Source organism: Carcharodon carcharias, chromosome 2 (genome assembly GCF_017639515.1).
Source record: "Carcharodon carcharias isolate sCarCar2 chromosome 2, sCarCar2.pri, whole genome shotgun sequence".
Classification (NCBI taxonomy): Eukaryota; Metazoa; Chordata; class Chondrichthyes; order Lamniformes; family Lamnidae; genus Carcharodon; species Carcharodon carcharias.
In genome coordinates, this window is record NC_054468.1 from 115,191,269 (window position 1) to 115,308,229 (window position 116,961).

General features: G+C 43.2%; 1 protein-coding gene and 1 pseudogene across 1 annotated transcript; one reads left to right on the forward strand and one right to left on the reverse strand.

Annotated features, from left to right (window-relative positions):
- Positions 1-518: 518 nt before the first annotated feature.
- On the forward strand, positions 519-21,954 carry LOC121287989 (annotated as a pseudogene).
- A 16,502-nt stretch (positions 21,955-38,456) lies between these two features.
- Positions 38,457-78,829, reverse strand: ankef1a (ankyrin repeat and EF-hand domain containing 1a). The gene is made up of 10 exons (XM_041206781.1): positions 78,768-78,829; positions 78,244-78,639; positions 64,164-64,363; positions 58,471-58,620; positions 55,348-55,471; positions 53,144-53,966; positions 50,014-50,240; positions 43,342-43,526; positions 40,697-40,825; positions 38,457-39,097 (listed from the first exon to the last, which is right to left on the reverse strand). Exons 2-10 carry the CDS (start codon positions 78,590-78,592, stop codon positions 38,936-38,938), a joined length of 2,349 nt encoding a protein of 782 aa, XP_041062715.1. The 5' UTR covers positions 78,593-78,639; positions 78,768-78,829; the 3' UTR covers positions 38,457-38,935.
- Between the last annotated feature and the right edge of the window lie 38,132 nt (positions 78,830-116,961).

A 116,961-nucleotide genomic window follows, 5' to 3' on the forward strand; every position in this document is an offset into this window, starting at 1 on the left:
TATTAAGAGAAATTCAACCAAAAATAAGCCTTCATCCAAGTGACACATTTATGTTTGCTAGAAGCCACAGACGTGCATGTAAGATGGAAAGCTTCAGCAACACGTCTTTCTTTTCAACAATGTTCAAGCTCGGTATTACCAAGTGACAATTCTATTAGATCAATCCTGCAAGCGTATTTGGGGTTTATAAATCCAGTCATTTCTCTGCCCGACCTATTTCTATTACAACTCAAGTATACTCTTGTACCTGCTGGAAACCAAACAAGATCAGCAATAGGAATGGTGTCTGGATTCGACATAAATGTCTAATTAATACAGAGTTTTGAATGAGCTCTTTGCATTTTGAAAGAAGTATATTGTAATCTTTTGTGTATATGCTCTGTTAAGTCAGTCAGTCAGTAAATTACATCACAGTTACACAAACAAAAGTGACACGATTTTAAACATACGGAATACAGAAGAGTGACAGAAAACTTTCCTTCAGCAGAAAATTTGCTTTTGATTTTGTACATTTCATTATGGCACTAAAGATAATCCAGAAACAGAACAAGAATACCAACTTGCATTTGTACACTGCCTTTAATGTAGCAAAATATTCAGAAGATTCAACGCTTCACAAGATCGTTAACAATAAAAAATTCAACACTGCGCCATGGAAGGTGATATCAGGACAGATGACCAAAAGCTTGGTTGAAGAGGTAGGGTTTAAGGGACCTCTTAAAGGAGGAAAGAGAGGTAGGGAGGTGGAGAGATTTAGGGAGGGAATTCCAGAGCTTAAGGCCTAGGCAACTGAAAGCACACCAACGGCGGAGTGATTACAATCAGGGATGGTCAAGAGGTCAGAATTTGTGGAGATCAGAGATCTCGGAGGGCTGTAGGGCTGGAGGAGGAGGGGTGTGACCATAGAGGGACTTGAAAACAAGGGTGAGAAATTTAAAAGTTTGGCATTGCAAGGCATTGTCTTTCAAACAAGCAGCTCTACAAATCATTCACCTCGGAGTGAATTGGACTAAATAGACTACATCCTAGCTTCAGTACAGATTCACAATAATCAAATCCATTGGTTTGTGGTTTTTCTTAAAAAATAGATTATGGAATATGATTCCCAAGGCACCACTAACAATTGAAGAAAATTCTGTAATCCCACATACAAAAAATGGAACTTGACCTATTTTCATAAAAGATAGATGGAATTATGGAATATGATTACCAAGACACCACTAAATTTTTTTTTAAAATTCTGTAATCTCATGTAATAAAAATGGTTCATGACCTGTTCAGTCACTATAAACCAGTATCCCTAATTATAAGTGAATAGCATGTGCACAATATGATTCCCCAACATAGGTAAAAACCCAAATCCTTTGTAACAAAAATAACACTTGACTTGTTAAGTCGCCAAAAATCAGTGGCCTTAGTAATAATTATAATCTCATGCTGAAATGATTCCTATTTTTGAAACTTGTCACAAGTGTGCAAGAGTAAATAATAGAATACGAATATTTTACCGCTTAATAAGCACAATTTTAGTAAAAATTTCAGGATGACTTTTACATTTCAAGGGCTCAGTCTTTGTGTTGTATATTTTGAGAGCAGTGCTCACTGTATCTCTTTGAATTGCAGAGTTTCTAACTAGCTGTTATCATCTTTAGGAAATCTACTATGATGCTTGTTTTATTTGTCAAGCTTGCTGTCAGATATACTTCACAAAATCCAAAATGTTTGATATCCAGAAGGCACTACTAAGGTTGGATCTTTTCAGTGTGCTTCTGCTTTGTACCTAATAGAAAATGCAATCCTAAAACTGCATGCATTTTGAAAATAAGCAGTAATATTTTTGCCATAAGTTTAGCAAGCTTTTGCAAAAGTAGCAGATTTAGAGATCTGAAAAGCTGTAGAAATGTAATTGTGTTGAACAGCTTTCTGCGTTTTTAAGTTTGCTGATAAAAAATTAAACTGCTTAACATCAATCTTGAAGAGAAAGAATCCTCAAACCATTAAAGCCTCTTAAGTGAAACAAGCTGAATATTATTCTTCCTTAGCCAATATAAGTGGTGGAAATAATCCATCATTGATCAATTTCAAAACGAACTAGAATTACAATCTAAAAATCTCTGAATTACTTGTACATCTTACTATTGGGTGGAACTTAGTGGTCTACCACGAGTGGAGTTTGGAGGCACGGGGATGGTGGGGCAGGGGGGAGGTTGTGGGGGTAGCATTTAACCAGACGGTGGGGTGGGGGGATTGCGGCAGTAGGGGACCTTGCCGCCTTCCCACCATTGCCCTGATTAATTCTGGTGCAGGAAGGCTCATGGAGGGTCACCAGCCCCACTGCCAATTAAGGCCCTTAAGTGGGCTTTAACTTACCTCTTTGACTAATGTTTGGTCACCTGTCCTAATATCTCCTTGTGTGGCTCAGTGTAATAATTTTTTGGTAACACTCCTGTGAAGAGCCTTGATACAGGCGCTCATTTAGCGCCGGCAGTGGGAACTTGCCATGTGGGGAGCCTGGATAGTGAACTTTTCATGGTTACTTGCAGGCTTCCGTGAATGGCAAAGGCACTCAGTGCCTGACTGAGGGACCTGCCATCTGGGACAAGGTAGTGGGGTGGGAGGCCTGCTGAGAGCCACCCTGCTTCCCTTGCTGCCATTTCCTTCCCCCCGCCCCATCCCCTCCAACACCACACACTCTCCTATGTCCCTCAACCTGCAAACCCCATCCTACCATCATTCACCTGTGGCCTGGGTCCATCGGCAATCTTGGGCCTTGAGTGCATCCATTGCCGACAGCAGCCACCACTCCTGCCGGTGCTGCCAAGCCATGCACAGCTACTGGCCTCTGATCGGTTCACAGCTCTTGAGGGTGGCAATTCCACCCTCAGGGCCATTTGTCTCCCGGGCACCTGAAACTGCCCAGTTAAGTGCCTGACTGGCAGTTAGTTTGGCGGGTCAGCCCAAAAGGAGGCAATGTGGGTCTCTCACCGGTTCTCCTGCTGGCAGTTAAGCACCCCACCACCTCCATTAAATACTGCCCTGGGTTTTTAAACATAATATGGTGGCAGTGGTAGATATCAATTCTTAAAATTCATATCATCCAAATGAAAGCAATTTTTTATATAACATCATACATCACTGAAGTTATGAAATAATAAAATACAAATCTTACACAGCACTGGCATTTTCATTGCAGGGTTGCTGTTGCATTATTCAGTAGTACAATAATTAACATACAAAAAGTAGTCCGATATTGTATTGTTTGTGCATTCAAAATAATTACTTTCAGCTGTTGAAAAATATTGTATCTGAAGTATTCTAGATACCAGCTACTGGGGCAAAATTAAACAAAACCATAATAAACCAAAACAAAAACAAAAATTGCTGGAAAAACTCTGCAGGTCTGACAGCATCTGGGGAGAGAAAGACAGAGTTAACGTTTCGAGTCTGTATGACTCTTCTTCATTCTGAAAGAAAGAGTCATATGGACTTGAAACATTAACTCTGTCTTTCTCTCCACAGATGCTGTCAGACCTGCTGAGTTTTTCCAGCAATTTTTGTTGCTGTTTCAGATTTCCAGCATCTGCAGTATTTTGCTTTTATAATAAACCAAACCAAGCCTGAGACATAAGAATGGTATGATTGTTGTTCTTTACTTTTTTGTGTTGTATTTGCTGTGCATAAGGTGTAGATGAGTACTGTTCATGGGTTTATACAGGACAAAAATATTAAACTTGCAAAGTTAACAATCTTAGCATGATAAATAGTATGTTTTGGCATTGAAAAATATTGACATCAAAGGAACAGCATATAGAATAATGGATAGAAAATGGGTTAAGTGATTGCATTAAACACTACCTTACAAATTTCATGAAACATATGAAATCATCAACAACATGTATGTATATAGCACCTTCATCATAGTAAAACATAAGGTGCTTTGCAGGAGCATTATCAAAAAATTATGACAACAAGCCACATGAGGAGTAATTATGGCAGGCGTCCAAAAGCTTGATCAGAGATAAGGAGCATCTTAAAGAAGGAAAGAGAGCTAAAGGAGTAGAGAAATTTTATGAAGGAACTCCAGAGCTCAAGGCTTTGGCAGCTGAAGGAATAGCTACCAATAATCAGGGATGTCCAAGGGGCCAGGATCAACAGAGCGAAAATGTCTTGGAGGGTTGTCAAGCTGGAGGAGATTACAGAGATAGGGGAGGGCAAGGCCATGGAGGGATTTGAAAATGAGGATGAGTGTTTTAAAATTGGGGCGAGCACAGCGGAGAAGGTTTTGGTCTGAGTAAGGACACAGGCAGCAGAGTTTTGGATGGCCTCACAAATCACAAGGACAAAGTTCAAGTACTTTATAAAGTTGTTAGCAATTCTATTCAGCTTTGTAAAAATACTATTCAAACAAGTTGGAGGTAACATTTGCCAATATAATGGAAACAAAAGAAAAGGGGAAAGGTGTTTAATAGATGGCTGAGCCAATAGCATCTCTTTTAAATGATTGCCCAAAGTCAAATTTACCCCCATCATTTCATGGTCCAGTTTTGTGGCACAGTGGTAGCGTCCCTGACTCTGGCTCAAGCCCCACTTTGGGACTTGATGGCCACGGAAGGTGTGTTCATAATGTGGTCAAACAGGTTGATTATCAGCCTGTAAATCCTTCCAATGCACCTGATGGCAGGTGATAAGAGCAGGAGGGGTTCCTGGTCAGCCATACTGCAGAAGGCAAGGGCAAACCACTGCAGTACTTTGCCAAGCATTATCATGGACCAATCCAATGGAAGTCCATGGACACCCAAGACTTCTTAGGGCATGGTATCTGAAGGAGGAGGATTTCACTGTGCATACACATTGCATTGTAAATCATTGTGTGAGAATACTGGCTGTATAGCAGGCATTATTTTACAGGTTAAATACATCTGCATTTGTGCTTTTTAAAGGTTTTCTTGAAGAAGTTAATTATTGTGCTTATGAAAGTGATTGATGTTAGTACTAGCAAATGGGATGTTGTGCCATGTTTGTAGGCAAGCACGGCAAGATAATGCATTACATAGGCTACGGTCGCGTAGTTAGACATGTTGCAGTCTGTGTTTTCTAACAGTCACTTCTGTACCACTCCATGATTTGTGGCAGATGTATGCATGATATCTGAACAGTTTTAAAAATATTTACAGCAGCTGGATTCTGGATTACATTCTCGCTACTCTTACCTAAATATTTATGAATTAACCGTAGTCTCAGAAGAGCACTTCCCAACCAATATCCTATAGCTTGCTGCCTATGTTGATCTTCTTGTCGTGTCCACGGACAGTCTTTTCATGACCCAGCCAGAACTGGACACATTTTTGTGCCTTGATGTTGAATTCGGCAAGATCTGCAACAGTGCAGGGTTCCTCTAGTGATAGACATTGCAGGAGATGTCGCATAGTCTGTGGCTCAGTTCCACAATCACAAGTTGTCGGGCAGGTTTTATATCCCTATTTGCTTAGTGACACTTTTGAACGACCTACACCAGTCCTAAGTCTGTTAAGGCACTTCCAGGTTGCCCAGTTGCAATTAGCTCCTGGGGGAAGGCTTTCATCCGGTAGAATTTCCATCGCTGGGGATTGTTCGAGACTGGCGAGCTGGTCTTTCCACAAGGTGATGTGTGCTTCAGATGGGGTTGATTGTAATAGAACAACACTGTTCATGAAGCTCTTCCTTGACTTTAGGCGGCTGGGTGTAGGTGTACGACCATGTAGATGGTGCCTCTCATCTGATGTTTGACGGAGTTGCTCTTTCTTGCTTGCTACCATTCTTCTTATATCAGGGGGAGCGATACTCGCCAGGATATATAGGCTGTTGGCGTTTGTTGGTTTTAAACAACCTGTGATAAGTTGGCAGCTTGCATTGGAATGGCATCCATCTTCTTAGCATGAGTAGATCTTTCCCATGCAGGGCGGGAGTATTCAGCGGTGGACTAGCAAAGAGCAAGTGCACTGGTTCGCAATGATCATAAATGACAAACACAATAGAAGAGGTCCATCCAACACACTCATCGGAAAAGTCACTAACTTCCTTTATCCTACAAGCTAAGCAGGAAAGCTCCATAAATCTGGTGGCAAATTTAAAGGGGGGTGGAGACCCTATGCTTTCTGCCCCTTTTTGCTGCCTTTGTGGCTGAGGAATTGGGCATTGCCAAGGGTTAGGATCAGGGTAAGTGGTCCTTAACTATCTAACTTAGCCTGTAATGTAAGGGTATGACTGCCTAACAGTGTTGTACTGTGTTGGATACAGTTCGGTAGGTCTGAAGAAGTATTTGTAGTCATACATAGATTAACTGTAAGTCTTTGCTGATTCTTAGAACTATTCACAAATTTACAGTAAAGGGTACAAGCTAGGAGTTGTCTCCATGCTGGCTAGTACACACAGCTCTGTGCAACACTAGACTGATCCTGGGTGTGGGTCCTGTGCTTCTTCACTGTGTGGGCAGTACTGTATTCAGTCCTACATGAGCGCTATATGTGCCAGATCTTAAACTACACTGACTAACAGAAATTAGGGAGGGGTGAGTAGATGGAGGGATTTAAAAACAATGGCAAGAATTTTAAAGTTGCCAGACCATGAGCCAGCTTGGGGATGAAGAATGAGTGGGGATTAGTGTGAGTTAAGATAGGGGCAGCAGAGCTCTGGAGGAGCTTAGGTGTACAGAGAGTGCAGTTTACACTGGTATCAGGTCCCAATCTGACACCAGCTGCAAGGCAAAGCACTATAAAGCCACTTTACTTTTTTCCCCCAAAATTAAACTTTATTCATAAAATCTGTGAAAATACATTTCAAAACATTTCAACTTGGACATTATAGAAAGTGCAACAAAATACAACTTTTCTCCATACACTATTTGCATTCTGAGGTGCCTCATTACAGTTGCAATACACGTGATTTTTAATATATCAAACAAACAGCTTGAGGGGTTCTACACAGTTTCCAGCCCCTTAGTGTATATGGTGAAAGATTTTAAATGGTGACCCTTCCCCATTGTGCCGGCTGCCCCAGGCCTTTGTGTGTCTCTCAGCACATAGTCCTGGAATGTGCCAGTTTGCACCATTCAGTTGTGGACAACTCTTCACAATATTTCAGAATGACACTGTATGGAGTATTTGTCCAGTGCAATGTAAAGCAGGATTTACAAGGTGCTCAAGTTCTGTTCTGTTGGGCATCTTAGGCACTGTAGGAACCCTATAATCTTACTAAACCCTTTTATTGTTGTAAGAATGTGGGTGCTAATACCTATCCCCTGCAAACAGTAATAAAACAGCCATGGGGCACCATGGAGTGAAATGCTGTGTATGTTTGTTTTAATTTCTTCTTTTATGGAATCTTGGAATCACTGGCAAGGGCAGCATTTGTTGCCCATTCCTAATTGCCCTTGAATTTAGTGGCTTGCTAGGCCATTTCAGAGGGCGGTTAAGAGTCAAGCACATTGCTGTGGGTCTGGAAATACATGCAGACCAGACTGGGTAAGGACGGCAGATTTCCTTCCCTAAATGACATTAGAGATGGGTTTTTACAACAACTGATGATAGTTTCATAGTCACCATTACTGAGACTAGCTTTCAATTCCAGATTTTATTAATTGAATTGAAATTCCGCCAGCTGCCGTGATGCGATTTGAACCTGTGTCCCAAGAGAATTAGCCTGGCCGCTGGATTACTAGTCTAGTGACACTACCACTGTCTCCCCTTGACATGTATTAATGCATATGCAGGTCTTTTTCTGATGGGCAGGCTATGAGGGCCATTCTCATTCTGGACATGGACAGGAAGTTTGTTGTTGTGGATTGATTGCTTGACTATCCTATTATTGATGTCATTGGATGAGCACGAGCACCAGGTATTCTGTCCGTGCCCAAACTAGAAGATGCCTCCAATAATCTGGAGCTAGCAATTGCTTGCAATAAACCTTAGCGTGCCAGGTGTATTTCACATGCTGGAGTTACAGGTCTCAGAAGATTAAAATTATTTACAACCTATAAATTTCTTTTTTATCAGTGGCACCCAGTAGATGGTGCTATATGCATATAACAACGGCAATGATTATGTATCGTTTCAGTAAATGAAAAAATGCTTTTAAAGATAGCCTAGGAGACATAATTCTTCCATTTCTTTCTGAGGCAAAACTGGTGTAGTTCCAAGGTATGGGGTTTGAAACTGAGTTACAAGTGAGCTACACCAGAATTAAAAACATCTGTTCTAAAATAAATGCACATTAAATTTCAATGGAACTGGCAGAAGATGTGCCTGCCCATAGACTTTGAGATCCAGTAGATGGTGCACCAGAGAGGGTGTGCAGGAGTGCCAGAAGGAACAACACATGAGTGTGTCTTGCTCTCCAACCAGTTTTGAATACTAGTGAGAACATTAGTTGCTCTGGAGGATACAACCAAAGCCAAGGCCACAGCACCATGTAGGCACAGAAAAGAAAAACTTGCATTTATGTAGTGCTTTTCATGACCACTGGACATCTCAAAGCACTTTATAGCCAATGAAGTACTTTTTGAAGTGTAGTCACTGTTGTCATGTAGGAAATCTGGCAGCCAATATGCGTACAGCTGCGTGGAAAACAGGAAGCTCAGGAAAGCCATAGTGTTGGGAGATACAATAAGTTAGGCGAACAGACAGGTGTTTCTGCGGCTGCAGATGTGACTTCAGGATGGTATGTTAACTACCCTGATGCCAGCGGCACAGATATTACTGAATGGCTGCAGAACATTCATAAAGGGCTAAATGACCCTTTCCTGTGGGCGCAAATTTTTCTTTGTTTCTATTACCCAACTGATGCCCTATTTCAGTCAAACAACCTTTTCCTCCCATCTCCTTTGGTTTTTCTTAAATGTGGAACTAATTGTTGCAAATGGCGGACAGCAATCCATCATCTCAAGATTGATTAACAGAGACTTTTGAAATTGAAACCTTCAATGTTCACTTGCCGATCTTCTTCTTCTTCTCTATCTTCCAATTAACTTTGCGATTCATTCATTACTGCGCCTTCTACTGTTTTTACCGAATAAACCAGCAGGAAGGGCTGGAGGGGTTGGTCACTGTAGAATCTTAGGGTGCCTCAGCAGAGACCAAGCATCACCAAATAGACCAGATTAGTTAGCCTGAGAACAAATAGCACAGAGAACATTTTGGCAATTGAAGATTTCTGTAGCTGTACAGATGCGTGCAGTTTTACTGCTGCTGGGTGTTCTCTGTTCATTCAGGTTGGTCTCTTCTGTGGCATACTTAATCCCTCCATTAATCTGGATTGTATCACAGTACCCAGAAAGAAAAAAAAACAGTAAAAACTGGCAAATAAGAATACTGGTCCGAACTGTTCTTGTATACTTTAAAATGGAGCACCGGTAAAAAGCGGGAAATGGGAATACTGGTCCGAACTGTTTTTTCCTTCTGGGGAGCAGGTGGCCACTCGCATTAACTCCAAAGGCAGAGCCATGCTGATCACAGGCTGTGACATCGGCTTTGGACACCTCCTGGTGAAGCAGCTCGATGAGATGGGGTTCCGTGCATTTGCTGGCTGTTTGTTCCCAGATCGACCAGGGGCGCAAAGCCTGTAGAAGGAATGCTCCATTGAACTGAATATTCTGAAACTTGATGTCAACCTGGATGAAGGTGTGGTAACAGCGAAGGAATTTGTGGAGCTGAATCTGCCTGCTGAAGGTATTTACTGCAACGTTGCAATTTTTGAGAATTATTAACGGTGAAAGGAAAAGACGAGGACTTAAAATGAGATGCTTTGAGAACATGGAGAGTGGGGGGTTGACAAGGGAGAGGTATCTGGGCAAGCAGTTATAGGAGTAAGGTACTCAGTGGCTGAATCATGGAATGGTTACAGCACAGAAGGAAGCCATTCAGCCCATTATGTCCATGCCGGCTCTCTGCCAGAGTAACTCCCCTAATCCAACCTCCCCCACCCGCCTTTACCCTTAGTTCTACAAATCCTTTTTATTTCTGACAACTATCCCATCCTGTTTTGAAAGCCAAGATTGAATCTCCACCTCTACACTGTCAGGCAGTGCACTCCAGATCCTAACCACATGCTGCATAAAAAAGGTTTTCCTTATGTCACTATTGCTTCTTTTGCCAATCACCTTAAATCTGAGCCCTCTGGTTCTCGATCCTTCCACCTATGGGAACAGGTACTCCTTATCAACTCTATCCTGACCCCTCATGATTTTGAACCATTCTGTCAAAGCCCCTCTCAGCCTTCTTTTCTCAAAGGATAACTATCTATCCATGTAACTGAAGTCCCTCATCCATGCGACCATTCTTGGGAATCCTTTTTGCACTCTCTCCATTGCCTTCACATCCTTCTTAAAGCGTGGTGCCTAGGATTGGACACCGTACTCCAGTTGAGGCAGAACTAGTGTTTATAAGTGTTTACCGTGACTTCCTTGCTTTTGTACTCTCTGCCTCTATTTATAAAATCTAGGATCCCATGTGCCTTTTTAACAGCTTTCTCAATTTGTTGTGCCACCTTCAACAATTTGTGCACGTATACTCCCGGGCCAGTGTTCCTGGGCCCTTTTAGATGTGTATCCTTTATTTCATATTCCCTTTCCTCATTATTTCTACCAAAATGTATCACTTTGCACTTTAAAATCAATTCACTGAGAGTCTGCGAAGGCATTGAAGAAGAAGACAGAGGCAACAGGAATGTAGGGTGTGAGCCACAGTATTTTGGATGAATTGAAGCCTGAGAAGGCTGAGGCAGGTTATATGAGCAACAGTGTGAGTCCAGTCTCAAAAGGATGAAGGCTTGGACCAATAATGTGGTGCTAGAGGTCCTGAGGTAGCAATGGAGATGATTGATGTGATGCAGGGGGAATTAGTAATGGAATAGATGTACATGATGAAGCACTGGCCAGCAAAGTATATAGGTGTTCTACAAGTCAGCTTGGGATGGCACTTGCCCAGCGTAGTGGAATCAACATTGCATATCGTCCAGAATAAAAACATGTTAAGAATTAAAACAAGGTGAGTCAGAACAGGGAAATAATTATTAAAAATTAAACTGATAGTACAGAGTAAAGAGATTTCTGTGGAAGGGAGAATGTAAAAATAAGAACTTTCTTAATAACTTCCTGCTCTGTTTGAATTTATGAAGTGAAGTAAAGGTAAGTATTAGCAAGACATAGCCTCATCCCAGAGTCCGTATGTGACTCATTACTTTACCATATTGAATAAAAGATTTGAGCGATGGTTAATCACTTTGAGAAGTTTCTGAAAGTGAGCTGTAAACTATATTTGGAGTTAGAATCAATCCAAATAACTCTAGGTTAGGTTTTCATGGGATTTTTACTGTGACTTACTCTGTCGTTGTATCATGTAGATCTGGTTCCCTTTTCCAAATATTTGGATACCACTGACTTTTAGGGAGCTAAAGGTGACATATTTTCCATCTCTGAATATCTTTATGCTGGAACCAAGTTTGATGTGGCTCTTGACAGGAGTAATTTATTTCCCTTCTATGCATTATTATAGGTGCAAAGTTTCCCTTATTTTTTGTTCTTGAGTAATTTCTTATCAGTCTAACGCTGGGTTATTACCAGCCAGTGTGAAACCATGGCCAGGATTTTCCAGCCCCATTGTGGTGGGACCCACTGCAGGAGATTCGGCAGCCCAGCCAAAAGTCCATTGCTTTTCGGCAGGACCGGAAAATCGCGCCCCATGTGCGATTTGACCATGCTGCTGTACTGGACTATGGCTATTCCCAATGCTTTCTCAATAATAAAAAAAATGTAGCAAAGTGCCTTTAAGCTCCAATTATCCATGCTAAAGACCTTTATATGGTTATTAGATGATAACATCCATAACGCCCACATACTTGAGGCATAAATTTGTGCTTCTTTAGGGGAATCTTTCCTGATGAGGGCTTTTTTACTTGAGCATCAGTGGGGCTCATTTTAACTTGGCTTAACCTGAGTGTTGCACCTTGTGAAATCTTGTGAGGTCTTTGGATTTTTTTCCTGTACTGCTCTGCTGTTTTGGGGATGCAGGAGTTGGCTGAGAGTGTCAATGCCAACTCCCTCCAGATGACACAGCTGCCAGCCATGGGGGAGCCCAGTCCCAAACAATTGTGCCTCCCCTCCTCCAGCTCATTCCAAAAGGGCATCAAGGTCTACAGTATAAAGTTCGCTGTTGTTCTCCCACCCCTTCTGCATGCTATCCCAAAGAACACAGCTCCAACCTGTATTGCTGCCCTGCCACTGATCTAGAACAAAGATGTGGAGGGAAATTTTACGCCAGTGGGATTTTACGGTCCCGCCAAAGTCAATTTCGAATGGCTTGCTGCCTTTTACGTCCCCGTCTCCACAGTGACAGGGCTGTAAAATTCCAGCCGTGGTTTTGGGATATTGTGGGGAGATTTGTGCCTAACCAAAATGGAAGCACTCCCAAAGCTGTACTGAAGAGTGGAGAATGCGGTGTGCTTTCAAACGGTTGCAAGGGTACTCAAGTTTCCTCAGGGTTCAATGTCTCAGACTCATTTTACGTGTGAATCATGCCAGTCCATTGACCAGTCCAGAACATTTGCGTGTAACTCCCTCCACCGGTGAATAGCATAACCATCTGGCATGATAACAGTATAACTGACATTGCTGCATTTCAACATCATTGTTTTGGCTCCCCTGTGCAGCACTGTCCTTCAGTATGACCTCTTGTTGGTCACATCTTCTCCATGTCAGTTCGGTTTTCAAGTCCTTCTTGTGATTATCTTTTAAACCTGAGTCTAAGCAGGCCAAATGGCCTTGAAACATCTGCAAGTTCTCCATACAAAATCCATTCAATGTTAATGTCTATGATAGGAGCATGGGGACAGGAGGGGGCCATTCAGCTGCTCAAGCTAGTTCCACCATTCAATACGATCATGGCCGATCTGTATCATTAATCCGTCCACCTGTCTTGCCTGCATTTCCCTTTATACCTTTTGCTAGCAAAAATCTTTCAATCTCAGATTTACAATGATTTATTAATTGAGCTAGCATCTATAGCTTTTTTCAGCATCCTTTCTGTGAAGAACCATGTCAGCAATGGCTCAGATATTAGCACTGTAACCTCTGAGTCAAAAGGTGCTGGGTTCATGTCCCTTTCTAGTACTTGAGCACAAAAATGCAGGCTGATGTTCCACTGCAGTTCTGAGGGAGTGCTGCACTATAGGAGGTACCCGCTTCTGGATGAATGTTAAACCAAGGCCCTGTCTGCCCCCTCTGGTGGATATAAAAGGTCCTCTGGCACTATTTTGAAGAAATCATTCCTAGTGACCTGGCCTATGTTCACCCCTCAATCAACATATAAAAAGAAACTGATTATCTAGCTGTTGTTATGTCGCTGTTTGAGCGCACAAGTTGCCTGTCACATTTCTTACATTACAACACTTCAAAAAGTACTTCATTGGCTGCAAAGCACCCTGAAATGCCTGGTAGACTTGAAAGATGCAATATAAATGGAAGTCTTTCATTTTTTTCTTTCTAACTTCACTCCTGAATGGTTTGGCTCTGAGTTTCAGGTCATGCCTTCTTGTCCTAGACTCCCCCTGTCTCCATCCATTACCAGCTGGAAAAGGTTCTCTCAATCTACCATGTCTGTTTTTGTCCTTTCCAGGTCCTTTAGCAGCCTCAATCAAATCTCACCTTAACCTTTTTGTATTCCAGGACTGTCACGCACACTTAACCAGATGTAGTTGCTGCCTCTCTGTATTTTTTTTGTCTTAAGTCTTCCAATATGAGTGAGGCTCAGGGCATAGCTTGCCATTATCATTTGTAGTCTGAATCATTTAACTGGACTGTGCTATGGTCTTCTTAATTTTCTTTCTAGGGTTACAAATATTTTCTGGGGTATTTTTATTCCTTTCTCTTTCCCTGAATAAATTCCCGTGTCTGTTAATATCTTATTGTCACTATCTCCCTTCTCAGCAAAGATTTTATTTATTTCTGTTCTTTCCCATGGGAAGAATGTGACATTTTCATTATGAATTCTGATCTTGCCATACTGTAACAAAACCTGGTGAAAAATTTTAATTGATTCTTAGCTTGACGTATAATATGACTGCGTCCCTTCTAAACAGACTCATACACGTGCTGAATGTGTTCCGTTTATGGTGCGTACATTTCAGAGCTGTTTGCAATGCTCGTTGAACTGTATTGATGTGCTGAGGTTTTATTTCAGGTCTGTGGGAATTAGTCAACAACGCTGGTGATTCAGGAGGAGTGAGGTGGAATGGAGCAATATTCAGATCTATCAAAGATAAGCTGATGTTAATCTGAGGGAAAGCATCCGGATGGCAATAGCTTTCATTCCACTTCTTCGACAATCTAAAGGTTGGTCAGATGTTGTAGTGATCTAAATTTCAATCAAAGTCTCTTGTTCAGATTCTCACTGCTTTAATTCAGACCTATAGGACCACTATGGTATGTAAGGCAAATACTTCACCAAGTGTTTACAACTGCCCTCTGCCCACCCCACAGTTTACTAAAAAGACTAGCTATTCTTATAGGCAAATATCTTCTGCTTGCATGCTGCTGTGTCTGCCAGTCATACATGATAATATTCAAGGCAGAATTACCAGAAGAGCTATGTCGAAATAAAAGTAGAAAAAACAGTAAAGAAAAAATGGCTAATTAGAGCAAATTGTGGGGTGGGGAGGAGTGAGGGAGATGGAGAAATAGGAGATGGAAGGAGAGATGCACACATGAAAGCTAGAAAACTCGTAAAAGCTGATCATCACCTTCAAAATAGCCTTTTCCAAAATGGGCAGAATTTGGGGTAAGGCCAGGTCCTGCTGAGTTTCCATCCCCCTTTTTTAAAAAGACAGTTCCTTGTGCCTCTCCTTCCCCCTCTCACCACCAAGGTCAAGGAGAAGGTAAAACTGGCAGAATGATGCCACTCACCAGGCTTCCTACCAATTCCATCCTTTATGTCTCCAGTGCAAACTCTAACTGCATGAAGCAGGCATGCTGATTTTTCCAGGAAGTCTCCATTGTAAAATTGTGCTGACAAATAACTGATTTCCATCCTGATGTAAGGGAGCAGCTTACAATTCCCATGTCCCTTAGTAACATTTAAAAGTACCATCACAGCTACATACATCAAGGGGTATTAGGTTTAAATGTTTATTAACTTAATCAAACTCAATTAGACACAACATTAATGGACAGTTAACAAGAATCGACCAGATTGATTCTAATTCAGGCAACAATTTGTAATAGTTAATGGCAGATAGCTATGGTTGGTATACTCGACTGAGATTGGAGGCTGTATCCCATTCTCCTCAAGTGACAGATATCAAAAACTTTCTATCCCTCTTAATGGTCATTTCATCATCTACATATGATTACGTTTGTGACTTTTGCCATTCACTTAAGTCAAGTTTCAACTTGTGACAGTTATGTCTTCAGATTGCTGAATATATGCAATCATCACAACCTCATCTTTATCAGATCTTGTGTTGTGTAAAATTATCACCGTTTTGGTGGGTCAACTTTCTTTCATTGCACGTCACTGCTGAAATACCTTCTTGTACATTACTTCAAATGTTTAACTTCTGTGTTCTGTGTAGTTTGCTCAAGATGCTTTATCTTGAGTTTTACGACTTCAGAGGACCACAAGCAAAAGCATGCCCTGCTTTATTCAGCTAGCTTCCATACCTGTACATTTTCGTACCCGTATTTCTTGCGCTAGCCATTTTGTCTTGCTTTCAGTAAAAAGATCAAAAATGAATCTATATTCTCCAACACGGAGGTTACAATCTGAGAACATGAGAAGTAGCAGGTGGTGGTGACAGAGAGCAAAGGTGACCCAATGATGCTGGCTGCAGATGACCTTGGCCGTAGAAGGCGATGCAACTGACTCCCTGCTAACTTGAAGCATGTGGAGCCAGTCCACTGATATGATCACATTGCTATTTGTGGGAGCTTGCTGTACGCAATTTGGCTGCTACGATTCCTGTCTGACAACAGTGCCTAAGCCTCAGAGTTGATCACTGACTGCAAGGCACTTTGGGATGTCCTAAAGTCATGAAAGGTGTTGTATCTATGCAACTCTTTTCATTCTGTAATGTGAGTGTGCCCAAGCCTGCAGAAGTGCTTAGTGGCATTGTGCTTGGCAAAGCCAGTCTGGGATTTACCTCCATCAAGTCCCTAACATGCCTTCTTACATTTTGTACAATTTTAATTAGGAATTTGGGGCATTTCAGAGATGAGCAGTTTTTTTTTAAACTCAGCGAGTTGCTATAATTTGGAATGCACTTGTCTGAAAGGTTCGTGGAGGTAAATACAATTGTAACTTTAAAAAGGGAATGAGAAGTATATTGAAAAGGAAAAATAATTGCAGAGTAATAGGGAAAGGGAAAGACACCGAGCTATTTGGATAGCTCTTTCAAAGTCCCAGCACAGGCCTGATGGCTCGAATGGCCTCCTTCTGAGCTGTATGACTCTGTATTACTTCCATCAATAAATTTATTCTAACTCATCAAAAATCACAGGTCTTTCTCTGAGATGCCTGGTCACTGCTCTGAAAAGTGATGTTGTCTATTTTAGGTAGGTTTTGTGGTTACCATGCTGGACTAGCAATCCAGAGATTCAGTTAATTGAATTCAATCCATCTGGTCATTTTTGGGCTGGCATTAGGAAAGGAATGGCTATGAAATCTGCTGCATTGTTGTTAATACCCAACGGGCTCACTAATATCCTCCAGGGAGGCTGGTACGCAGACCTGGGCTGGCCAACATGTCACTACACCCTTATACTATGTTTTTAGCCCTTAACATAACTAGGGATGGGCAATAAATTCTGCCTATTTCGTATTGTCCATATCCCAAAATCAATTACTTTAAGAAACACATATAGTTGTGATGAAAGAAAGACTTGCATTTATATAGCACCTTTCATGATGACACTATGTCCCGAAGAGCTTTACAGCCAATGAAGTACTTTTGAAGTGTTGTCAAATAAAAACATAGCAGCCAATTTGCACACAGCGAGATCTCACGAACTGCAATATGATCATGTCCAGATTATCTGATTTTGCGATATTGTTTGAGGGATAAATATTGACCAGCACATTGGGGATAATGTCCCTGCTCCCATCTTCAGGATCGTGCCATGGGATCTTTTACACCCACCTGAGAGAGCAGACAGAGCCTCGTTTAAACATTTCTTCCAAAAGATGGCACCTCCGTCAGTACAACAATATAAAGCATTTAGAAACCACCTGTTATGTAGAAAAAAAAGTTGCACTGTGCTTTCACCGACGTTCACTGACCAGAAGATAGTCTGCTGGTTGCCTAAATTATGTGTAGCATCGATTGAAAATCAGGAAGCATGAAATGAATGGCAACACAAAGCTGTACCTCGTTGTTTTATTTTCCTAACTCTAGACTTGCAAAGATGACTTGAGTTCAGAATATTCATCACAGTGCATTAATTTGGGTTCAAAATTGCAACAACACAGCAGTGGTTGAGTTCTACTTGGCGTGGCATTACTCAGTCAGTATTACCAACATTCAGGTTTAGCTGGGCTCAGTACTGTAGCTCAGTTCAAGTTGGTTTCGAGGATTAGGTGACGAGGACAATTCTCAACATGTGCTGCTGATAGAAAACCTTGGCCATCACCAGTGCAAGTTGGAACTGCTGCTACTTTCTGTCTATTCATTTCAATGGACAGAAAATCATGTGCAGCATGGTCAACAAGCAAGGCTACCCCCCAGCACCACACATTTACCAATGTATCTGTACATACGGTCTCATTATTACATGGCAGAATAAATAGTATCAACCACTCGCACTTTCTTTCTTTCTTTCACCCTGTGGTACAGGTGATTTCCATGTTGTGTCTGCAATTGTTCTGATTGTCTCTCTGTTCCTTTTGAAATAATGGACTGACAATTGCAATCTTTCACACCGAAAGGCACAAATCCTGAATCAAAAAAGCATTGAAAAATTAGGACAAAACTTTGGCAATTTTCTTACCTATTCCTTTTAATATTCTACAGTGGAAACCAGGTCCAATGGGGATGTGCTTCAGTCCAACTATTTTCTTCATTATCAATTGTAAACTTACATTAAATCCGCTGAATTCCTTTTGATTTAGTTTTAGGTTCCCTAATACTTTGATCCCCTTCTTCCATTTTGAAAGTTGATTAGCAAATGTAACTCCATTATTCAAAAAGGGAGGGAGGCAGAGGGCAGAAACCCACAAGCTAGTTAGCTTAACATCTGTCATAGAGAAAATGTTAGAAGCTATTATTAAAGAAGTTATAGCAGGGCTCTTGGGTGAGTTCAGGGTAATCAGTCAACATGGTTTTGTGAAAGGTAAATCATGTTTAACCAACTTATGGGAGTTCTTTGAGGAAGTAACATGTGCTGTGGATAAAGGGGAACTGATGGATGCACTGTACTTAAATTTCCAGAAGGCATTTAATAAACTGCCACATCAAAGGTTATGCAGAAAATAAAAGCTCATGATATTTGGGGTAACATATTGGCATGGATAGAAGATTGGTTGGCTAACAGGAATCAGAGGGTAGGCATAAATGGGTCTTTTTCAGGTTAGCAAGATGTAACGAGTGGTGTGCCACAGAGACTGGTGCTGGGACCTCAACTGTTTACAGTTTATATAAATGACTTGGATGAAGGGATGGGTGGGATGGTTGCCAAGTTTGATGACACAAAGATAGGTAGGAAAGTAATTTGTGAAGAGGACACAAAGAGGCTACAAAAAGATATAGATAGATTAAATGAGTGGGCAAAGATCTGGCAAATGGAGTATAATGTGGGCAAATGTGAAATTGTCTATTTTGGCAGGAAGAATAAAAGAGACGCATATTATCTAAATGGTGAGAGGTTATAGAGCTCTGAGATGCAGAGGGTGTCAGTGCATGAATTGCAAAAGGCTACTATGTAGGCACAGCAATTAATTAGGAAAGCTAATAGAATGCTATCATTTATTGTGAGGAGAATTAAATACAAAAGTAGGGAGGTTATGCTTCAGTCATACAGAGCACCAGTGAGATCACATATGAAGTACTGTGTACAATATTGGTCACCTTATTTAAGGAAGGACATAAATGTGTTGAAAGCAGTTCAGAGAAGGTTTACCAGACTAATACCTGGAATGGGTGGGTTGTCTAATGAGGAAAGGTTGGACTGGCTAGACTTGTATCTGCTTAAGTTTAGAAGAGTAAGAGGCAACTTGATTGAAACATATAAGATCCTGAGGGGACTTGACAGGGTGGATGTGGAGAGGATGTTTCCTCTTACTGGAGAATCTAGAACTAGGGATCACTGTTTAAAGGCAGAGGTGAATAGATTTTTGGTTAGCAAGGACATGATAGATTATCGGGCGTAGGTGGGATGCAGATTTCACGTTACTATCAGATCAGCCATGGTCATATTAAATGGTGGAGCAGGCTTGGGGGGTGCTGAATGGCCTAGTCCTGCTCCTTGTTCATATTACAAGTATTCATTTGAAAAGAGAAGGCTGAGGGCTCAGCTAATTGAGGTCTTTAAAATTAGGAGCAGCATTTTGTCCTTGGCGGGGGTGCTCAGCAGGGGCGATTGGGCAGCCTATTGCCGCCCGTGATCAGCTCTGCTCCGCGATTTCACGCCCTGCGTGGATTATGAGCAGCAGTGCTGAGCGCTACTTGTGCGGGCGTTGGTGGGGGGGAGGAGGAAGAGCCGGGCCTAGCGCACAGTTAGCACATGTTCGTGAAAGAGTGCTTCAATCTCCCTGAGGCAGGGAGTGGCTTTCTTTAAAAATTAATAAAGACATCAAAAATTTAATAAAACACGCCCCCTCATGTGACTCTGTCACATCAGATGGGAGATGCTTTTAATTCAAAAATAAAGTTTTTATTTAATGCTTATTTGCTTTAGGAAACGTCATCCCACTCGTGAATGGGGTTTCCTCAAAAATGTAAAAGCTGACTCCGGTGTGCGCCCGCCGAACGAAATATCGCATGAGTGCATGAGTCGTCGGGACGCTGGTCCAATGTCATCGCCCGTCATTTTATGCTCAGGTGTGTGGGGCACGCGCCCACATGCCAAGCGTAAAATTCTGCCCTGTGAAGGGTTTTGATAGGTTAGACACAGGAAGAGTGTTTCCATTCATGGGGAAGAGCAAAACTAGAGGCCACCAAGAAATCCAAGAGGGAATTCAAAAGAAACCTTTTTCCCCAGAGAGTGGTGAAAATGTGGAGCTTGTTACCACAGGGGCTTTTTCGAGGCAAATAAAATAGATGCATTTAACGGTAAACTGGATAAGCATATAAGGGAGAAGTGAATAGACAGTTATGCTGACAAAATTAGATGAGGAAACGTGGGAGGAAGCTCAAATGCAGCATAAATGCCAGCATAGACAGATTTGTCAAAAAGCCTGTTGCTGTAACAAGTTTGCTATTTTCTTATTGTCCATTGTCGCCATGCCAATATTGCTCTTTAATGAGTTCACATTCCCTATTTGCACTCTATTACTTTCCTTGCTGTTTTTTATAGCTATCCAGTCCACTGGATTTCTATGTGTCTTTCGTTTGTGCATGTCTTTACTTTAACCCAGCATTATCTTTCAGTTCATTTGTTGACTGCGCTTGCTCAACTACAAAGTGGAGCCTTTGCCTTTTAGGTTTAGGGTACTGGTTTTGTATTGTGCTTCTTTGAATACTTCCCACTATTTGTCCATGGAGTTACCCATTAATCGTTCAGCCCAATTTACTGTGGTCAGTTCATTTCAGATCCCCTTTCGAAGTTCATCTTGAATTTGAAACCTTGGTTCGTGAGACTCCCTTCTCCCTCTCAAAGTCTCACAGTCAATCATATTGTCATCATTATGAACAAGATGTTCCCAACTTTCTCAGCTGCTGCTGCCATTCTAATGGATCCTCTATTCAGATAGCAGTCAATTACTGTAGGATAGTTTGCCATTTGAATGTAGCATTATGGCCCACTTGCTTTTTGAAGGCATAATTAAGAATAGGTGTATAAAGCATTTCTACCAGAATTTCCAGACAGGTGCATCTAGTGACATCCTGCACTACAAAGTGACATCAGGAAATGTAGGAACAGGTAAAAGGATTTCAAGTTCCCTCCTCCACTGGAAGTTCTTGGGGCAGTGAGAAAACAACAGAAACCTGGCAGAAATGGATTGGCCATAATATCTTCCCCCTGCCTTGGCCATGGTTTCTTGCACAGTGCAGCTTGGATCTAGACTGTTTACTCTTTGTTGTTCTGAAAAGTAACTTTTCTTCTTTTCTAGTACATTTTAGGTCACTTTGTTTTTATGTCTAGTCAGACTGCATATATTCATCCTGTGGCTTGCAGTACCTTTGTGATCACTAAGTGTGGTATACAAGCGTTTTCAGATTGCTTGAGACTTGAAATGAAGAAACTTGGAGTAGAGGTAAGGCACTGATAACAGATTTTCAGGTCCAACAACGAAAAAGAGCAAAACAAAGGTTAATTCCATTTCACTAAGGTACATTGTTCCCTCCAGGTCACCATCACTGAGCCAGGGAACTATGCATGCTGAACAAACATTGTAAAAGATAAGACAAAAAGAAAGAAAAGAGAAGAGAAGAGTTGTGGAATAAATTAAATGACACTTTGTAAAAAGTGTCTACAGTAAAGAGTACATCAAAATTTGCTTTGATGAAATGCAGAACATTATGAAAAGCAAACCCCGGAATCCTATGGATGTTACAAATACCTTCGTGGGGTCTCTTATGTCCCCCAATCTCGAGGCACAATACCTTGTGGGTTCCATGTTTGAAATGGCCCTTGTTTTTATGTTCATTCACTTTCCAACCTGGTTCACAGATGCCTTTTTCTATGTTCACAAAGCATACCGTAAGTGGAATGCATTGATTGCTTCTCGAATTAATAACTGGAATGAAGCAACCTTAGTTTTAAAATTTGGTGTTTGAGGTAATGACATGATGGGGTTTAATAAAAGCACTGATAGTCTTGTACTGGCTGCAGTTATTACTTCATATTGTGCTTGCACAGTTAGGTCATAATCTGTCAAAAGTATAATCTAATATTTTAAAATCATGAATAGTTTTCATCAACTTCATCTTCCCTCAAACATGACCTATAGCTAATTGTTATTTCTACTAATGTTATTTGTCACTTTTTAAAAGAAATATACTTTTGCTGGACACCATAATTAGAGCTTTTACATTTTTTTGAGGAATTAACTAACATCGTAGATAAGGAAGTGTCTACGGATGTTATGTGTATGGACTTCCAGAAGACATTTGATAACGTTTCACATTAGAGACTGCTAACAAATTGAGTGCATATGGAATTGCAAGCAACATACAGACATTGGCATGGAATTGGTCATGTCAGAGAGTAGAAACAGATTGGCAGGATGTGGCTAGTGATGTCCCATAGAGATTGGTATTTGGGCCTCAGATTTTCAATAAATTAAAAACTATTTTGAAGGAGAAATAGATTGTTGTAAATCCAACTAGGTGGCATGGTAAAAAAAAATACTAAATCACGGCATATACATCGACCCGATGTATAAGAGGGCCTCATATTTTTTGGCTAAAAATGGACTCACCCCCATTGGGAAGCACTGTGAAGCTCCACACAGCTTACCGCTATGTGGGAAGCTGGCAAAGTCAAACTTTATTCTTTTTGCCTATAATCAGTGTATAAGTCAACCCCATCTTTTTCTGTTAATAAAATTCCTCAGTCTGTCTGGATTATATCATGAAAGCTTCAGCTCCCAATTCCCACCCAGTTAAGACACATCCACAAAATGGAGATGAAAACAGCAGAGACTAAGCTGATTTTTCTACAACCACAAAATAATAATAATGAAAAAAACCTATCCCCAGATGCTGGTACTCATTTTCAGATCAGGGCTCTTCTATTTCTTATAAGAATTTCTCCTGGATGCTGTCAATGAATTCCTAGCTGAAATTGGAAAAAGCTAGTAAGTTACCAACATGAAGTTGGCTTTCCAGCGAGAGTGACTTGGTCTCAGATGTTCCGTCCAACTGCCCTCTGACCTTAACCAAGGAGCCATCCACTCCAGGCCAGGTCCACTGGTCCATGGTGTCATGGGGTGTGGGGCAGCCTGCCCTCCCTTCCCATCCAGGCACTCCAGCTCGCTCTTTCCAAAGTGACTTGCCGTAACCTGCAGGGGTTTTCTCTCTTCCTTTGCCGGGTGCAGTTAGATGGGTGGGAAATGATTTATTTTATTTTATTTGGGCACAAGTGGCTACTGCAAAGCACTAAAACAAACTGGGTTGATCAAATAAAATGTTGACAATATTGTGCATCCCTAAAAAGAGTAGAGTTTGGCTTTGCCATATCTCTACGTAATGGTAAACTGTGTGTAGCTTTACAGAGCCTCCCAATGGAGAAGAGCTGGAGTATTTACATTACTTGTTGCTGCTTGGCATGACACATTTTCCACTTAGCATCCAAACTGACCCCTGTTTTTGAAAAGATTTTTCTATGCTTCAGTGGAAGACGTACATGTCGATATCTGAGATAGATGGGAGCAGAAAGTTGTGATGGAGAATTGATAGATTGTGAGTGGACAAAACTATGACAGAGTTTAATGTTGGAAAGTGTGAGGCCATTCACTTTGGACTGAAGAAATGCAGCTCAGGCTATTTTCTAAGTGGTGAGAAGTTCGAAACTGTGCAGCAGCAGGGAGATTTCGAGGCCAGGTACAGAAATTACTAAAAGCTAAAAGGACAGGTACAAAAAATAATTAAAAAGGCTATAACAATGTTGGCTTTCGTCTCTCATTTCATGTGTGCTCCACCTGGAGGCAGTTCCTTGCCTCATTGTCTGCTGATGCTTCATCAGCCTTTGTCCTTGGCAGTTTTTTGTCAGTAGTGGTTTGCCATTGCTTTCCAGTTTCAGGGGCAGGGCGAGGAGGCAGGTCCCAAGTCTTCCTCAGCTGGAATGAGAATCAAACTCACGTTTGTGGTATCATTCTGAACCACATGCTCGTCATCTAATCAAATAAGCCAATTGACCCCTCTTTTAACTCGAGAGGCTGAAATATAAAGGTGTGGAAGCTACATTAGTTATCTAAACCTTTGATTAGACCCCATTTAGAATATAACATTCAGTTGTAATTTACACCTCAGGAACTATGCCTTAGAGTGGGAGCAACATAGATTGTCCAGAATCCAGGATTCCAGGACCAAAAGGGTTTATTTATGTGGCTGGGTATACATGGACTAGGCTTGTATTCCCTTGAGTATACAAGACTTAAGGGGTGATCTAAAGATCTTAATAGGTTAATAGGGTAGATGAAAACTGTTTCCTTTGGTGGCAGAATCCAGAACAATGGGAAAAATTCTTAAAGTCAGAGCTAAACAGTTCTGGATGATGTCTGAAAGTATTTCTTTTCACAAAGGGTTGTGGAACTCTGGAAATCATTCACCCTAGAAAGCTGTTGAGGCAAGATTAGCTGAAAATTTCAGAACTGAACTTGGTAGATTGTTGCTAGGTAAGGATATCCGCATAGACAGAGAATCACTTGCAATGGTTTCTTTTCCCATTCCAGCATTGTTACCTCTGATGTCTCCCAAGGATCTTTTCTTGGCCACCCCACCTCTTCTATTTCTCATTGACTTGTTGGAACTTGGCGACAATATTCAAAAATACGCCAGATTTCACATGAAAGCTGATAATGCCCAAATCCACCTCTCTCGACTCTTTCGCTGTCTCTAAGTTCTCTGACATCCAGTACTAGATGAGCAGAAATTTCCTCCACTTAAATATAGGGAAGACTGAGGCCATTGTTATTGGTGCTGGCCACAAGTTCCATTCTTCAGCTACTAACTTCATCCCACTCTCTGGCGACTGCCTGAGGCCATGCCAGACTGTTAACAACATTGGAATCATATTTGACCTGAGATAACTCCTAGGGGAGGATTTTTCCCTCGTCAGCCGGGCTCAGCGGGGGTGGTCGGGAAGCCACCCGCTGCCTGCAATCAGGGCTGGACCGCGGTTTCATGCTGATGGACCACTTAAGGCCTGCCAGCGTGAAATGCGCGCTGCATCGCTCAGCGTTGCCTGTGTGGGGTGGAGAGCGGCGAGCATGAACTTCGAGCATGTGCGCGAGTGTGCGCTGAAAAAGCATTTTTCAAAATGAAAAATAAAGACTTCTGAAATGTTATAAAACATACTCCCTCATGCAACTCGGTCACATGAGCAGGGGCATGTTATGAATGAAACTTAAAAATTTTTAGTTTATTTTTATTTGCTGTTGGAAACCTCATCCTGGCCTAAAAAATGCAAAGGCTGCTTGGCCTTTCAATGACCTTTTAAAGGCCTATTAAGGGTGTGCTGCCAACTCCGGCTCGTGGCTGCCGACTGAAATATCGTACGAGTGTGCAATGGTTTCAGGTTGCTCACCCAGGTCAAATACTTTTTTCTAATTCGTTCAGGGGATGTGGGCATCGCTGGCTAGGCCAGCATTTATTGCCCATCCCTCATTGCACTTGTTTGTTCAGAGGACTGTTAAGAGCCAACCACATTGCTGTTGGTCTGGAGTCACATGTAGGCCAAACCAGGTAAGGACGGCAGATTTCCTTCCCTAGTGAGCCAGGTGGGTTTCTACAACAATCGACAATGGTTTTGTGGTCATCATTAGACTTTTAATTGTAGATATTGATTGAATTGATCAAATTCCACCAGCTGTCGTGGTGGGATTCAAATCGCAGTCCCCAGAGCATTACCCTGGGTCTCTGGCACACTAGTCCAGTGACAATACCACTGCGCTATCGCTCCCTACATTCCTGGCATCACTAAGGTCCTAGACTCCTGGCCTGCTTCCCACTTTCTACTCTCCATAAACTTGAAATCATCTTCCCTTGCATTTGTCCTTGCTTGCATCAAGTCCTGTTCTTTTATCACCCCTGCGCTTGCTGACCTAAACTGTCTCCCAGTCAAGCAACGACTTGATATGAAAATTCTCATCCATGTCTTAAAATTCTTCCATGGTATCACCCCCTCCCTCTCTCTGTAATCTCCTCCAGTTCTACAACCCTCTGAGATGTCTGCACTCTTCTAATTCTGGCCTCTTGAGCATCCTGGATTTTAATTGCTCAGTATTTGATGGCCTTGCCCTCAGCTGCCAATGTCCTATGCTCTGGATTTCCCTCCCTAAACCTCTCAGCCTCTGCATTTTCCTCTGAGGCGCTCTTTAAAACCTACCTCTTTGACCAAACCTTTTGTCACCTGTCCTGATACCTCCTTACATGGCTCAGAGTCAAATTTTGCTGTGAAGTGCCTTGAGATATTTTATGTTAAAGGTGCTAGATAACTGCAAATTTTGTTGTTGTAGTGTTGGTACCAAAGTGGGTAGATGGAGTTGAAATCAACCATGATTTAACTGAATAGTGGAAGAAGCTTGAGGTGCTGAATGACCTATTATTCCTAGAACACAATTTATAGACAAGATAAAAATACATTTGGATGCAGCATGAAAAGAGGTGACTAAATCAATTAACCAAGTAAGAGTTGGAGCTCTGGTATTGTTTTTGAATGATATTACATCCTGTCTAGCTTTGCTGCTGCGAAATAATTCAAATTAGCCGTGCTTTGATTGTAAAAAAGGTGAAGAATAAAAGATCCTTCTTCAACAGTTATTGCTTCAACAATACTTGTGATATTTCTTGAATATGCCTCAACAAAAGACACATAAATATTCATGCTACTTACTTGAGGAACAGATTGCATGTTTTTCAAGAGCTCTTCCATTACCTTTGTACAGCCACCAATTGAAAAGATATTAGGGAATAAGTAGCTGAAGGCTGAAAAATGGGTTTCCCAATGACACACAAGTTGGAGGAAGAGGAGAAGCAGGAGGCTGGATTTATCAGACAGCACCACAGGAATGCCAGATCATCTTGATGCTATCCATCTGGAAGGAATGATAGCCCCAGGGGATTATTGTGTGAAATTTTTCCTATGTTATCTCTTAGGCTGCACTTGAGCCATGACTCCTTGGAAAAACTCAGCTCGTTCCATGTCTGCAGCAAGCTCCAAGGCGTTCCTCACTGTGAAAAATGTTAGACGAGGATTAGGACTGGACTCCTTAGCTAATGAGTTAACAACATTAGATATCAAACCTACAGACTATTACCCCTTCCTGCGGGTAACACAGTAGTGGACGTGGGATGAGATACTTAAGTGGCCACAAATTGGCCACTCAACAATCTCAATAGGCCCTAGGGCAGGCAGACCACCCAACACCTTCACCATAACCCCCGCAGTAAAATGAAAGACCGGTTTGGGGGGGGGGTGGTGCAGGCAGGAAGGCTTTGGGCAGGCCATGCGCTGTATTTTAATAGCAACCCTTCCCCAACACCCCGACCTTGATCTTATGATCTGGCATGATTGAACTGGATTTAATGGGCACTGTGTCCCCAGCAGCAAACTGCCCCCCCACCCCCACCCCCACATCCCCCTATGAAGAAGTTGGTCGGGAGCCCACTGAAGAAAGAGCCAACTGCTCACTCACAAGATGTTAATTGGCTCAGAGCGAGACTTCTGCCTCCACCTGGGAGAGCTGCTGGCCAACCAGATTGGCTGACACCTCTGTAATCCCAGCAGTGCCAGGTTCAAACTGGGACTGCAACCAGAATCCAAAGAGAAGGAATGAAGCTAAATCCGGAGTATGGACAGGGCCTGGCTGACAGGCCCTAATGTAGGGACGGGGTGGGGAGGCGAGGGAGGTGGTGGGCCAGGTTTTAGAAACTGGCGGGTAGGGTTAAAAGGGGCGGTAAGACCTTTTTGGCCTCCGATGGGTACAGAGGACCCTCCGAAGGAACCCCCTCCCCCTTGTTGTCTGAAATTAGCTCATCCAGTAAAAGCTGCTGGGCTACCTGCTAGGCCTGGACCTCCCCCTGCCTCAGGTAAAATAGTGGTGGGTGGATGGGGGGGGCGGTGGTGGTGTGAGATGAGGTACTTATGTGTCCTCCTTCAACATCTGCTGCAGTAAAATGGAAGACAGTCAGGGATGGGCAGGAAGGTAGCGGGCAGGCCATGAGCTGCATTTTACAAGCTCCCCCCACCTCACTGCCTTCAAATACACTAGCAGTGAGTTGTAAAATCTAGGCCAATGTCTTCGGAACAGTTATGGCCTTGACCTTATGAACTGGCATGGTTGAACCAGGAGGATAATGTTAGCTTTCTGAGGTTTCAGAATAATGCTGTTCCAAATGTAGAGATACTAGCAATTATTTCTGGATATTAGATTTGGAGTAAATTCCCTATCCGTGCTGGTGAGCCTACTTAGACTGGATGGTGCGAAGCTCATCTTGTTGGTATCCAGGACGCTTAAATGTCTAAGTAAAAACAGAAAATACGGGAATTACTCAGCAGGACAGGCAGAATCTGTGGAGGGAGAAGCAAAGAGTTCATGGGTGGAATTCTGTCAGAGTGTTGCGTGTCCCAATGGCAGGAGCGAAATTGTGCAGGACGTCTGCTCGGAGGCAAGATGGCTGGCTGCGCACAATCAAGATAGTCAAAGGGCCCAGTTAATAATACGGCGGGATGGGCAGGAAGTTGCCAGCCCTGCTGTTTCCTCATGGGCTTGAAGGTCAAGGCACCATATTTGAACGATATCGGGACAGGCATCCACTCCCTGCAATCCTGTACCGTCTGACTGTCTTTCTGGACGGTTTTTCCTGAAAGTGCTGCAACCATTGCCCCCTCCCACTACCCCTCCTTCCACCCCTGCTCCCCCTGTTTAACTGCGATGCCTGGAAATGTTACTACCTCCCACCACAACCCTTGCTCAACTGTTCCCCTCCCCCCCACCCCTTGCTGGATCTCTATACCTGCTGCCAACCCCCCCTCCCCACTTGTTGATCCCAATCTCCTGCTGTTGCCCCATTCAAATGGTGAATAATGTCACAGCGCAGACAACAAGTGGCCCTTGCTGGTTCTCCTAGGGGTCATCCTGGAACGGTGAGAGATCCTGTTTCCTAGTGATGGAAGTAGGAGACTCCCCGCCCCCGCCTGACCACGGCAGCCTGGATAGAGGTAGCAGCGGAGGTCAGCAGCTGTGCGGTCCACAAGCAAAACCGGAAATATGTAAGCGAAATGATCAAGCCACTTCTAACTTGCAATTAGTAGTAATAACCCAATTTAAATAAAAATGAGTAATTAGGTGATCAAAAAAGAGGTAAAGATTAAAGTGATCAAAATCGAGCATGGAGAGCAACAATCCTTTAACCTTCTAACCCTTCAATCGGCTAAACTAAAGTTCATTATTTTTGGATCTATTGTTTGTTATAACTCTCATTAAAATTATTAGCTGGGTTTCAGCTAATTCATATGAAACCACTTAAGCCACTTCTTTTTCCCTGTATTAGGTATCTGACAAACCACCACTCACAACTTAAAATATTTCTCCTCATCTCCCCTCTGGTTCTTTTGCTAATTACCTTAACTCTGTGTCCTCTAGTTTGTCCCTATCAACTCTATCAAAGCTTCTCATAATTTTCAAAAGGTCTGTTAAATCTTGCCTTAGCCATTTCTGCTCTAAAGAGAACAATCGCAGCTTCTCTAGCCTCTCTCTATACTCTAAGCCTGTCAAGAAGTTATAATAGTATTGGAACTTATTGTGAAATAGAGTAATAGTAACAGTGGGAGGTATCTATGTGTCAATAGGTGTCTATGTGTATGTAAGACTTAATTGAATTACAGGCAGCTAGTCTGGGTGCTTTGATGTAGGAAGAGAATTTAGGTTTGATACATTAATTAGGTAAACATGGGGAAGTTTAGAAACATGGGTGTCAAGGGAATATTTGCATTTTTAAATAAACCAGGCTAGATTGTTTTCAAAAGAAGGAGTGAGTTGTGTCACCTAGCCAGGTGAAGTTCAGAAACAGTGTGTTTATTTTTCCCAAAGATTACTGGTAAAACTTTATGCTAAGAGAGATTTTTATTATCAGGGAGGTAAAGTCCAAAGAAAAAGGGGAGAATTTTTCCTATGACGGGCGGGCTGGGTGGGACCGGACGTGGAGCCGATCGCCATTAACGATCGGCTGTGCGTTGCCATTTTACACGGGTGGGCCAATTAAGGCACACCCAGCGTAACAGGCAGCCAGTAGTGCTCAGCGCTACCTGTGCAAGTGGGGGGGGGGTGGGGGAGGAAGAGTCAGGGCCTGCCTAGAGAGATTGAATGGATTTGAAAACTTTTAAATAAATAAAGTAAAAATTAATTTAAACATTTCCCCTCATGGTGACAGTGTCACCCACAGTGTCACATGAGCTGGGACATGTTTGTGAAGTTAGGAAAGTTTGTTGTTTTATTTTATAAAACCTTCAGGAAACCTCATCCTGTCCCGTGGATGAGGTTTCCTGAAAAACGTGAAGGCCCCTTGAGCCCTTCCCCTGCCAGCCAACCTTAAGGTTGGACGGGCAGCTTTCCTAACAAGCTTAATTACTTTTTTACTGGCCTTAAAAGGCCGTTGACAGTTCGGCGGGTGGGCAGCCGCCTCTGGCGCTCGCCTGCCAAACAGAATAGCGAAATGACAGGCGATGACATCGGGACGCACTCCCGATGTCATCGTGTGTCATTTTACGCATCTTTACGCCCGGCCCCGCATGCCAACGGCAAAATTCTGCCCATAGTCAAACAATGGATATTTGCATTCAAAGGGGGAAATATGTATAAAGGAGCAAAGGTTATGTGTAAGGCTAGACATTTTTAAGATCTTACTAGTGTGAAAAAGCCTTCAGCATCTATGCCTCAAGCTGCTGTCTCTAGGGACTGAAGTGAAGAGAATTCACTTCTAATTCGACTTGTTCAAGGTATTGTGTTTCTTTGCCTGGGTCTTTTAAAGTCTATATGTCTTACTGTTGCCTTAATGAAAGTGTAACTGGGAGTTAGATTGATTAGGGGAGTTAGAAGTTATCATTGTAGTAATTTGCAGATCTATATATGTATTTAAGATTATTTATCTTATTAAGAAATGTTTAATCTAGTTTTGTAAAAACCCATAAGACTTGATGGTCTGAATTCAAGGCAGGCATCTCAAAATTTATACAAATTGAAAATTTAGTTGTGACAGCTATTTCAAGTTTCCCTCTGGGATTTGAACAGCTCAACATTTACCATCTGTTGTGTCATAACAAAGCCTTTCATCCCTAATACCAATCTAGTAAACCTCCTCTGTAACCTTTGCAAGACCTTGATATCCTTCCTGAAATGTGGTTCACAGATGTGGACACAGTACTCCAGCCAAGACCTAACCAGTGATTTATAAATGTCACATCCTTGCTTTTGTATTCTATTTATACAGCCAAGGATCTTCAAATTAGGCTTGTTCACATGGGCAACATGCTCTTGGAAGAGAGCGACACCACATGCTGACCCTAGGATAGCATATGGCCATCAGAATATACGGATGGTACTCGTCCAGATGGAAGAAAATTTTAAGCTGCGGAGGGGATAATAGGTATCCATGACGGGTTCTCCTCTAAATCTGTCAATTTAAATTGTGAGGCATGATCATTACAGGTGACATTAGGCAACCCCTTCTTTAATGGGTTGCGGCAAACACAACATTTGGACTGCGCCCTTGGGTAATTCAGCTAATTACCTTGGGTAATTGCCTCCTGGGCAATTATTTCGAACTTAATCTAGCCTAGGTTTGCCCTGGGGTCTCCAGGAATTGAAGATTAATCTCCTGGATACAGCTCTGAGCAAACCAGGAGAAAAATCATAGGGGTGATTAAAAAAATGCTGTTTCTAAAAAAAACGTGTCTGAACACTTTTGCTTGTTAGATGAAACCTGCTGCATATGTCCAAACAGCTGTCAGCCCTAGCGGGAAATGTGATTCCGTCTTGGTGGGACTCTATTCTTGCTTAATCTTCAAGACAGTGCTTGTTGTAAACAGCTGCAGACACCTCTGCCGTATACCAACAGTAGTAATGAACCCTTTTATTTCTGTAAGTAGCTTCAGACATAGCTAACACGTCAATATTATCAACAATCGTGGCTTTTGGGGAGAAAAGCTCCCACTGGGCCACGGGGAAAGGGCTGGGAAGTGGGATCAGCTAACTTGCTCTTGTCCAGAGCCAGGACAGACTTGATGGGCCGAATAGCCTCCTGTGTTGTATGATTCTATTCTAGTTTATGAAATATAACTTAGATTGTAGATGCTTGATTTCCAGTAAGAATTCAATTGACCAAGTTTTGTGTAGTTGGCTTATAAACTACCTTACGCCATTAAATGGCTAATTAATTCCAGTTTAAAAGTGCTCCCATAAATCTTGCGAGTTTCAACTCCCTATCATGAGTGCCCAATAAATGGAAGAATACTGCCAGTATTCCTGATAAGAATATTCATTAAGGACATTAAACTAATCTTTAGCCTTTCATCTGAACTCTTCTTCGAGGAACTGTCTAGGATTACTGCACTGCCTATGCCTAGAAATTAATTATGTCTATCTTGTCATGGCTTGTACTTCCTCACCATCCTCTCCATGAGTCAGCTTCCTGTTGTGGCTTCCCATTCTTGAATGAGTTGGTGTAGGATGGTTGCCGATTAATAAACTGGGAGTAATTAACCTTTCAAAAAGGTGTTTAATTTGACCAAATGTCTCGTAAGTAGTTTATGAACCAACTATGTATAACTGTGAATTGAATCTTTGCCCGTAAGCAAGGCTTGAAGTGCCAGCTGTGGCTCAGTGGGTAGCACTCCTGTGACCAAGTCGGAAGATTGTGTGTTCAATTGTTACTCTGGGGGGGTTGAGCACAAAATCCAGCCTGATGCTCTCAGTGCGTTACTGGGGTGGGGGGTGGTGGTGGGGTGCTGCACTGTCAGAGATGCTGTCTCTTGGATCAGATGTTCAACTGAGGCCTGTCTGCCCTGTCTAGTGGATGTAAAAGAACCTTAGGACTATTTTGAAGAAGAGCAGGTGAGTTATCCCTGGTGTGCTGATCAACGTTAACAAAAGTAAATTACCCGGTCGGTATTACATTGTTTTTTCTGGAAATTTGCTGTGCAAAAATTGGCTGCCACATTTCCAACATTACAACATGACTACAATTTATAAAGTACCTCATCAATTGCAAAGCATTTTGGGACATCCTTAAATCCTGAAAGGCACCATATAAATGCAAGTATTTAATACTTTTTAAATTTAGATTGTCAAAATCTTTACACCAACTAGAATGAGGTTTTGGGCAGATAGAGCTGAATGGGATGAAAAAAAATAACGATTACATTTAAAAATATATATTTTAACCTAGACTTACTTGCAATTTAAAAGAGGTGAAAAATGTTGGAGCTGGCAACTCATGCTATAGCGTCACCAGTGTAGGAGGTCTGCAACAGCAGGCTGAAGACTCAAAGCAGTTCTTCAAAGTTCCTTACATTCTTAGAACCATTGAACGTTTACAGCACAGAAAGAAGCCATTCAGCCCAACATGTCTGTGCCGGCCGAAAAACAAAAAAAAAAAGTAGCTGCCCATTTTAATCCCACCTTCCAGCTCCTGGTCCATAGCCTTGCAGCTTACAGCACTTTAGGTGCAAATCCAGGTTCCTTTTAAATGAACTGAGGGTTTCTGCCTCCACCACCAAATCGGGGAGTGAAATCCAAACATCCACCAACTTCTCGGTGAAGAGATTTTTCCTCATGTCCGTTTTAATCCTTCTACCAATCACCTTAAATCTATGCCCCCTGGTAATTAACCTATCCGCTGGGGAAATAGAGTAGACAGGGATGCCCTATCTAGGCCCCTCATAATCTTGTACACCTCAATCAGGTCACCTCCCAGCCTCCTCAGTTCCAAGGAAAACAACCCCAACCTATCCAATCTTTCCTCATAGCTACAATTTTCAAGCCCTGGTAACATTCTTGTAAATCTCCTTTGTACTCTCTCCAGAGCAATTATGTCCTTCCTGTAATATGACAACCAGAATTGTACACAAAATTCCAGCTGTGGCCTAACCAACATTTTATACAGTTCCATCATTACATCCCTGCTTTTGTATTCTATACCTCAGCAAATAAAGGAAAGCATTCCATATGGTTTCTTTACCACCTTATCCACCTGTCCTGTCACCTTCAGGGACCTGTGGAGATGCACTCCAAGGTCTCTCATTTCCTCTACCCCTCCCATTTATTGTGCATTCCCTAGCTTTGTTTGCCCTCCCCAAATGCACTTCCTCACACTTCTCAGATAGAATTCCATCTGCCAATTTTCCACCCACTCAACCAAACCATTGATATCATTCTGGAGGCAACAGCTATCCTTTTCACTATCAACTACACAGCCAATTTTTGTGTCATCTGCAAATTTCCCAATCATGCCTTCCGCATTTAAGTCCAAATCATTAATATATTCAAAAAAAAACAGCAAGGGCCCCAACACTGAGCCCTGTGGAACAACACTGGAAACTGCTTTCCATTCGCAAAAACGTCCATCAACCATTACACTTTGTTTCCTGTCACTGAGCCAATTCTGAATCCAACTTGCCACCTTCCCCTGTATCCCATGGGCTTTCTACTTTCCTGACTAGTCTGCCAGGTGGGACCTTGTCAAATGCCTTACTAAAATCCATGTAGACAACATCCATTGCACTACCCTCATCAATCCTCCTTGTTACTTCCTCAAAAAATTTGATTAAATTAGTAAGACATGGCTTTCCCCATTAAAAAAAACTTGCTGACTATCCCAGATTAATCCATTACTTTCTAAGTGATAGTTTATCCTGTCTCTTAAAAAGATTCTTTTATCGATGATTAGTTATCTTATTTATTCCTCAAAATCAGTAAAGTTCTTGAAAGCAAAAGGTGTTGGGAATCTGAAATAAAAACAGATCATGCTGGAAATACTCAGCAGGTCAGGCAACATCTGTGGAGAGAAGAAGGACAGTTAAGGTCGATGATCTGTAAGTGTAATGATATCTGTACTGCAGGCTGCAATCTGTTAAAAAAGGACTACCGAAGTGTAAACTCTCCAACGGGCCCGAGGCCTGGAGACAGTCTTTGGTGGGGGTCTACTCCTGCTCCTAATTCATATATTTGTCTGTTATTTAACCTAAATCCCCAGGTCCTGATGGACTTAATCCTAGGGTCTTAAAAGAAGTGGCTTTTGAGATAGTTGATGCGTTAATTTTAATTTTCCAAAATTCCCTGGATTCAGGGCTGGTGCCATTAGATTGGAAAATAGCAAATGTAAACCTTTATTCAAAAAGGGAGGGAGGCAGAAACCAGGGAGCTATAGGCCAGTTACCTTAACATCTGTCATAGGGAAAATGTTGGAAGCTATCATTAAAGATGTTATAGCAGGGCACTTAGAACAATTCAAGGCAATCAGGCAGAGTCAACCTAGTTTTGTGGAGGGGAAATCATGTTTAACCAATTTATTGGAATTCTTTGAAGGAGTCACATGTGCTGTGGAACTGGTGGATTTACTGTACTTAGATTTCCAGAAGGCATTTGATATGGTGCCACATCAAAGATCATTGCGGAAAATAAAAGCTCATGGTGTAGGGGTTATCATATTGACATGGATAGAAAATTAGCTAGCTAACAGGAAACAGAGAGTAGGCATAAGTGGATCTTTTTCTGGTTGGCAGGATGTAACTAGTCGTGCGCTACAGGGATCAGTGCTGGGCAACGGATTACTTTCCTAAAAATGTATTTTTATATATGTGACTAGATAAATTTGCATTAAAAATAAAATATTCTTACAGATTCTTACCGACAAGAACCACTAAAACTATTTAAAACCACTTAAAAATAACAAATATTTAAAGAAAATCAACAGATATGAACCACTATTTAACAAATTTACCATATATATCTATCTGCATGACACCAGGCTGAGCAAGATGTGATACCCTAAACATGGAAAACTCCTAACAGAGCGCAACACAATATACATGCTGCGGATTGATTGGTAGCACTCTCACCTCAGTGGCAGTAGTTGCAGGTTCACGTCCAACTCTAGAGACTTGAACACAAAAATCAAGGGAAGTGCTGCCTTTTCAATGAAGTGTAAAACTGAAGCTCTCCTCTTCAATGGGTATGAAAGATCCCAGAAGAGTGGGTGAGTTTTCCCCAATGTCTTGGCCGATATTAATCATCATCAGGAAAATAGATTATCACTTTGCTGTTTGTGGGAGCTTGCTATGTACACATTTGCATTTCCTACATCATAAACTTCAAAAAAATGTTGTTAGCTGCAAAGGGGAGCTTGGTAGCATATAGGGGAGATGGTGGTGTAGTGGTAATGTCACTATACTAGTGGCCCAAGCAATTATCTGGAGATATGATTTCAAATCCTACCAGAGCAGCTAATAGAACTTGAATTCAAATAATAAAATCTGGAATTAAAAACTAGTCTTAGTAGTGGTGACCATGAAGCTACCACTGATTGATGTAAAAGCCCATCACTAAGGGAAGGAAATCCATCATCTCTAATAGCCTGCTCTATAAGTGACTCTCAATCCTTGACTCTTAACTACCCTCTGCATGGCCCAGCAAACCACCAGTTCAAGGGCAATTACAGATGGGCAACAAATTCTGGCCTTGCCAGTAACATCCAAGTACAAATAGAGGGAAAGAAAGTGTTTTGAGGCATCCACCCTTTATGAAAGGCACTATGTCTTTCTTTTTTAATTGCAGGTTCGATAATGGATATTTCCATAGCAGCAAGTTTCAGATGAAATCTTTTGTTTAAGTGCATGTCCCAGATACCAAATCTAACATATAATAGATATAGACTATCAAATTTCCTTAATGTGTATTGAACCATTTTGATGTGGCTGAATCTTTTCCAGGTTTATGAATATTGGTTAACAATGACGGCATCGCTGAATTCAGTGAAGTGGATATGGAACATTGTACATTATCAGAGAATAGCTGATGTAAAATCTGTAGGGAAGCATCGGTATGACACTAGCCTTCATCCCACTAATTTGAAAACCACAAGGTTAAAAATTGTGCACATCTTTGTTTCCGGTTGAGATACTGAGAGCCTACTTCTCCTGGGTGGAGAATCTAGGACTAGGAGTCAACAGTTTTGGAACAAGGAGTCAGCCATTTAGGATTGAGCTGAGGAGAAATTTCTTCACTCAGAAGGTTGGAATCTTTGGAATTCTCTTCTGTAGAGATGTGGATGCTCAATTTTTGAGAATATTCAAGACTGAGGTTGATAGATTTTTGGACACTAAGGAAATCAAGCTTTATGGGGATAGGGCGGGGAAGCGGAACTAAGGTTGAAGATCAGCCATGATCTTATGGAAAGGTGGGGCAGGATCGAGGGGCCAAATGACCTACGCCTGCCGCTATTTCTTAGGTTCTTTTTAAACACAAAGGGGACAACAACCTGATTGAAGTATTTTGCTTCGATGGTGAAAATAAGAATTTACAGTTGTGTCTTTCATGGTGCTGCTAATCCCAATGCCCAAATTCTGATGTATACTTAAAATGGCAGTAAATCCTTACGTCGATAAACTAAAACATTAATTAATTAATCAATTACTGAAGGCTGATCCAAGTTAGAATTGATCCCTTTTGCCATATAGTATACCAAAGTTAAAAGCCACAGAGACCTGAGCCAATATTCCTCAGTTTAAAGGCATTAAGCGAGGAAACTGTACATGTTTCTGCCACTGCTGTTTCATCAGAAGAGGAACAGAATGCAAGGTGATGCTGCAGATCAAAAGAAGATGTCGGGTGGTCGAAATTTAACCTTGTAGGACTGTGTGGTAAAGCTGCTCTGACTTTCCTGCCAGGCGAGCCAAACAAACAGAAACAGAAAATGGGAGCAGGAGTAGGTCATTTGGCCCTTCGAGTCTGCTCCGCCATTGAATATGATCATGGCTGATCCTCTATCTCAACGTGAGACTCCCGCTCTCTCCCCAGACCCCTTGATGCCTTTAGAGTCCCTCTTAAATATATTCAGTGACTTGGCCTCCACAGCCTTCTGTGGTAGAGAATTCCACAGGCTCACCCACCCTCTGAGTGAAGAAGTTTCTCCTCATCTCAGTCCTAAATGGTCTACACTGTATTCTGAGATTGTGACTCCTTGCCTTAGACCCCACCCCAGACAGAGGAAACATTATCCCTGCATCCAGTCTGTCCAGCCCTGTCAGAATTTTGTATGTTTCAACAAAAGCAGTCAGAGCCATAAAAGGCCCAAAAAATTTAAACCATTATTTTGCCTTTCCTTGTGCATCCAGGAATGCTCAGGAAAAAAATTACATCTCCCTGTCCTTGGGCTCTTTCTCCTCACTGCAAGGCTCTTCTGAATCCCCTCACAGCCCTTTACCTGAGAGATGGGCACTGTATCTCACACATTGCTCAATGCTGGCATCAGCCACATATGTACGGTCCCTCACTTTGAGGAGCATCAAAAAAAAATTACATTAGCAAAAGGCAAAATCAAGTGATTTTTATTGCGGCTTTCGTTCGGGTACATGCTGGGTGATAGAATGTTTCTGTTTGTGCAACAATCATAATGCTGAGCCAGCCTGTGTTTCTCAGGTTCAACACAATTAACATATTGTGGAGGAGCACGAGGCCAATGAAAACCTTTGATTGGTAACTTGTCCATTAGTGGATAAGAAGTCTTAAGTCTATAGGAATAATGCTGAAATATTGGCCAAAGGAGATCAAAATGCTACTGTGAACCAACACTAATGTCCACAAACAATTCTGGGAATGGGGGTACACCTTGGTTTTCAAATGGGCAGCAGATATTGAAGTGTGGCAGAGGATCACATTTTGTAAAGTTTCTAACATCTCACAGTCTTTTCCAGTGACATATTAAGAGTTTCAGGGGTATTTGAAAGTCCTTGCAACAAAAATCGATTCTGTTGTATCTGCTTTTTATTCACTTTCCTCTGATTAGTGCTCTCTTTTCAAATGTCTGTGTAAAGTTCTCCCTATTTGACAGAAGCTGTGGCTTCTGGTTCTTCCAATTTCTTTTTGATATTTTTCTTGAAAGGCATCAAAAAATCATTAAAATCCACTTCATGGGTGAATCGCTCCCTGTTTTCTACTCTCCTTTGAATGAGCTCCTCGGTCGTTGGTGGGTGAGCCCATACCTTACAAGAAATGGAAAATTCTCTTAAACCGTGTGAAACTCAAATATTACACATTCATAATGATAACTGACCATCTTAACGCAGATCACATTTACAGTTGATGTGCACCACCTTCTTAGTCTTTAAAGAAAGGGAACCAAAACATTACAAGTTGCATTGCAGTTACCTTTTACCCTGATGAAGATCACCTAAGCTCATTACTAATGATGTAACTGACAGTCTTCAGTAACTCATTGTACAGCAAACCACAGGGTAACATTGCAGGGATTATCCTTGGTTAAGTAACCTTCCTAAATCCCTGAATTCAGTTGTAGATGTTACCTCCAGTTTAAATGACAGAACCACTTTGACTGGATTCGGTTTCATGGTACAATACAACTTCCATGGTCTCTTTGTATTGTAATGCTGATTTGGTAACACCAGGATGGTGCATATGCAAGATTTGTGCATGTGACACTCAAAAATTGCGACTGTCACTTTCAACCAACTGCATTTGCACCATCTTGTGCAAGTGCAGATACCATAAAAAGACATCCATGTCTCTCTGGCTGTTAAGCTCCCTTGAAGTTGGGGGAGCCCAGGCTATATGTTCATATTCATAATCTGGTAGGGTTATAGAACACACTTCGAAGCCACTTCCATATTGCAACTTGCCTGGGTCAAATGCCAAAACTAAGCAGTTATACCTAACAAGAAAGATTGAACAGGCATCCTCTTCTCCAGAAAAAAAAAATACTGTGGCATGACTTGATAGAGGTCTTTAGGACTATGAATGGGTTTCTTGGTGTTCCTGTAGAGAAGGTATTTCCACTTGTGGGGGAAGATGGGTACTAGGGGCCTTAAATATAGGATTGTCACTAATGAATCCAATAGGGAATTCATGAGAAATTTCTTTACCTAAAGTCTGGTTGGAATGTTGAACTGGTAACCACAAGGAGTTGTTGAGGTGAAGGGAGTGTAACAGCCAGAGGGGCATGGATGACCAAACATCAAAAATGGCACGTTATTTGACTTGGATATCAAAATAATTCTTGGATCGTTGGAAAGAGGCTGGCAATGTGGAACGGTGCGAATGCAGCAGTTATGTTGGCAATCTGGCTACTGAGGGAATTGAAACCAAGTGATGTCCAACCATTTCCTGAAACAAAGCCGTTTCACAAGTTGGAACTTGTTAAAACTTTAACTTGAACGTATTTATTGAGAAGAGAGGGTTGATGCTCCAACCTGCTGTCAAACAGGGCACCTTTGTTGTTGCATAGAGCCGACAACAGGGCTTGCTCTGTTAGCTGCGCATCTCACTTTACGAGTATGACAGTATTGTACTACAGTTTGGAGATTTTTGTCTGAGGAGTAGGGCAGAGTTTGGACTAGGTTTAGCCAAAACCAAACTAAAAATGACTTAAATCTTCCTGTAGTGGAAAATATGGAGCAGCCGCAAAACAGGGTTTGTCTTTACTTTCGTTATCCCATTCACCTGTCACTTTCCTCTAGAATTCAGACACCTAACTAAACTCTAAGGATTCCTGCCAGCTTTCGGACTTTCGAGCATCTTAGCCACTTGTTAAAGAAAAAATGCTTTTGCTGAGGATCTGTACTTACGCTTTTTGGTACAAAAGTAATGTCAATTTTCTTGGCAACACCACTGTTTAACATTTCACTTTTCTTCGCTATGCTGTCCTTGGGAACATTTCTTTTTGGTGACTTTAATGGATAAAGCTGAGTTGAAACCTGTAGTTGTTGGAATAAAAGCATATTAGAGTCAAATGTAAGTATTTACTTTAAGTGGGATTTCATCTGTCAAGGAGTATTGAACGGTGAGTGTGCATGTTCCTGAATTCATTTAAACATTTATTTAGGAGCAGCAAGTCCACAGAATTAAGACATCTCTTACCAGGAATAATGAGCTCCAGGTGTTCCTGCATTAGTGTAAAAAATCATTAAGGCTCGCTTAAGCCTGCAGTTCTATAGAAACAGACAGCCTTTTAGCTTGTTGAGCTTGTTCCAAAATTCAATAAGTTCCTGGCTGATCTGAAACCTAAGATCATTTACCCAGTTTTTGCCCCATATCCCTTTAAAATCTTTGGTTAAGAAAAATCCATCTTTTTCAGACTTGAACAATTGATCTAGCATTAATTGCCATTTGTGGAAGACAGTTCCAAACTGCTACCATCCTTGGTGTGTAGGAGTATTTCCTAATTTCACTCCTGAAAGCTCTCATTTCTAGACTAACCAATGGACATAGGTTCTCTCTATCTATCCTATCTTCCCCCCTTTAACGTCTTAAAAACTTTGATTAAATCACCCCTTAGCCTTTTAAATTCCAGGGAATACAGTTTTAGCTTGTATAATCTCTTCTCGTGATTTAACCCTAGGGGTCCTGATATCATTCTGGTAAATGTACATTGCCCTCCCTCAAAGCCAAAAATCCTTCCTGAGGTGTGATGTTCAAGTTATGGAACTTTTAGACTTTGACTAGCAATAACTTTTTGAGCATACAAGGTATCAAAAGCATATTTTAGAAAAATACAAGGGATCTAACATTCCATTACACTGCTGAACTTAAAGCAAACTGCTGTGATTCTGTTGCACCAAAATGAACCTTTTTAACATCATTATTACATTCTTATCAATCTCCAATTACACCACCCAAAAGGGTGTTTATTTCTTCCCGAGATCAAAGCCTACACCCTAATCATGAAGGCAATGCCCCTGAAAATACATCACATCCCCTGTTGATGGAATACAGTGCTGACCTCAGTGAGTTCAACAAATTTAATTCATTAACATGACCAACTTTTGCCCGATTATCGCCCACGTGGTGAGGAAAGAAATTTACCCCTTGGTGTAACTGGATTGTGGTCCAGTTTCTGGTGGACTTTACTTTGGCAGGAGCCTGATGAAATGGCCACGAGGGCCATTCTGGGTCAGTCTGCCCCAGCTTTTAAACGACAGGCTTGCAATAGTGAAGAGTGTTAAATCTGAGCAGTGTGGATAGGGGCCCCATTTGGGACACTCACTCAGGGCTGGATTTTCCATTTAGTGCGGGCGGGAAACAGGAGCTGAGGCTGTTTCTGGGTCCCTTATCCATTCCGGTGGTGGTGGGGAAACAGTCGCACTTTGAGGTTTTGATTGGAGGTGCCCTCTGAAATGGCATGGGGACAGGTTGTCTGTCAATTAAGTATGGCGTACAGGCTCTCGAAGTTGGAGAGCCAGAGGCGTTCCTGCTCGCCAGAGCCAGCAATCTAATTGAGAGGGTGCTTCAATGTGGAAGCACCTTCTCACCAGCTTTTTTGAAGCTTCAAATTAAAAATGACTCCTGCAGTCAGACCACTACTGGGGGGGAGGCAGGGGTGATGGGTTGGAATCCCTCTACAGGATGGCCTTTTGCTGCTCTTGCGCAGGGCAAGCAAGGAAGGCATCTAGGCCCATCTGGAGTGCTGGCCTCCGGCCCTGAAAAATTCCATTTGGCCTCCTTTAATTTTTGTTAACAAAACTCTTAACAAGCTTAGTCAGCTACTTGCATCTTGGGGTGGGTGGCTTTTCCAGCTCCCAGCCTGACTCAGCAAAAATGGCCGATGCTGGGTATGAGGTCAGATACCAGCAGGCTGGCCAGTGCTGGTATTTTTGGGCCTCGTCCATCTCTGTTCTCACCCCTTGGGGGAGGTGGGGGCCTGAAAATTCCTGCCCTCAAGCCCTGAATCTTCAAAGATGGTGAGTTAATTTTCTTTTTGATATTTTTGTGACCGCGACCCCTGCACTCACCACCCCCCCACTTCAAAGCTTGGGACTCACATTCACCCCTGTAGACCAAGCAGACAGGTTACATTTCCTGGTAGCTAGGGGTAGGCAGGTGCCAGATATACGCCCATGGTGATGTGACTGGGTTAATGCTGGAAAGGACTGGTGAGCACAAATCCCAGGCCAAGTGCCAGCATCAGAAATTCAGTCCCATTTTGTCGTGGTCATCTTCTGCACTCCTTAGTTATCAGTTAACAAAGTAGGCTGAGCAGTTAGCTAGACAGCTAACTTGTAGATCAGATTAGTGCCAAAATCACAGAGTTCAATCCCCATTCTGGTTGAGATAGATTCTGGGGCCTTCCCCCTTGCCCTACCTGTAGTATGCTATGGCTAATCACCAAGGACCTACCTTTAGGCAGAGAACTGAAGAAAGTAGGCTACATTTTGAAAAGTAAATTGGGCTATCAAAAAGTCCCCAAGAACAAGACATATGAGGAGTTGATTACCATCTCTCCAGGAGAAGATCCAGCTGCTGTAGTCTGAGGCCTTGAGGAGGCTGCACTGCCTCCCTTTGCACCTTTTCCTGCTTTTTTTGGTTTCTCTTTTTTCGGAAGGCTATCCAGCTTTGCTTTGACTACTTCAATTATCCTTATATCTGCGTAGGCATTTGCAAGATCCAAAGCATTTTGCCCTAGTTTTAATGGAAACAAAAATATGGCCACGGTGTAGCATCACATGGTGAAACGTACTGTGCATATAAGGAACAGTGTCATCAGCTGGTGTCAACCAAATTTCTCCTTCAGTGTCAAAGATAGTTGAGCAAAAATGTCCCAGAGCTTTACATGACTTTACAAACTTCAAAGAGACATTATAATAAAATGGATAGATATGCATATATCTCTCATATCCGCAGAAGAGCATAAAGCACTTCAGAGCCAATGGAATGCTTTTGAAGTGTTGTCACTGTTGGAATGCAGCAAACATGGCAGCTAATTTGTGGACAGTAAGATGATGTAAACAGGAATGAGATAATTACTTAGCAGCTTTTATTGATGTTAGTTGAGGGATAAATATTAGCTGGAGCTTTGGGAGAACTCCCCTGTTCTTTAAAAAAAATCCCATGTGATATTTGATGTCCACTTGAGACTGCAGATGGTTTAATGTTTAATTCAAAAGCGCCACATCTGAGAGACAGCAATGTCTCAGTACTTACTTCACTTGTGAATGAGAAATTCCTATGAATAACACATTGTACTGTGGTTGTAGATATGAGCAGTATCAAAAGGTTGCGGTGAGCAGAATTATTTTACTTTAACTCACGATGGGCCAAGGGGCCTCATACTGTGCCATAAACATTCTACAATTCTAATTTTACACTAAACATTGTTTAGGCGAATCTAAAAAAACGATTTAACTGGTGATACTACTCTAATTATCCACAAGGACATAACACAAAAGCAAGAAGCATTCTTGCTCCTTTCAATCTACATTTTCCACTATTATTGACTCTCCATTTGTAAATTAACTAATTTTCTCTCTTAAATGTGTGCACAAAACTGAAATATAGTATTACATTCGCATTACACTTGATTTTAAGGAGCTGGATCAAGTTTTTCAATCAGAATAATTTTAATTCTGCTGTAAATCAGCAGTTTTTGCCCTAATTTTTAATTCAGGCTTTTTTTAAATAAAGAGAATAAATGCTGAAACACTGAAATGTTAACACCTGAATTGGGCAAATTGCTGCTCAAAAGCTGAAATCTGAGGGACAACCTGGATCCACCAGGTTTCTGCTCTGTTTGAATACTGTCACATATTTCAGTCATGGGGAGTCAGGACATCTACCTAACTCGCTATGTTTTGGGGGAAGAGAGTGTCTGCTGCAGTTCTCCAGCTATCTCTGGATTTTAGTCAATTGCACTACCATTAGGCCCACAAACTGTTCTGACAATGCACTGTTGGCAAGGATTTGGGGTGTCAACTATAAGGTCATTGAAGTGAACTCAAGTTTAGGACTGTCTGGAGTAAATTGTTAAAGGTTCTGCATCCTTTCTGTTCCCAGAGAGAGGCAAAGAGTGGATTGCTATGGTAATAACACAAACAAGGACAAAAAATGCTGGAAAAACTCAGCAGGTCATAGAGTCTGTGGAGAGAAAGACAGAGTTAACATTTCAAGTCCATATAACTCTTCTTCAGAGCTATGGTAATAAGTTCACCAGGGAGTTAAAGAACCAATCATTGTTATCGACAGTTGGACAGTAAGTAATTTGATATCTCATTTCAGATCTGATAACGTTTACCTGTTATGCAAATTAGATTTCTGATTGGAAGACAAGTCATGCCCAACAGTTTTTCTGGATGTGTACTTTCACCTTGTCTGCTGTGGGGTGATTCCAATGTGTAATTGGGTCCAGTCATTGTCAGGCAGGCCCAGAAGCACACAACACTAGCACTACTACTTCCAGAGAACAGGCAGGACCAGTAATCCCACCAGGTTAGGAGCATTCACACTCCTAAATTCAGAGAACACAAAGCGCTTACATCCGAGTCCAGAGAATGCATAGCACTCACAATTCTGAGTTCCGATAGGAAGGCATGAGGGATGGAGGGACTCCAGCAGGAGGAGGAGGACTCTAAAATTGAGGCGTTGCTGGACTGGGAACCAATGAAGGTCACCGAGCACAGGGGTGATAGATGACTGGGGCTTGCTGTGACTTAGGATACATGCAGCAGTGCTTTAGGTGGGCTCAAGTTCACTGAGGGCAGAAGAAGGGAGGCTAATCAGATTCATTGAGTCTGACAAACAATAAATAAATGTGATTTAATACATTTTGGTAGGAACACAGTATGCATCCCCATGTTTTAAAGGAGAGCAACCCCAGTTTCTTTAATCTCTCCATGTAACTGATGGTGTAAACAGTAAGATGATGTAAACAGGAATGAGATAATTACTTAGCAGCTTTTATTGATGTTAGTTGAGGGATAAATATTAGCTGGAGCTTTGGGAGAACTCCCCTGTTCTTTAAAAAAAATCCCATGTGATATTTGATGTCCACTTGAGACTGCAGATGGTTTAATGTTTAATTCAAAAGCGCCACATCTGAGAGACAGCAATGTCTCAGGTCTTTTGTCCTTGGTAGAATTCTCATAAACCTCCTCTGCACCCTCCCCAAGGCCTTGATACTCTTCCTAAAGTGTGCTGCTTAGAACTTCCAGTAGACATTCACACGCCAGATGGTTAGAGAAACTGTTCCTGTGAGCACAGCAGAGGGTTGTCAGGTAGGAAGTAACTTGTCATGATGCTCCGGCCATCTTCAGTGCGGGGACAGGCTTGATTGGCCCATCAATTTTGGAATCGACTCCTGAATTAATTGACATTCTACAGGCCAACTCTCAGAAAGCAACGGAGTCAAACTGCCAAACGTCCTGTTCAAAGAGGCCACAAATAAAAAAAATAAGGTCCACATGTTGAAGGTCATTGCTGAGAGGGGTAGCTAGGTCCTCAGCCTATATACCTTAAGAATAGAGCAGGTGAGGCCCAGTGCAGGAATATTCCTGATTCAGTGACCAAAAGCAAGTTTTAGTTAGCCAATGGACTGGGACAGGGCACCATGGTTTGTTATTTTTTTTATTTCTGAGGAGGGACTGAAGTTAAGTCAAAGATGAGGGGGAATTTCTTCTTTCAGACGGTCATTAGTCTTTGGAATTCTCTTCCCTAGGGAGCAGTGGATATATTCAAGGCTGAGGTAAATTTTTAATTAACAAGGGAGTATGGGGGAAAACAGGCAAGAAAGTGCTGTTAAGGCCACAATCCGATCAGCCATGATGAAAGGCAGAGCAGGCTTGATGGGCTGATTGTTTAAGATCATAAGAAATAGGAGTAGGCCAAAGGTGATATTTTCTATCTACTTTACTCAGTGTTTGATTTCTGACTGTACAACAGTACAGCTTAATGATTCACATATGGTCTAGTCTTAGCAAAGTGTGATCAGTCCATTTTACAGAAGATTGAGAGAAGCATATGTGAGGATATCGTTTGTGCAGAGGATTTCTGTATCCAGTCAATATAGCAAGGAAGTCTCTAGGTTAAATTCCATGGACATGCTCCTCCTTGCCTCACAAAGGACATGTTTTCACTTATCTTGTGGGTCTTGTAATACATTTTAAGAGGGGCTGACTTGCTTCAGCCGTTGTAAGGGAGGGGTGTGGCTTTTTGCTCCCATCACCTCCCCACCCCACCCCAATCCCCACAAAAAAATGCCACTTGGGTTAAAATACCATCCGGTTGCTTGCTAGTCGCATCACCTGAATTAGCAACTTCAAATAGTTCCTGCCTCAGTGTGTCAGGCACCACAACCACTGCCAAAGCCAGCAGTGTTAAAATCAGTAAGGATGGGAACCATGCAGGAAATGGAGTAGCTCCATTTTAACCGAATGTTCTTCACTAAAAGAGCGATAAAAATGAACTCTCAGATGCATTGTCGTCAGTTTCTCTTCATTATCAAAGATGCCTGTTCCTCATGTGTATGAAGTCATCTGTGATGCCCTCTAATGTGGTAGTGGTGCCTGATTTGCAGACCTGTATGGTGTTCCATGGTGCGGGCAAGGATGAATTGTCTGATTATCCTTTGGGACTGCCCGGTCTTTCTAGCCTTCCTTTTATTCCTAGCTGCTTGTAGTCTTTGTAGTTCAAAGGAAGCAACAGCAATAATTGAGAGCACTCCATAGATAGTTCTTTCTTGTACAGTTTTCTCCCAGTCCATGCCACATTTCCTGAGGTTTCCCTTCAAGGACTCTTAATCTTGGCCTGTCTTTCAATTGTGAATACACGACTGCCTTAGGGATTTTATCATCAGTCATATGTACTACATGTCCACTCCATATGAACTGAGTTCTGATGATGAGTGCTTCAATTCCAGACATTTCTACTCTTTGAAGTATCTCAGGTGGTGAAAACTACCCTTGAATCAATTAAGAATAAATTGGACATTGCAAGTGGGAAATTTAGGGTCATCCTGGATGAGCGGACTAAACTCAGTAAAATGGTCTCCCTTATCTGTAATTGTCTTGTGGTAATTTTTACAATCAATCAATGGGCATTTCAAAATGATATAGTTGTTAATCATTTCTTCACAGTAAGTACTTAGTTTAGTGGGGCTCTGCCAATGGATGTGGAATGCAGCATAAAACATCGGATGAATAATTTTGAATTGAGATCTTTTACTAGTTGATACAGAGTCATAGAATGATACAGCACAGGAGGTCATTCAGCCCATTATGCCTGTGCTGAATATATGAAGCCAGCATACAGACTCTAACTGTTCATTGGAAGTAAACAGCATGTGATTTATCCATAAGCTTCTTTAATAAAATTGGATCGTTTGTTTCATCAGGAGCAATTAAGATCTTTTTCAAAAAAGACAATTTTTTTCCCCCTTGATAGGCAGAATGCCTTCTACCAAGGTATGAGATCTTATGTAATAAAAACCGAAAGTGATGGAAAAACTCAGCAGGGCTGGCGACATCTATGCAGAGAGAAACTGAGTTAAGGTTTCAAGTCGAATATGACTATTCTGCAGAACTGAGGACTTCTCATTGCCATAGCTTGAGTCTACTCCCAGCATGTACCACATGACATAGCGTAGGGCTTCAAGGCAATGGGGTAAATTATCAGGCAGTAGAACTGTGTTAAGGCTGCTCTTCATGACAGAGGCTTGGCTTTTTCCGTTACATATTGCTGGGGAAATACAGTCCAACTTTCGGATGGTTCTTTGAAGGTGATGGTGCAAGGTGTTGGAGGGACCTGCCCAGCAAGTAGAACAGCAACTTTATTACAGGCCTTCTCCCATGGCAAAGACTGCACAGACCTACCCGCCACATTATGAACCTTTCCAATGATTAACATGCATGCTTGGGCTTTAACAGTGACAACACTTCAAATGGACTGTATTGGCTGTAAAGAGCTTTGGGGCATCCCAAGGCTGTGAAAGAAACTGTATAAAAACAAATCTTTTCGTCTTTTTTTTGGTTATGGGATAGCCTTTTGGTAAAGCTGAGTTATTTAAAAATTCCAGAAAGAAATTTTAAACAACTGTCACAACCTATATTTTTAAGTAGTATGTTTGAGATGCAACTCTAAATTCAGGAATCAGACCACCAGTTCTTGAAAGGTTTTATATTAAACTAAATGAAACATTTTATTAAATTACAACAGTTTAAACACATATACATGGTTACAAATTACTATTATCATAACTTTTAACAAATTCTTAAACTAATCTCCATTAAGGCAACAGTAACCCATAGACTTAACCAGACACCAGGCAAAGCATTTTCACTTTATGAATTCAAAATGAGATTCCTTTCACTTTGGTACCTGTGGAGGCAGTTGTAGGCTTACAGCTACTTTGATCTTACATTGCCTCTGCCCTGCACGCACAAAAACTGCTGAAGTTATCCCTAGCACAGCTCATTGAATGTAAATTCTTATTGTATCACCAGCCTTTAACAATAAAACCCCTTTCATAGTACCAATTTTATTACTAATATAAACATATTACTTGGTCTCCGGTCTCTAGATGCCAGATTTTGCTTGCCTTCTTGAATGCTCTATTCAAAAAATGCAAATGCACTCTACCTCTCTTACATCTCAAAACTAGTACACAAAGTACCTAGACTAGCTGGCTCTAATTCAATTAAGACACACCCACAGACTAAACCGCTTTTTTAAAAGAAAAATATTTTCCAATAATATGATATACGTTAATATCTTCATGACATTTTAAATGAGCACAGTTTGCTCAGAGCACTGACAGAGCTTGGGAACCCCAGTTTGCAGCTGGGCAGGCAACACAAGACAACATTGCTGGCCCATGCAAATAAAGCTTCAGTCTTTTTGAACCATTAAGGACATTCTGTTCTTTCATTCATTTCCCTCTTTGATTCTCTTAACATTCTGAAAGTATTAACCAGAAAATTGGGATATCGAACCTACACCTTATCTTGGATGCAATGGAGCTAAAAATGTGGAGAGCTGCAAAACAGGTTGCTGACTCAATATCGCCCACTTTAAACTGTCATGCCAAGCCAAGGTCAGCCAAGTTCTTTTTGCAGTAAATGATTTCTTTCAATTATGGTTCATAACATTTGCAGACCACGTCAGCTAATGTTAGCATTACCTTTAATGTTCTCCATGTCAACTTTAGCCCCATGATCAATCAGATACATTACACAGTCCAATCTGCAGCTTTCAACTGCTCTCATTAAAGGTGTGGCTCCATTTATGGAAACTGCATTAATCAATGCACCAGCATCCAGTAGTAATTTGACAATGTCCTGTTGTCCTGTATGGCAAGCATGGTGAAGTGGTGTCCATCGTAAATTATCATATGCATTTACATTAGCCCTAGGAACACATAAAACATTACAACATAACTGTATTGATCATGACGATTAGTTTCTAATGGAGCTATTCGCTCTATTAGAATGTGCTTATTCTAATTGGTATTATTAACTAGAGGTTCATATGCTCTCTTAGGAAAATAACATACAATATGACACCTACTGAGAGGCATATTGGTGTAATAATACACAAACAATTTCCTGGAAAATCTCTAAAGAATAACAGGGTATTACTGCATATCTTATATACAATGAGGTACTATCCATTCAAGCACCACAATGCAAAGTCAATATTTCCTCAATCCAGAATTACCTAACATTATTAAACAACCAAAATCTAACAATGGTAAGTAAAGGCAAATCCCTCAGGAAAGGAATCTAAAACAAATCCTTATCATTAAGCCTTCAAGTTTGAACCTCACACTATTTTCTGACAACAAATTCCAAAAATGTTAAACTAGAATAGTACACTTCTGTTGGGAGATATTAAGCCCCATTTCCTGTTTGGAACCTCTCAGCCTAAAAATTCAGCAACGTCCATCTCTGGGCGCTTCACTTGCAGAGTACTAACAGCCTGAGGAGCCTCTGGAGCAAGCCAAAGTTGCCCAAGGGAGCTGAATCAGCTGTTAGGCCTCATTTCCCCCCCAAGTTAATGGCCTAGAACCTGCATCTGACGTGCTTAAGAATGCATCTTATTTGGTCCTTACTTACATGGCGTCAGATGTGTTCTGCAGCAGAATTGTGCATGCATGGGGTGGATGCCATTTTTGTACATATGCAACACAGAAAAAACACACATGCCACGGAGACCATTTTCTTGCCCCTCATCTTTTCTCTATAAACGTTAGACAGCCACATCATGTCCAGATGGCTGAATGAAGATCATACAGAACAAGCAATCAAAGATACAGATAATGATGCATATCAATGCTGTTCACTGCTTTACTTTGTGAAAACAATTGTAAGCACTAATCATCTTCATGAAGTAATCTTTTGTTCCTTTAAAAGAGGTTTTGCTGACTAAAGTCAAAAACTTTGACCAAAAAAGAACACACATTGCTCCAAACTGATTTCTGGTCCCAAATTCAGTATAATTAATAAAAGTTGAAAATCTGAAGGTCTATTTATCATACAAACATATGAAATAGGAGCAGGAATAGGCCATATAGCCCCTCAAGCCTGGTCCGCCATTCAATAAGATCATGGCTGACCTGATTGTAACCTCCAGTTCACATTCCTGCCTACCCTCAATAATCTTTCACCCCCTTGTTAATCAAGAATCTATCTAGCTCTGCCTTTAAAATATCCAAAGACTCTGCTTCCACCACCTTTTGAGGAAGAGATTTCCAAAGACTCACGGCTCTCTGAGAGAAAAAATTTCTCCTCATCCCGGTCTTAAATGAATGACTCCTTATTTTTAAACCATGACCCCTAGTTCTAGATTCTCCCACAAGAGGAAACATCCCTCCACATCCACCCTGTCAAGGCCCCTCAGGATCTTAAAGGTCTCAATCAAGTTGCTTCTTACTCTAAACTCCAGCTAATACAAGCCTAACCTGTCCAACTTTTCCTCATAAGACAACTGTCCATTCTTGGTATTAGTCTGGTAAACCTTCTCTGAACTGCTTCTAACACATTTACATTTTTTCTTAAATAAGGAGACCGGTACTGTACACAATATTCCAGATGTGGTCTCACCAGTGCCCTGTACAACTGAAGCAAAACCTCCCTACCTTTGTAATCAATTCCCCTCACAATAAATGATAACATTCAATCATAGACAGAAGCAAAGTAGTGTATATCACAGGGTAAATATTAAGAAAAGCAACAGAAATAAGTTCATATGATTTCCCAGTGTCAGGTTCATTAACATGCTCTTGGTGGGCTCCCAGTATACTTTACGCTATTGCTGGATTGCTCATCCTGATTGGGGACGGGAAAGAGAAATTACTGGTGCCCTTTGCTCAGCGTAGCCTGGCTGGTGGCCCCAGCAGAAGTAGAAGAAAAATTAAATGTTTTTCACCCCTTCCACTTTACCTAATTCACTCAATTAATTGTTTTGTAACCAGGCAAATACAGCTCCCACATCTTCGAATCCTGCTCCTGAATGCCAGGATCATCTGATTACTACGGTTCAGATGATAGGAAATACATGATAGAGTATTTTCCTTTTATTTATATCTCATTACAAAATGCCTGCCCATGTGGATGTGCTGTAATCCAAATGTTATATACAACTACAGACTGCAAATGCAGCATCAGATAGCAGAGAGTGGATGAAATATTGAGCACCCAATTTTGTTCTCTTGGACTCCCAGTATTCTTGCCTAAAGTGTATTCATAGGGACAGGGGTTGGCGATTGAGCCCCTAGAGTCTGTTCAGCCACTCAGTAAGATCATAGCTGATCTGCAAACTAACTCCACACACCCGCCTCTGCCCCATATCCTTCAATACCTTCGGCTAACAAAAAGCTATCAATCTCAGGTTTAAAATTAACAACCGATCCGGCATCAACTGCCATCTACAGAAGAGCGCTCCAAATTTCAACATCCCCTGAGTGAAGAACTGCTTCCTGATTTCACACTGGCTGTAATTCTTTGACCATGTCCCCTAATCCTATGCTGGGTTTTTCCAGTCCCGCTGTGGCAGGATCTGTTGTATGGGATGGTGGCAGTCCAGCCATAAGTCCATTGACTTTCAGCAGGACTGGACGATCCCTGCAACGGGTGGGGTTGGAAAATCCCATCTTTAGACTCCCCAACACTTTCCCCAAATTTGCCCCATCAGTTTCCCTTGAAACTTGGCTCAAATCACCCGTCATCAAATTTTGCAAGAAAATCTATACCACATCAATAAAAATAAATTCCAGATGAACTCAACAGCAGCCAGAAAGGAGTCAGACATACTTTGCTTCCACAAGGTATTTGGCAAGTGTAAAATTTCCATCTGCACAGGCTGCCATAAGCGGTGTTGTGAAAAACTTGTCCTGCACGTCGACTGGTACTCCCTGAAAAAAAGCTCTCTTTAAAGATTGCATATCCTCTGCTCTTGCTGCATAGTTAATACTGGTGTACACTTTTTCTGGTTTATCCAAGTACCATGCAGAGTCATCCTGCAGGGGATGCTCTGGTGGGTTATCACGACTAAATCGATTTCTATCCGTAAAAGTCTTGAAGCTTTCAATCATGAACTCTGGTGGACCGCCATCTTCACGTCGGGTGATATATTCTTCCGGAAAAGTGCAAATTGGTATTGGTATCGCTAATTTGCCCTTCTTGCCACGTTTACCTTTCTTAACCTTTTTCTTCTTCGGTTCATATGAAGACATAAGATAAACCTTCTCAAGGTATTTGGTACCTTTAAAGAACTCATTGATGTCAATAACTCCAGAACGAGTCTTGTCATGGGCAGTCATTAGTGCAGCTATTTCTTCTTCCTTCATCGGCACGTTTTTTTCCATAAGAATTGCGGCAAAATCCTCCTTTGCCAATGTGCCATCGCCCCTGTCCATCGTGGCAAATGAATTCCGAAGCGCGAGCTCATGATATAGAGACCAGTCATAAAGCCGAATAGCCCAGGGTGCGTTGGGATTTTTCACATTGGGTTTAGTATATTTAGTGAAGAGGCGCTCAGCCTTGCGGAGTTCCTTCGACACGGCTTTGTAACCACTGACTTTGGCTGCAGCTGCTGGAGTTTTTTGCTGCAGGTTTTTCATTTTGGGGTTGCTTCCTAAGATAAAAGCCAAGAAGTCAATAAAGAAAGGAATTGCAATCTGTGCACTGCAAGAAACTTTGTCATTATTCCTCTCTGTCTTGTTCTGCCTTCATGCTGAAGTCAATGGGTTACATTGTCCTTCTTGACAATCAATGCAACTGATTGGATCAGATGTATTTTAGAAGTTCGCACTTGATGACACATATTGGAAACTCATGGGGCCCACAAGGTTTTCTAAGCATAATGATCTATAGCTATATCTAAGCCACTTTACTGCTGGCAGGCCTTTTAGATTGGCCTAAAATAGCCCTGCTAAAAATTACCTAAAGGGGTCAACTTCCACCTTGCCCAGCATGAACTGAGCATGGGAGAGGTTAAAATAAAAGTCACTTAATGGCCTGAGATTACACTGGATACCTACTTGTAAAGGAAACATTTACAGGGCTGTGAGGAAAGAGGGGGGAAGTGGGGCTAATTGGAAACTCCTTCAAAGAGCCAGCACAGGCCCGTTGGGTGGAATCGACTCCTTTCTGTTAAGCTACATTCTCTCCTGGCAGCAATTTATCATTGCCAACTTTGAAGTTGCCTAACTTAAATGTAAAAGTCATAGCTGGTATCAAGGCTGCCACAGGAACCAGGTGGGGAGTGGCCAAAAGAGGCCAAGCTTAGTAATATTGAGAGGATGGCTTGGGATCTAGAAGGAGCAAGAAAGTTCCAGAAAGATTCCTGGGCCTCCCTTGCCCCTGCCCTCACTGCACTGGGATTCCTCCTGCCCAGCCCTTTTCTTATTTACTGTATACCAGGGACTATTCCCTGGGCTTGCTGGTGGTGACTGCTTCCCAATTCTTGTTTCTGCACCTGCCCGTCATGACATTGTTAGGACCTGGAATGTGCTGCCTGAAAAGGCAGTGGAAGCAGATTCAATAGTAACTTCCAAATGGGAGATTAGATAAATACCTGAAGGGGGAAGACTTTATCGGGCTGTGAGGAAAGGGCAATTACTTAGTAGCTCTTTCAAAGAGGTACGGTCGGTCGAATGGTCTCCTCCTGTATCATTCCAGGATATCTAATTCCCACCCTTTCTTTGGCAGTATTAACATAAGGTCAGACGGATCTCATGAACTTGCAGACTTCCAGGTGTGCTGCACTTCTCTTGCACATTAAAAGGGCCTATTGCCTGAATCAGCCAGGTGCCCGACTAGAAACTGAACCCATCAAAATCAGTTGAAACGCTACAGCATGCGGGGAAACGCAGACGTCTGGTTCTCCTGCAGTCCATTGGGCCCACTCCTGGTGCACCAAAAAGATAATCCCCGCCCCCCCCCCCCCCAAAACATAAGAGCAGAAGACTCTGCGTGAAGCATCGCCTTGGCTCGAGAACTTCATGACCCTGTACCTCTTTGTGCCAAAAACTTGGCAGTGTCAGCAAATCCTCCCAGTGCTGCCAGATGCAAAGCTGTGTTCCCATCAAAATTAATAACATTAATGTCACAATCATGAGCAACCAAGGCTCGAATGACCTAAAAGAAAGATACACGTTGTCAGCAAACAAACAATCTCATTTTATTTCCTTCACTACTATTTTCTTTACTTTGAATTCTTTCCATCAATACCTTTGTGACGGCACTACAGAAGTTTATTACGAGTACAGGTTAAAGCAGGGGTTCCTAACTGGACCATATTGTCGATGAATTGTCCTGGGGCCTTTCACACTTCTGTAAATAATTTGACCCGGGAAGGGGATGACACAAATCAAAGGTGGGCATCAACCTGACAAGTATTCATCTCTTTTTGCAACAGAATCATATCAAGACTGATTCCAACTCACAAATCCTGCCTAATATAATTGGCACCGTAATATTTTGCTGTACTAAATTGTGCATAAATAGATTTTTTGGGACTCTGTCCACAATTTGGGCATTTAAGTGCAGGCTCTACACCCGCAACAGTTTCAGAGTCAGATTGCCTGATTGTTGCTTGCCTGCTGAATTATTTTATAAGAGAACGTGAGTGGGATATTCTTCTTTCCTGCTGGGAAATGGCGGGGCAGGATTTCTGCCACATAAGTAGAATTTGCCTATATTCTCTGGACATTGGAAGAATGAGTGGTGATCTGTTTGAAATGCATACGATTTTGAGAGAGCTTGACAAAGTTGATCCGAAAGGCTGTTTCCCTGGTTGGAGAGTCTAAAATTAGCAGGTCAAGGGCTTAGAATAGCAGGTCGGCCATTTTGGACTGAGATGAGAAGAAAGGGAGGAACGTGCAGGGATATTGAGAGTGAGTAGGGGAGTGGGTTGCAACCACATGACTTGCTCCTGAGGAGAGCCAGCACAGGCACGATGGGCCAAATGGCCTTCTTCTATGCTGTAACAATTCAATGATTGTAAGTTTCTTCACTCAGGGTGTTGCAATTCATTGGAATTCTCTATCCCAGACAGCTGAGGAAAGTCAATGATTATATTCAAGAGTGAGACTAATATATTTTTGGATGTGAAGGAATACAGGGGTTAGGGTGGGAAGGCAAACTGAGGTAGAAGATAAGCCATGATCTCACTGAATGGCGGAGCAGGCTCAAGAGGTCATGCGCTCTACGTCTGCTCTTATTACCGAAGTATATTATGTTCTTACAGCTCTTGCAGATTTTTCTGAATCAGGGTCAGTTATTATGAAGGCTCCTGGAGCAATGCCCACCAGCAAGAGGGAGCTTGCTAAGAAAATCTAGTAGAGGGGCTGCATCCTGAAAAGACAACAGAGTATTCAAAGGGACTGTGGAGTCACAAAGTGGAATTCAGCTGAAAAGTAAGTTTTCACACATAATGGACAGGTCCCAGTGGGATTTCTTGGAAAAATTCATCCTTGGGATATGGACATCGTTGACAAGGCTGGTATTGATCAAGAATCCCTGGCTGCTCTGCTTGTAATGGTGTAATGTAACTAAGTGACTTGCTAGAACACTTCAGAAGGCAGTTTGGAGCCAAAGGCATGGATGAGGTCCCAAAAGTCTATCTTTTCTGGGGGTCTCAGAGCACAGCAGAGATTAAAATCAAGTCAAAGACACCAAAAAAATTATTTTCTAACCTTGCTTTTCCATTCTTTTTGTCTTGATCTTAAATATGTATCCACCAAATGCCATCCCACTGGCTCATGGAAGTATTCTATCGTTATTTAGATTGTCATCGATATTTATAAAATTGAAACCCTTTACAAGTCAACTCTTAACCCCTTCAGTTCTACTGAAAAGATCCCTAACTTGTCGAGCCTCTTTGCATAATGTTAAGCCTCAATCAGGTTAACATCCCAGTGAATTTATACTGTAGCCTCCCCTCCATTGCTTAAATGCGATCCTCAATATGCTAAGCAAAACTGTGCACTCTATGTCGCTCTAATGAAGCAGTGTTAATAGATTATTTAAAAAGGGCAGTAAGTAGTTGCTTGGAAAGAGGATTATCGATGAGCCTGAGGTGCTAACAGGAATGTGAGGTTGGACTAGATGGTTCAAGTTAAGAAAAACACCAGCAGAGACTTGATGGGCCAAATGGCTGGTTTCTGTGCTACAGCATTTTCACGATTCAGCAGCATGTAGCATGAATCACATTCAACCTCTTAGGAACTTCAGTGGTGCTACAAAATGAAAATAACATGGATTTATTACAAAGTATAGAAGAAAGCATGTAATTGAAAAGAAGCCTCATTGGGCTGTATTTTGCAGTTAGCAGCCAATAGCGTTCACCGTTGACCTCAAAGAAAGCTGTCCACCAAGATCTAGTGATCTCTGTGGCATGGATTTTCTCTTTCCCGTTGGCAGTTCGAGTCTGGTGGCAAGTCAAAGGGGTCTCCAGGTGTCCAGCAGCAGTAATGTCATCAAGCAGAATAAATAACCAATCATAGTGAAACATTCTCACAGGCAGAAAACCAGGAAACTAAAAGCACTTTATCCCATTCACTTCTAATTTTAAATTTTATATATACCGAGATAAACGATTGGGACATGCACATGGGATTAAAGTAGAAGTTGAAATACCATCTACTAAAAAATATACATTATTTTAAAAATATATGGAATTTCTTATAATTGAGAGGTCTGACATTCAATAATAGAAAATTGCTCTTTCAGGGCTGGTGAGGTTGTTCATTATTAATTATGAGCATAGTATGCTGTTAAAAACCCAGTTAGACCTCATTTTACAAGACATAATTTTTCAAGTGAGGCTGAGGATGAGTGGAAGTCGTCATCAGTTCAATGATTTCTAATTAATTGCCTCAACAGCGCACCCGCTGGAGATGTGTAGAATAACAGACAGCTTCTGGGTTTCTGCATGCGTGAACTTCAGAAATTGCTGTCACTTTCAGAAAGGGGTAATGATGGCAAACACTGATAGTTTCAAAGCCAATGTTCCCGCAAAATCTAGGCAATTATTTTTACAATCTGATGTAGGTGCCATGATAGACATGAGGGCAGAGTTAACTCAGTGACTAAAGTAACACCAGTGGGTATTTGTACTGTCTCGATTTTTGTACCTCAAAATGTCCCCCTTGGGCAGCAAAATGTGCAGCGTTGTAGCGCTCGTTTTGTAGAACGTTAATCTCACATCCTCTCTCCAGTATAGCACAGACAACCTCGATTGCCCCTTCTCTTGATGCCTCCATTAAAGCAGTGTGACCGGTTAGCTATAAAAGTAATTAAAGCATGAAAAGTTTTATCAAGCCCAATCAACAAATCAGGTTAATTTTGTTACTTGTAGCCAGTAAATGTGGTTAAGTTATTACATAGTGGGATGAACTAAACTGCTGATCACAAGGTAGGAATAGGGTTTGGTGACCAATGTAAAATGTCTGATAATGTTCTTAATTACATTACATCATGGAGTGTCAACAGAAATGGGTTCAGAGAAAAGCAGGACATTCATTTTATGCACTCCACGTAAAATGTAGCCTGCCTGGATATATAATAGGCTGGACTTTCCCTCTGGGGGCAGCACTGATTCCAGGTCCCAAACCCGAGGGGAAACAGTCACTCTTTAGGTTCAGTGTCCGCTTAGTTGGCATGGAGACAGGATCCCTGTCCATTTAAGGACGGTGGGAGGGTCCTCGAAACAGGAGGTCTTCCAGCTTTAGAGAAGCAGTTGCCTGCAATGGATAATAAGTAACTGAGAGGGTGCTTCAACATGTTGGCACCTCATCAGCAACATTTTTAAAAATTTACATGCAAAATGGTTCCTGCAGCCAGGCCACCACTTTATGGGGGGGGGGGGGATCCCTCTAGGCAGCTTTAGTCTAGGCCTTTAGGCTGCTCTTGCATGCAGGCAGGGAGAACCTGTAGGCTTGCTTGCGGTGCTGGGTGCATGGCCTGCCACTGGGTGCCCGTCTCCCAGGCAGGTAACTTTCCTCCCGCTGATTCGGGAAAGTGAAGGTCTGTTAATGGCTGTTAGCAAGGCTCTCAATGAGTTTAGTCAGCTACCCACCTCCTTGGGTCTGGTAGCCATGCCGGGCTCCGGACACTTGAGGCAAAAATAGCCAGTGCCTGAAACAAGGTCGGGAAACCGGCACACTGGCCTGTACTGGTATTTTCAGGCCCAGTCCACCTCCAGAACCAAATATTCAGCCCAATGCCTCTGAAGTACCACAGGGACCCTCTGAGCAGAGAGCCATACTCTGGTGGATGATTGCCTGATTCTCTCAGGAAATGGAATCAATGGCTAAAGATGACCAGATATGCATTTTCTTTAGAAGTGGCTGGAGGCGAGGTCTTTCACTAGAGTTATGGCAGGAGACCAGGAGAATCTTTGTGGAAGTTCAGGACCCTTGTGCCTACTTAGGACTGTATTGTCCACTTGCCTGAGGAATCATGTTTTTCTTAAAAAAACAAGCTTTGCTCTCCATCTCTCATAATCCGATCCAGTCCTGTTCCTGTTCTCAAGCCAGCCCTTAACATCTCCCTCAACTCAGGGCCCTAGCCCCACTCCACTGTGCTCCATTTCCCATTGCAAGAGAGGGATGAGATCATTTTGTGGATATCAGCGTTGCAGCTGTGAACTGAATCTTCATCCAGCTCTCAGTTATTAACGCTGTAATGATAACTGAATCATCTGAACAGTGCAAGTTTGATTGAAGAAGTTCCTTCAGCACTTTTGATCTCAGCTTTCGAGAATACCAATGCTAATATCTTTCTGTTAAATCATCAAGTCGATTTCTAGATGGCTCCGTTGACCTGAAATTGCTGGATTCTCGCTAGGAGGTATAAAAATGTTTAACCAAAGCTGTTTTCCCGTTCATTCATAGGTGTCACTGCCACGGTCCAACATTTGTTCCGACACTTGTACAAACTGGATAGCAATGGATCAGCATTCTCCTTGCACCACTCGTCAGTACCTGGCCTATAGCAGGGAAACCAAATTCAACAAGTCTACACTTGAAGAATCCCAGTATCAAGGGATCAAAAACCGCCAGCAAGTGCAGGTCCAACAGCATTGGACCCACAGTCTGCATCCTTTAACTCAATTTTGAGGGACTATCTGCAGCCAAGAGTCACCTAATCAGGAGCCTCTCTCAACAACACACCATCAATGTGATCTGCATTCAAGAAGCACATCACCCATCCAATGAAGCCAGCAGGTACAAGGTTTTGACCTGATATGCTATTTTGCGAACCCTAAGCAAGGCTGTCCAAGCAACCACTGCTGACTCAGTCCATCTGCGCTCCACTGAATACTCTGACATCATCAAGGTTGGTGCCTTCTGGATAGCAAACATCTACAAGCCCCCTAGTGTTAGCTGGGGCCAACAGCTCCTCCCAATCCCACCACACCAAGCTGTCTCTACAGGACTCTAGTAGCCACCACATAGACTGAGGCTACAAGTGTTAATGCAGATGGTGAAAATCTTGCAAACTGGACCTTACAGCATGAGTTTGCTCTCATCCATAATCCCAAACAGCCCGGAACTTTCCACTCTGCTAAGTGGAAACATGATTACTCTCCTGATTTGCGCTGGGTCAGCTTAGTACACAGTAATCCACTTCCTGCATCATGCCAAGTCCTGCCCAATTTTCCACGCATCCAGCAGAGACCATCTCTGAACTATACTGGACTTCAACTACGCATCATCACCAGCTCAAAGAAAAAGAGATGGAACTATGAAAAATCAACTGGGAGGAATACAGCAGGATATTGGAACAAAGTGTAATAACGATACCATTCCAAAATATCCCCTTAGGTTTGGTATACAGTCGCTTCTACAGAGCCGTTTACAAAGCAGCCAAGAGAATCATTCCAAGGGAATATCACCCTATGTACATATCTTGCCTGGAACAGGGGTCTGCCTCCCTACTACAATAATGTGCGACCTCTGTTGACCCAGATGTGGCAGACCATCTGATTGAATCCCTAGACTGTGCCTGCCAGACCAGATGGGAGGAGACAACAAAAAAAACCTGGGCTTCACCACTACCACACGCAGTACAATTCCAGATCTTGCCCTGAACCCTTCACCACCCTGGAGCTGGACAAAGTACTACAAACCATCAAGCTGGGCACTGCTGCTGGTTATGACAACATCCTCCAAGTTCCTCAAACATCTTTGCCCACAGGCCCACTCCTGGTTGACCCAATTCTTTACAAGGGTCATAAGCGAGGGAAGGCTGCCAAAATCCTTGTGAATGTCTAAAGTCATCGGCCCTCCAAAACCAGGCAAAGGCCCAAAATTGCCATCAAGCTTCCAACTAATAACTCTGCTATCAGCTTCCTTCAACATTGCAGAGCACCTAATCCTACAGCAGATCAAGCCAGACGTGAATGCAGACAAAGCAGGCTTTCGACAAGGAAGGAACTCATGTGATCAGTTCCTCGCATTATTCACTTTCATTGAAAATGGCTTTCAAAGGAATCTTAAAACAAAGGCAATTTTCCTTGGCCTCGCTGCAGTGTACGATACAGCCTGGCACATTGAAATATTCATCAAAGCATCAAGAATTCCCCATCCCTGAGCTACAGATCCAATGAACTACTACTCCAGGACCGACGGCTCAGGGTGCCTATGGGTGACAAGACTAATGCTTGGAGGAAATAGATGAATGGGCTACCACAGGGGTCTGTCTTGGCCCACGCCCTGTTCAACTTTTTTTACCAATGACCTACCCCCAACCCAATCTAGAAGTTTATCTATGTCGATGACACCTGCTGTAGCTTACAGGCCCAGACATTCCCTAAGCTGGAAGATACACTAAACGACAATATTGCAAAGCTGGCTGACTAGCGCAAGACATGAGGTGGGATTTTACGGCCCCGTTTCGGCGGGGGCAGGGCTGTATGATGCAGCGAGCTGTTCAAAAGTCCATTAGCTTTGGCGAGACCTTAAAATTCCACTGACCTAAAATTCTGACCATGGTGCCTAAAACCGAGCACCAATAAAACAGCCTCTAGCACATTCCACCTTCACAGTACCAGCACTAAGAGGGAACCGAACATCGCCCCGGATGACCAGAGACTGAAGCACGACCCCCCACCCTGTTTATCTAGGCAAGACCCTTGACGGAACCTTCATGTACAGACAGTACATCATCAAGACTGCAGGAAAAAATTAGAACCCGCAACAACCTCCTCAGTAAACTGCTGGTACCTCGTGGGAATCACAGGCCAAGATCGTTAAGAACCTCTGCTCTTGCCATCACACACAACTGCAGAACACTCCACATCTGCCAACAAGCCTACACTTGTCTACCAATCTGCCCATACCAAATTTATCGATGTGCAACTCAACAATGTGCACCATCACAAGTACTCCTCAACCAACTCACCTCCTCTGACTTCCAGTCCTGAGCAACATTGCACTCTTACCCCCACCGCACCCCACCCTGGACACCCGCCACACATCAGGAGAGTAAGTGCAATAGGGAAGCTACTGGAGAAGGTCAACTCCAATACAAGCATGCCCTTACTCAAGGACCTCCTCAATTGGATCCCTGGGCAGTTGCCAGCCTGATTGAATGGCTTTGGCTCCATGTCAGGCAGGGAATGCTGCAGAAGGAGATCACAGCCCAGGAGCAAGTAGGGAGCCTAAATCTAGGGCAGAGATCGTGAGGAGGGGAGCAGGCACATGGGTATGTACAGAGTGGCTTGCAGGGTCGGGATATCAGAGACAGGTCGCGGGCGCGTTTCGTGCAGGGGGGCAGGATTGCGGGGGATCCAAGAGTGGCAGAGGGGTCCACAACAGCAAGATAGTCAGTGGTAGCTATGGGGTTTTGGTGGGCGGGGGGCATCAATGGTGGGAACTCCCCAAAGTTAAGGACCATTGGAATTGACTATTCAGTTAAACCTACAAAACACTTAAAGAAATAGACAGGGTAGATGCAGGTAAAATGTATCCCCTGATAGGGGAGTCTAGAACAAGGGGACATAATTTCAAAATAAGGGAGAAGCCATTTAGGATCGAGAAGAGAAGAATTTTTTTACTCAGAGGGCTGGGAATCTTTGGAATTCTCTACCCCAGAGGACTGTGGAAGTTCAGTCATTGAGTATGTTTAAAATAGAGATTGACAGTTTTCTAAATACAAATGATGTAAATGGCTATGGGGATAGTGTAGGAAAAAGGCATTGAAGGGGATGATCAGCCTTAAACTTATTGAATGGCAGAATAGGCTCAATGGGCTGAATGGCCTACTCCTGCTCCCAGATTCCTATGTTCCTATTCTTTTCAGGCGGAGGTTCAGTTGATCCTGGTGGACTTATAGGCAGATTCCTTTTGCTATCTACCCATTTAAAAACACTTAATTTACATTTTCAATCTGTATTCTATTTGCTCCTCTTATTCATGTTTAAGGAGGATCTCTTTCCAATGGACATTTTTAGATTTAAGCTGATTTAACAAGACAGATTTAGAGTGATTGGCAAAAGAGCCAAAGGGGACATGAGGATACTGTTTCTTTTAAAACATAGTTGGCCGTGATCTGGAATATTCTGTCTGAAGGGACATAGCTGCAGGCTCAATTGGTGACATTCAAAAGAGAAGTGGACAGATACGTGAAGGGAAATTTCCTCTGAGGAAAGAGCAGGGGCATGGGATTAACTGGAAAGCTCAACCAAAGAAAAGGCATGGGCAAAAGGGGCTGAATGGCCTCCTCCTGTACTGTATCATTATGTGCTCCTATGATTCTATGTTGTTGTCTAAGTGGCATGCCTAGGCACGGTGCTTACCCTATGCATTCAGGCCATCCTTACCTCAAACTTGGAATTTGGATCAGCACCTTTCTCTAGTATCTGTAGACACATTTCGGTGCAGGCTGCGGCCTGTTCACAGGCTAGCAAGAAGACTGGCTTTCCATCATTTGAGCAATTGTTAACATCAGCTCCGTGGGCGAGTGCAATCTCCAAGCAACGAAGGTGGCGAACAGTCGGAGCGATGCAGTAATAGAGAATTCCTGCATAAAAATTGGTTAAAAAAAAAAGTTTGAGAAAAAGAATTCATAGACCAAAACAATTCCAATTGCTGATATAATTCTGCATGATACCTAGGTATCTCCGATACCTAGAAACTTGCTTTAATTATGGCAATGGGCGTGAGTCTTAGAAGAGTTATGCTCTTTAACACAGAAATTTTACTTTTATGACTGGCTTCAATTTTGTTCCATGTAGGATGTAGGCATATTTAGCATAAAACTACTAATTTCTAAGTTAAATGTAATTTGCTAACACGGACCTATTTACCCAATATATAAAGATCTGCTTTTTTTAAATCATTCATAGGATGTGGGCGTCATTGACTAGGCCAGCATTTATTGCCCATCCCTAACTGCCCTTAGAAGGTGGTGGTGAGCTGCCTCCTTGAACCACTGCAGTCCATGTTTTGTAGGAACACCACAGTGCTGTTAGGAAGGGAGTTCCAGGATTTTGACCCAGCAACAGTGAAGGAACGGCGATATATTTCCAAGTCAGGATGATGAGTGGCTTGGAGGGGAACTTCCAGGTGGTAATGTTCCCATGTGTCTACTGCCCTTGTCCTCCTAGGTGGTAGAGATTGTGGGTTTGGAAGATGTAGTTGAAGGAGCCTTGGTGAGCTGCTGCAGTACATTTTATAGACGGTACACACTGCTGCCACTGTGCACAGTGGTGGACACTGTAAAAGTTGAAGATGGTGGAAGGGGTGCTATCCAGCGGGCTGCTTCCTCCTGGATGGTGTCGAGCTTCTTGAGTATTGTTGGAGCTGCACTCATCCAGACAAGTGGAGAGTATTCCACCACACTCCTGGACTTGTACTGTGGGCAGGCTTTGGGGAGTCAGGAAGTGAGTTATTCATTGCAGATTTCCCAGCCTCTGACCTGTTCTTGTAGCCACAGTATTTAAAAGACTAGTCCAATTCAGCTTCTGGTCAATGGTAACCCCCAGGATGCTGATAGTGGGGGATTCAGTGATGGTAATGCCATTGAACATCAAGGGGCGATGGTTAGATTCTCTCTGGTTGGAAATTGTTGAATCAAGGCTGTAATGAGGTCAGGAGCTGAGCAGCCCTGGTGGCAACCAAACTGAGCGACAGTGAGCAGGTTATTGCTGAGTAAGTGTCACTTGATAGCACTGTCAATGACACCTTTCATCACTTTGTTGACGTTGGAGAGTAGACTGATGGAGTAATAATTGGCCATGTTGGATTTGTCCTGCTTTGTGTGTACAGCACATACCTGAGCAATTTTCTACATTGCTGGGTAGATGCCAGTGTTGCAGCTGTACTAAAACAGCTTGGCTAGGGGAGCGGCAAGTCCTGGAGCTCAAGTCTTCAGTGCTATTGCCGGAGTGTTGCCAGGGCCCATAGTCTTTGGAGTACCCAATGCTTTCAGCCGTTTCTTGATATCACATGGAGTGAACTGAATTGACTGAAGACTGGTATCTGTGATGCTGGGGACCTCAGGAGAAGGCAGAGATGGATCATCCACTTGGCACTTCTGGCTGAAGATGGCTGCAAATGCTTCAGCCTTGTCTTTGTACTGATGTGCTGGGCTCCCCCATCACTGAGGATGGGGGTATTTGAGGAGCCTCCTATCCAATGAGTTGTTTAATTGTCCACCACCATTCACGACTGGATGTGGCAGGACTGCAGAGCTTAGATTTCATCCGTTGGTTTTGGGATCCATTGGTTTTGGGATCTCTTAGCTCTGTCTATTGTATGCTTGTTCCACTGTTTGACATGCAAGTAGTCCTGTGCTATAGCTTCACCAGATTAACACCTCATTTTCAGGTATGCCTGGCGCTGCTCCTGGCATGCCCTCCTGCACTCTTTATTGAGTTAGGATTGATTCTCCAGCTTAATGGCAATGGCAGAGTGGGGGATATGCCGGGTCATGAAGTTAAAGATTGTGATGTATACAATCCTGATGCTGCTGATGGCCCACAGTGCTTCAAGGATGCCTAGTTTTGAGCTGCTAGATCTGTTTGAAATCCATCCCAATTAGCACAGCGGTAGTGCCACACAACATGATGGAGAGCATCCTCAATGTGAAGACAGAACTTTGCCTCTACAAGGACTGTGTGGTGGTCACTCCTACAAATACCGTCATGGACAGGTGCATCGGAGACAGGTAGATTGGTGAGGATGAGGTCAAGAATGTTTTTCCCTCTTTCCCTCGTTTTCCCTCCCCATCTGCCACAGACCCAGTCTAGCAGTTATTTCCTTTAGGACTCGGCCAGTTTGGTCAGTAGTCGTACTATTGAGCCACTCCTGGTGATGGAGCCCCCCACCCAGAGTACATTGAGCCCTTGCCACCCTCAGTGCTTCCTCCAAGTGGTGTTCAACATGCAGGAGTACTGATTCATCAGCTGAATGGGAGACAGTAGGTGGTAATCAGCAGGAGGTTTCCTTGCCCACGTTTGACCTGATGCCTTAAGGCTTCATGGGGTCCAGAGTCAATGTTGAGGACTCCATACCTGACTGTATCCAACTGTGAAGCCACCTCTAGTAATGTCTGGAACATTGACTGCAAGGTATGATTCTGTGAGTATGACTATGAGGAACAGCTCTCCCGGTTTTGGCAAAACCCCCCGAAATAATGTAAGAAAGACTTTGCAGGGTCAACATGGCTGGGTGTGCCATTGTTGTTTCTGGTGTTTAGGTCAATGCCAGGTTGTCCATCCAGTTTCATTATTTCGTTTAAACTTCCTAGGGGCTTGACATAACCGAGTAGCTTGCTAGGACATTTCAGAGGGAGTTTACACTTTGCTGTGGAGTCTGGAGTCACATGTAAAGCCAGACCAGGTAAGGATGGCAGATTTCCTTCCCTAAGTGAACCAGATGGGTTTTTACATCAATCGATGATAGCTTCATGGTCACCATTAGACTACTTATTAGCTGCCTTGGTGGGATTTGAACCTGTGTCCCCAGAGCATTAGCCTGGGCCTCTGGATTTCTAGTCCAGTGACTTTGTCATTACACCATGGCCTCCCCTTGCAGTATTTAAGCATCCTCTGGAGTTCATGTGCACAAACAGAACTTGGTATCATCTGCAAGTTTGCAGACAGTTCTCTCAAGATCTACATATAGGTCATTAATGAAAATATGAAGAGCTCTTCAAAATAAAGAGCTCTGTTGTCAATTTGAACTGTGACAAAAACAGGAACATGCAATTTTGATATTAATAAATCATCTCGTCTTTCAGCGATAGAGAGTTAATGAACCAAAGGAATAAGGTTTTTTTTCTATTAGTTAACAGATGATTAAGTCACTGTTTCAATGTACTGGTAACGTTGTTGTCACCAGTCCCTCAAAACGAGGAGGTTTTCTGCCAGGCTTTCTGATTTGCAGTATCAGTAATGTGCAGAGAAAAAAAAATCTATTAATAGATTTTACTGATTTATGACAAAATTGATGATATTGTTTACAATTCAATCAACAACATGCATTCAAAATGACTGCCACCAAGGTACATTATGATCTTCAGAAATTCCTATTTACATACCAGTTCTTTAGATGATTATCATTAACACAAGCTAAGGCATGTTCATCCTTTGTTACAGTGAAAAACTCTGGAGGTAAGTCCTAGATGTGGTAGCCACAACATGATCAAAAGATTATATTGCCTTTTGAATTGCAGTCTTATTGTGTTACTGCCAGATTACTACCCTAGTGGCTGTCACTACAAATGCAACTGTTTTAATTACAGTTTTCAAGTTAGGTGCAAATTCCCCTTGCTGTGTTTATATTACAGGATTGTTGTAATAATTGCTTCTGCATAAATGCCTCAGATGCTTTGGAAACCGAAGGTGGCAAGGGCACAGAATGTATTCTGGGTGGGGGACTTCGATGTCTATCACCAGGAGTGGCTCAGTAGCATCACTACTGGCTGACCTGGCTGAGTTCTGCTTGTGTTGCTGGACAGTCAGAAGATTGGTCCAGCCTGCCATGGAACTGGGCACAAATTCCCCAAGAATCTGAAACCCTCCCTCGCATGCCTCTAGCCATTAACCTGTCATATCCTCCTATTTTTCACCAGCATTTTAAAATTCTCCTCCTTGTTTTCAAATCTCTCCACCACCGGCCCCTCCCTATCTCTGTAATATCTTCACAACCCTCCAAGATCTTTGCATTCCTCCAATTCTAACCTGTTGCACATTCCCGATTTCCATTGTCCCACCTTTGGCTGCCGTGCCTTCAGCTGCCTCAGTCCTAAGCTCTGGAATTCCCTCGTGAAACCTCTCTGCCTCTCCAGACCTCTCTCCTCTAAGATGCTCCATAAAACTTACCCAACTCTCCTATAAATCTCCTTATGCAGCTCGTTGTCAACTCTAATAGCTTTCCTATCAAGTGCCTTGAGACTTTTTACTATATTAAAAAGGTGCTTGACATAAAAAGGAATCCAATGATATTCTGCTGATATATTAAAAGCAAAATGGCTGGCAGAGAAGCAGTGGAGCCTAACAACAATAACATGCGTTTATGTAGCGTTCTTAAATGTGGCGAAAAGTCCCAAGGTGCAACAAAAATAGACATCGAGCCACATAAGGAGATATTAGGTCGGAAAGGTTTTAAAGGAGGAAACCTTGTTGGTGGAGAAGTCTGGGGAGGTAATTCTAGAGCATAAGGCTTGGCAACTGAAGGCATAGCCACCAATGGTAGACCAATTAAAATCAGGGATGCTAAAAAGAGGCCAGAATTGCAGGAGTGCATAGATCATGGAGGATCATGGGGCTGGAAGCGATTAGGGTCAAGGCTGTGAAGGGACTGGAAAATGAGGATGAGAATTTTAAAATCAAGGTGTTGCCAGACCAGGAACCAATCCAGGCTAATATGCACAGGGATGCTGTGTGAACGCACCTTGGTTCGATTTAGGATATGGACTGCAGAGTTTTGGATGAGATCAAGTTTATGGAAGATCCATGCAATTGACCATCCTGCTAATGGTCAAATCATTTTAATAATTAGCGTGCATATTTTGTCAGGGATTACAGTGGGCACAATGAATGAAAGGACTCAGGGAATCAGCAGCTCTTGCTCCTGAAATCATTCATGTTGTAGCTGCATGGCCAGCATGAATGTGCATTAAGTGGGCAGCTCTCCTTGGTGAACAGGCTGTGTTAGTCACTATCCATGTTGTCAGATTTTCTTTATTCTTTCATGGGACAGGGGCGGTGCCCTGAATTTGTTGCCCATCCCTAATTAATCCTTGCACTGAGTGGCTTGCTGGGCCATTTCAGAGGGCAGTTAAGAGTCAACTACGTGGGTCTGGAGTCACATGTGTCAGATGGCAGATTTCCTTCCATCACTGAACCAGATGGGTTTTTAACACCAACATGATAAAGGTCACCATTACTGAGACTAGCTTTCAATTTCCAGATTTTATTAATTGCATTTAAATTCCAGCAGCTGCCGTGGGTTTTAGCCTAGGCCTCTGGGTTATTAGTCTGGTGACATTACCATTATGCCACTGTCTCCCCATAGCCTTGGCAGTCTCCCATGAAAAGCTTAGGCAACAAAGGTGGGTTTATTCAGATATGTCCAAGTAGTGTATTGGACTGCATTCTCACTTTCTAAGCACCACAGGTGCAATTACACCTTCCTTTGTTCTCCTGACAAGTAAATCTACTTCCTCCTCAAAATGCATCCCATAGCCACCGGGATACGAAGATGGAATTCCCAGGTTTAACACTGCGGTCACCGATAATGTTAAACAAAAGTTGAAAGAATTTGCATTGAGATAGTGACTTTTAAGACTTCAGAATGGGCAAACGTACTTTACAGCCAATGAATTGCTTTTGATGACTTACCAAAACTGCATGAAGCTGACAAGAGAGCTTCTCGCTGTTTTCATTAAAATGACCTATGTGCAGGTGTTGAGTGAATCAGCTGCAGGTTTGCAGAATGATGTCATATAACTTGTTTGTGTTTGGGATATAGAGGATGCTTAATACTGCAAGCAGATCTTGATGCGTTGGGTGAATGGGCTTGTGTTTGGCAAACGTGTGTGCCCCATAGCTGTAATTAAGGGAAATACAGCAGTCAAAGCAAACACAAGAAGATCCCACACACAGCTTCCGGCATGATGTGGGTGAAGCAGGTGCTGCAAATGTCCGTTGGCGTGGCCACAGGAGATTGGTCCGCCATTTGTATATTACCAGTCAGCTATGGATCAGTCTTGGCCCCAGAGGTAGCTCAGGAGTTTCAGGGTGAGCAGCAGCATGGGTCAGAGGTGTAGGCTGGCAGCAACCTGCAGCTTTTAAAGTGGCTCCATGGGAAGAACTGCACCTCCTAGCTATACAGTAAGATGAAAATATTGTAATTCCCCTTCTAGTGTTACAGTCCCTTTAGGTTTGTTCCTCTGCTCCTAAGACTGACCATGACATGCTCAGCCTCAAGCGAATTTGTCAAATGATCCTCAAATTGATGTTAGGTCCCTAGGTTTTATTGAAATTTACCTAATGTTTGTTTCAGGCAAGTGCTCTTGTTGTCTACAGGGCACCCTAACCAAATATGGTGCATGGCAGACTTTGAATACAGATTGAACACATGGACACAGCACTCCATTTTGGAACCTTAAGTGCCCACTTCACACTTGAAAAACAGGTGGGGCATAATTGCATTTCTAGGCCGCTTTCTCTTCTTCAAATAGTATCAGATGAGGCGTTCTATCATTGTGGTAGGCAGGTTGGACCTCAGTTTAATATCTCATCCGGAAGAAGGCACCTTTGACAATGTTGCACCCTCACTAATGTCAGCCTATATTGTACGCTCAAGGTTGTGCTAATAGTGACATTAAGGGTAGAAAGCAGGACGAGCAAGTGACAGATGGCCCTAGTGGGGGTGAGGTGAGGGGAGGGGGGGGGGGGGCGGGGAGAAGGGATCGAAATAAGCTAAAAGGTGGAGATAAAACATTGGAGGGAAATAAATTTTAAAAATAATAATAGAAATAGGTGGGAAAAGAAAAATATAATAATTATTAGAAAATAGGGGATCAAAAAAGGGGTGAGGATGGAGGAGAGAGTTCAAGATCTAAAGTTGTTGAACTCAATATTCAGTCCGAAGTCTGTAAAGTGCCCAATCAGAAGATGAGGTGCTGTTCCTCCAGTTTGCGTTGAGCTTCACTGGAACATTGCAGTAGGCCAAGGATGGACATGTGGGCATGAGAGCAGGGCAGTGTGCTGAAATGGCAAGCGACAGGGTGGTCTGGGTCATGCTTGTGGGCAGACCGAAGGTGTTCCGCAAAGCAGTCACCCAGTCTGCGTTTGGTCTCTCCAATGCAGAGGAGACTGCATTGAGAGCAGCGAATGCAGTAGTCTAAATGAGGGAAGTGCGAGTGGAGTGCTGCTTCACTTGAAAGGAGTGTTTGGGTCCTGGGATGGTGAGGAGGGGGAAGTAAAGGGGCAGGTGTTGCACCTTCTGTGGTTGCGTGGGAAGATGCCATGGGAGGGGGTTGAGGTTTAGTGGGTGATGGAGGAGTTGACCAGGGTATCCCAGAGGGAATGGTCCCTATGGAATGCCAACAATGGTGGGGGGGGGGGGCAGCGGGGGAGGATGAAGGGAAGATGTGTTGGGTGGTGGCATCATGTTGGAGCTAAGTCCATCCTCACCCCCTTTTAGATCCCCTTTTTTCTAATAATTATTATTTTTTTATATATATTTTTTTCTTTTCCCACCTATTTCTATTATTTTTAAAATTTATTTCCATCTATTGTTTTATCTCCACCTTTTAGCCTATTTTGATCCCTTCCCCCCACCCCACCCCACCCCCACTAAGGCCATCTGTCACTTCTGCTCTTAATGTCACCATTAGCAGATCCTTTAGTTAATATCACCGCTGTCAACACCCCTTTGAACTTTTGTTTATGACATCTTTGGCAGTCTCTCCTTTGCCTCCACCTGTCACTGGCCCTCTATCCAGCTCCACCTGTCCCACCCTCCTTAAACAGCTTATATTTCACCACATTTCTATTTTTCTAGTTCTGATGAAGAGTCATACAGACTTGAAACGTTAACTTTGTCTTCCTCTCCACAGATGCTGTCAGACCTGCTGAGTTTTTCCAGCAATTTTTGTTTTTGTTTCAGATGTTCAAGTGAATTTGCTCCATTAGTCTCTAGCTTTGAATTTGTGTCAATCTCTTTCTATGGCTACTGTGTTTGTTTATCCATATTTCTGTGCTACATTTTGGACATATGTCCATTTATCAGGACCTTATCTATGAGTGCAAATAATGGTTTACGTCTATGCTAACATGGTCACTAACTATGTAAATATTTTGTGCCCATCTCTATGCTTATGAGTTGCTGAGACTATGTCCAAATGTTTCAGTGTTTATTCCTTGGTTAGCAATACAGAAAATATCTCCGAATAGGTCTCTCCATTGTTGTGTCTTTCCATGCGCATCTGCTGCCTTGTCCAAAATCTGTAGCTAAGCAAGGGACCCAAGATACAAAATTAGAGGGCACAGCCATCACCGAGAATAAATGATGGTAGATTGGGCAGATAGGTAGGAGATGCAGTTAAATGGAGTGAAGAATGAAGTAGCATATTTTGGGTCAAACAGTGAAAGGAGATGTACTCCAGTAAGATTCAAAACAGTTGGAAGAACAGACAGAACTTGAAATATAGACACATAGATATTTAGAAAATATTCAATCTATATTTAGATAAAGAAGAGCCCAGACACATGGAAAACTGGATTGTATACGTAGTGATAAGTTAATCATCTGGCCAAATGGAATGTACATCCAATCTTTGGCAAAGAGAGACTGTGAAGTAATACATTTTTGGAAGAAAAAGAGAAATATATCTTAACCTGTAAGATTCTTAACTGAGGGAAGGAATAGGGCGCACATAAACCGATCTTCAAAGGGGGGAGTACAGGTAACGATGACTATAAACAAATATTCATGGTTTTATACATAGAGGCGTTATTGAAATAGTACTATATATTAGTCACAGTTCAGAATTGAATGTAGGTTTGTAGACTCCCTTAGCACTGCCAGTTGTCTCTCAATTGGTAGCATTGCTGTCTCTAAGTCAGAAGGTTGTGGGAATCAAATTCCACTTTAGAGGCTTAAGCTCAAAAGTTTTCATTCCAGTACCGAGAAAATCCTGCACTGTCTGCAGTGCTGCATTTACAAAGAGGTTAAACTAAGGTGCTCCCTATTCATGAAAGCCAAAGTAAAAGATTGCATGACCATTTTAAAGGACAGCAGAGAAGTTATCCCTGGTGTCCCACTGAACATCTATCCTTCAATCAATATCACCATCAACGTAAAAAAAGATCATCTGTTTTGGTGGTCATCACATTGCTATTTGTGGGAGCTTGCGGTGTGCAGATCGGCTGCTGTGTTTCTTGAATATAACAGTGAATACACTTCAAAAAACACTTCATTAGCTATATAGAACTTTGGACATCCTGGAGTTGCAAAAGGCACTATATAAATGCAAGTCTTTGTTTTATAGGAAGGATATTAGGGCCACAGATAGCGTACAGCAAAGATTCACTAGATTGATAGCAGAAATAAGAGGTTATAGGTATGAGGAATGATAAAAGGGGATCTAGTAGAGGCTTTCAAGATTGAAAGAATTTCCCTGGAAAATAATTAAACATTGTTTCCATTTCTTGTCAAATGGGTATCAAGAGGGCATAGACTAAAGATTATCATTAGAATAGCACAATAAATTTCACAATAGCTTCTGACAAAATCAACCACTGCGATAACACTTCTAGACCCAAGAATATCAATCAGAAGTAGAAACTCTGTCTTTAAAGCATCAACAATAAATACATTTAAATAGAAGATCAGAGGACTGAGTGAAATTCGGCACAATCACTCCATGCAACTGCCATATTCTACCTCAATGATAAGTGTAAAGGTAAGGTTGTTAAATCTTGAAAAGCAAAGTAAAATTACTTAATCTCCATTACAAAAGCAGAACATCATACGAACCCCAGTTTGATTCCACTTCAAGTAACTTGTGATTCAGAGCAGATATCACACACTGGAAAAATTGTTCCTTATGTATATTATTGCAGTTCAGTGGAGTCCATGTGTCTAGATGTGGTATCACACTACAGCCCATTGGGTATTCTTTACATCTTAACTCCTAGATAATGTACCCTTATAACATACTCATATTATGAGAGTAACTTTCTGAGTTTGCACTGCTGGTCAGAAAGCCCACTCACCAGCGTAAACTGGAATATTGTGGACATGGTGCCTGACTCTCAGTCCATTAAGCAGGTTTTGTGCTGGTGGGCTGAATGCAGGAAATGAGAAACTAAGAGGCTAAAAATCCCAGACGGGCTTCTTCCGCTGATCTGCTGTAACATTGGCAGACCTGCCATGGAAGCCATGAAAAAAAAAGTTGCATAAACAATGGGGCAGGATGTTGCTGAAAAAATAAAGGCGTGTTAGCAGATCAGCAAAATTTGGACATGGGGTGGACAATTGGGGGTCGGGCGGGGGAATGCAGATGTGGAGAGGGAGTCCAATCCTGGGTTGGGACTGATGAATCTGTGGGGGTGGGTGGGGTCCAACTCTGGGGTGGGTATACTGATCCTGGGAGAGGTTGTTTCTGATCCTAGATGTAGGATGGAAGTGGATTAGCATGTGGGGCTGCAGGGAAAAAAAGTACTTGCCTCTTCCAAGCTGCAGTTCTCACTTTCCTCTAACTTTCTGAGAAACATGACTGGCCCAGGGTTAATGCTGGAAGACAGACAAAATTTGAGGCATCCAGCTTTATTATAATATTAAATGGTCAGCCTGGCTCCTGGGAGCTGATTGGTTGCCTAATTTCTGTCCTGGCTCTGAAAAAAATTGAAAGTGGGTGGGTTGGAAATGGGTTGGGGTCAGGTATGAGTTTTTTAAAAAAATATTTTCACATCTCACTTGACCCAAAAAAAAACTACTCGTTTTTTAGGGTTGTAATTCCCCCAGTAGTTTCAGTTACAATCTCCAGAACTTACTGGTTCATTTACATGGCTCCGCCATTCGCTACACAGAAATGCTACCTCGCCCCAAGCCTCCCCAACATTTTTAAGAACTCGCTGGATTGGCACATTAATTAACTTTCTGCAGCAAGTTTAATAGTTAAGTCTGGTAAGTAGCTTCTTAACAACACGGTAATTTTCACTGCAATGCCAATCTGCCTCACTGGCCCAGAAAGCGAACAATGCAAACTGTTTAATCTCATTTCGGAATACAATCTATTGTTGTTAAGAGATTTTAAAAATGACATGTTTCAAGTTTTTACATTTCTTTTTCTCACTTTTTCATTCGGTCTCTTTCTTCCCTCCCTGTAGCTGACTTGATTCTGACTCACCCTCCCTCGCAGTCCTTTACTTGTTAAGTTTTCAATCCTTAAATCTCAATAATTATGGTGGTACGCTGTTGGTCCCACTATCCACTAGTCCCTGGTGGCCTTTTATAAGCTTGCATTTCCAGCAAGGTATGGAACAAAGATATTCTGAGTGGAGGAGTGCAGGAAAAAGTCCAACTAACATCATACTCCATGAGTTTTCAAACTCCAGCAAGACCTGGCCCATTAATCTGGGCTTTCTTTGCTGTTTTTCTGCTGTAGTTATAGTAGGTGAGCATAATGAACCATTGTAATTGGTAATCCCAATATTTTCAAATATATTTTTGTACATTTGATGAGGGGTTCGAACAACGAAATGAGCATCAATCAGGTTATGGTGTTCATCAAGCCACAGTTTTTAACTTAATAATACTGGGATTGAAAATCTTCAGGTAGCCACAGCCTAGTGTAAGTTCTGAACTGCCTCTGCGCAGGATCTCTGCTGTTGACTCTGCCAACATTTGCAGGGACAAGGGGAAGTTAATTGATAGGGTGCATCTACACCACTATGGAGGATACAGGGAGATGGTGGTGTAGTGGTAATGTTACTAGCTAGTGATACTGAGACCCACTTCAGTGCTCTAGGAGCATGGTTTCAAATCCCACCATAGGAGCTGGTGGAATTTAAATGCAATTAATAAAAGAAATATGGAAATGAAAGTTAACTTCAGTAATGATGACTATGAAGCTATCATCAATTGTTAGTCCAGCCCCAGTGGCCTAATGGATAAGGCACTGGGCTCCTAAGCCACAGATTGTGGGTTCAAGTCCCAAATGGGGTGGAGTAAAGTTTGGTCCAGATACAACTGTTAAAACTCCTTCTCTAGACAGTGTCATGTTCTGTGACAGTCAGGGAACTTTCTAATGTTTTGTCTGCAGTTCAGCCCCACGCTTCTGATCTACAGACACCCGATGCGGAGGAGGGCCGGGAAGGAGGAGGACCTCCTCGTGAACTTGCTCCTGGGCCTGGTCAAGTTGGCCATTAACAAGTCCAGGCAGCGAGCAATCGAGGGGGTCATCCCACCCGATTGTTTGTCCCTCTTCCGTGGCTATATTCGTGTCCGGCTGTCCCTGGAGAGGGAGCACGCGGTGTCTGCCAGCACTCTCGAGGCCTTCTGTGCCCACTGGACACCGCGGGGACTGGAGTGTTTTATTGACCCCTTTAACCACATTTTGGTTTACTGTTTGTAAGTTTACTTTAAATTTTGTCCTTGGTTTTACAGCTGGCCTGACTTAGCGGCTGTGTTTGCTTTATCCCTAATTTTGTTGATTTAGTTTAATTGGTTGACTCAAAAAAGTTACACCACTTGGGGTGCATACTGGGTGCTCACGTACTCCAGATTTCTAATCACTGCAAATCGCAGTAGCAAAGGCCCAAAGAAAGTCTGTGGGCAAGTGTAAGTGTGGTGAATGGTGAGCACCATTCACTCTTCAAAAGCGATATGGGATGTTTTTACGGCCGCCTGCAAGGGCAGGAGGCCCCTGGTTTAACGCCCCATCTGAAAGGCAGCGCCTCTGACAGTGCACAGTGCTGAACTCGAGTATCAGGCTGGATTTTTGTGCTTAAGCCTTTGGAGTGGGATTTTCTGAGTCAGATATGAGTGAGCCAGCCACTGAGCTACTATGGAACAAAGGGCAAAAGGAACAGGATGAGACTAACTAGGAATGGATGGGAATAAAAACAGAAAGTTCTGGAAAATCCCAAGCAGGTTTGGCTGCACCTGTAGAGAGAAACAAGAGTTAAGATTTCGGGTCCAGTACGACTCTTCTTTGGAACTCCGAAAAATAACTCAAAACGTTGACTGTTTTTCTCTCCCCACTGATGCTACCTGACCTACTGAGTATTTCCAGCACTTTGTTTTTATTTCAGATCTCCAGCATCCGCAGTATTTTATTTTTATTACAGAAATAGATAGGATATGGATTTATGGGGTGGAGAAAGTCTGGGGAGACCCAAGTGACTTTGAAAACCTACATTTTGTGGATGCCATTAGCCTCCCTTGGGTTCCAGTTGCACTGCAATGTTATTTTAGAAACGGGAGTATATCATTCAATGTAAATCAGGGGAGAGGAAGCATGGATCATTGCTCACTCCAGACCATTATTAAATGCAATTGGAGAGAACTGGCAGAGGATCCAGAGAAAAGTTATGAAGTTGTTCAGCTACTGCACCTTCATGATTCTTACTCCGATGTTTGCAAATTTTGATCACCACACCTGTGACTTTTCATGATTCTTATTTTTGCAAACGTTAATATTTTTACGATGACGAATCCGGGATTTTCTAAGAAATTGCTTTGATAAATTGGCGGCCTCAATCATGTACAGTGCAAGCTACACAGAGATTGAGTGGAGAGTTGCTGCCACACACACATTCTCTTTGAAGGTAACCCGCAAGTTTTGGTGCAAGTAGGTAATTTTAAGGGAGCAAATGAGCTGAGCAGTATTAATCGTCCAAGGAGAGACTGGCTTGCCAGTTAGTTGTCACACTTTACCTTTGCCGTTCTTGTCTACCATTGTCATGTCTGCTTTCGCCTCCGCCAGCACCTCCAGCGTTTTGTCGTGCCCCACTTCCGCCGCGATCATCGCCGCCGTCCGACCATCTTTGTCCACCACGTTGGGTTCAGCCCCCAGCGACAGCAGCAGCTTGCAGGTTTCAACGTCGTTCGCAACGGCGGCCAAATGCAAGGCGTATTCCCCCTGACTGGGCTCGCTCAAGTTCACCAAGTGCGGCACTCCCATAGTCAGCAACTTCTCTATCTCGGCTTTGTCCCGCTGCCTGACATACTGGATGAGCTTATAAACTTGCAGGATCTGAAGGCGCCCTTCTGCGAAGTCTGTCATCGCAGCATTGCAAGGTCAGGCTCCCTCCTGTTCACACTGGGGGCATTCTAAATGTGAAAAAAAAAATGAAATATTCAGTGATCAGAATCAGCCTGTTACCACCACCTCCCCCCTAATTAATCTCCTGTACACTTTCCAACTCTCTGTGCACCCCATATCAGGAGGATTTCTATACCTGTTGATGTAAGCCATTTAATAAAAGCGACGCAATTTGAGACCGTATCGTTAAAATGCAGATTAGGCAATTTACACCCCCACCCTGTTCCGAGAAAATTTCATAAAACGGCTAGGAGTGAGAGAGTCTAGTGGGAGGTGTTAATTAAAACACTTAGATCCCGCAGCAACCAATGTGTGGAGATCCTAATTAAAGGAAGAGGGGGTGGGACAAGAAATAGAAGCTGTAGACACCAGAGGGAAACACAAAAGAATGAAAAGAGCTTCGGAACCAAAGCACATCTGCTCCCATGGCAACAGAACGCGGCGACGTTACAAAGAATGCCAAGTAACAAGGAAATGGAAAGGGTTCTATGCCACGTGGGAGCAGGAGAGAAAGCATTGAAAGATCTCTCAGCTCTAGACGATTGAGCAGATATAAGACATATGTTGCAGTTTTTTTTGTTGAAACATCTTTTAACCTGAGACAAAAGCACACAACTGCAGCCACTCAGCAGGTCTCAGGTGCCCCGTTTCAACAGATTCCCTTCTGGGAAGAGAACTGGTAGGAGGGAGGAGCACGGTTAGCTTTCCAGACCCATGGCCTTTCACCAGACCTGCAAGATGTTAGGAGATTTAACAGTTCGGATGCAAAGCACAGAGCCAGGAAAAAGTAGACGCTTGGTGTTGGGAAGTTACAACTAAGAAGGGTGGGTCTAAGACAGTGGGCAGAGGCAGATTTGGAGGAGGAGGGGGCGAGATTAAATTAGGAAAATTGCATGTAGAGTCAGCTCTCTGGTGCATTCTGGCCCCCGTGTGCTTTTGCAGCAGAGGGCAGACAATTTACCTGCTATTTGGAGCAGTTGTGTGTCAGCCATGGCTCAGTCGGTAACACTCACCTCTGAGTTATAAGGCTCTAGGTTCAAATCCCACTCCAGCGTTTAAGCACAAAAGTCAAGGCTGGCACTCCAGCACAGTACACAGGGTATGCTACACTGTTGGCGGTGCTATCTTTCAAGGCCCCATCTGTCTCATTAGATGAGCGTAGATGGCACTACTTTGAAGAGGAGCAGGGGAGTTATCTGGCCATTATCACATTACTGTTTGTGTTTCATAAATTACAATAGTGATGACATTTATTGGCTAGTGCTTTGAGATGCCCAGTGGTCATGAGAAGCACTATATGAATGTGAGTTTTTCTAGTGGATTTTGTGAACAGCATGCTGAACAGCTGTGTCAAAACCCCAGCAGGTGAGATGAGGCAACATCACAAAGAGAAGGTCAGAGTATCATTAATGTTCAGGCCTGGGAGGAGCTCAGCAGCAGCAAATGTTTTTTTTTCCAATTGTAGCTAAAATATAAATTCTGAGCAATGATGATTCAGCAGATGCCATAAGATCATGTAGTGTGACGGCTTAAGGAGTCTTAAGAAACTGATCTTTTGAGTTGTTTGTCTCACTGCCTCATGCATGTTTAACTTTCTTCCACATATACCGCGAGGGTTTAAAATAACAATCTCACACCACATGATCTTATAGCAACTGCTGGATCATCATTGCTCAGAATTTATATTTTAACAACAGTTAAATACACCATTTACTGCTGCTGAGCTCCTCCCAGGCCTGAATATTAGAGCCTTATGTATGAGTTACATTGTCACATTCCTCGAAAAGGAACAAAATATTTAAATAAAAACAAAAATACCTGGAAAAACTCAGCAGGTCTGACCGCATCTGCAGACAGGGACAGTTGACATTTTGAGTCTGTATGACCCTTCATCAGAACTAAGAAATATAGAACTGTAGAAATATAGAATTTCTATATTTCTTAGTTCTGATGAAGGGCCATATGGTCTCAAAATGTCAACTGTATCTGTCTCTGCAGATGCTGTCAAACCTGCTGAGTTTTTCCAGGTATTTTTGTTTTTGTTCTAGATTTCCAGCGTCCACAGTATTTTGCTTTTAAAATATTTAAATACTTCTGATTACTTCTACTAAGGTGTTGTTTACATTTAACTCTCTTTAATTGCATTCCAGTTAATCGTGTGATAAAATTGAGTCTCATACAGTGTATAACAACAACTCTTTACATTTTCTCAGTTTAAAAGGAAAGGTAAATTTGCAGTTCACCCTTATAATCTTAGCCTACTTCTTAATTTAGTGTTGCATTGTTTGAATTGTTAGACATTTTTTTAGCTGTAAATTGTTACCTTGCTGCATTATTTGCATTGCTTAGTTTAAAATACTTGTTTTTTTTAAGTGCAAAAGGTAACAGCATTATCAGGAGTAGACTGCATTTATAAATATAAAGCTAGGGGAATGCCTAGGGGACATTGTTTATCTTAGTGCAGTTCAACTCTGTCCTTACCCAAGATCTAAATACGTTTTTCTATGTTCCCAAAGATTGAAGTTGCCTATGGAAAAGAACAAGGAGCAATCCAGAGGAAGGATAATTAATTGGGGAGGGCCAATTTCACTGGGGTGAGAATGGGCCTGGCCCAGACAGGACGGGGTGGGGGGGTTCAAGCTGAAAGACGAGATAACATATGCTCTTTATGTATTGTCTCACCGAGCAGGTCCAAGGAACTCACCAGGTGAAGAATGTATTAGAATTACCAGCCATTAGTAGCAGTTTAACAAGATCCTATAGTCATTAGCAAATGTTAACAAGGTCAAGCAGTAATACTTGGGAGTAAAAATTATAATTTTACAGTTGACTCCAGATTCCAGAATGGTTGTTTTCTGTGTAACAGAGGAAAGGCAGCATAAAAGAAAGGATGCAATTCTAAAGGGGGGTGCAGGAGCTGAGGGACCTGGGGGTATAAGTGCACAAATTATTGAAGGTGGCAGAGCAGGTTGAGAAAATGGTCAATAATGCAGACAGGATCCTGGGCTTTATAAATAAGGACATAAAGTACAAAATCAGGAAGTTATAAAATGTAGGGCCATCTGCCACTAGCTTGTCCTGCTTGCTACCCTTAATGTCCCCATTAGCACATCCTTTAGATAATATCACCACCGTCAACACCCCTTTGTCCTTTAGTCTATGACATCTTTGGCAGTCTCTTCTTGGCCTTCACCTATCACTGGCCCCCTATCAAGCTCCTCTTGTCCCACTCCCCTCTACCAGCTTATATTTCATCTCATTTCTATATTTTTCAGTTCTGATGAAGGGTCAAACAGACTCGAAACGTTAACTGTATCCCTCTCCGCAAATGCTGTCAGATCTGCTGACTTCTTTTTTAAAATATACTTTATTCATAAAATATCTGGAAGAACATTCCAAAACATTTCAAAATCACCGACACAAAAGTACAATCAGATTCAACTTTTACACATGGATCACGAGGTGCATCAATACTATCAATGAATATTACAATCATTTCAATATGGTCATCACAGACAATCAGATAATGGCATTGGAGTTATCAACATACATCATGTTGCAGTCTGAGGTGCTTCAGTACAATTATAATACAATTAGTATTCAATGCATACATTCATTTTGAGCTGTACAGCACAAGGGGCTCCCAACAGTTCCCAGCTCCTCAGTGCACTATGGCAGAAAGGTCTTAGACAACGACCTTTCCCCATTGTGCCTTTGTGGCGGCTGCCCCAAGCTTTAGTGCGTCCCTTAGCACATAGTCCTGGACTTTGGAATGTGCCAGTCTGCAACACTCAGTCAGGGACAACGTTTTGCGCTGTAAGACCAACAAGTTTCAGGCAGACCAAAGAGTGTCTTTCACCGCGTTGATGATCCTCCAGCTGTAGTTGATGTTTGTCACAGTGTGTGTCCCTGGGAACAGCCCATAGGGCACAGAGTCCTGTGTCACAGAACTGCTCGGGATGAACCTCGACAGAAACCACTGCATCTCTCTCCAGACCTTCTTTGCAAAGGCACAATCCACAGGTCTCGTCCCCACCACAGCCACCTCGAGGGCAACGTGCAGAGTGGGTGAGACTCCTGGCGTGTTGGAAGGATCTGACGGGGAGGGCTTTTCTCACCACCAGCCAAGCTACATCTTGGTGCTTGTTGGAAACTTCTGGCTATGAGGCATTCTGCCAAATGACTTTGACAGTCTGCTTGGGGAACCATCCCACAGGATCCGCCCTCTCCTTTTCCCGCAGGGCCTCTAAGACGTTATGTGCCGACCACTGCCTGATGGACTTGTGGTTAAAGGTGTTTCTCTGCATAAATTTTTTCATGAGGGACAGGTGGTACAGCACGGTCCAACTACTTGGAGCGTTCTGCGGCAGCGTGGCCAGACCCATCCTTCGCAGCACCGGGGACAGGTAGAACCTCAGCATGTAGTGACACTTGGTGTTTGGGTACCGAGGGTCTACGCACAGTTTGATGCAGCCGCACACAAAGGTGGCCATCAGGATGAGGGCAAAGTTGGACACGTTTTTTTCCCCCCTTATCTAGAGGCTTGTACATCACATCCCTGTGGACACGATCCATTTTCGACCTCCAGATAAAGCAAAAGATGGCTCGGGTGATCGCCATTGCGCAGGTGTCTGGAATGGGCCAGACCTGCGCCACGTACAGCAACAGCGAGAGTGCCTCACACCTGATGACCAGGTTCTTACCCGCAATGAAGAGGGAGCGTTGCTTCCACATGCCCAGTTTCCTTTTCACCATAGACACTCGCTCCTTCCAGTTTCTAATGCATGCCCCAGTCCCTCCGAAACATATCCCCAGCACCTTCAGGCCGTCAGCCCTGATGGTGAAGGGGACAAAGGATCGGTCAGCCCAGTTGCCAAAGAACATGGCCTCGCTCTTCCCACAATTTATCTTGGCTCCCGAGGCCAGTTCAAACTGGTTGCAGATGTGGATCAGTCTGCGCACCGACAGTGGATCTGAGCAGAAGACGGCGACATCGTCCATGTACAGGGAGGCTTTGACCTGACTGCCTCCACTGCCTGGGATTGTCACTCCTCCTATGCCTGGATCCTTTCTGATGGACTCTGCAAAGGGTTCTATTCAACATACAAACAGGACAGTGGAGAGGGGGCAGCCCTGCCTGACTCCAGATTTAATAGGAAAGCCATCTGATTCCCACCCATTGATTGAAACTGCGCTACTGATGTTAGTGTAGAGCAGTTGGATCCAATTGTGAACTCCCTCCCCAAATCCCATTTTGGAGAGCACATCCACCATGTAGGTGTGCGATATTATGTCAAAGGCCTTCTCCTGAACCAGACTGATGAGGCATATGTCCACACCCCTGTCCTGTACATAGGCAATTGTATCCCTGAGCAGCACAAGGTTGTCAGAGATCTTCCTGCCGGGCACAGCGCAGGGCTGGTCAGGGTGGATCACCAATTCCAGAGCGGATTTGACCCGATTGGCGATGACCTTGGACAGAATCTTATAGTCCACATTCAACAGTGAAATGGGTCGCCAATTTCTACTTTCCTCCCTTTCCCTCTTGTGCTTATAGATGAGGGTGATGATGCCTTTCCTCATGGATTCTGACATGCTGCTGGCCAGAAGCATACTCTCGTACACTTCTAGCAGGTCTGGGCCGATCCAGTCCCACGGAGCTGAATAGAAGTCCGCTGGCAAGCCGTCGTTTCCGGGAATTTTACTCTTCTCGAAGGATTCAAGGGTCTTAGTCAGTTTGCCACGAGTTAGTGGTTTGTCCAGGCTCTCCCGTGTGCTGTCGTCTAAGACCTCCTTGATAGAGGACAGCAAGGACTGGGAGGCCATGCTGTCTGTGGGCTTCACGTCATATAATCTAGCATGAAAGGATTTACTGATCCTCAAGATGTCGGACTGTGATGACTTTACTGAGCCATCTTCTTCCTTCAGGCTGCTGATCACAGAGCTCTCTCTGTGTACCTTTTGGAAGAAGAAACGTGAGCATGTCTCATCCTGCTCCACGGACTGGACTCTGGAATGGAAGATGATCTTGGAGGCTTCTGAGGCAAAGAGTGAGGCTTGCTGGCTCTTCACCTCTTGGAGTTCCTCCTTGACATTGACCCCCACTGACTGCAGCCGGAGCAGATTCTGCATGTTTTTCTGGAGTCAGGACATTTCCCTCTGTTCCTTTCTAGCTTTCTGGGCACCTTTGAGGATGAAAAATCTCTTGATGTTTCCCTTGATTGCTTCCCACCAGTGTGTCAGGGACTCAAAGAGGCATTTCACGGTTCTCCAACCTTTGTAATCCCTCTTGAGCTCCTCAATGTTCTCTGGGGTCAGCGGTTGTACGTTTAACTTCCATGCCCCCCTGCCCACCCTCTGGTTTTCCTCTAAGTGACAGTCAGCCAGTAGGCAGTGGTCAGAGAAGAACACCGGCTTGACATCGGTGGATCTAACTGCGAATGTATGGGACAAAAACAGGAAGTCTATCCTGCAACGGATGGACCCATCTGGCCGCAACTAGGCATATCTATGCTGCGCTCCGTCAGCAGGGTTGCCGAAGATGTCGTGCAGCTTGGCATCATTAACTGTTTCCATCAGGGATCTGGACGTAGTGTCCAATCTGCTGTCAGCCCTGCTGGATCATCCAGCCGCATCAGTGATGCAAGTGAAGTCACCGCCCAGAATGACCGGCCTGGAGGTTGCCAGCAGCAGTGGGAGCTGCTGAAAGACCACTGGCCACTCACCCTTTTGTGCTGGGGCGTACACGTTAATTAACCAGAGTGGAGCATTCTTGTACATTACGTCTGCTACAAGGAGGCGCCCGCCCACCACCTCCTTAACCTTGGAGACGGTGAAGTTGCCTCCCGGCAGCAGAATACCCAGGCTGGAGGAATGAGAGTCATTTCCTCCCGACCAGATCGATGGCCCATGGGACCACCATCGTGACCATTGCCTGTAGGAGCTGAGGTGCAGTATCACACACTCGTGCAGAAACAACAGGTCAGCTTTGACCTTGGCAAGGTAGTCCAAGGTCGCAACACATCGTGTAGTAGAATTAATGCTATGCACATTTATGGATACAATCTTTACACCCAAACCTGTTGTCTTTGAGAGTTCCAGACCTTTTGTCTGCTCCTGCATACCCATAGTGTTCACAAATTGCCTCACTTTGGATGGGTTGAGGAAACTGTCCTGAACCTCCCCATTGGAGATGTTCTGCCCAGGTGGCATCTGGGGGTTCATGCCAGGAACGAGGTTTGAATTGTTCTCAGTTGGAGAAGACTCTCTGATCCTCTCCCCCTCTAGGGCATTGCTGCTCCCTGCTTCCCGGAGCTGGGGTGCGCTGAGCGCTTCACTGCTCCCAGATTCCTGGGGCTGGGGTGCGCTGGTCTCTTCGGGTTATGGCCAAAGTTGGGGTGCGCTGGTCTCCTCATTGTCTCCAACGTTCTGGAGCTCTGGTGTCTCGTCCTCCAACTCCCTAGAGCTTTGTCGCTTCTTCTGTAGGTTCCGCCCTTGCCTTTCATCGTCTGAAGAGCAGCTGCCCTTGTCATCCGTGTTGGATGGGAGATGCCTCTTGCCACTTGTCTGGGAAGTGGCTTGGTCCCTTCTTAGCCCGTTCTTCCTTTTAGCTCTCTTCACCAGCTGCCACTCCCCCTGCTGATTTTCCACTGCTTCCTCCTCCTCCATTGATTCCTTCTCCTGAGAAGCGGGAGGTTCAGGGGCAGTGCAGCTGATTGGCTGTCTGCTGTCTCAATCTCTTCCTCCACCTTGTCTCTCTCTGTGTCCTCCTTTGTCCTGTTGTTCTCACTGGGAGCCTTGGTGGTTGGAGTGTTGCACGTGTCCTTGGTAGTAGTGACATGAAGCTTTTCCTCTGCTTCCCCCTCGTTGACTTTGGCTGCCTGGGCATAAGTGAGGTAGCATTTGTGGTAGTTCCTGTAGAGGTGGCCTGCTTCGCCACACAGGTTGCAGCACTTAGTCTGTTTGCAGTCCTTTGTCTGGTGCCCTTCCTGTTTGCAGTTCTTGCAGAGGGCGGCGCTGCAGTTGGCCGCCACATGACCAGACTAGCCGCATGAGCAACAAAGTTTGGGCTGCCCAGCATAGTTAAGGTACTTATGGCTTCCCGCGATAGCGAAGCTGGAAGGAGGGTGGAAGATGGCTCCCTTAGATGCCAGGTGGAAGATGGAAGATGCCAGGTCTTGAGCATGACCTTGACCTGGCACTTGCATGTCCAAATCCCGAAGGCATCTCTAACCTTGGTGCAGCTCCCAACCTTGTCGACGTACCTGGCGAGGAAGGTGAACACATCGGTTGTAGAGATGCAGCGTCACCACACGGTCCTGTTGCAACGGCAGAGCACATAGCGACTCCACTTTCAGGATCTTATCTCCGGCTCATCTCTCTTCTCCTCAAACACCTTCAGGAACTTGACGCAAGCTGCCACGCTCCTGAAGGTCACATCAAAATATCCAGCGCTGTGGAAGTCTTGCAGGCAGTAGATCTCCTCAGCTTCAAATCCACACGCCTTCAACAGGATCCGCTTGATGAAGGAGACCTGATCCATGGGTGCTCATCCTTCACCGCCACCCGAACGGTGTTATGTACCCCATGGTATGGGGCTCGACTGGTTATAGCCATCGCTTCACGACTACACTTGATCTTAGCCAAAAGGCCGAGAAGCGATCCCTGCTGAGTTTTTCCAGGTATTTTTGTTTTTGTTATAAAAAAAACTGTTTGGCATCAAATGGAGTATTGTGTCCGGTCCTGGGCATCACACTTTAGGGAGGATGTGATGTCATTAGAGAGGGTGCAGAAAAGATTCACAAAAATGGTTCCAGGATGAGGAACTTCAGTTATGTGAATAGATTGGAGAAGCTGGGGCTGTTTTCCTTGGTGAAGAGAAGGTTGAGAGGAGATTTGACAGAGGTATTCAAAATCATCATAGTTCTGGACAGAGTAGATAGGGAGAAACTGTTCCCATTGGTGGAAGGATCGAGAACCAGAGGACAATGATTTCAAGTGATTGGCAAAAGAAGCAGTGGCAACATGAAGGAGAAAACTTTAATGCAGCAAGGGGGGGTTAGGATCTGGAATGCACTGGCTGGGAGTGCGGTGGAGACAGATTCAATCATGGCTTTCAAAAGAGAATTGGATAATTATCTGAAAAGAAAATGATTTGCAGGGGCTATAGCCAAAAAGCAGGGGCAGTCAAACTTGGTGACTAGTTCTTGCAGAGAGCCAGCACAGACACAGGCTGAACAACCTCCTTCTGTGCTGTAACCATTCTGCGATTCTATTTATTCTAATACCTAGTTGTACTCAAAGCACATTGTTTCTTCAAATTCAAAACAATTCAGGTCTTTTTCTGCATTCGTAAAATCGAGTGTAAAAGATAATTAGCAACCAAAAGCAGATACTAACTAATGACAGCTTAAGGAGTGGATTACAGACTGTAATAAGGACAGTATATGGTTTTGTTAAGTTTCACACTATTAGCACTTTTTCACATAATATCCTACAGCATGTGGAGAAACTAAATTGGCAGTTTTACACAAGGTTAACAAGGATGCCTGGGTGTAGGAAGTGATAAACGTCACAGTGGTGCATTGGCAGGTGCTCTTTGGAGTTAGAAAGGCCAGTGGATGTTTTACTCTGTATCGCCATCTGATACTTCTGACCTCCGTGTTGCCAATGGGTGCCAAGGTAATGTAACAGGTGTTCCGCTTGATACATGCGTGTTGAACAGGATGTTGGCATTGCTTCCAGTAAAAAAAATAAAATGATTCAATGCTATAAGCTGATTGGTGACGGTGTGTGACAGTTAGCTCTGGAAATCTGAGTTACTGTGGTAACATGTATGTTGTGGTCTGGTGCTAAGGATAGTAGAGGCTCCAACATTCTTTCCATCACACGGCTGACCAGGAATCTCTCCTGTTCTTACCACCTGCCATTAGTGTATGTTGGAAGGGTTTACATGTTGGCACTCAACCTGTCTGGCCACGCTATGAGCAAGCCTTGCTTGGCCATCAAGTCCTGGGGTGGGACTTGAACCCGGTACTTCTGGTTTGAAGACAGGAACTCTATGCATCTAGCAAGACCCCTGTTAACCTCATTGCATAGACTTAAACCAAATAAACAACACAGAAAAAGGCCAGTTGGCTCAACCAGTCAGTAGTGGTGCTTCTATTCCACACAACTTTGTGTTCTCCAGGAACCTGAAATTTGAGGTATGATTTGATCATTGAGGAATTGATCATTGATCATTGACAGCAACTGCTTCGGAATCATATTGACATCTCTCTCATTGACCTAACTTTTGTCTGTTTCTCCTCTGGAATGTTACTTGAGGAAGTATTTAAACAAAATCCGTAACTTTTTTCCTCTCATGGCTGTATTCTTCTGGTTATTTTCTGTGCTCTTATAGTGATGAATAACTTCTAATATGTAGTATTCATTGGTACATTTTAAATCATTCTTCAACTTACGGTGCTCATTATGGTTAAAGTATGCTTCCTGAAATGGAAATTGCCCAGGCGCTACAGTTAGTGCCCAGAGGATATGTGTGACATCTAGAACCAACCCTCAATTTATAATGCTGTAACGGGGATCATGTAAATCAATGACATTGAAATATGCCTGATAATAATACTTTTTTTAACATTAATCTCGTTCTATGCTATTTTAAATGTTTAACATAGGCTGGTATTTTCCAATGCTGTTGGTGTGGGGCGTCATGGCAGGAGGGGGGGGGGTGGGGGGGGTTTGTGGAGGTGGTCAATATGGCAAGAAGGCCAAAAACTGGTTTTACGCCATCATGAAACCAGTTTGCGATCATCCGTTTCACCCGTCAATGGCGGGCTGCGTTTCCCACCGCTGCATGGTGGCAACCTAATTTCAACACATTAGCCTCTAATTACAAGCCCTGCTTGCCAGAATCATCCCCCCATGTCAAATTTACCGCCCATGTTGGCGTGACTTCAGAACGGCGCGCTTCACCACCGCCTTTAAAAGGCTTGCACCTGGCGAGCTGAACTTCAAGGGGAACTCGGAGGTGAGTACACACAACCTTGCACAGTGCTCATGAGTATGGCCCATGGGGCATCAAGGAAGAGGCACCACACATTCGTGGGGAACACAGGTAAGTAGCTTTTTCCTGGCTGTCTTTCAGTGCAGTGCTGGGGCAAGGACTCTAATGCAGGTCAGGCCAGGGGTGGGGGGCGAGGTGGCACAGACTAAGGACCCCTCTTGGTTAAGTCTGAAGACCCCTTCACGCATGTCGGAGAGTGCTGGCCACCACTCACAAGGCCAGTGTGTAGTACGCTTCATGAATCTCCGAAACCCCACCCACCTTCGCCCCACTCCACTTTACCGGTTGGCGGTAGCTTTGGCCACAAAGTTGCATGCTGTGCTCTCAGCTCAGGCATAGGCATTCTCCTAAACCGCAATGCAAGGGTCCTGGGGGGATGGGGGAAGGAAGGGTGAGAGAAGTGGCCATGCACTTGGAAAAGTTTGTCAAAAGCGAGCATTCTTCAACAGTTGAGACCGTTCAGCAGCAGTTCCATTGACATGCTTGGAGTCGGGCCCCTGGAGCTTTTCTGCCCACTCAAGCAATGTAAAACCATGAAAGTACCACCAAATGCTCCAGAACTTTACACTCCTCGGGCACGGACTGCAAATGAATGCGCCTTTTAGGGGGCAGCAGAGCAATTGGCCGACTGGGTAAGTTGTACAATCCCCTTGCGAAAGGTGGTGGAGGCGCTCACAGCCCCTTGCAATGTCTTTATTAAGGTTTCGACCAGTCTTCCCCATAGTTCAAACTAACAGTGCACCCTTGCATTGCGGGTTAGGAGAATGCCTATGCCTGAGCTGAGAGCACAGCATGCAGCTTTGTGGCCAAAGCTACTGCCAACCGGTAAAGTGGAGTGGGGCGAAGGTGGGTGGGGTTTCGGAGAGTCATGAAGCATACTACACACTGGTCTTGTGAGTGGTGGCCAGCACTCTCCGACATGCGTGAAGGGGTCTTCAGACTTAACCAAGAGGGGTCCTTAGTACACCCATGCTAACCTTTGCGTCTCTCTCTTTGATCCTGCAGGAGGAGAACATCAGGATCATGGAGCCTGGTGATTTAATGGTATGCCTCATGGCTTACAGGGAGCAGAGAAGAAGAGGAAGAAGAGAGCAGCGGAGGCACCTGGTTTGGCAAAGGAAGGATCACCTCTTGATAAAATCAACTTTGTTCTTCTCCGCCGATGCTGCCAGAACTGCTGAGTTTTTCCAGGTATTTCTGTTTTTGTTAAGGCTTTTTTCCCGCTGCTACTGCACTTAGTGCAAATCTGGGACAACTATAACCACAAAATGTTATATCAATATTTTTGCAGAAAGAAGCAGAAATGTCTTAGAAAATTGCATCCTATGATTTATACCCATGAAATGAAATTTCATCCCACTGTAGTAAACTTTAATATCTTCTAACAAAGGTATTAAATGAGAAAATATTCATAATTAAATCCAATATTTGGTAAAGTTTAATTATTATTATGGTGTTTGAAACTGGTTAGTTGCCTGAAAACTTTAGAAACATAGAAATTAGGAGCAGGAGTAGGCCATTCAGACCTTCGAGCCTGCAGCACCATTTACTATGATCATGGCTGATCATCCAACTCAATAGCCTGCTCCCGCTTTCTCCAAAGATTCTATGATCTTTTTCCCCCCAAGAGCTATATCTAACTCCTTCTTGAAAACATACAATGTTTTGGCCTCAACTACTTTCTGTGGTAGCGAATTCCACAGGCTCCCAACTCTTGGGTGAAGAAATTTCTCCTCATCTCAGTCATAAATGGTCTACCCCGTATCCTCAGACTGTGACCCCTGGTTCTGGACTTCCCCACCATTGGGAACATCCTTTCTGCATCTACCCTGTCCTGTTAGAATTTTATAGGTTTTATTGAAATCCCCCCTCATTCTTCTGAACTCCAGCGAATATAATCCTAACCGATTCAATCTCTCCTCACATGTCAGTCCTGCCATCCTAGGAATCAGTCTGGTAAACCTTCGCTGCACTCCCTCTATAGTAAGAACATCCTTCCTCAGATAAGGAGACCAAAATTGCACACAATATTCCAGGCGTGGTCTCACCAAGGTCCTGTAGAATTGCAGCAAGACATCCCTGCTCCTGTACTCGAATTCTCTCGCTATGAAGGCCAACATACCATTTACCTTCTTTACCGCCTGCTGCACCTGCATATGTGCCTTCAGCGATTGGTTTACGAGGACACCCAGGTCTCGTTGCACATTCCCCGCTTTCAATTTATAGCCATTCAGATAATAATCTGCCTTCCTGTTTTTACTACCAAAGTGGATGACCTCACATATATCCATATTATACTACATCTGCCATGCATTTGCCCACTCACTCAGCTTGTCTAAATCACACTGAAGCATCTCTGCATCCTCCTCACAGCTCACCCTCCCACCCAGCTTTGTGTCATCTGCAGATTTGGAAATATTACATTTAGTTCCCTCATCTATATCATTAATATATATTGTGAATAACTGGGATCCCAGCAACGATCTCTGCGGTACCCCACTAGTTACTGCCTGCTATTCGGAAAAAGACCCGTTTATTCCTACTCTTTGTTTCCTGTCTGCCAGCCAGTTTTCTATCCATCTCAATACACTACCCCAAATCCCATGCACTTTAATTTTACACACTAATCTCTTATGTGGGGCTTTGTCGAAAGCCTTCTGAAAGTCCAAATAAACCGTATCCACTGGCTCCCCCTCATCAACTCTACTAGTTACATCCTCAAAAAATTCCAGTAGATTTGTTAAGCATGATTTCCCTTTTATGAATCCATGCTGACTCTGTCCAATTCTGCCATTGTTTTCCAAGTGCTCAGCTATTAAATCTTTTATAATGGACTCTAGAATTTTCCCCACTACGACATCAGGCTGACTGGTCTATAATTCCCTGTTTTCTCTCTATGTCCTTGGGGTTACATTAGCTACCCTCCGATCTGTAGGAACTGTTCCAGAGTTGACATAATCTCAGAAGATGACCACCAATGCATCCACTATTTCTGGGGCCACTTTCTTAAATACTCTGGAATGTAGATTATCAGGCCCTGGTGATTTATCAGCCTTCAATTCCATCAATTTCTCCAACACCATTTCCCTATTAATATTGATTTCTTTCAGTTCCTCCCTCTCACTAAACCCTGTGTTCCCCAACATTTCTGGTATGTTATTTGTGTCCTCCTTTGTGAAGCCAGAACCAAAATATGTATTTAGTTGGTCAGCCATTTCTTTGTTCCCCGTTATAAATTCCCCTGTTTCAGACTGTAAGGAACCTACACTTGTCTTCAATCTTTTTCTCTTCACATACCTATGGAAACCTTTACAGCCAATTTTTATGTTCCCCCCAAGCTTATTCTCGTATTCTATTTTCCCCTTCTTAGTCAATCCCTTGGTCCTTCTTTGCTGAATTCTAAAGTGCTTCCAATCCTCAGGTCTGTTGTTTTTTCTGGCCAATTTGTTTGCCTCTTCCTTGGATCTAATACTATCTCTAGTTTCCCTTGTAAGCCATGATTTGGTCACCTTTCCTATTTTACTTTTGCGCCAGACAGGAATAAACAATTGTTGCAGTTCACTCATGCACTCTTTGAAAGTTTGCCATTGCCTATCCACTGTCATCCCTTTAGGTAACATTTCCCAATCCATCATAGCCAACTCACGCCTCATACCATCTTTTTTTTTCCCTTTATTAAGATTCAGGATCCGAGTCTCAGAATCAACTACATCACTCTCCATCTTGATGAAGAATTCTATCATATTATGGTCGCTCATCCCCAAGGGCCCTCACACAACTAGATTGCCAATTATTCCTTTCTCATTACACAATACCCAGTCTAGGATGGCCTGGTCTCTACATGGTTCCTCAACATACTGGTCCAGAAAACCATCCTGTATACACCCCAGGAATACGTTCTCTACAAATGTTCACTGAAATTTGTTTTTTTAATTCTTTAATGCTCTTTTTTCTTCAGCTATGCATTGTTTGCTATTAAATATTTTCTGCTTGAATATGGTTTCATGAATTCTGGTCACTTCCTGATTTTTCACTTAGAAGGCTGTTCTTTATTGTGACCCTGACAATTTGAGATGTATCACAGCCACGCCTGATTTTGTCTTTGATACCAATCAAGAAACTTGGTCGATCTCTGTTCCCACCCAAATTTCTTTAATTTGGGTTGGCGGCAGACAATTTTAACTCCCCACTACCAGATCAGATAGTAGCAATTAACTTGGTGCAGATGAGTGACCCCAGAACTCAGATCTTCCTGGACGATATGGCTTGGTATTGTGCTGCATAACCCCTGTTGTGCAGCTGAAGTTACATTTGATTCCATTTATCGGGGAGAACATCATAGCTCGACATGTTTTTGTGAAATATGAGTCTTCAGCCATCGTGGATTCAAATAGTACTCGAAAATTAACATTCACTATCCCTTACCTCCACTGGGTGTGTTTTTGGCGGGCGCACGTAAAATTGGACTGGGCCCCACCCCACCACCTTTCTGCTCACTCCCCAATACAGGGGAGGTGGGGTGGTGTGTGGGCGCCGAAATCAGTAGATCGGTAGTCCACCCGCCTTATTTATATCGGTCATCAGGGGTCAATTAGGCTTGTTACCAAGCCAAGTGACCCTGATAATACACTGCCCATGCCATAAAACATTTGGTGTGGGCAGTCGGGCAGGAGTGGGCAGCCCAATTTTTAGAATCATCTCTTAGAAGGGCGGGAAGGAAGTGGGGTGGGGGGGTTCTATCTTTGGCGGCCGCTCTTTGCCAATCGGGGGACAATCCCAACAATCCCCGCCCTTTCTTCCTAACCCACTGCAGCCTTAAACCCACAACCTCTGCACCTTCCCACCGGCCTGAGCTATCCAAACACTCCCTGCTCAAGACTTGCTGGTTCCCAGGATTCATGTGCCTTCTTTCTCCTCCTTTTGCAGTCCTGCAGGGGCCACTAATGCCTCCTGGCGCTACTGGGACTGAGGGAGCTGCCTGCAAATTGGATTGGCTGGCAGCTCCCGAGGACGGGACTTCCTCCAGTGAGGGGTGGGAGTCCCACTTGGCCCTTGTTTAGGCCATCCACAGTGCGTTATAGCTGCGGGACTGGCCAGCATGGAGCAGGTCAGCTCCATGTCAACTTTGCTTCCGTGGTTGGGTTGGGAGCTCGGGAGGTGTGGGGGGTGGGGTGGTGTCATATCGTCCTACCCTTCCCTGTAACATTCAGCACGCTATATTGATGTTTTGAACATAAAGATCTCCAGATAATAATTGAAAACAGTTTCCCAATTGGATTGGCTATGGTAAATTGCCCCTTAGTGTGCACGTGTGAGTGTTGTGTGCCCTGTGACGGACTGGCATCCCGTCCTGGGTGTACCCCGCCTAGCGTCCATTGCCTGTTGGGACAGGCTCCGTCTCCCCATGACCCTGAATTGGATAAAGTGGTTCTGGAAAAGTGAGTTAATTGAGTGAGTTCCCCAATCCAAATTTACCTGTGTTCCAGCTAAAATGATGAAAGGAATGAAGACATAGTCTCCAGCTGAACCAGACTGCTTGCAACATTGGTGTCTGAATCAATCCAATATCTTTTCTACTACAATTACAGTCTACTCCATTCTTCTTAATATCATCCATCTCTGTCTGTAGCTCGGTCTATCCTCTGCTGAAACTCTCAACCATGCTGTTGCTACTTCCAGACTCAACTATTTCAATGCTGTCTAAATGGACCCCTTCCTCCCCCCATCCAGAAACTTCGGCTCATCCAAATCTTGTGCAACCCATATTCATTTCTGCACCAGGTCCAACTCACCCGTCACCCCTGTCTTTGCCAGCTCACATTGGTTCCCGATTTTCCAATTCCCTGGTTTAAAATTTTTGTCCTCGTGGTTACCACTCTTTAGGGCCTCCTCTCTTCCCCGTCAGTAACATTTTTCAGTGCTCCAACTGCTCAAATAATCATCATTCCTCTTATGTTCTGGCCTGTTGTGGATCCTTCTCTCTCTTTGCCCCATCGGTAGTAGCTGTGCCCTCAACCATCTAGACGCCATGCTCTGGAATTTCATCTGTTAGCAACTCCCTCACCTCCTCTAGTGCTCACCTGGAAATCCATCTCTATGGCCAACGGCTGGATTTTCACCTTGGGGGCTGGGAGGGTGGAAACAGGAGTCGGGACTGTTTCCGTGTCCTGAATCTGCCCCAGAGGGGACAGTTGCTCTTTGTGGTTTTCACAGAGTGGCCAACTTAATTGACATGGAGACAAGCTCCCTGTCCAACCATGGGTGGCAGGTGGACTGTCGAAGCTGGAGGGCCAATCCCATGCCTTCAAATTTGAGAGGAGCAGTGGCTTGCAGTGGATGGTAAGTAACTGAAAGGGTGCTTCAACATGGAGGCACCTTCCCACCAGCTTTTTAAAAACTTTAAATAAAAAAGCAGGTATGACAGCACCAACAAGCAGGGAGGGCCTATGGACCGGCCTGGAGTGCTGGCACCCCAGCTTGTCACTGGGTGCCCACCTCCAGGCAGTTAAACTGTCCCCATCGGTTTGGGAAACTGCAGGTCAAGTGGGAAATCCCAGATGGCCTCCTTTAAGCACTGTTAATAAGGCTCTTAACGAGCCTAATTAGCTAATTGCCTCATGGGGCTCGTAGCCCTGCCAGCCCCAAACCCCATTAGCAAAAATGGCTGGCACCAGGGATGGAGTTGGGCAGCCGGCACTGGTATTTTAGGCCCCATCTGCCTCTGTGCCAGCCCTGACTGGGCCCCAAAGTTCAACCCCAAGCTTCTGGCAGTGAGTCCTTTTCCTTTCACTAGGTGTCCATTTCTTTTTTTGATTAGGCCTCTGTGAGGTGCTTTTGAACATGTTCCATATTAAAAGCTAGGAACATTAATGACTTAACTGAGCAAAACATTGGAGGTAGCACAGCAAGTACGAACTGCATACCCAGATTGCACATCATGTTAATTTAATTGGTTTAAAGTGTAACACAGAACAGTGTGTGCCTTTCATTTTTTAAAAGCTGTAATGTAACCAAAAGAATGTGTTGAATGAAAATTTTGCCACCAGGGTTTTTATTAGGAAAACTGCTCACAGCTGTAAAATGACAAAAGGCTGGATTGTGGCAATGATGCAAAGGGGTGATAGAAGATGATGCTGAATTAAGATGATTGTCATTTAAAAGAAAATGTATTCTTGAATGTCCAACAGTTCTTGAAAACTCCTCACAGAATCATGTAAACTCACAGCTCAGAAGGAGGCCATTTGGCCCATTGTGTCCATGTTGGCTCTTTGAAAGAGCAGTTGTGGTTAGGCCCACACCCTACTTCTCTCTGTAACAACAACTTGTATTTATATAGTGCCTTTGGCTTGGTAAGACGTCCTAAGGTGCTTTACAGGAATGTTGTTGTCAAACAAAATTTAACACCAAACCACATAAGGAGATGTTAGGGCAAATCAGGAGGCATTCGTGACCAAAAGCTTGGTCAAAGAGGTAGGATTTAAGGAGCATCATAAAGGAGGAGAGAGAGGCGGAGATATTTAGCGAGGGAATTCGAGAGCTTAGGATCTCGGCAACTAAAGGCAGAGCCTCCAATGGCAGAGCGATTAAAATCAGGGATGCTCAAGAGCCATAATTGGAGGAGCACAGGTAACTCAAAGCATAGTAAAGCTGGAGGAGATTACAGAGATAGGGAGGGGAAAGACCATGGAGGGATTTAGAAATTGAGGTGTTGTTCAACCAGGAAGCAATAAAGATCATTGAGCTCACAGGTGATGGGGGAACCGAATTTGGGGCAACATTGTAAGTTCCTCATCCTCATGTACCTATCCAACTTCTTTCTGAAATTATTTATGGAATCAACTTCCACCACCTTTGCAGGTAGAACGTCCCAGATCCCGACAATTCTCTGCCTGAAAAACAATTTGTTCAGTTCCTCTCTGGATCTTTTGCCACTGATCTACAACCTCGCATTTTTGACCCATTTGCCTGAGGGAATGGATTTTCTCCATCTACTTTTGTCATAACCCCTCATCATCTTGAAAACTGTTATTAGATCACAGTTTATCTTATTAAACAAAAATTCTTACATCAAGCATGCGTTTGGCCATCACTTTTCCTGGGGTAGATAAGATAATGGCCTGAAGCCATTATGGGGACCTGAAGCCTACAACAGGCTTTAGGCACACACAGCATTTCAGTTAACCAGCAGATCTTCCCTGATGCACAATGTTATAGCTTGGGCCCTCCTGTTGCATTTTGAGCGATGTGCATACAATGCCAGGGAATAGTATGAATCAGCTGAGTTTGCATGACCTAGAGAGGTCAGCCTGTTTATGCACAAGCAATGGAGCTCCTGTACAAGAGCCAGCAGTGATTCACATGAGATGAATCACCAACCCCTCAGCTTATTGTTTAGCATTTGGTTTCCTTCTCAGACTTTGGCATCATGCTCCCTGACTCAAGTAAACTCTATGCCACATGCACATGGCCGAAATGTCATATTCATAAAACAATGACAAATCACAACTAACTAAATTTCTTTTGCAATAGGACCATGGGATCTTTTACTTCCAACTGAAAGAGCAAATGTGACCTTGGTTCAACATCTCATGTGAAAGACAGCGCTCTCAATTTTAAAAAAATCAGTGAGTAAGACCACAGTAAATTGACTATGTTATAATACAGGATCTGTTATATAGTGCAATTAACTATATTATAATACAGGATCTGTTACATAGTGTAATTAACTATATTATAATACAGGATACATTATATAGTGTAATTAACTATATTATGATACAGGGTATGTTTTACAGAGGGATCAGTGCTGGGGGCCTCAATTATTTACAATGGGCAGGATTTTTCAGTTGACGAGCAGGTACGACCCTGACATGCCAACGCTTAAGATGACGCGCGATGACTTTGGGCGTGTGTCCCGATGTCATTGCGCTGAGTTGTGATGTTTCGTTCGGCGGGCACGCACCGGAGTCGGCTGTGCGCTTGCCGATATGTAAACAGCCTATTAAGGCCATTAAGGATCTAATTAAGGTAACTGTAAATGCTGCCTGTGCAAAGTTAATGGTGGCGGGCAGGTGAAAAGGCCAAGCAGCCTTCGCGTTTTTTAGGAAAACTCATCCACCCGAGCGGGATGAGGCTTCCTAAAGCTTTTATTAAATAAATTTAAAAACTTTCATAAATATAAAAGCATGTCCCATCTCACGTGATACAGTCACACGCAAGGGGACATGTTTATATACATTTTTAAACCTTTTATTACATAATTTCAGAAGCCCTTCAATCTCCCTGAGGTAGCTCAGTGCCTCAGGGAGATTGAAGCACTCTTTCGCGCGCTCGCTGGCCACGACTCTCCCACCTCCCCCCGCCCGCACAGGTAGCGCTGAGCACTACCGCTCGTGTCTTACACTGGGCGGGCCTTAATTGGCCTATCTGCGTAAAATGGCTGCAATCGGCTCTGTGACTGCCCGCTTCTGCCAAGCCCGTCAGCCAACCGAAAAGTTCTGCCAATATATATTAATGACTTAGATGAGGGAAGTGAATGTACTATCACCAAATTTGCAGATGCTACAAAAATAGATGGGAAGGCAAGTGGTGAGGATGACATAAGGAGTCTACAGATGGACATGGGAAGGTTAAGTGACTGAGCAAAAACTTGGCAGATGGAATATAATGTGGGAAATTGTGAGGTTATGCACTTTGGCAGGAAGAATAAAGGAGCTGAATATTATTTAAATTGAGAAAGATTGAAGAAAGCTGCAGCACAGGTAGATTTGGGAGTCCTGGTGCATGGATCACAAAAAGCTAACATACACCTTCAACAGGTAATAGGGAAAGCAAAAGGAATGTTGGCCTTTACTTCAAAGCAAATGGAGTATAAAAATAGGAATGTCTTGCTAAGACTAACTATACAAGGCACTAGTTGGACCACACCTAGAATACTGTGAACAGTTTTGGTCCCCTTATCTAAGGAAAGATATGCTGGGATTGGAGGCAGTCCAGAGAAGGTTCACTAGGTTGATTCTGGGTATGGAGGGATTTTCTTATGAGGAAAGGTTGAGTAGGCTGGGCCTGTACTCATTGGAGTTTAGAAGAATGAGAGGCGACCTTGTTGAAACATAGGATTCTTAGGGGCCTTGACAGGGTGGATGTTGAGAGGTTGTTTCCCCTTGTGGGAGAGACTAGGACCAGAGGGCATAATCTCAGAGTAAGGGGTTGCCCATTTAAAACAGAGATGAGGAGGAATTTCTTCTGTCAGTGGGTGGTTAATCTGTGGAATTCTTTACAGCAGAGGCAATAGTAGCTGGGTCGTTAAGTATATTCAAGGCTGAGGTAGACAGATTTTTAATCAGTAAGAGAATCAAGGGTTATGGAGAAAAGGCAGGAAAGTGGAGTTGAGGATTATCAGATCAGCCATGATCTTATTGAATGGTAGAGCAGATTCGATAGGCTGAATGGCCTACTTCTACTCTTACATCTTATGGTCTTATAGCATGTAATGAACTATATTATAGTACAGGGTATGTTATATAGTGTAATTAACTATATTATAATGTAGGGTACGTTGTGGAGTGTAATTAACTATATTATAATGCAGGATATGTTATATAGTGTCACAACCAAAATTTCCTGTTATTATAAGTAACATCACTGCCCAACTGCTGCAGTTCAAGAGTACAAAGATGTCAATCACCCTGTGAAGGTATGACATTTCCTCGCCTTTTTCAAAAGACTTCACAAGTAACTGCAGATTTTACTGTCAATGTTTTTATTTCAGGCAAGTGATGACACTCCTATGAATGCCTTAGCAATGATACTTTGCTATTCTAAACTACTCAAAGACAAACAACACCTAGGAACAACACAGTTTAGGTAGGGATTCCCAGTGGGGTTTTGACAGATGGAGAGTCTGCAACAGGAAACAAGGTGAAGACACTGAGTCGTCTCCAGTGCAGTTGGCACATGCATTATCCTTCAATGGGATCACAGACTAGTTGAACAGAGGAAGCCTCTCCTGCTCACATAAATTCTCAGCTCATCTTAGTGGTGCTAGAGGGGTTGGGGAGCAGTGGGGGGCGATTGCCAGGGGGGTGAGTGGAGTTGCAGACTGTGGTAGTTCCCCTAAAGTCCTAGAGGCCTGAGCGAACTTTTGGCTCAGAGAAGTAGCTGTCCTGGAAGGACCGGCTTTTGGCAACAATTAGATTGCAGTGTTGAGTTGGTACTGGCTCATAACTGAAACCTCCTTGAGGAAGCAGCTCCAATGCCACTCTCTGGACAGACAGCAACACCTGGGACCACTCCTTGCAACCCACTGGTGCCAGGCCTGGGCTCAGGATTTATGTCATTACAAATCAAATAGAATCCTAGCTAGGTAGTGGTCATGGCAGCTTGTGTCAGTATGGTCCTCAAAGAAATCTGTTGAAGCAATGGCTGATGCCACTCCAGAAGCCCTCAATGTGCTTTCTTGTTGCAAAAATCTCCTGTGCTTGCACTGTCTAGATGTTCTGCAGACCATGTTAGACTTACAGCACTATATGACAGGCAATTGACTTCTCCTGCTTCTCAATCATCTGAACTATTCACATGTAAAACATCCCCACTACTTGCACATGAGATAGATGCTCCTATTACATAGACATTGAGATCTGAGCCCACGCACTCCTCATTGGAGGGTGGTCATTTCTTCATCCTGCATGGGAGACTTTTCAACTTCTGCCACACCCAGGATTCACTCACTAAAGCTTCCTATTTCACCTTGTCAAAACTCTTCTTCCTCTCTAACTACTTCTTCCTGATTGGTGCCTCCTTGCTTTCATGAATAGAACCGACTGCAATCACAGAGACAAGGGCTGAATTTTCCCTGCCCTGTGGTGGTGGGCTTGGAGGCTGTGTGTGTGTGTGTGTGTGTTGGGGGGGGAAGGGGTGGGGGGGGGGGGGGGGGGGGGGGGGGGGGGTGTGGGTAGAGGTGGTCACATGGTCTCCCAATGCATTCCCACCACCAGGGATCTTTCCCAGGGACGGGCTAGAAGCTGTCAGCTTACTGCTCCAGCAATAAGGCAGCCATTCAATTTGCCTTGGTAAGGCCCCATTTTGCGGTGATTTTGCGAACTCTGCACATTTTTTTGCTGGCAGCATAGTAGTCGCCCACTATATGCAGAGGTTGCCAGCTCAAAGGATGTAGCCTCCCTCTAGCAGGCTGGTTGGGGTCTGTGTTCACAAAAGGCTACAATCATGGCCAAGACTGATCCACAGTGGGGTTTGGCCTCCACCCTGTTTCACTTCCTACATCCCAGGATGTTAAGATGCTCTCACAGTCTCCCATCTGCATTAGCAGCACCCTCCCCTCCTGTTGAGGCTGCGGAGGCTGTAGAGCTGCCAGCCCTCTGATTGGACAGCAATAGGATGACAAGCTCAGAGGCAACCAATTAGGAGGCTGATTCCTGGTAAATTGTGACAATAGCCTTGCTGCTGGCCAGTGCTGGTCAGGACTCCCATTTGGTCCTAATGTTGGGGTTCTGAAGCCCCTGGGAAAATTCTGCCCAAGATGTCATTGACGATGAAGTGACAGGAATTACAGATCCATGAGTGGCAGGGGCAATGCCCTGGAAGTGTCCAGGAGGTCATCAAGTGCCTAGCTTCTTTATCCAAGGAGTGGTGTCCATGGAGTGAAACACAGGAGAGCTTACGGAGATGTGTTCACAATGACAATCAACCTTGAAGAAATAATGGCTGTGCTTTATAAGTGACATTACTTGATGAGCCTGGTTATACCTTCACCAATCTTCTGTTGCCACTTCACCTCCCTTCTTGCCACCTAACACAACTTCGCTTGCCTATTATTTTCAGAGCTCCCTATTTGTGTTGACTCAGCATTGGGCGTTCCTCCTCTTGTTGCAGTTCTTTGTTGGTTGTGAACCATCTTTTCCTTTGTGGGAGGGAAGACAATGTTGGGGTTAACGAGAAGTCTAGGTTCTGACGGGTTACCTGACGTGATACAGTTGCCCCTCTATGGCCAGCATCATGACACTCTTCTCTTCCCAAACTACATGATTCACATCTGGGACCTATTTGTGTCTGCTGAACAAACATAGCTTTCTCATTGAATCAGTGGAGTTGTGGAATTCAACCTATAAGCATGTGAAGTAAAATCAATAACTACATTGACACAAAAATGTTGAAAGAAATGTAGCAAAAAGTAAAATTTTTAGGGTTATGCAAAATGCATTATACATGCCATGATATGAGAAAAAATGCAATTTTGAAGGCCAGCTCTCTGTCTCACAAAACTGGCAAGAATAGGAGGGTAAATACTATATTTTTGATTGGTTTTGACTTTAAAAAATAGGGCAGAAATTGCAAGGCTCTGCTGTTGTTAGTGCAAGTATGGGATAATATTGTAGCCTCATTTCTGATATGTTCACATCTCACAAGGCCCTGCACCAGGAGTGGAGCTTCCCAATTTCTGCCCTTATATGTTATATATTCCACCCACAGAGATTGAGCACAGACACATGATAGATCAGTGTGGTACCCATATGGAAAGGAGTCTTATTTACTCCTAATGCACCATCTGCTCTCTCATTAGAGCAAGTTTAACAAAGTCACACTCCACCAGAAACTGAAAAGCAACACTCACCAGAGTACCAACTGTGATACCACATGCACTTAAGCTGCAACACAGTTACAGACACTGTGCAAGAATTAGATGGTGATGTAGTGGTAGAAATACAGGAAGGTGAGATGCTGAACCTTTGTGATGAAGAGGTAACACTAGTGGTAACTGATGAGAACCCAGCTAGTGTTCCTCTTGAACAAAAACAAAAACAGAATTACCTGGAAAAACTCAGCAGGTCTGGCAGCATCGGCGGAGAAGAAAAGAGTTGACGTTTCGAGTCCTCATGACCCTTCGACAGAACTTGAGTTCGAGTCCAAGAAAGAGTTGAAATATATTTCAACTCTTTCTTGGACTCGAACTCAAGTTCTGTCGAAGGGTCATGAGGACTCGAAACGTCAACTCTTTTCTTCTCCGCCGATGCTGCCAGACCTGCTGAGTTTTTCCAGGTAATTCTGTTTTTGTTTTTATTTTGGATTTCCAGCATCCGCAGTTTTTTTGTTTTTATCTCTAGTGTTCCCCTTGAGTTGCCCAAGGGTAATGACACACTTTGTAAGTGAGACTGGCACTGCATTGAAAAGGTACCTAGACCATTGCATATAACATCAGAATATGTGCAGCCATCTCCCGTAAGATTGATAGAAAGACTTGCATTTATATAACAACTTTTATGACCTTAGGAAATCCCAACATGCTTTATTGCCGCTGAAGTGTAGACACTGTTGTAAAGTAGGAAACATGGCAGCCAATTTATACATGGTAAGCTTCCACAAACAGCAATGTTGATAATGATCAGATAACCTGTTTTTTCTGATGTTCATTGCCAGATAAATATCAGTCAGGACAGTGGGATAACTCCCCTGCTCTTCTTTGAAATAATGGCTACGGGATCTCTTACATGTACCCACATGGGCAGACAGGGCCTCAGATTAATGCCACACCAGCAACAGGGCAACCTTTCCTCACTGGAATACCAGCCTCAATTTTTGTATCAAATTGTGGATTAGGACTTGAACTCACATCCTTCATACTTAAGAGTGTGAGTGTTACTAACTGAGCCACAATGCAATAGAGACTGGTAGTCTGTACTGCTATATCCTGATGAGAAGATGAGTGAAGGTATGAGTGAAAGCTGTGGCTGCAGTTAAATCTTATTAGGCACAGTAGGAGCACCTTAATGAATGTTCTCTAACTGGTGCTATGGAAGTTTGGGGTTCTCCTCATTCAAGACTGCAGTAAAGCTTCTGCCAATGGGAATATTTTTCAGCATTCTACGACAAGTCTGTCAATTTTCTTAAAGATATGTATTAAGGCCTTCTCTGACTTGTCCAGTCATTATTTTGGTATCCAAAATGTCTGTTCAGTCAAGGATCTAATTCTTAAATATGTAGCATTATGAACGAAGTTGTTAGTCCGATTAAATTGTAACCCTATGTTTGGGGAATCATCTGTCTATCATTACTGTTCGTTCAAAGTGCTGTATCAAACTTGATTGCTGCAGCAGGTCAACATGTTTGGTCCTCAGGAACTACTGTATTGACATGCATTATATTCTGATGGTGGCCCGAGACCAATCACATGAAATGGAACAATAGCCTTTCCTATTTTGGTATGTATTCTCCAGATGTTAGGCACATGAGTGGCTACATGCATTTGTAAATAATGCTATGAACCTAAAGGAAGTTAACAAATTAGTTGGTGGTAAAACAGAGCTACCGTGATGATTTTCTTTGATCAGTACACATCAAACTAGGTGATTCCTTTAATATGAATGCTTGGAAGATAGTAGAGATGCAACATTGAAGGCTGTACAGACCTTCTGCCACTGCTAGAAGGAATTGAAGAAGGCCATGCATTTATATAGCACCTTAGGACATCATAAAAATATCCCAAAGCACTTCATATACAGTAAATTACTTTGAAATGGTATGATTGTTGTTAACTAGGCAATCACAGCAGCTAGAATGGTTACAGAATAGGAGGGCATTTGGCCTATCATGTCAATGCTGGGTCTCTGCAAGAGCAACACATCTAGTTCCACATTGCTGCCTTTTCTGCATTGCTAATTTATACACAAGATCCCACAAGAGCAACTGGATCGATTGTTAATTGATCTGTGTTCATTAGTGTGGTTGAGGGAAGAATGTTGATCAGGACTAAGCAGGGACTTTAACGTCATGGAACAGGCAGGTTGGGCATCTGTTTAACATCTCTTCTGAAGTACGACAATTCTGACAATGCATTATTCAGTTAGAACTGGAGTGCTGGCCTACTCTGCATGTTCAAGTCTTGGAGTGGGCCTTGGTAGTGCATTGTGCATGGTTGACTGCCCCTACAGACCTTGAAGCAATTGTACACCTCAGTCACAGGCATGTTGCTGAGCCATAGCCTACACAAAGGCTAATCCAATATGCTCAGACTTTTGATGCTGTAGAACTAACAGTGTTAGGTTCCACATGTACGCTGATGATGCAAACTCTACCTCACCACCACCTCTTTCAACTCCTCCACTGTTGCTAAATTATCAGACTGCTTAACTGACATTCAGTACTGGATGAGCAGAAATTTCCTCCAGTTAAATACTGGGAAGACTGAAGCCAATGTTTTCAGTCCCTGCTCCAACTTTGCACCCTAGCAACTGGCTTCATCCCTCTCTCTGGAAATAGTCTGAGATTATACCAGTTTGCAACCTTGGTTTCATATTTGACCCCGAGATGAGCTTCTGAACACATATCCGTGCCATTACTAAGGCCGCCCATTTCCACTTGTGTAACATCATCCAATCTCCCTCCTGTCTCAGCTCATCTGTTGCTGAAACCCTCATCCACGCCTGCGTTTACCTTCGAAATTGAGAATTCAAACACACTCCTAGCTGGTTCCCCACATTCTCCCCTCTGTAAACTTGAGGTCATTCAAAACTCTGCTGCCTGTGTCTTAACTCTCACCAAGTTCTGTTCCCCTATCATCCCTGTGCTTGCTGGCCTACACTGGCTCCCTCTCAGGCAACATCTTGATTTTAGAATTCTCATCCTGGCTTTCAAATCGCATCATGACCTTGTCCCTCCTGATCTTTGTAATATCAACCAGCCCCACAACTCAGCAAGGTCTCTGCGCTCTTCTAATACTGACCTCTTGTTCATCCCCAATTATAATTGCTCCACCAATGGTGGCTGTGCCTTCAGTTGTCTAGGCTCCAAGCTCTGAAATTCTCTATCTACATCTGTCTGCCTCTCTACATCTCTTTCCTTCTTTAAGACACTTCTTAAAGTCTATTTCATTGGCAAAGCTTTGGCTCAGTGTCATATTTTGTTTTATTATGCTCCTGTGAAGCATCTTCGTATGTTTTATTATGTTAAAGATGCTATTTAAATATAAGTTGCTAATGTTTTAAATTATATGTCGACACTTTCAGGCCTCCCTTTCAGCCTCCTCCATTAAGAGTATTCCAATAATGGTTTAGAATTGCAAACTCCTCTGTGACTCATTTCTGTGACTGTTATGCTGACCTATCTTTTGCTATTCTACACAGATCTAACCCAATAGTAATAATCTTTAAAGCGATTCCTGATGCAATATAAATTGTGCCTGTTTATTCCAAGTAGACTTGAACTAACATGAAGCAGCTGTAAACCTATGGGTCAGCCATCTTGTCACAGATCTGCAAGGAACTTCTATGAATCCCAGTGGACTTTCCGAGGTTGTAGGTGAGATGGGGGAAGGGGAGGGGGTTCTCCACTTATCACTTAAATGGCAGTTGACTGTGCCATAAGGGTTGTTTCTATGGTGCCCTCACATTAGGCAGACAGTAGAATATAACTGAAGATTGGTGAGCTGGAGAGTGCCATGTCTTCCCCTCAATCCCAGAAACAGCAAAGCTTCCCCCTCTGTAATATAAAATGCACTGCCAGGTCCTGAAAAGCCTGGGGTTGTGAGAATTCCTGACCCGAGGAGTCCAGCTCCTTCAATGGGCTTTGCATTTGGGATGAGTGGAAGCTAAAGAGGCCATCAAAAGGGTTGTGCTTTTTTCATTTTTCTAATCTTCTCACTGAGTTGTATGTCAAATTTCAAAGGTAGCGGAATACTCATTTAAATATGAAACATGGATTCATAGCGAACACTTCGCTACATATTCTGCTCCTTCACTAACTCGACAGAAAACAGAATTTCAATCTTTATACATTGGAGTTGAAAGGTGAAAATCACTATCATACTTTGTTCTATTGGAGTGATCTGCGAAATGTTAATTATTATAGTGTAAAGCTGTTAGAAACTTTTGCTTTGCCATGTACCCCATGACAGTTTTGTTTTGACTCCCACCCACCAGCATCCGTCAGATCTTTCATTATGTTAGTTATTGTTGTGTTTGATGTAATTATGGTCTGGAGTCAACAAAGAATTAACATCCTGTAATCTGCACTAAATCACTGCAAGAAAATTCTCTTTCAGGCAATATATTTATACACCTTGGCAGTCACGGGTGATGGAAAACAGCTATAATTAGTCATGTAGACACATGTCACAATGTGTCTGAACACTTCCTTTCACCTCTGCAATCTGCTTTTGAGTGTTGGTCAGATTGAAAAAAGGAAATGCTCCACCTGTCAGCTATAAATCTTCAAAAGTGAAAAGCATTAGCACTGTTTCAATTTAGCTGTTATTGAATACCGTGCATAACTTCCATAATTCAGCACCAGGTTGGCAGTTTCATTCAGAAAGGCCATGAACATAGCTGTACTTGGAAAATAAAAAATGTCCCACTGGTGGAATAGGGTGTTTTTTGAGTCTGGTATTAAGGTATATTTGTGAAGCATAGTTGCAATCAACACACATTACATGCTGGAATGCTGGGTGTTGACTGTGGTTGACCGAGTTCTTTTGCTTACCAGAGGCATCCCCCGCTGTGTAAATTATTCTTAAAGGGAATAACATCATGACTGTAAAGCAATAAGAAAGTGATTTTGAAAATCGACATGCATTACTGGAATACTATGCTCTCTGTGCAAGTCTTCCAGGGATTTTTCATAGAATACTACAGCAAAGAACAAGTTCATTCAGCTTATCAGTTCTGTGCCAGCACTTGCGAACAACAATCCAGTTAGTCCCATTCTCTTGGTCTTTCTCATATCCATGCACTTTTATCTCCTTTAAGCATTTATCCAATTCCATTTTGAAGGATCATTCCAATTCCTAACCATTCATTGCATAACAAAAAGGCTTTCCTTATGTTGCCTCCAGTTCTTTTGCTAATCATCTTATACCTGTGCCCTCTGGTTGTCAACCCTTCATTGATTGGAAACAGTTTCTCTGTCTAAACCGCTCATGATTTTAAACACCTCTATCAAATCTCCTCTTAAGCTTCTCTGCTCTAAGGAGAACAATCCCAGCTTCTCCAGTCTCTCCAACTAACTGCAATTCCTGATCCCTTGAACCATTCTTGTAAATCAGAACAAAAAAAATACTTTAGCCTATTGAGCAAACCAGCAGCAGATTAAATCTCATCATCAAATGAAAATGCAGTTTTTAAAGTTGACTCTTTTGCTTGATAGAAATTGCAGTGTATGTTTTCTGTCAGGCAGTCTCAATTTAAAAAAATCACACATATGTCAAAGTAAAGAATCCTTGGATATGCCCACCAAGAACTGTTTTCGTTCATTACCAATGATACAGAAAAATTCTCAAGTGTCTCAACTGAGAAGTGATTTCACATCTTTATCACTATAAATCTATGTATCAATAAAATTGACATGACTATCACGTCTTTACTTTGAAAGCTCCTATGTAAACATTTCCTATGGAGTTTTACACATTAAATAGATTTGTCACACAGATGAGTAACAGCTTGATGTATGCAGAGAATCATACTTTTCGACCAACAGCCCAGACTTCTCCATTACCATCCCAAACATGCCATTGGGGAGCATAAAATCTAGCCCATGAAGTCTCATGGCATCAGATCAATCATGGGTAAGGAAACCTCCTGCTGTTTATCATTACCGCCCTCCCTCAGCTAGTGAATCAGCACTCCTCCCTCATTTGAGCACCACTTGGAAGAGACGCTGAGGTTAGCAGGGGCACAGAATATACTCTCAGAGGTGGACTTCAATGCCCATCACCAAGAGTCACTCGGTAGCACTACTACTGACCAAGCTGGCTGACTCCTGAAGGATACATTTACCAAACTGGGCCTGCGGCAGGTTGTGAGAGAACCAACAAATGGGAAAAACCTCCTTGACCTTGCTGTCACCAGCTTAGCTGTCACGGATGCATCTGTCCATGACAGTATTGGTAGGAGCAACCACTGCACAGTCCTTGTGGAGATAAAATCCTATCTTCACTCTGAAGACACCCTTCAGAATGCTGAGTGGCCCTACCACTGTGCTAAATGGGATAGCTTCAGAACAAATCTGGTAGCTCAAAGTTGGACACCCATGAGGTGCTGTGGGTGATCAGCAGCAGAATTGCATTCTGCCACAATCTATAACCTCATGGCCCAGTATATTCCTCACTCTACTACTACCATCAAGTCAGGGGAAATAACCCTAGTTCAAGAGGAGTGTAAAAGAGTATGCTAGGAGCAGCACCAGACATACCTAAAAATGAGGAGAAAACTTGGTGAAGCTATGACACAGGACCACATGCATGATAGCAGAAGCAGCCTGCTAAAGACAGAGCCAAGCAATCCCACAACCAATAGATCAGATCAATGCTTTGCAGTCCTGCCACACCCAGTCATGAATGATGGTGGACAATTATACAACTAATTGGAGGTGGAGGAAGAGGTTGCATAAATACCCCCATCCTCAATGATAGTGGAGATCAGTACGTTAGAGCAAAAGACAAGGCTGAAGCCTTTGCAACCATCTTCAGCCAGAAATGCTAAGCAGATAATCCATCACAGTCTCCTCCTAATGTCCCCAAAATTCAAGTCTCGCATTGAACTCAGTAGGCTGGATTTTCATCACGGAGGCGGGAATTAGGATCCTGCCTCCATTACATCAATGCTGGCTGACAGGATTTTCATTCAGGAAGGTGGGATCGGAGTGGAGATGGGCCTAATAAAAATGTCTGCCTCTGCCACCAATTCAGTTCTGTTCCTCAGTTCCACAATTCTCAGACCAGGGCTTTGAGCTTTTGGTGCAAGTAGTTAATGACAGGAGGGACATGCCTTACCTGGTGGGCTGCAAGCTGCCTCTGACCCTCACCAAAACAGCATGGGTCAAGTTAGCTGAGGTGGTGAATGCTTCGAGGGAGCAGTGCCAAATATGTGTGCAGTATCAAATGACTACCTGAATTCTGGAAAGGTGAGTGAAGCATCCAGCTATTGTTTCCTCATGGCTCCCAGATTGAAACATGTATTTTGTTGTAACTTGACGGTGTTCAACAGGTGTGAGGTAGAATTTTCCTTTTCTGAAGTGGTTGATTTTGTAGTGGCACTGGGCAATCTCTTTTTCATAAAAAAAAGATTGCTTCAGGCCTCGTATACTACTTTGAAAGCATCCTAAATCTATGCCCTCTAACGCCTAGAAGAAGAAATGCAGCAAACACATGGAAACACCACCACCAAAGTTTCACAGCATTCCTTCTTGGACGGGTATCCTTCATCGTCATTGGGTCAAATTCTTGTAACTCTAATGTCCTTAGTCAATTTGATTTATTCCGCATGATATCCAGAAACAATTGAGTGCAGTGGATATAAGCCCTGGCAAGATTCTGGTTGTATTGCTGAGGGCTTGCACTCCAGAACCTGCTTCTAGCCAAGCTCTTCTACTGCAACTGCAGCACTGCTATTTGCCTAATAAGCAGATAATTGTGCAAATATGTCTTATCCATAAAACGTTAATTACCATTTAGTCTCAATGAACAGCAAAGTGATGGAAGATGACAGTGATAGTGCTATCAAGGGGCACTTTACTCACCAATAAACTGCTGGCCAATGTTCAGTTTAGTTCTGGCAGGATCACTTGACTCCTGACCTCATTACAGCCTTGATGTAATCATGGACAAAAGAGCTGAGCTGAACTCAAGAGATGAGGTGAGAGTGACTGAGCTTGTCCTCAAGGCAACATTTGACCAAGTGTGGTATCAAAGTGCCCTAGTAAAATTGAAGTCAATAGGAATCAGGGAATACTTTCAACTGTCTGGAGCCATACCTAGCACAAAGGAAGATGATTATGGTGATTGCAGGCAAATTATCCTGCTCCAGGAAAGATATCACTGCAGGAGTTCCTCAGGATAGTTTCCAAGGCCCAACCATCTTCAGCCGCTTCATCAATAAGCTTCTCTCCATCATAAGTTCATAAGTGGGATGTTCAGTGATTATTGCACAGTATTCAATAACATTTGCAACTCCTCAGACTGATGAAGTCTGTGCCAAAATGCAGCATGAGCCGAATAACTTTCAGGCTTGGGCTGACTAGTGGCAAGTAACATCCGTGTCACACAAGTACCAGGCAATGATGATTTCCAATAAAAAAAGTCTAACTACCTTCTCTTGATATTCAATGGCATTACCGTCGCTGGATCCCCACAATCAATATCTTGGGGTTGTCTTTGACCAGAAACTGAACTGGACCAGCCATATAAATACTGTGGTTATGAGGGCAGGTCAGAGGCTGGGAATTCTGCAGCAAGTAACTCACCTCCTGACTCCCCAAAGCCTGTCCACCATCTACAAGGCACAAGTCAGGAGTGTGATGGAACACTCCTCACTTGCCTGGATATGTGCAGCTCCAACAATAGTCAAGAAACTTGACAACTTCCAGGACAAAGCAGCCTGCTTGCTCAACACCTCATCCACCACCTTAAACATTCACTTCCTCAAACAATGGCAGTGCACTGTGGCAGCAGTATCAACTACAAGATGCACTGCAGCAACTTGACAAAGCCCCTTTGACAGCATCTTCCAAACCCACAACCTCTACCACCTAGAAGGACAAGGACAGCAGATAGATGGGAACACCACCACCTAGAAATTCCGCTCCAAGCCACTCATCCTGACTTGGAAATATATTGCTGTTCCTTCACTGTTGCTGGGTCAAAATCCTGGAACTCCCTTACTAACAGCACTGTGGATGTACCTACATCACATGGACTGCAGCTCACCACCACCTTCTCAAGGGCAATTAAGGATGGGCAATTAATGCTAGCCAGTGATGCCCATATCCCATAAATTAATTTTTAAAAACCAATGTGTTCACATTTACATGTCATGTTCGTGTGTCAACCTTTCCCTCTAAATCTTGGAATATTTCAACAGGATTTTCCAATGTTAATGGGACACTCTGGGCTGAAATTTTGCTTTTGGTGAGGGAAACAGGGGCCAGGACTGTTTTTAAGTCCAAAATCCCCTTCAGGGAGAAATAGGCACATCGGGAATTTGCATGGAGACTGGTTCCCGGACCAGTTAAGAGGCGGGGCGGGGGCGATTTCTTGAAGCTGAAGGGCCAATCAGAAGCCTTCCAGCTTGAGAGGACAGTAGCCAGCTGCAGTAAGTGGTAAACAACTGAGAAGGTTCTTAAATGTGAAGGCACCCTTTCAGCAGCTTTATAAAAAACGTAATTAAAAAAATAGAAAAGACAGCCAGCCTACCTCTGTAAGGGGAGAAGGCAGGGCGGAGTTTGTTCTACAGGGCAACTTTTGGCTGCATCTACACCCATGGTAGGTAGGGGGGTGCCTGTACGCCTATCTGGAATGCTGAAATCCTGGCCTGCTGCTGGATGCCCGGCTCGGGCAGTTGGTCTGCAAACACCGCACCACCACCCCACTCCCAGCGCCCCCTGCTGTTGTGGTAGGAAACTGGAGGCCAACTAGAAAATTGCAGTCATCTCTACTTAACATTAACAAGGCTCTTATTGAGCCCAATTGGCTGCCTGCCCCAGGTCCCAAAGACATCTCTCCAAGATGGCCAGTGCCAGGAATGGTGCTGGGAAAGTGGCACGTTGCTTGGCATTAGTATCTTTGGGCCCTCTCCACCTTCGTTCCCGACCTTGGTGAGCCCGAAAATCCTACTTCTGTGTCACTGAATTACTTCATCGAACTTAAGTCCACACACAGTGTCAGGCTCTGGCCACCGGGTGGTGCTTCAGACAAGAGTTTAATTTGTTCCTTAGAATGAAAGCAAAACACTGCCGATGCTGGAAATCTGAAATAAAAACGGGATGTGCTGCATATTCTCATTATATATGGAGAGAGAAACAGACTTACCATTTCAGGTCAATGGCAGTTTCATCAGAACTGGATTGAAGTTAGAGACGCTAGATTTCACTGACTGGAGTCATACTGAGCACAAAGGAAGATGATTGTGGGTGAGGCCCAGGACATCATTGCAGGAGTCCATCAAGACAGTATCCTGGGCCCAACCATTTTCAGCTGCTTCAGCAATGACATTCCCTTCACCATAAGATTAGAAGTGGGATACTCACTTATCGTACAGTGTTCAATTCCATTTGCAATTGCTCTGATACTGAAGCAATCCATGCCTGCATGAAGCAACACCTGGACAATGTTCAGGCTTGGGTTGATAAGTGGCGAGTAACATATGTGCCACAAAATGACCGTCTCCCTTTGACTTTCAATGGTATTACCATTGCTGAATCCCCCACCATCAGCATCCCACAAGCCACCATTGACCAGAAACCTAGCCGGACCAGCCATATAAATACTGTGGCTACAAGAGCAGATGAGAGTTGGGAATTCTGCAATGCTATTCACCTACTGATGGCCCAAAGCCTGTCTGCCACCTGCAAGGGACAAATCAAGAATGCGATGGAATATTCTCCACATGGCTGGATGAATGCAGCTGGTACAACACTTGAGCTCAACACCATCTAGGAAAAAACAGCCCACTTGATCAGCATCCCATTCACCACCTTAAACATTCACTCCCTCTACCACTATTGCAATGTGCAGCAGTGTGTATCATCTATAAGATGCACACTGCAACAACTCACCAAGGCTCCTTTGACAGCACCTCCCAAACCCGCAGTCTCTACCACCTACAGGGACAAGCAAGTGCATGGGGACACCACCACCTGCAAGTTCCCAATTCAAGTCACACACCATCCTGACTTGGAAATATATCACCGCTCCTTCACTGTCACTGGGTCAAAATCCTGGAACTCCCTCCCCAACAGCTCTGTGGGTGTACTGACACCACACGGACTGCAGTGGTTCAAGAAAGCAGCTCACCACCACCTTCTCAAGGCCAATTAATAATGGATAATAAATGCTGGTTGCGCCAACACCACCTACTTAGTGAATGAATGGTTTTAAAAAAATTAAGCCTAGCTTTGTTTAAGCCAGTACAGAGGCAGGGAGGGTTGCTGTTTTGGTAGTTATCTTTCTTCTCTCTCAGGCAAGTAAGTCTTCAGGTAAACTGACATATATAGAGATGTTATAATTGTTGGCAACTCCTGTTCCATCATGTTTCTAGTCTAAGCAGCTGTATAACACTTTAAATAACTTTCTAGTATTTTGCGATTGATTTTTTTTTTAAATTTCAGCAAGTATTTCCATATGATTATTTCCAAAACAATCTCTCTGCTAGATTAATTAACAAAGTGAACTCTAATAGTCAAAACGATAAATAAACAGAATTGTGGGACCTGGGCAGCCTAGAATGAAATCATGTCTCAGTCTTAAGGTAAAAAAGGAAAGTTAGAAATAAAATAAATGTTAAAGCAGAAATTCAAAGAGGCAGAGAACGGGGATGAAGGGAAAACAAGATGAAAAGTAGGAAAGCGAGTAAATTTTATTTAGTTTAATTGTGTAAAGTTAACCCTTATAATGCCGCTAACTTGATAGTAACGGCAGTCTTTGCACATTATAGTCCTCTTTGTAGCATTGAAATGGTAGCAATATTCTACAATAAAGCTACTCCTGACATCTTAGGAGCCTTGTTACTTTAAAATTACGTTTGTGTCATGGTGTGAGTTGAAATCCTTCAAAATGCTGGCCTCGGAAGCTGGAATGTTTAATGTAGGTTTGCCCCTAATTTGCAGAGTCTATTTCCCTCGGCAGTATCTGTCAATTTTTTAAATCATTTCTAAATCGTTTCTTCCGATGTCCCTTATTGCACAATTTTACCCTTCGCCGTGTAATCCTAATGAGCACCGACAGATGTGCAAACCTATCTGATGCTGAAATGTGGGATTTCCAGTAAGTCTCGCCGGCTGGGATTGACACAGATTTACTGTGTGCATGAGGGGTAGACAAGAGTTAAAACCAGGGCTCTTTGTGTGTGTGTGTGTTTTTTAAACATTATTTCACAATTGTTCAGAATGGAGAAACTGTAGGTCTGATTAAGTCGTGCGCTTCCCAAAAATGGAGTATTGCACATTTCCTGAAAAAGTCATTATCCCGCTCTGTGGAGAGAATACCAATTCCAAACCGTCCACGCATTAACGTTATTGGTGAATTATTAACGAGCCCGCAACTCTGCATGAGGTCGAGCTAACTTGGCCATGAGTGTCCAACACGTTAAGAGGGATTTTACGATGTTGAATTAAGACGTTCGATTTAATGTCGAGCCAATAACAAGCAGAATAAAAACCTTTGATTTAGTTTCGTCGTTGGATGACCTCACACCCTGATGGCATTATTAAAAATGTAGTGTAAGCGGAGAGATCTCAGCCGCTGGCCTTCAGAGGATTGGAGTTAACATGTCGATATCTATCAGATCACAGAAAATTCAGCAGGATTCAGATCATTTTGGAACAGATGGTGTAAAAGATTAGAGTGTGGAAGCAGCATACGGCGGGTGCTGAAAATCTGAAATGACAATGAAAAGCATAAAATGCTGGAAATACTCAGCAGGTCAGGCAGCATCTGTGGAGACAGAAACAGAGTTCATGTTTCATGTTTGCGAAAGGTGGCGGATTTGAAATGTTAACTCTTCCTCTCTCCACACATGCCGCCTGACCTGCTGAGCATTTCTAGCAATTTCTGCCTTTTTTGGCCATAATTGATTCCCTATTTGTAGTTGGAGCATTGCCTGGCACTGGGATCCTAAAAGCCCTTGAGTATTGCCGCCCGCACTGCGGGTAAATTTGCAAACAGTATTACAATTGCATTTCTATATGATGTTTTAAAACATAGAAAACCACCCCAAGTCAGACACTAGAGCGAAATTAATTCTTTTTTGAAAGCGATAAATGCAGTAAATAATTCATGCGTTATAGCAAATTCTAGACAAATTGGCTGAATTAATGCATAAGGTCAAAATGTTTCTTTTAAGATAAGTAGCTGGCGGTAGGGGTATTCCTATTGAGTCCTTTCTGATGGCGAAGCAAAACAACAATGCTGCCCGACTCGCCGGACACCCAACTTCATAAGAACTGCAATGCATTGAAGAACTCAACAGTGTTATTTCAATATATCAGACAAACTGCATTGATATCGTACGCTAAAAAAACGAATCCACAGGGAATATTAAAAAAAAACTTAAGTGCATTTAAATCACGTTGTTATTTTCATGGGGAAATGGGCGTGGCTGGCTAATACTAGGTTAGCGTTTATTGCCCATCCTTAACTGACCCTAAGAAATTGGTGAGCCGCCTTCTTGAGCCGTTGCAGTCCATCTTAAGTGAAGGTGCTCCGAAGTGGCGATGGGGCTGACAGAATCGTGGCAACAGACACTCTGGGATAATTGTGCCAAAGGGA

Coding starts and splice junctions, on each gene's coding strand:
- ankef1a (XM_041206781.1), bottom strand. CDS start 78,592: ATGACAGACTTCGCAGAAGGGCGCCTTCAGATCCTGCAAGTTTATAAG. Junction 58,621..64,163: donor ATCCAAATTCCAAGTTTGAG/GTAAGGATGGCC, acceptor TTACTTTTATAG/CTAACCGGTCACACTGCTTT. Junction 55,472..58,470: donor CCCAAGGGGGACATTTTGAG/GTACAAAAATCG, acceptor TCTTTCTTTTAG/GTCATTCGAGCCTTGGTTGC.